Here is a 144179-nt window from a genome sequence, read left to right on the forward strand (position 1 = left end):
TATTTAGTTATTGGGACACCTTATTTTTATGATATTTTCAACTTTAGAGCATATATTAACTCATATATCGTTTTCGGTCGTATCAATTGTAATTTCAACTCATTTGATAACTCTATTAGTCAGAATTAAACAGAATTCATATTATTTCCATTGCGATATCCCGAAAAAGTAAATCAAATGATTCCCCTTTTATTTTTTTTTTACTTTTCTTTCAACTTAAATTGAAAGAAATTTTCCTCTGGAAAAGACTTTTTTTAATCAAAAAATAAAGTTCATTTTTAAAAAACATTAAAAAAAATTGAAATGAACTTTTTTGAAACATTGAAAAAAGTTATCTATTGAGTCATTTATAGAATAAGAAATCTTCTTCTTATTAAGAACTCAACGGGACCCCCTCGAATTCATCAACAAAAAGAGTGGATCCCTGAGTTTTTTAATACAAGAAAAAGGCAAGAATTTATAAAGAAAATATTGTCTATATAGTAAAATTAATTATCAAAATTAATAAAATTAATAATTATATATTTAAGTATAAATATATATATAATTTAATTTATTTTTAATATTTTAATGAATAATTTTAGTATAAAAAATTTAGGATAAAATGTTGATATTTCAAACCTAATAAATGAAGCAGCTTGCTTGATAAAGACAAACTAATACTTTTTTATCATAATTTGATCCAACTTGAATCAAATTAATTAAAGCTTTAATAACCATCGAGTTATAGTTCAAATGACATAATTTTTCATGTTATGGTTCGAGTCTCTCTATGGTTAAAAAAAAAAAAATTACAGCTCTAATAAGTTCATACTTTGAACCCTGTGAAAGAAAGAAAAGCAAGTTTCCATACTAATTACAACATGTCTTACCCATGGAAAAAGCAAAAGGAAAGTTTGATTCCCTTCTGAAACAAAAAAACCGGTGCACGTTAGCATTTATCAGCAACACTGCAATATCAACAGATAAGAACAACAACAGAAGCCATAGCTGGCCTAATCAGAAAGAAGCGCATTTTAGCAAAGACCGAGAGAGGTCCACCATCAATTATGGCTATAAACCACCGAAATTATTAGGATTTACGCGATCCATCTTAATTCCCACCAACTTACACAACCCACAATGAAGAACAAGGCGCACATTAGCACAGAATATAATAGCCCCACATAGCTTCCATGTGTCACCTCCAAAACTCAATACTGAAACCCAACACACAAAGCAAATCCAAAACTGTGAAGCAGAAAGAACGTAACTTGTTAACGCTTTTCGGGATTTTTATTTTATTTTTTATTTTCAAAGGAACAAGCGTTGAGCTTTGGATCTATTTGGGGGGTGCCCAGGAAAAAATCTTCAAAACCCAGGTTCAAAATTTCTCCCTTTTTGGCAAAGTTGGAAACTTTTTGTTGTGGGCAATGGTGGGATGAGGATTAAAAAGGAAGAAAAGAAGAAGAATAAGAAGGTGGAAGAGGGTGTGACATGGCAAGAGGGAAATGGGTTTGTTCTTACAAGAAGATCACCCTATTTATTTGCTTCGTCAACATTGCCGTTGCACTCTTCTGTCTTCGCTCTCTCTATGCTTCTATCTATATCTACTCCGGTAGCGTTGGAAGGAACAGTTAAGTCAATTTTCAATCTCTCACTATGTCTTATTTTTGTTTCCTCTACTAACAACAAAAAAGGAAACAATAGGAAAGTGTATGCATTGTGTTTTTTAGTAAGTTTTTGGACCAAAAACAGAAAGGGTATTGCTTTGAGTAGTTTTAGACTAAAAACATTGATTATTTTTTATAAATCTTTTTCTATTTGATTTGGTTTCTACTGTTTTAAGCTATGGAGCAGGGTACTGCTTTTTTAAACCAGAAGACATAAATAGTATTGCAATTATAGTTCTAGACTGGACCATATCAATTTTTTGAAGCCCCTTTTTTTATTTGTTTTGGTTTCTATTTTGCTTTCAGTTGTGGAGTATATAGGTCACTACTTAATGATTTGTGTTAAATTTGAGCCAAATGAATAACAAGGGTATTGCAATGAGTAGTTAGAAACCAGAACTTTATTTTTATCAGTAGTGTAAGCCCCCTTTTTTTCAGCTGTGTTGTATAAACCAGATCAGATTCAGAAAATGGAAGAATCAGAGCAAATCCGCAAGGCGCACAAACCAGTGGAGTTAGTAAAATGGGTAAGAACTGTTTTCTATTCTACCTAACTTCAGCAATATTTTTTTCAGAAGCTAAATTAAATTCAATTGTTTTGCAAGTAGGTGAAGAAATTTGAAGGGGAGTTTTCAAGTGAAACTGTGGCAGTTGAGTTGCCTCAGCATTTGAAACAGAAAATAGTTGATGAGGTCCTGCAGAGACTAAGGAGCTTGAATAGTAATAGAACAAACAGTTCCGACTCCCTCGGCATTGATAAGGAACGGCGTGAGTGCTTTTAAATTGTGCTAGCATATACAATTCCATCTATGATGGAGCATTGATAGGCACTTTGTGTAATAGTAAAATTCTACAAATTGTGGTTGAGCTAATAATATCATCTGTAGGAGTGGAAGCGCATGGTTCTGCTATGCTTATTGTCAAGTTCAGTTTATCAACTATTTTGGTGACATTGATACAGTTGTTTTATTACTTGATTGACTTATCTTCAGAACTTTCAAATTTTTGAAACATGTAACAATACTTATAAACATGTCGATAACTCTTCATTCACCTTTGAAGTTTGAGATCATCCTTATAATGTTTACAGAAAAAATGGTTTACCATTCTTGATGTAGTGATTGACATAATTGAGGAGTATTCTAAATTAAATTGAATAGTGATATAGGGAAGCCTACGTAAAAGTAGACAGTGGATTATTGAGCTACCACAAACTTCCACATATAGTTTGAGATAGTTTAGAGTTTTTAATGATAATAATATACTTTCGTGTTATAAGCAATGGATCATGGATGTGCATGTACCTGAGGTTGACTGTTTGAAATGCACACTGATTGATTTATTAGAGGGAAATTATTCAATAGTTTCATGTTTTAGTTGATACCGGAGTTTTAGATTGGTGATGGATTAATAAATGTTGAGAGGGTTTATGATAGGACACAACAACTTCATCTGAAAGATATATTCAGCTCTACATCTCAAGAAAAGGCTTCATTTATTTGTATGTGAATCTTTTTATCCAACTACTGTGTATAAAATATCAGTCACACTGCCAAAATTTTTTTGTTAGAAAGTTTCCTCCTTTGTTGCTTCTGAAAGTGTTGGGGATATTTATCTTGAGAATGGGAAATTGAGCTCCCTTCTTATATGAGCAATAAGTCATTCTTTTTTCTGACACAAATTTTTATTTGGTTATGTAAATGCTAAATTGGTAGTATTTGGATGATATTTTATTGCAAAATTATCTTTAACATAAACTCATCCAATACAGAAGCAGTAGAAAACTGGCGCAAGGAAAGATTGAATGAGATTAAGTTGGCCCTTGTTAGAGGGACTTCGAGCTCAAGCATCAATTTTGAAGAGGCAGGTATGGCCGTATGGGCAATTGATTTTCTGTGACATTTCCTACATTTATGAGACACGTTCTTGTCTTCTGCACATTGGTAATGAATGCTCACACAAATCTTTGACACTTTAGTATTTTACAAAATATCTATTTGAACTTCGTAGGCATACTAGCAAGAGCTTTGGATTCTGGTTGGGATACGCTTTCCGAAGAAATTGGCCTTTGGATACCTGTTCAAGTTGCAAATGAGGAACATGATGACAAACCAAATGGTGCCGAGGAGTTTGGTAATATCATGTTCTTTAGACTATTTTTCTGAGTCAACCTCCAGTATATTCTCTAACAAAACAATGAATAAAGTTGTTCCTTTGTTTTCTTAATAATGAACCTGTTTGGTAATGGAATGATGAGGGACAAATTTGCCATTTGTGGTTTACTCGATGTCATTTAAGTTGTCATTTGATTTCTCTGGGATCAATTAACAAATTAACAATGCAAGGTGTCACAGAATCTTGAAATATGCATGTATCTTTTCTTTCTGTGCTAAAACAAATTTTTGCATGTGACAATCCACAGACGAAGAAGTTCTTCCGGGTAGGCCCCTTCCACCCGTGTGCAATGCGGAACTTCACACAGATTATGGTGGCGATGCAGTTCGATGGGGTCTTACTCACCCCCAAGATAGTGCAGCCGATTGCTGTCAAGCTTGCTTGGACCAGGCTAAAAACGCCAAAGAAGGCGAAAAGAAATGCAACATTTGGGTTTATTGTCCATCAGAGTTTGGGTGTCATTCTCCGGATATTTATCAGCACAAACATCAGGAATGCTGGCTGAAATTTGTAAGTTAGCCTTTGATACTTACATATTCTGGATTTGACAAATTGCTCTTGAACATGGTAATCAAACTCAAAAGAGTTCGCGTAAATTTGTGGAACTTAGGGGAACTAAAACTTGTAAACTTGTTAATTTTATCTGAGGACCTAAACTTGTACCCAGAAAAGTTTACTAGTTAACTCAAGAATTTGATAATCATGCTGTTGAAATATGAAACAATGTCTGGTTTTAAAAGTTCCCATTTATTGCTGTAGTTGTTCTTCTCTGCTGACTAATTTATACCTGCATGATATTCTGAATCCAGGCTGAGAAACCGAAGCTGAACTTTAAAGATAGGTATCCGGAATGGTATCGAAATTCGCATCCGTCTGCACCCGTGATTGTTCCGTGGGCCTCTGGAGTTGTTAGCGCATGAGCCAAATAGCTGACGCCAAATGTGACAAAATCAACTGTGGTCCAGAGCTACTTTCTAGACTTACAGGCACATAAAAGCTAGCTTAGGAAAGCCTTTGCCATGCTTTGAGGATCATAGTATGGTGTTGGTCAACATATTTTTGCCCCCTATTTTTACAGTTAGAAAGAAAATTTCAGAGGAAGAGAGGGTTTTCCCCTAATAGTGATTTAGGAATTAGGACTAAGGTTTTGGTTAAAGTGAGTTCTAATCACCGAGGCAATGTGAGTTAAATAGATGAGAAGGAAGTTGTTTTTGTTGTGATCAATGTATCTGGTATTATCATTCATTTATCTGTGGGATTTATATTCATCCCACTCAAATATAATTCCTGCAATTGGTAATATTGATGGTCCAATTCATTTATCTGTGTCTGTGAGTTTTGATTTGAAGGGGCCAAGAAAGGCTTGAAGTGTAAAGTGAAAGCTTTTTAACTCTTCTCACTCTTTTCCATTCATTTCATCTATTCCCCTACCAAACTCCAATTCATAAATGCACTTTGAAGTATTTGTTTTTTAGTTGATAATATTAATAAGGAGTGTGTAGTTAATTGTGGTGCTGCTTGTATTTTTCTAGTTAACATTGTCAAATACTTGGACAATTGAGTCTAGCAATGTTAAGTATCTCCTTGCATCCAGCTTCGGGCATTAGAATTTTACTACTAAGGGTGTCTTAGTAACTTTGGTGAAATTTTTTTTTCTTTTTTTTCTCTCTCTCTCTCTCTCTGATCCACTTTTATATTTGTGAACTTAAAAATGCGCCTTAGAATGAAAAGATAACTATAAAACTTGAACCGAATTAGTAAGTTCATAATAATTGGTTTAGAATGTAAAGTGAAATTGATAGTGGAGAATGGAAATGGATTCTTTTCATTTTCTTTAACACTTGAGAGAATAAAATGTGATCTCTTACCTTTAATTTTATAAGTGAGACTAAAAATAAATAGGAGAGATTAAACATTGGATACCATCTAGTTTTTTTTACTGAAGAGGATCTATTCCTGCGATTTTTGTAAACAAATGAACAATGGGTTCTAGAATTGACTCAATAAAGTAAAAAAATACTCCATCATGAGTAAATCGAATCAAAAGAAATAATCATCCAATTAGAAATAATAAACATAATCATCTGCATATCTATTGAATTGAACATCCGCCATATTCATTGTTCACATTGTTTAGTATTCTCATTGTCTATGTATACTTTTCGTTTGATAAATTTAATTAAATTATGTAACAGTTATTAAATTAATTTATTTTTCATTTATTTTTTCACAAAATGTTCCATTCTTCCCAAAACTAGAAAGAAGAAGCTAAAGCATGGTAACCAGTAGGTAAACCTAACCAACCACGTTTCCCACTTTTTTTTGTTTAACAAAATTTCCAAAACTGTAATAATCTAGAAAATGTAACACAACCCATTCATCACTTTGGAATAGGAATTCCAATTCTGCGATTCACCGATTCCAATTACGCAAACGAATTAGAAAGAAAAGAAGGAACTTGTCATGGGTTCGGGTTTCGGAGAATCCAATAAGGTTCGCTGGAGCGTCTTCGATGGCGTCAGGATCATTGCCGCCACGCCGGAGGCTCTCATGGTGGAGATCGACTCCGCAATCTCCACTCTCGAATACACACGCGCCACCGCTACCCTCGACTCCGCCTCCTCCTCCGCTGCCGCAGACGGCGGCGGATACGACGAACGCGTGGCGGATGAGGCATATAAGGCCGGATGCGCAGCCTTGGCAGCAGGTAAGATTGAAGAGGCGCTCGGATCTCTGAAGGTGTCACTATCGAAGTGCCCACCGGAAAAGACAGCGGCGGTGACAAAACTTCAGTCTTTGATCTCTCTCACATCCCAGCAGATTCAGAATCAAAGATCTAAATCTAAATCTAATTCTAATTCTAATTCAAAGTGACATGAGACTCTAGCAATCATTGTTGTAAATTTGAAATCTTACATGAGATTGAAGCTAAGGTGTTTGTTATTATGCCTGTGTGTAAAACAAGCAGCACCATTGAAATCTAGCTTTTTCATTCCAGTTGCTTTGATTAATGAAAGATCTTGTTCTCATTCTTTCACATCATCAAGCTCATGCTCCAATATTTTTAGCTTTGCAATTTCAAAAGTAAATCAATAAAAACCTAATAGAAATGACATTGTAAAACAATTAGAACAAACTAAGTCATCATTCAATAGAACTAACATGCCTACTCAAACACACACAAATATAACTAACTTTTATAATCATTACAATTCTAAGCAAAAATTATTTTCACATCTGATTAGATACTAGTATAAGACTTATTTAAGCTATTATCCAACCCCATTACAATCATAATGTTTAGTAATGGGGGAGCAAACATTTATGCCATAGGAAATAAAGGTTAGCCAAATCTCCTTGGATTTCATCTTATTTTGATCATTTGAATAAATGAAATGTGATTCTTCTTATTATTTTTCTTGTTCATTTTTATTCTTTGTTATTAATCATCCTAACAAATTTTGGAGAATAACTAATGTTAGGTAGCAGACAACTATATGAGAAAAAGAAAAAAGGAAAACTATTTTTGAAAAGAAGATATATATAAATAATGAATGGTTTTTCTCTATTCAAAAGAAAAAAAAATATAGGTTTTTTTTAGTTTCGATAATTTTATTAAAATTCGACATAAATTTTAAAACTCAAAAACCACTTAAAAATTATTTAAGAAATTACTTATTAACTAAATATCTTTATATCAAAACTAATTTGAGTTGATCGAGTTGTTTACTCACTCGTTTGCTTAAACAAGTGTTGGCAGAGGAAAACCAAAAAAAAAAAAATTTATAAAGTATAAGATCTGTGATTTATGAAATGTGCCAACTCTTTGATAGCATAAACCATAAAGTGAGGAATAGGCATTGGCAAAACATGTTGAGCCATGGAAGGGTAACAGTCTTATCAATGAATCAAATTATTCATACATAGGGCCTAGGGGTATATAGAATCCACCTTTTATGTCATGCTAGTCAATTTTAAGTGGATGCAATAAGGCCACTTAGCTCAAATAATGTACCAAAGCTTTTGTCAATTTTTGGATTACTTTTTCAATTGGGGGACATAGACATTATTGACCAATCAAAGCAAATTTATCTGATAGCAGTATCAATTTGGTGGCATGTCCTATTAACCTTATCACTTTAGCTTTAAGTTCATCTCTGAATAAGCACTAACACAATTAAATTAACAAATCTATGAAGGCTATTCATGGTAATTAAAGGTAAATTAAATTACTGTGCTTATTATATAGCAGTCAAACAAGCATTTGAATTACAAAGAGAATTTTGTTTCCATTCATTTAAAAGTGTCTTCTAGGCCATTGATTACTTGCCTTTACCTTCAAGAACGGAAGGCTTAGTGGCTTCAGTAAGTTGCAAGGCCACTATCAATAATAAAGCAGCTCCATTTCAGGACCAATGAAACGTACATACACTGAATTATTGGTGTTCATTAATTAGTAATAGGTTTTTTTTTCTAAAAAAATTAAAAACAAATACATTACTTGATTCACCTGAAACGAAATTAATTACACAAATGTCGTTTCTTATATTATATAAATCATGCTAAGGTTGTGTGAGTTAGGATTTAAATGTAAATCGTCACATCTTACGACGATTTACGTTTTTAACTTTATGCATGCAAATCATGTTAGGGTGTCCTAAGGTTAGGAAAGTACATAAATTGCAAAAATTAATTAGAATTTAAGTCTTAAATCAATATTCAATTAGTTAGATTGACAAGTACTTCTTTCTAAAAGATCAATTTGAAAATTAAGCCTTAAATACAAAGAACTAAGTTTTAGAATAGTCATATTCTCTATAAAAATTTCAATAATACTTAATTAGAATTTCTTTCAGTAGTAGAAGAATATTTGTGGTTTTATCAATAATTGCATTTTATCCCCCTTGAATTTTCATCAACAACTTGAATGATCTAAAGTGTGCAAACTACCTCAAATAAATACATTATACTTCCCTGATGTTAGTGCGAATTTTCCACCTACGATTTTAAAATTATGCAACTTTATTGTGTTTGTCTGCATATTTCAAAAAGTGTAGGGGCTAATTTGTAATATTTTTAAGTTTTAGAGATCAAAATACATATGATGTAAAGATTAGAGGAGTAAAAAGAAATTATCTTAAAAAAGCATATATATAATGTATTCTTCTCTTGTATGACAAGTTGATTAATGAAATTCTAGAATGGGTGTATTCTATCATGAAGATCCACCAAACCACCACACAAAGAGATTCAAAATATTTGCAGCTACCATAAAGGAAGTGTTTTCTTTCAACTGCCAAAATTCTTGTAGAAAGCTTTCCATTGCAAGCCTTGATGATGAGGAGTTCCCAGCAATCACTGATCTTGAAGAGGAACAACAAGTATGTATATTTCACTTCACCACAATCCTTATAACATGATGTTTCATTTTCATTTTTTTTTTTGCATACCACAAACCATAGTTGAAAGGTGGTTGTGCAAACTAGAATTCATTTCAACATATTTGGTATAATCATTATTACATTTCAACCATAGTTTTTTTTGTTTAATAAATGTTATGTAAACAATGATTTGGACAAAAGTATTATATCTCCATTTAGTTTTAAGCTTTAACATGTTTTAATAATTATCAATCAATACATAAACTGTTTTTTTATTGTTAGATCAAACAAACTTTTTAATTTGAATGTGAAATTCATTGTTAAGCTTTTAAAGTTAGTTATACTGTGCTTTAGGTGGTTGTTATGGCGGTTAGAAGGCGCCAAGCCATGGAGAAACAGAAGCACAAGCCAGGCTTATATGTCACACAAACTATAACAACAAAAGAAAAAAAAGAGGGTGGTAATGAAGAACATGATGATCAAAGAGAAGAGTTTTGTTCTGTTAAGAGTTGCTTCTCATGTTGTTCTTCTTCCAATGCTGCTGCTGTGAGTGATGAAGCATTCTGTTCTGTGAAGACAAACCTCTCGAGATGTAATTCAAGCATCAATGAAGCTGTTGAGTTGTTTCCGCCGCCAGAGTATTGGAAGCGTTCGATTATTCGGGAGCTTTGTCATTGTGAGGGATGGCCTTTTGGTCTCTGCCGGAAAGCTGTGTTGCTTCCACCATTGCCTAAGTCACCTTCTGAATCATGGTTGTCAAGAAAAATACAAAGAAGTTCTACGGATGCTACTTGAAGAGCATATTTAGAAGCATGATAGTGATGACTGATGAGTGATAAGCAATAAAAATTGTTGGATTCTATGTTGTTAGAGTTGGTATTTTGAGACTTTAAGGTCACGGGTTTCTAAATCCGAGAACAGTTGAGGTATGTTATTTGTATTCACCTTTCTTGTATACTTAGTTGACAACACTTCTTTGTTATTAAATCCAATGATAAGAGTGCATAATAAGAACAAACTAGAACTCAGTCCATACACCCTCTCAACCCCATTTTTATGTTATCAATGACAACTATTTTCAGTTTCAGTCTTAAACTGACTCCTAAGTATATATAGATGCTGCTTATTTTGCACTTCATATTACTGTTATATCTCAGCAATTGTATCAATGAGAAGATTAATGATATAGTACCAATAAAGTAAATAAATTCTGTGTTCCTACCTACTGATTTTGTTAATTGAATTTTTTTAGATCACTGTTATAGAATTCGACCCAAGTTGGAGAAAGAATATTTAATTTGTGAATTATCCTCTCGGCAATGCCAACAAGAATAACTCGAATTAAACAAAATATACATCATACTAAAAACGTATAGAAACTAATAACCAAAATATAACAGATCCTCAAACAAACAAATAATGAGTAACATTATGTGACAAAACACGAATATATCTCTTCATGTCTTTTGTTGAGTACTCAAGTGTTATGTTTGCCTTGTTTTGACTTTCTCCCAAATGATTTCACCATGCTAACCACTCGTATCATTAACCACTCGTATCATTCTAATTTTGCCGACTCACTTCATGTATCCCACTTTCATTGCCATGCACTTATATTTATGTGATCTATTTCACTCAATAATTATTATTTGTCATAGCCACACTCTCTCATTCCTTTCTTGCCTTAAAATCTTCAGGGTTTCTATACTTGACCCCAATATTTTGTAGGAAATGCTTTATTCCATAAGCTTTATTTCTTAGTTCCATTGCTCCCAAGAAGTACTTTCCTCCGCATTTAGCCACTTTACTATCCTCTTGTTGTCAATAAAGATCACAGTACCCTCATTGCTATCACCGCCGTTGTCGCCAAGATGCCCTGCCACTGTGCCACCGCTAGAGAAGGAGAGCTCGCCGACTGTCCTGCCCAGCCCAGCTTGGTTTTGTGACTTTGTCCTCTGTTTTGGGGGAGGGATAGAGTTGGATATTAAAAAGTTACATGAAGGTGTTTTTGAAAATAAATGTTATTAAAATTTCAGTTGCGTCTCTAAAAATTTTAATTTCCATGTCTCTATTGTCTGGAGCTACGAGACACAAAACAGTCATCGAGTCTCAGTACCAATACTCTATAGGCCCATACCAAAGGCAGTTCATTTTCTTCTTGGATATAGAAATATAAACATCTGAAAACAATACTAATTAGTAGAGCTATGGTATATCTCAAATTCTCAATTAACAAATGGATGAGGACTTCTTAACCATGGTGATAAACGGGCATAATGACAAAAATGGGTACCAAAATTTAACAATATGTTTTGGCTTTGTTACAGATAAACTAACACTGGTTTTTCTGCTGAATACATCTCCCCATTCATGAAAACGGACTCAATTCAATTAAACATTGTTGATGCTTCCATATTCTGTTACATATCGCCAATAATGTATTATATTATTACCAAAAGACCAAGTGAACTCAGCAGGAATCAACCACCTAAAATTATAGCATTCCCCAGCTTCACAGAACATCTAGAACAGTGTTTTCACCATCCCTCATAGAGGCGAGCTTGTGAGGTTGTTACTTGCCACAAATCTGATCGCCTCTATTACATGTATTTGCAGGTATAACATGTATGCACGAATAACAAAACTAAGCATATAAACAATGAACAACTGAAAGAAAATAATGTAAAAGGATTTTATCAAGTTAACAAAAAGTAAGCCCTCTTATTTTCCATAGCATCAATCCGTTTAGAACAAAAATATTAGGAGAAAACACACATTAAAGGGTGTACGGGCATCTGAAGCATGATATTTGCAACACAAAAACAACTATGACATTGATTCTAAAATGTCTTTCTATGCTCTTTGCTCAACATAGGAACCTGCAAGTCCAGAGGTTCCAAGAACAGTTACCTGCAAGAGAGAACCATGATTAGAAAAGATAATAGAAAATGACTGCAGTTATTAACAACTACAACATAGCAGAATACCAAATTAGGAAACTTTGTGAAAATAATTCAAGGAAGGATCGGAGAACAGGGATGAACAAGCTGAAAGGATAATCAACAAAATCTGCATACATTCCAAAGACTAGAGTAAATGTTGCAATTTGCAAATGCGCACAAAATTTGAAATCATAGTTTGTTGATTGGGTGCTGATGGAAATTTCGCGTCTCCTTGTCGTAAACCACTAATGATGCTGTGCTGTCGAATGGTGGTATCATGGCAAATACCAGAGTGAAAGTGGCAGCTTTTTTGCATAGTTCACCTGAATTTTTCATTCAGCCATGGGGGTTTAGAAACTTGCCCCCATTGGCCACCATACTCCACCATGGACAATGACTTTTGAAAGCTTAAATATGCTTGAAATATGAATCGGAGTTTGAAGAAGGGGAAGGAGTCCTTGACCCGCAACAGATGGAGGAGGATTTATTCAATCACATAGTTTGGGTAAATAAGAGGGAACAAGTGAAATCTATGATACCTTTCCCCACTCTGAACCAAGGCCACTGCACCTCATTTTTAAGTGTATCATCTTTGTGCCCAACTCGGCCTCCACCTTTTTCCGCAGATAGGTCTCATCAGGCCCGAAGGAATCCAAATAGGTTGAGTAGCGATTGAAAATGGTAATGAGAGCATTTTTCATATGCTCTGGCAAAGGCTTTACATCCTATGGAAAGAAACCAGATTATGAAATTAATTTGAAGGGTGAACAGGAACGTAATGTCATCTTATAGGTGAATAAAGCTAAATCAAAATACCTCGCCACTCATTCCAACACTGTCATCCAGTTCCATTTTTAAGGTAGTTAGGATCCCACCAAACTCCTCAACAGCTTCAGCTGCCCGAAACACGTTAGTCACAGTATCCTTGCCAGCTTTGTCATCTGTATCTTTGGATAAAGCTGCCTTCGCATCTTCAATGACAGAATCCGGAAGATCACTCCAACTTACAGCCATCAAATCCTTCAAGAGATTGTGAAGCTGAGGGTCTTTAATGTTAGGCGTGTGGGACACATCTTCGCTATAGAATCGCAAGCTTCCCAAGCCCATTGAGAGAGGAGCACAAAATTCTGCAACAAAATCAACATAGTTTGTAGCCTCCACAAAAGTATGACTCACATCCAGAACGAAAATGAGCACAAGATAATAACTTCCTTTTCCAAATTAACACATCTAGAATTTGGAAGTTTTGATCTGACTCTATAGCAGCAGCATCAATTTTTGCAACGTAAACCATTGAAATTCAAATAGTAGCATCACGGTAATGCTTTATTCAGCTTCAACATGTCACAAAAACACACCAACCCCACAATGCATTGAAATTGACAGCCAGAAAAGTACCAAACAATCCTAATTTAAACTATTAGATGAGTGTCTTTGTCAGTGAATGATAATTAAAACTTTCATAAACTCAGCTAGAAATTTCAAAAGGAATCTAACCCAATATAAGTCCAATATGCAATAGCAAGGGATTATTAGTTCATTTCGGGCATTACACATCCAAGTCAATTAAAACATGAACTTTAAGCTCACTGAATACCTACATATATATCTTACAGGGTCCACATCAATAAATTGAATACTTAATCAAATACATAATCCAATCACGAAAAGGAACCCTAACTCCACATTAATTTAATCATTAAAAAATCTAACTTTTAGACAATGTTTTCGGATCAAAATCGACTTGTTTAGCCAAATTTCAGCTCCTAACCCAAAAATATAGAAGAAATCGTCGAGTGTGTACCTTGAGAGATGCGATTAGGGTTGCGAGAGGGAGAGAGGCTGAAAAGGGCTGGACGCAGAAAACGGTTGAGGTGGCGAGGAGGAAGGTTGTGGTGGTGTTGGTTGGTGGAAGCGGCGAGACAGCGAGATCTGGAGGAGAGTAATCGGAGAAGTGATCTGAGTGACGCCATTTTCTGCATGTTTTAGCACTTTGCAGCAACAAACTCAGAAGAAGGAAGAACGAAAAGAAGGAACAGCAGCTGCTCGATGCAACTTTTTTCTCAGTTTGCCCCGGTTTTGTTTCTCAGGAAATTTTTGGTTAAGGACACTAATGACGAATTAAACTATTGTAATAACTAATAATTAATAAACTATTAAAATTAAATTGTGTCACTTTAACTCTTTTTTTTTTTGGAACCACTGTCTAGGGAAGTTAGTGCCACTGTGTAAGAATGCTTATTATACGAATTTAAATATTTAATTTTTATGTATGTATTGTGATTTGTGAATATAAATAGAGATAATAGTATAGTATCAGATCATCTAGTTTTAAATTTATTATTTAAAAATTTATCTGAATTGCTTGATAATTATGTAAAATATTTTATATTATAAATATATTAAAATTAAAATTTACACGTAGTAATCTATTTTATATTTATATTATTGTTAACAGGTAAAATATATTAATTAACATAAAATTAATTATAATAATGAATATTCGATTAGATAAATTTATGTATCAACTCAAATATCCAAGGTTAGAAACACAATATTTAAAATTATTTTATTTAAATTTATCAACTCAGGTAGGTACCATTTGACTATTAACTATAAAGTCGTTAAAATTGTGGTTATAAATTTAGAATGAAATACTAACTTGGTGTTATTCTTATTGCTATTTTGACTCAACTATAAAAACACCAATATGTTGCTGCCATGGACCGAATGAAGGTCACTTGACATTAGAGATGGCAAGCGGGGAAGCCCGCCTTGCTCGTCTAGTGAGGCGGTCTTAGAATCTTAGCCCGTCCTGATTAATTGCAGGCTGGCGGGCCAAAGCTCTTCTTTTTTTTTTTTAACTATTGACTACTAAGTAATATATATAATTTCACAACCATATTAATAAGTTTATAATTTCTAATGGCATAAAAAATTATATTTTTTATATTCACAAATATTAAAATCTTTGTAATTATAAATATCTAATAAATATAATTATAAACCAAATTTTCATTCAAAATATAAGTATAAATATTCTCTCCAAAATAAAATAAACATAATTCAAAACATAATTATAAATATTGTCTCCAAAATAACATAAACATATTTCAAAACACTCCATTTTTATCTTCATACTCTTGTAAGTTAGGTTGGGGGAAGTTAGGTTTTGGCAAAAAAATTACAAAAATACCCCCTCACTAAAAAAATCTTAGCCCGGCACCCCGCCCCGCCCCGCCAAAGCCTGCCAAAGCCTGTAGTTTAAGCGGTGCGAGTTAGGCGGGCTTTTGCTATTTGGCAGTCCCAATTTTTCAGTCCAGCCCGCCTTTTTTGGCGGGTTACGCGGGCCGGCCCAGCGGATTTAGGCTCGTTTGCCACCCCTACTTGACATTGACATGAAGACCAAAATCCTCCACAAGAATTATTTATTTTGCTAGCAGCCAAGAACTATACATTCAAACCAACACCATCCATCTCAAAGCTTCTCTTATCCTCACTGAATTACTCTCCAAGCCTCAACTCCATGGAAAGCAGCACAAACTCAACAACCATAACCGATGAGCAACCACAAATAGCTCAAGAATTCCCTCATATTATTCGTGTCTTTACCGACGGTCGTGTTGAAAGGCTTAGGGGAACAGATATTGTCCCACCTTCCCTTTACCCTCACAGTGTTGTCTCATCCAAAGACATCACACTTGACTCGCAAAACAACATCGCCGCACGTCTCTTCCTCCCCCCACCACAAAGCACCCATAACCACAAGCTCCCTATCGTGATCTACTTCCATGGTGGTGCCTTTTGTGTCAACTCACCCTTTAATGCAGCATATCATAACTACCTTACTGCTTTGGTCTCCAAGGCCAACGTTGTGGCAGTTTCTGTTCAGTATAGGCTAGCACCGGAACATCCTCTTCCCGCCGCATATGATGACGCTTGGACTGCACTGCAATGGGTGGCTTCTCATGGGAAGAACAATGGACCTGAGCCTTGGTTAAATGAGCATGCTGATTTTGAAAGAGTATTTTTGGCGGGTGATAGTGCCGGTGCTAACATAGTTCATAACATAGTTATGATGGCTGGGCACCCTGATATGAATCTTGGCATAGATATTCTAGGGGCTTGTTTGAGTCACCCATATTTTTGGGGTTCAACTCCGATTGGATCAGAAGTGTTAGAACTAGGTAAAAGGGAGTTAGTTGATCGATTGTGGCCGTTTATATGCCCATCAATGCCAGAGAGTGACAACCTGTGGGTTAACCCAATGGCGGAGGATGCACCTAGCTTGGCTTGGTTGGGTTGTCGGAGAGTGTTTGTGTGCATAGCAGAGAAGGATGTACTGAAGGATAGAGGGAGGCTTTACTATGAGGCCTTGAGTCGAAGCGGTTGGACCGGGGTGGTGGAGATTGAGGAGACTGAAGGGAAAGGTCATGCATTTCACATACATGATCTTGAATGTGACAAGGCAAAGGAACTGATCACAAGCATGGCTGAATTCTTTAACAGGGACGCCCCTCCATTTTAGTTTTCAATATTACCATTTTGTTCTTTCTTCACTATGTTCAACTTTTATTAGAGTATGTGACTTTATAATCTTTCAAGCCAATTTGTGCATGTTTCAACTAAATCTACAAAACATTGTTATTGTAAAGAATGACTGAAACCTCAATGTCTGCATAATCAAGAATCATGAATGTCCCCTTGTCATTTATAGATATTAAAAAACAAAAAGGACACTATCATTGTGTAACAAGCAACTTGCTCTTCTTCCATTTGAAACAACCATATTATAAAAGCAGAAAACGCGTGCTAAATAAATAATTCCTGGTAGCAAGTCTAGAAAGCGCAAATAAAATATAGCTTGACATGATCGGGAAGAACACATTGGATGATGCTAGCTCTAGCCTCTAGAACACGACCGTGTCGAGCATCATTCCCAAGGTCTGAACAATGTTGGAAGACATCAAATTGGAGACATGCTCCTCAAGGTGCTTCTTAGCATCTTGCCTCCCCACGTTAGCAATTGCGAGTTTTTCTGGCGGTAACTCGTCTTCCTCCTGCACTGCCTTGTTGTACTTGGTGGCTAATGATAGCATCTCCTGTAAAAGAAAGATTTAGGAATATGACTGGGGGGTGTGCCTATAATATAAATACCTAAATGGCTAAATCAGCAATTGCTTTGAGATTCACACTTGCTTAAATATCTATGGTGACAGATCCAAAGTATATTGATGAGCAATCTATAACTACTAAATTTTACATGAAACATGTGTATTTCTAGTTTGCATTAAGAATTTTAACTTACTTGAACAGTCTGTTCATTAGTTTTTGAATGAGAATCAAATTGTCTGAGTGTCAAACCATCAGTCCATTTCTTCTTGTGAAGATTAAGCAACATCTTCTCTTCAAGCTCATTCTTCCTGTAGTTAATTGCTATTGAGTAATAATGCCGATTCAAGCCATGGATCAGAGCCTGACAAGGAGAATAAGCAGTTAAAACTTAAAAATGGTTAACACTTAACACACAGATATTAGCAGCAGAAGCTCTGCTTTGTAAGAAATTTCGAGAACACTCACTTGTATAGACGGCTTATTAAGATGGCCAAGGTTAGAGGTTGTCTGCCGTGGTTCCTGACCCAACATCATAGTTTGTGGATTAATCAGCCGGAAAGCATCAATGACCACCTTGCCTTTAACACTCTGAATAGGGTCCACCACCACAGCCACGGCCCTTTGATTTAAAGCCTCAAAACTCTGTTATGAGATTCAAAATAAATGTAAGGTAACGCCATGGCTCATAATACTAAATCCAACATCTTGTTCTCTCTTATTAAAGCTCCTCATCATAATGTTAATATTAATTATATATTGTCCCAGTGGTTCATAATTTATATCAAACATTGAGATTAAAACACGAGAATTAATACTACCTAATTCAATTGCAGTTTAGTTGAAATTGTTGCTTAAAGCCTTAAATTTCAGAAACTCGCATGTTTCTTTTAAAAGATGCACATAGTAACACACATTGGTGTGCATCTCACTTTTTGTTTGAAGTTTGAACAAGGAAAAACATTCTTGCACTCATCTACAAATTGTTCATTTAGTCTCAAGTTAAAAAATGACACGATATTACTAGACATTCTACCAAAATGAACTAAAGACCAAAGAGAAGTTGAAACCTGTTGTGTATTGATGTCCACTCCGGAAAGCCAGCAACCAAATCCAGGATGTGAATGATACCAACCAACAACCATCTCAGGTCTGAAACAAGTATTCAAAGTCGTAACTAACAGATGAAGAATAAAACAGACTTCACTCATGGCATACAAATTTAAAGACCAACTTAACGCCTAAATATAATTTGGAAGACCAAATTGATACACATTTTAAACACTAAGAGATCAAATTGAAGTCAGAAATCTTTCGAAGACTAGATATTTTCTATTTCTCTACAGGACTAACATTTTTTGAGGGGTTTGGACTTTAGCGCACTAATTTAACATCACTCTAATGGCAATCCCATACAAACAATCCCAGGCCTAAACATACAGCCACTCCCGAAATCCTAACTAAATGACTAATCATCTATCATTGTTCTTTAAAGGAAAGGGAAAGAAATGACAGACAAATTATCATGGACGAGACATATGTGTACCCTCTACTATTTCTAACCCCAATGCCAAACTCACCTTAAATCTAATAGTATCCACAAAAATTCATTGCTATAATGGTATATGAATACATAACCAACCACATATCACTAATTCAATAATGATGAAAATTGCAATATCAAATCAAATGAAAATAAAATGAAAAGCAAAATTTACCTTCCAGTTTGCTTGAGCATATCAAGCATATTGGTCTGAAACACATGATCAACAGCCTCAACACTGACGCCAGTCCCGCTCTGCGGCATAGCAAACACATCCACAACACGAACCGTGTACTCATCCACAAACTCCCCCAACATCAAGCCCATAACTTCCATTGGAACCCCAGCCCTTCCTACAAATCCACACACATGAGACCACACCACATTAAACCCAGTTTTCAAAAACCAAACTTTATGGCATGTTTGTTTCAACAACTAAAAAATAGTCAATCCACAATGAATTCTTCTATGTAATTGAAAAAGCTAAAAACTATCTTTCTCAGAAGCTACTATCCAATCTTTCTATATATCCGTGAAAACTGATTTTTTTTTCCATGCATAATAATCAATTCTGCATACATAACCAATTCTGATTATAAATTAACTTTAGCTCAAAATAGCTAATCCAAACATAAACTAGGGTTCACGTAAACACTCAAATTTTCTCACATAACCGAATTAAGGTAAAAATAAGCTAACCCAAAGACAAGCTAGGGTTTCCAAGCTCAATTGAACAACAAAAACAGCAAAATAGAGCAAATTAAAATGAAAGCGGCGAAATTAGCTCTGAGTAATGAAAGATAACGAAGCTTAATGGGTTCGTGGTTAGGGTTTACCGTGTTTGAGCATTTTGAGAAGTGCGAGTGAAGAGATGTAGACTTGCTCGGAGGAATCGAGGGTGGGGGAATCCGGTGGTGGGTGGCCCAGTGCTCCACCTGCACCCGCAAACATCCTCTGTAGCCTCTCCATACCTGACATCAACTACAGATTCAAAATCTAAAGAGAGAAAAAAATGGCAAAGAAGAAGCCTTGTGTTTTCTTCTTCCTTTCTTGTTAACGAAGACAGAAAGGTTTTTGAGGTTTCTTGTATCTGCAGGATGCTATAATTTGGTTAATGGCTTTTTGCAGAACAAGGCTTTTATGTTTGTTTTATATCAGAAACGACGACGTATTGTTGAGGGGGGAGAAAAGAAAGGAAAAATATGTAACAAAAAATAAAAAAGAAAAGAGGCAATTTAGCTCATTTTGTATTGGGTCTTATTTGGGCTATTTTTTATTGGGCCTTATCAGGCCTGTATAATAATAATAATAATAATAATGTTTTGGGCCTCTGCAAGTGCTCCTTGGAAGAAATGTCAACTGAAGAATCAATTCTAATCAATATATTATCGTTAGGGCTGACAATTGTTAGATAGGGTAAAGTTTTTCTTGAGTTGAAAATTATTTTAAAATTTTATCATATTCTATCAACTCTAATTCTATCTGCACTCTAAAGTTTTAAACATTACTCTACTCGTAGAAAAATAAACAAATTTCAAACAAATATAAAATTCAACTATTCCAAATTTCATACATATTAATAAAATAGAAAATTAAAAATAATAAAATTTTAAAAAAATCTAACATAAAATTACAAATAATATGATCATCAACTAGTTTAGTAATTATTTCAAATTTTTATAAGAGAAAATTTTTATAAGAGAAAGATTGTAGATGCAACACTCACTTTCTTCATTATATATATATATATATATATATATATATATATATATATATATATATATATATATATATATATATATATATATATATATATATTAGGGGTGTGGATAGGGTAGGGTAGGGTATACCTTGAATCCGTATCCTACCTTATCCGCATGCAAACTCACACCGCATCCTACCCTACCTGCAGACAAATTCACACCGCATTCTACCCTACCCATAGCGAGTAAGATAGACAATCTTATTCGAACGGATTGATCCAAATTAAATACCACGAATAAAATATAGATTGCCAATGCTAGTCAACCTGCAGTTGAACAAATTTAGTTACGTTAGAGAGCCACATTATTAGATGCTCATAAAATATTATGAGAATTGATTAAGCATCCTAATTGGAGTTTAATTGTTAATATGCCAATATTTGTATTAACGTAACGATATATAATTGATTTTTTTTTACACTAGAGATGCATATAAATTAAATCATTCATACCAATAACCTCTTCTAAAGAACAAATTAATTGAAGATAATAAGTTTAATTATATGCATGTTTATATTCGAAAGGAGAATGCTAAAGGCAATACTTTTATATAGTGAAAAAATAGAGAATTAGCTAGTGATTATTGGCACAACACACCACCATGAATGAGGTTGAATTCATGTGTATTTCCTTTTGGATCTTTGTTGGTGAATTGGTGAGCAGGGAGGTAGGTTGGTGCAGCTGATGTGCCAATGCATAGGGAGGGAGGTAGGAATTTAATATATTTTTTAAATATGTCTTTTTATATATGTGTTTAAAATATAATAATTAATTATTGTTGGCAATAAATTCGCAGATAATATATTGATACCTTATATTTTTTCTTATTTGTTTATAATTGCGTGAGAAAATAATTTTGTGAGAGAAAGAAAGAGATATTCTTACAAGAAAATAATAAATAATTGCGGTATATATAGAGATTTGCGACTACTTTAAACTGTCGTTACAAAGATTACCATGGTGTTTGATAAATTGTTAGCCTAAAGTACCGGCAAATAGATTTACCGAAAGTTTATAGTCATCGTTAAATGATAATTTTATTTGATACATTAATTTTAAAATATAAATTTGTAGTGATTTTAAATCGCTGCAATTTATAATTAATGCATTGATTTAAAAATTATATGTAGATTGAATAAAAAATTTTACATAAAACTGTATATTGTGAATTGGGCAAATTACAGATAAATTGAACCATTTGAACATTGAAAAATAACCCGATTTTCTAATATGGATTTCAACTTAACCAAACGCACCCAAATTTATGATTCATATTCATATTGGGCCAGGAAAACTAATCCCTTTGGTATCGCCGTTTTTCTTTTTTTTTTGTGATTAAACAAAAAGAAACAAAGAAAAAAAAAGAGATTATCCTAAATCAATAAGCATAAGATGCTGAAGCTCATCACAAGGTTCCAATCAAATAACATGAGTTGGATTGGTCTTGACCGCATATTTCGCCAGTCAATCTGCCACAGCGTTAACATCACGGGTAATCCATTCAAAATCCACAACCCAAGGTCTTGATATAAGCTCCTTATCTTCTGAAGAATATTCGTCGTTTTTCTTTAAGCAAATTAAAATTAAAAGAGAAAAAAAAAGTTCATTTTCTGATAAAACAAAATCCGTTTAATTTAGTCCAAGATGGTGATCTTTAATTTTTGATAAATAATCCAAGATGACAGAATGCATCATATATATAATTCTTTTTTACCCTTTGATTTCACTTTATAGTTTAATACTATTCGAGAATTATTCCAATTACTAAAAAAAATTAGTTTTATTAATATCACGTCCAATAAGATTTAGGATTTAAAATTTATAAATCATTAAATAAAAGAAACAAACTCATAATATATTAACAAGCATGGAATTTAACAATACATGAGTACATATGACTAATCATATCTAAAATTCTAAATATTAAATTCTATTTAAAAATTATATGGTTGAACAATAACTGAATTAATGAAATTAGTAGAATCAAATGTTTCATCACTAACATAATATGAAGAAATTAAATGTCACTATCTATTTAGTTGTATGATGCCTTCTTAGTATGAGGGGATCTCATGTCACGAAGTCTCCTCTCTTGTGATAATATTTTTGCAAACCTGTAAATAAATTTAACTCAAATGTGTTAGTAATACTACTAGAGATTAGTTAAATATATTATATTTGAAATTTATTTACTTTTACTAATATGATAATACATAATTAGTTTTCTTTGTAAAATTATTTTATACCAATAATACATAAAAATTTAATTTATATTACTGTAATTTGTTACTAACTTTTCAATATATAGGTATATGTGGTATTTTAATTTATACTATTCTTGAGAAGTTGAATAATGAGCTTTTAAGAAATTATATATATACTTTAATTTTTGAGAAAATGACAACTAAGTCCTTGACCTTTTGATACGCGAACATTTAAGTTTTCGAGAATTTAAAAATACTTTTAAGTCTCTGACATTTTTTAAATTTGGACATATCGATTCCTCATGTTCGCTTGGTCCTGTGAGACTCATCGAAAAAATCAAACGTGACTCCCATTGTACTGATTTGGTTAATATGGATGAACACATGAAAGAGTTTTTAAAATAGGACAAATTAAATCCAGGGATCAATGTCTCCAAATTTTGAAGAGATTAGAGACTTAAATGTATTTTTAAATCATCAGATACTTAAAAATGTCGAAAGACCAAAAAGTTAGGAATCTATTTGTACTTTTCTCTTAATTTTTTTCTTCCTAATTTTACCTTTTGAGAGCTTCTTCATTGGTTCCTCCATTTTCTAAGGGTTCAATTTGACCATTCTCTAAATTAACCCTAGAAACCGGTTTCTTCAACAAATTATCACCAATTTGGCAAAGTCTCTCCAAATTCTCCTTAGTAGAAATATCAACTGAAGAATCATTTCCAATCAATGTGTCATCCTGCAAAATATGATGAACAAATTCAAAATCACTTAAGCTTAATATTTAACTTTAATGCTTCAATTTCAATAATATATAGAAGAGATAAAGATATGGAAAATGCTTAGTGATTAGTGAACATTTAATTACCTGTATCCGGAGGTAATTTTCTTCTGAATGAAGTGCTCGAGTGAGAGTAGCTATATGGAAATCAACCATATCAGAACTTGATTGAGAGAAAACATCAATTAAGGGAGTGGAACCACCTTGAGTTAACCAATCCAATAGCCCCCATTTAGCTGCAACTTTTGCATTGAATTTTTCTTCATTTTTGGCTGTTCCAGTTCCTATTGAAATTATTAAGAACCGACTATAGTCCGAAGGTTTGATTGGAAAGAAATCAACATTTTCATCTATCATTTGCTTTGTTAATTGATTCATGGCAACTAAAGTCTGCAAAATCATATAAATTACACACAAAAACAAATTATATTAGTATATACTAATTCCAAAATTATTAATAATTTTTTCAATAGCAATTATTAATAATAAGAATTTAATGGCCAAATATTGACATTATAAAATTTTATCATCCCAATTATAAGATACTTATTTATTTGTTATTTGCCTCGTTAGATAATTAATATATAAGTGATAGACTCAAATATTAATTAGATGTATATTTCAGCGTAACAAACGGTTTAGTTTTTGGTTTTTATACTGAAAAAGTTTATTTAAACAATATTTATGTTTTGTAAGAATATATGTTTTGCGGCAGATTCCAGTAAATAGCGACAGTTTTTATAATCCTCTAAAAATGTGCCATTATTTGTTGGTATTATTGTAGTGAGTTTAACTGTAAAAAGACAAAAAAAAAAGTTTGGTTGTAGCGACCAGTTATTCTAGCTAAGTAGCTATTATTTAAAACCACCGCAAATAGTTTTGTCACACCTCATAAAATGGCGGTTATTAAAGCACCACTAAATCTTTTAGCAACAGTTTATAAATCCAAGAAAAAAACGCCACTAAATATCAGTTGTGTTGTAATAATGATATTAATTAACCTATAAACATACCGGATTATTAGCACAAACACCACCATCAACGAGGTTGAATTCATGTACATTATTTCCTTTTGAATCTTTGTTGGTGAAGTTATGGGCAGGCAGATAAGTAGGTGCAGCTGATGTGCTAATGCATATGTCCGAGAGTTTAGCATCCAAGCAAGGCCAACTCTTAATCTGCATAAAAATAATTCTCAAATTTTGTTAGGGTTTATTTGATCATTGGTTTAATTGCTTAGGTTTAGGTCACATAATTTTATTAGCAAACAAGAACAAAAAACAATTCAATCAATTGAGGATGAAATTTACATTGTCATTAACTAAAATGACTAATCTAGCAACCAAGTTTTTTTCTTTAATATATATAAAATAATCAATTGATTTGTCTTTTTATTTTTGGATGAGCATGCATGCTTATTGTCTTAATGTCTTTAACCTAGACAATTATATACGTTTAATTTGTACGTATAATGGAGGATGATTATAAGTATTCCAATTCCAATGAGAAACAAAAGGAAAGACAATAATCATTTTTGTCTTTTCCTATACAGAAAAGCATACGAAGACAATGAGAATACTAAATAACGTAAACAATAAATATATTAAATGTTCAATTTAATAGGTATATGCAGATGATTATGTTGATTATTCTTAATTGGATAGTTATTTTTTTTATTCGATTTACTCATGCACAGTTAATAATAGCTGTATGTTCAATTCACTAAGTGTACGGATGGTTATCTAATGTTAAAATTTAGGAAATAATTTAGGGGTGGAGTATTTTTTTACTTTATTAAGTCAATTCTAGAATCCACTGTTTACATTGTTTAAAAAAGTCATTGTTTATCTAACAAAACCGTATATATTATTCAATTGAGATGCTGATCATGCCATATGATCAAGACTCCTTGTATTGGTGGAATCAATTTTTAACACTGAACATCCAATAAATAAATAAAATAAAAGTAGCTAGATCCATCAAGATATAAAGAGAGTGAATTAAAACCTGGTATGATGAGAAAATAATTGGTTGTAAACATTTGATGTCAAAGGTGGGAATGACAACATTGGTGATTGTCTCATGCAAACGAATGTCTCCAAGTTTCTCTTTAACCACTCCATGCAAGTATTTTCCATCATATTTTGGTCCTCCCAATTGTCTTATCATCTTTGCCATCAATGTTGCACCTAAGCCTCTGCAAAGAAATTAAAATGAAAGTGATTAAATTTAATTTGGATGGTCTAAATTGAACTGGGAGTTGACTTAGCTTGGTCAGGACATTAGGTTATTAATTAAGTTATTGTTTCAATAATTAGTAGCTCATTATTAGTTGAATCGGAGTTAATTAAATTATATGATACAATTTAATTTAATTTAATTTAAAGGGTCTTGTTAAACATATTTATATTTTAAGAGTATTATAAAAAAATATTTGACTAAAAATTTCTTAAAATATTTTTTGTATTAAATATCTAACAATTTTAAATAACTTTTATTATTATATTCTTAAATTATGTTCTATTGTTCACAAAATCCTTTAAATAAATAATTGGCGTGAATTAATCCCTCAAACCTATTCAAATCGGACTTGAAAATTGACCTACCTCTTCACTAGCTTTTAGTTATAATTGATTGGTTGGGATAGAATTTTAATTACATACCAAGAATCTTATATATCTGGAACAAGATTATCTAATATTTGGTTGTAATATTTGATTACATCATACTAGAAGAGAATAAATGCAATAAATACTAAAATAAAATGGATACAAAAACTCATTTAATATGTAACTAGGGTTCAATAATTCAAGTGTTTATAATTATCTTTCTCTTAAATGTTAACATAGCATGTTCTTTATTTGAGAAGATATTATCTCTTTTTACTAGTGATATTTTGAATAATTTTTTTTTCTTTTGCAATAAGCATCAAATTTAGACTTTTAATAGTGAAATTCTAATAATATACCATAATATCATCTCATGATACTAAATTTTTTAATTTGACAGAATAAATATATAAATAATTATATTTCTAACAAATAATTTTTTTAAAAAAAATAACTATATATGTAAAAAAAAAAACATGATATATCTCAAAAGTGGATTATTACCTAGGTTGTGGAAAAATTTTTGGGCAGTGCTCCAAATAAAATGGTTTGATATCTTTAGCAGCAAAAAGGGGACGATTATTTTGATCTGGAGCAGTTAACATTGCAGTTACAAGTCCTCCAGTACTTGTTCCTGATATCACATCAAAATAATCTGCAAGTCTTGCATCTTCACCATCTAACTCCTGCATGCATGCAAAAGTTAAAATTACATACAGTACAGTTTAACTAACTTTATATCAAGATTCTCTTATTTAGGTTTTTATTTATCAGCTGGAATTCTAGAGAAAGCTTAGCTTATATATTTCACTGAACATAGACTATATATAATGGGAATTGATGCATGTATTATTGTTAATAAAATACTATTTATTATATTGATTTATAAAAACTGTTATTTAAATTAAATTAAATTAAATATGACTTCAAGTCTTGACTAATATAACCTAATAACAAGTATATCATCTTTTAATTTAATATAGTAAAATTTTAATTTGAACATAGTGTATTAATAGGTACCTAGCTACATCCAAATGGAGGAGAAATTTATGTTTTGATATAGAGAACATTTGGGAAAATAATGTTAAAATAAATAAATAAAGAAAAAAATCCAAAACAGCCATTGACAATTATTTTAAAAGACAACAAAATTTTTGACAAAAAAAAATACCAACCCGATTCTTGAGCTTTATTTTTATGGGACAGATTAGTCCTATGCCAAAAAAAGTCAATGTTATTTTTTTTGTACATGGACTAATCAGTCCTAAAAAAATATCAGGGGCCAGATTTGATTTTTTTTTTAGGACCTCGTTATCCTTTCGAAATAATTGTCAGGGGTCGAATGGGATATTCACTCATAAATAAAGCAAGAAAGAAAGCATATTTACAAATTCATATATAATCTCATACCTGAAGATGAGATTCAAGGAATTCAAGAATGGTAGCTGGGATAATGCCCCTAACACCACCTCCATCAATGCTAAGAATGGTAATTAAGTTCCCATAAGTTGGGGGCTGAAGTTCAACACATGATTTTGACCTCTGAACGGATGACATACTTGGCATGCTTATTAACAATATGAATTAGAGGATTTTGGTGCACAAATATAGTAATAATTAAATTAAAGATGAAAGAAAATATATATACTTAATTATGGTGGGTAGCAAAGAAAGTAGTATATAATATGATGCACTTATATTATGCTAAGAAAGATTTGAGGTTTTGGTATGATGATATTGGTTTGCTCATAGTGCATATTTATAGGAAGAAAGAGCCTATGAAGTTGAATTGGTTTCAGTTTTATAAGTCAAAGAGGACCAAACAATTTCCGAGTGAAGACAAAATCAAAGGCTGCGCTTATGTTGGAAAATAATTAATTTTGTGGAATTTTCTTGCATGCTGTCTGCATTTATTATTGGTTACATTGCCATAACTGTTTCAATTTGCTGTATCATGCCCTTTTACATCTTCTATTAATTAATAATTGGAAAAGTCAAATTTATTATTGTGCATAATAATTAATTATTATATTTTAAATATATGTATAAAAAAATATATTTAAAAAATATATATATAAAAATATTTTTATTAGACACAATTATAAGAAAGATATTTTTATTAAATGTATCTATAAAAATATTTTTATTAAATACCGTTATAACTAAGAATTGATAAAATTTGATAAAAATACTGTTGATAACGTAGTGAGATTGTTAATAATTAATTAGTCACATATAATTTTTTCTTTTAGCGAAAGATATGGAAGATTTTTGTCTAATAGTAGATAAATATGTTATGTGTGTATTCAAAATTAATTACTAATATTATGGTAGAAATATATATTTGATATTTTATTATATTTATGTAGACACGCTTAATTATTTTGTTTATGCATTTGATTAGTTTACTATAATATATTTAATTATTTTAACATTTTATTATTTAATTGAAAAAATATATAAATATTTATATATAATTACTAATTTAATGACTATTTTTAATTTTATAATATATATATATGGTACTAATTAATTTCATTGAGTGAGTCAAGAGTTAATTATTTCTTTTATATTTTTAGGAATAAAAAATTATGATAAAATGGATTAGATAGATAGTTAATTAATTAAGAAACCAATCCCATCTTAGGGAGAAAAATATAAATAGCTTGATTGAATTTTCGAAGTTTGAAATTTCCTATGGTCAAAATAAATTGTAAATCACTCTTACAACTCCGCGGATAAGACAATTATTGACTTGATAATTTTCCACTTGGTTTTGTATTCTTGAATTAGACAAATTTTCGCTAGAGATATTTGTGGCAGTTTGTGTGTCCTTTTGTTTTGTGACAAAGACTCTTTCTGAATTTTTAATACGTTGAACTTTCTTAGTAAGTTAGGTCACATACACAATTTGTTGCGATTTATATAAATAACTACATTCCACGTGTTTTTTAATTACTAGTAACTGGGAAAGGTTTCTTGCTTTATAAGTATCTTTGATTATTAAGCACTATAATTTGTTTTGATATGTAATTTTCTTTACCAAAGATTTTCACATTATGAATTATTCTTAGCAATTGTTGAGGGATACTGAGAGATAAGGGTGGCTTACAAAATTTATATATGAATTAGATTTTTATTTCATAGTTAAAATAAATGACTTTTAAAAACGAGAAATTTAATAAATTTCAATAATTTTGCAATTAATTAAAAGTTCTGTCAATTGTTTAGTATAATTAATTTTTTTAGTTTTTCACTATATTTTTTAGATAAATAAATAATAATTAATTTATCACAAATCTAAACTACATTTATTTAAGCAAACGAATACATTAACTATTTGACCAATACAAATTGGTTTATTATAATTAATTTTAGGAAAAATAACTTTAATTTCCTCTAATCTACTTCTAAGATAACATATTTTTATTACTAATTTTGAAATAAACAAACATGTAAGAAAAACTTATAACGCCAAAAGTTTTTTGTTATATTCAAGTGTGTTTTTCATACATTTTTTTATTATGTATTACTATATCTACTTTATAAGATAATTAGTTTGGTAATTAATCTTTTTATTATATATACGTGATATGAATATCGAAGACACTCAGAAGTCTTATATCTGATCAAAATAGGATTTTTAGATAGTTTTTAAATATGAGACCTCCTTCATTTTATGAATTGACTTTCGAAATTAAATTAAACTCATTTTATCTCAATTTTAATATGACATCTAATTTAATATTTATTAAATCACTTTTCCACCTTAGCTCATAACAACAATAAAAACGTTTCACGGCCTATAAATTCAGCCCAACAGAATATACAAATTCAATTATAATTTTAGTCTTTATCTTTATCTTATCTTTATTTATTTTTATCTTTTATAGGCCAATGCTCTATATATACTTAGTTTTATCTTCATAGTTTACAATTTTAATCAATCAACAATCAATAAAATTTCTTCATCTTTTCTTTTCTTTCTTTATTCTTTCAGAATCTTATTATCTTTCCAAACTCTTTATGTATTCTTTTCGTTTTATTAATATTATTAGATCACTTACATGTAAGTATCTATTATGATTATTTCTTAATACAAATCACATATTCACATGAACAAATTTGTGCTGAATGCTAATTAAGATCAAGTGTACATGTAATCACAAATTATAATTCTATTCAGTGAGAATTCATTATTATTGTTTCTCTGCGTACAATTATATGGAAGCTGAAAAAATAATGGAAAAATTAAACTACTGAAAATTACATTTCTTTTTATAAGAGTCTCATGCTTGACCTCTATGAAAAATCTTAAATCTCAAATGTATTCTAAATTTTATTAATAATTTTTGAAACAACTAATAACAAATCGATCTGAACAATAACTGAAATCATCAATGAACTTAATAGAATTAAATGTTTTTCTTTTATTTACCAAAACATAAGATGAAGAAATTAAAAGGCACTAGTGACGGGTCTTTTTAGTGTGTGGGGATCTCACGTCACGAAGACTTCTCTCTTGCGAAAGTATTTTGGCAAACCTGAAGACATTAATAATTAAACATTATATTTATCTTGTGACTGAATTTGTAATTTGCAATAGGATTATGTTAATTAATTGAATAAAATAAATAATATAATTAATAAGAATTTAATTTTAATGCACTGACAGTAATCGTACACTCATCACATCCGTTCTTTTATGTGATGATTCAGGTGGTCAATGTGAAGGTTAGTTAGTTATTTTTATTGATGTGACGTTATGTAATTAAATGCACGTATAAAACTATTTTATACTGTCGTAGATCGAAATTAAATTCTTATAATGATAATAATAATAATACACACGTATAAAAAGTTTGAATTTTTAGTAATTTTACCTTTTGAGTGCATCTTCATTTGTTCCTCCATTTTTGATTGGCTCAAACCTACCATTCTCTAAATTAATCCTAGAGACTGATTTCTTCAATAAATTTTCACCAATTTGGCTAAGCCTCTCCAAATTCTTTTTGGTGGAAATGTCAACGGAAGCATCAGTTCCAGTCAATGTGTCATCCTGCAATTTAACAAATTAAATTAGTCACTTAAATATGCTTATTAATGAATTCCTTATGTACTTATTTATTTTCAATTGCTAAAATAGATAGCAGCCACATTAATTAGATGCTTTTGATGAAATATCAAGTGATGAGTTTTGCTTTGTATACATTTAAAATAAAATGATATTTGAAGGCATCATGATGACTAAATATTTTACTTTTTCTTTGGTATTAAAACTACCGACTATATTATGGGCTTATTTGGGTGAGTTTTTTAAAAAAAAATTTTTTTGAATTTTTTTTTGAAGTTTTTATGTTTGGATATCTTATCCAAAAATATTTTTTTATCTATCAATTATGTTTGGGTATAGTAATATAAAAATATTTTTTTATTTATTTATTATATGAAAAACATCTTTTTTTTTAAGAAAAAAAGATGTAAATTATAGCTTCTCAAAAAAGATGTTTTTTTAGTGTTTTTACTTTTACTACTAGAAATTTGTCAAACACGCTAAAAAATAAAAAAAGATCTGTTTTCATTGAAAAAGGATATTTTTTATCAAAATAATGGCGCCTAAACAAACACTATATTATGTGTAAATCAAAATTAACCATTAAAATTAGTTATCAGTATAAAATATATATTGGAATATAAATACATATTAAAAAAATTTAAACCACAAATATATTTGTATTTATATACAAATATATTAATGACTGATTTTAGTGACCGAAGCATTCTTGTAAAACTACAAATTTTAATTCAAAAATAGAGACAAAATTAAGAATTTTTTTTTTTACGAAATTTTTAAACTCAATAAGTTAAACATTAACTTATTATATAATATCTAAATTCTATTTAAGAATATATAATTTGAATTTCTAACACATGTTTAAACAAATTAATGAATTAATGACTATTCGACTAATCAAAATCGATTAAAATTAAAAGATAATTATTTCAAAAAGAAGTTATACACATGTTATACAAAGTTGTAGAATTCAATTTACCTGAATTCGAAGGTAATTATGTTCTAAATGAAGTGCTTGAGTGAGAGTAGTTAAATGAAAATCAGCCATATCACCACTTGATTGAGAGAAAACATCAATTAAAGGAGTGGAGCCACTATGAATAAACCAATCCAAAAGCCCCCATTTTGCTGCCATTTTTGCATTGAATTTTTCTTCATTTTTGGCTGTCCCAGTTCCTATTGAAATTATTAAAAACCGACGATATTCCGCAGCCTTGATTGGAAAGAAATCAACATTTTCATCAAGAATTTGCTTTGTCACTTGATTCATTGCAACTAATGTCTGAAAATTAAATAATAAAAAAAATTTAATTATTTAAAAAAAATTATACAGATATTCAATTTTGTATTGTCACATCGTTAAACAAAAATAATTTTAAAATTAATTATTCAAAAAATAATTATTTTATACACGAATCTAATTTAATTTTAGTGTAACTTTTTTTATATTATCAAAAGCATCAAAATTAAACAATAACAACAATAATAACTACTAATAATAATAAGTTAAAAATGCATACCGGATTATTGGCACAAACACCACCATCGATGAGGTTGAATTCATGTGGATTTCCATTTGCATCTTTGGTAGTGAAGTGATGAGCAGGGAGATAGGTTGGTGCAGCTGATGTGCTAATGCATATATCGGATAATTTAGCATCCAAGCTAGGACTACTCTTAATCTGCGTATACATATCAATAAGTTTCATTTTTTGTTAGGTTTTTTTTTCTTCATATATAGTGATGCTTATTTTTATTTTTATCTCACAAAAAATTATGTCTACCATGAATGAATACTTAAAAAAATTCTAAATAAGAAATTAAGAGAAAGACTTGAAGAATAGAATGAAATTAAAATATTAATACATTAAATTAAAAATTACATTTTTTTAGAGTATATGAAATTATGATAAAATATTTTTTTTTCAAAAAATTAAATTAATAAAAAAAATACATAAATAGTTATATCTCTAATAAACGTATTCTCACACAACATTTTTTTGGCTTGTGTAAATTTTTTTTATTTGTCTTATATTAAAATAAATTTTAGTGTCTTCAAGGATTAAACTCTAAATTTTTAGGTTATACAAATTTTAATATCATATTATAAAATTCTTTTTTTCAAAAATTTAAACTAATAAAAGAATAAAAGAAGATATACGAATAATTGTATCTTTAATAGAAATAAGTTGAGATATAAATATTCTTTTAATAGATAACTGAAATATTTTATTTGAAGTAATTACGATTGAAAATCCAAATTTTGTTGAGCATTATTTTATTCTTTTGGCTCGAAGTTAATCAATAGTTATGCTTTGCATCATATATATATATATAAATAAGAGAATTATTTAAAAAAATAGATCATGAATAATTAATGTATTTTCATATTAACATTCATTCAGTTTTGTTTTTCAACAGTTTTGCTTCCTAATCTATTGTAGTGTTTAGATGATGCTGATGGCAGCAACTTTCATATGAATGTCAAAATTTCAAACCCTAAACAAATTTAAAAAAAAAAAAAACTAGGTCCCACATGCAATAATCCCCCTACCCATTTTTTTTATTAGCTAGGTCCCATGCATGCAAATTGGAAATTCATTGTCATTTCAATACCAATGAAGATCAAAGTTAGACTTTTCTCAAAGAGTGATGATATTTAACTTAAAAGTTTCAACTAACATCTCAAAGTAGGTAGGTGTTAGTTTGATATCAATATGATCTTATTAATGGTGACCAAAATTAAAAAGAGTTTGTGTTAAAATGTGACTTACATACATCAGAATATAATGAATTAAATTTCCATTTTTTTTGGAAAATTTTCTAAGGAAAATTAAAGATAGAAAAGGGAAAGGAACCTGATAAGATGAGAATATAGTTGGTTGCAATGACTTGATATCAAAAGTGGGAATGACAACATTGGTAATTGTCTCATTTAAACTAATGTCTCCAAGCTTCTCTCTAACCACTTTATGTAAGTATTTCCCATCATACTTTGGTCCTCTCAGCAATGATTTTATTACCTTTGCCAGTAATGTTCTACATAGCCCCCTACAAGAAATTACATCATAAAAAATGTTTAATAACAAAAAAAAAATAACCAAAATAAATTAGAATTTATCTTATTTAATATTTATTAATTATTTCAACAATTAATGAATAATAAATAAAACATGTTCTGACTGTTTTTTTTTTCTTTCTATCATTGTCGTTAAATTATATGACTTTAGAATACGTAGAATTCTTAAAATAAGTATATTCCATTTTGATTAATTAAAGCTCTATTTTAATGTATTTTTACTGTAAATTTTTATATTTATTGACATTCAATCCAAAATTGTTAGGTTGATAAAAGTAATTATTTATTTTCAAAATAGTAAATATATAAAAATTAACTATCTTTATTCATCAATAATATATAATATTTAATTATCTATTTATATAAAAAATAATGAAACAAACTTATAGTTTTATGTGTGTAAATGTGTAATAATATCTTTAAGATAAAAGATATCTATATGTGTTAAAAAGAAACATGAAAGGATATATATTTGAAAAGTGAATTATTACCTAGGTTGTGGGAAAATTTTTGGACAGTGTTCCAAGTAAAATGGTTTGATATCTTTAGCAGCAAAAAGTGGACGATTATTTTGATCTGGAGCAGTTAACATTGCAGTTACAAGTCCTCCAGTGCTTGTACCTGATATCACATCAAAATAGTCTGCAAGTCTTGCATCTTCACCATCTAACTCCTGCATGCATACAAATTGAAGGTTGTAGTTTAATTTTCTCTTATAAAAATTAAAGAAATAATATTTTTATCATATTTTAGTATACTGTCAGTGTGTATTTTTTATTTAATACCGAAAGATGTATTTTTTTTTTATATTATCTCTTTTGAATAAATTACCATTTGTACCCATAAAAGATATAGATGCTGACAAATGTACCCATATAAAAATAAAATGATAATTATAACTACGGAAGATGACTTCCGTGTGTCAAGAGTACCCGGACGTTGGTTACACAATTAGTCCGTTAAGATATTTTTGACACACGGAAACTATCTTCCGTGGATACAATTGTCGTTTTATTCTTATATGGATATATTTGTCAGCGTTTGTATTTTTTATGGATACAAATTATAATTTATTCATCTGTTTTATTATCTTTAGCGTAATGTTATACTAAAAATCAGTTGCAAATAAACGGTTGCTATTTGCTAATTTTTTTTATAGTAATAGTATTGTTCAAAACACTAATTATCATATATTAGCCAAAATAATATTTAGAACTATTATGATCAAAATTCCTCAAATTCTCTTATTAAATAGCTTATTTTTAGTATATAATTAGGTAATAATGCTTGACTTCCCAAATATTGAAGTTAAAGAGCTATATGATATATTAAGTAGATATATATGTGTATTTTATAAGTAGTGGTAAAAATAATAAAAATAGAATTAGTTAAGATAAAAAGCAATTTCTAATTTAAGAGATATTGGATACAAATTTTTGAAATAGAAAAAGATTGTGTACCATTTTTTGTTTTTTATATTTTTATTGTTAGAAATATAACTATTTATATTGCCTTCCTCCTATCAACTTAAGCTTTTAGAATGCATTGTATCATAATATGGTATTAGAGTTTTATGTTTGAAAAAATTAGAGTTCGATTTTTAATGAATTCCAAAAATAAAAAAAAAACATAAGACAAATAAAAAAAAGAAAGCCTATACAAAAATCAAGTAAACCTAATTAATTAAAAAAAACTATTACTTAAAAAAATATTAAAAATATAACTATTCATACTGTTTTTTTTATCAGTTTAAATTTTTTAAATTAGTGATTCTATAACATCTATTATACATAATAATAATATATATATATATAGATATAGAATTATAGATATAGTAGCGATGCTTAGATAGACATGGTTTGAGAAATTAATTATATGAGATATATAGTTTTGAACCTAATAATAATCACAATTCAATTAAGCAAGTCCAATCCAGAAGAAAATCTCGTACCTGAAATTGAGATTCAAGGAATTCAAGAATGGTAGCTGGAATAATGCCCCTAATACCACCTCCATCAATGCTGAGAATGGTAATTAAGTTCCCATAAGTTGGGGGCTGAATTTGTTCAACACTTGAGTGTGATCTCTCAACGGATATACCTTGCATGCTTAACAATATTAATTAGATATGATTTTGTGCTTAATTATATGTAGCTATGTATGTGTAAAGAACTAAAGATCAATATATAATACTAAAAGTAGAAAAAAGCTCAATAATTGTGTGTATATGCTTATTAAAGGACTTAATGCTATCTAAGGAAAGATAATCGAGGCTTTTACAATTTCTATGATCATATTAATTGGTGTGTTCAAAGTGGCTATTTATAGTGATAATAAGACCCCATCAAGTTGCATTGATTTATTTAATTTGTAGGCCAATTTAAATGAAAGTCACCACTGGCTGCATGTATATGTTGAATAAAAATTTCTTTCTACTTGTCCTTAAAAATTAAATGTTATTTGTCTCGGATTATTAAATTTGTTAAATATATAATTATTTATGTATTTTTTATCAATTTAAATTTTTAAGATAAATATTTTATTATATAATATTAGAATTTTTATGATGAAAAGGTTTAGAGTTCAACTTTTATTACTTCAAAAAGAAATTTAGTATAAGACAAAAATAAAAAAAAAGCTTTTAAAAAATAAAAAAAATCTAAAATGATAAAATTAGTAAAGCACGGAATGAAGAGTTAATCAACATTAAATTTATAATTTTTAATTATATATAAATCTTACTATCTTAATTTAGATGTGATTATTAGATATTTTTACTTTTTCATTTAACCAACTTTCATATTTTAGAGAAGTTTGATCTAAAATTTAATTGATGCAAATCCAAAAGAATTTTTTTTTGCTAACTAACGTGTTAAAAATATGATCATTTATATATATATATTTTTTATCGATTTAAATTTTTTAAACCAGTAATTTCATGATGAAAGTATTAAATATCTTGCTCCAATTTATGATTTTCTGAAGGGTTTCATAGCAGCCCTAGGGTTAAATGCTGTAGGGTCCAATAATTAGTGACAATGAAAAAGACAATGACCGTTAGTTGCGATGCTACACAAACTTTAATTTCATTCATTACCTAGAAAAATTGTATTCCTTTCTTTTTAATGGTATAAGAAAAATTATTGTATTCCCTATTACTGATGTTCTGTTACTAAGTCTTGTCTTGATATGAACTTTGTAAACATTAGAGATTCATAAATAGTGGAATTTGAATAGCTAGGTATTATATTAGGACTATAATTTGTCATGGTTTTATTATCTATCATGTTCAACACAGGAAACATATGCAATTATAGTGGTGGCTATTGCATAAATCATTGCATGATATTATTCGAGCAATGCTAGGGACAGTAATTTTTGTGATTGTTAGCCATTAATTAGCCATCAATGATGATTTGATGGTGTGAGTTTGGTGTGAGATTTCATCCAATGGCTCACCTTTCTCTGCTAGTTACATGCTTGCCAAAATTCAATAAAACTGCTGCCCCTAGACTTTTTCTTAATTCAATTCTTTAATTCAAATAAAATGGGTGTCTATGTGGAATATCTCCAAATGTAAAAAAAAAATTAATAAATAGATAAAAATTTAGAGTTAGGTGTTATATCTTAGAGTGTAATTAAATGACTTAAAGATAGTTAATTTATCGTCTTAATTAGATGATTTTTTCTTGCAATATCAAAAGTTCGAGTTTTAGAAAACACTTTTATGTGCTTAGGCGGATAAAAAGAGCTACGTTAATGATTATATATAAATTTTGTAAATGTTTTATTTTTGTCTTACACTGATTTTATTTTTAGAGAATAACATTATAATAAAAATCAAACTTTATTAGATATTTTAATTTATAAAAATTTAAAGTCAGAGAAAAAGTGACGTTATATTATTTTAACAATATAAATGTTCAAAAAATATTCATGATGACGTATTTTAATTGATTCATTTTATAGTGCAGAGTATTTTTTTTTAAGTTAGGAGTGAGATTCAAACCCATAATTTTTAGATGAGTATAGAAAGACTATATTATTTGAGTTATAACTTGTTGACGTAGAGTATATTTCAATAAAAAGGAAATATTATTTTTTTTATAATTAAAAAACAAAAGAAAAAGTATAAGGAGCTAATAAATTTGGTATACAATGTGCACAATAAAAATAAAATTGAAATTAACATCAAATAATAATTAAATTAATTAATTTTTAATAATTTTGAATTTGAATTTTAAATTAAATAAAGATTTGCAACAGTTATGTACACCGTAAAAGCGACTTCTCTCTCCCTGGCTGCAAGCAACAAATGCCACCGTCGCTCAGACCACAGCCTGACGCCTCCCAGACCACGACTTGATGCCACGCTGCCACCGCTACGCAGACCACGACTAGATGCCACCCTGTTCATTGCGGTCGTCTGAGCATCCCTGTCGCGCACAAAGGTGGTTCAGACCGACCAAACAACATAGTATCTCTTTGCAAGCCTTTCTCCCTTCACCATTGCGTTGCGCACAAAGAGAGGAAACAAGTCGGAAGAGAGGGGCGAGTTCCAACTTCCAAGTTCAAACTCGGAGTGTTGGCATCATTATTGCATCGGGAATGGATTTATGAGAGAGTGGATGGCGGTGGATTTATGAGAGAGTGGATGACGCCCAACAATTTTGTGGAAGATCGGATCCCTCCGCAACCTTCCTTTCTTTCTCGTCGCCGCGGTCATGTTTGGTTACTGCGCAACCTGCAATTATTTAATGCTGCACTCCTTGGATCTCGCTGCAGCCGCAATCGGGCACAGCTAAAGTCCCTGTTGGTACACCGTGGTAGGAAATCCGAGAATAGGAAGTCCCATCGCACAGCTCGGTGTTGAAGATATCAAGAAGGTGAGTGCTTTGTTTATGAATTTAGATGTCGGATGTTCAATCCATTAGGTATGTAGATGGTTATTTTAATTTTTAATTGGATGGTTATTTTGTTTGATTCAATTTAATTATATATAATTAACAAATGTTGGATGGTCATTTTATTAGGTAATCAAATGATTATTTTAATAACTACGTGGATGGTTGTTTGATGACCGGTAAGGAAACTTTTAATGCCAGAGAGGTGGGATGATTGATGAGGGTGATGTAGCAGACGGTTTGGGGGAAAGAGCATGTGTTTGGGTAAATTCTTTTGGTAAATTAGGATTTAGATGATTAATTTTTTGAAATAACTGATTGAGTTTTTTTTCTTTGTATTGGACCAAATTCAAAACCCATTGTACACATTGTCAAGATTCTTCATTGTCTCCCTAGCAGAATTCAAAACAAAAACATCATACAATCTTCACCATTCAAAAAAATTCTCATTCTAATTATGTGATGTGATGAGTCGAAAATGTAACTTGGCTCCTATGTATGTTAAGTAATGAGTTCTGCTAAGTATATAACAGGGATGCGAACAATATGAATAATAAACTGTATTCTCAAACCCAATCATTATAAAAAAAATCTCAACCTAATTATTCATCCCTATTTTTACTTTCACTTTTTACCTCCACTAAATCTTAATTCATCATTTCCAGCACCGTCTATTTTTGTACCGTTGTCCACCGTCGTTGTTCACAAAGCTTCTTTGCGCTGTCGTCACTGTGCCTCTATAGTATGCTGCTGCTCCACCTACATGGTTCACCATCTATCACTGTCCAATGCCGCACCGTTGCCTCACCTTCCATGCCGCGCCGCCGCATCTCTTCCTCTTCTCTCGTGCACCGCTACTCATCCGCTTTTGATGAAGCCCGCAAATTGCGCGCCTCTTCCTCTACCTCACCGTGCTGGAATCTTCGTTCCACCACTGTCCTGACACCACATTTGGCCAAGCCTCTATGTCGCACCGTCAAATCTTTTCTATCTTCTACTGTGCGTCGCTAGTCTTCGTTCACTCTATTGATATACAGTAGATTAGTATATAGTTAGGATTTTATGTTATAGAGTATGTTTCTTTTCTTGTTATTAAATTGGAGATTTTTTTCTATATACACCATATATTTTTTCCTATCCATATTGAATATATGCAAGGTTGTGAGAACCGGACCGGTCAATAAACCGGTGAGGTCACTAATTCATTGGTTCGACCGGAGTTCAACCGGAGTTGAACCGATTTAATAAAATATTAAATAAAATTATTAAAAAACCTAAAAATAATTTTAAATATACAAATTCAATAATTTCTAACTTAATAAAATTTAAAAATTCACATAATAAGTTATCCATAACTTAATATTAGAGGTTCACAAACAACTTCAAACATCAACGTTTATAACTAAAAAAAACGCACATAATGACAAACCCATAATGATCTACATTCAAAAGAAACAAATTACTAGCAAGTTTTCAACTAATCAAAGGTGCAACTCATAAAAAATCATAATTATCATTAAGTGTTCCAATATCTCCATCGTAAACAGGTAATTCAAAGCCACCATCATCAGAAGTACCACCAAAAGAAGCTGTATTTGAAGAATCAGCAACATTAGGCAAATCCATGTAATCCAAATAAACATGAAGCAGCAACCAAAATCATGAAGTAGCAACCAAAATCAGTAATCCAGCATGAACAAATAAATAATTCAACAACCAAAATCATGAAGTAGCAGCTCATTTCATCATGAACAAATAATGAACAGATACCAAATCATGAACAGCAACTCAAACAGAATTTTTCTGATGACCTCATCATGAATCCAGATAACAAATCATGAACAGATACCAAATCATGAATCCAGATAACAAAACATGAACACATATAACAAAACATGAACACAGACTTAACAAATCATGAACAGAAAAATTATAAAATCAAGCACAGATAATCAAATCATGAGCAGATACCAAAATCAAAGACCAGAAAATAACTTCATAAAATCATGTAATCCAGATAAACATGAAGCAGTAACCAAAATCATGTAATCTAACATGAACAAATAAATAATTCAGCAACCAAAATCATGAAGCAGCAGCTCATTTCATCATGAACAAATCATGAACAGCAACTCAAATAAAATTTTTCTGATGACCTCATCATGAATCCAGATAACAAATCATGAACAGATACCAAATCATGAATCCAAATAACAAAACATGAACACAGATAACAAAACATGAACACAGACTTAACAAATCATGAACAGAAAAATTATAAAATCAAGCACAGATAACAAATCATGAACAAATCGCAAGCTAATAAATCATAAAATCAGGCACAGAAAATCAGAAGGTAGCGAGGTGGAAGGAAGATGCGACGATTAAACAGGAGGCGATGTGGAAGGCAGAGTATTACCGGCAGCAAGTAAGGGCGACGAAGGAGGAGGCGAGCTCGGCGACGACGATGGAGGAGGCAAGCTCGGCGACGACCAACGAGGAGGGGATCTCGGCGACAACGAAGAGGGGCTGTGGGATGTGGGATGCGGTGGCGATGGTGGTGGCTATGCGACGGCGAAGAGGGGCTGCTCCATCGTGGGTGGCTATGCGACGGTGGGTGCTTTCTCTTCTGCCCGTGGTGGCTATGGTGTGCTTTCTCTTGTGAGAGTGTGAGACTGAGATTAGAATTAGGGTTCCTTGCATTTAGCTTCTGTTTTTTCTTTTTTTTTCTTCAAAACGACGCCGTTTAGTAGTTTAATATCCAAATGAAAAATCATTAAAAAATCGGATAATTCTCCCAGTTCATCGGTTAACTGCCGGTTCGACCAATTTTCTCACTATTTTTTTGCCAACGGTTTCTGACTTTATTCAGACCGACTAAATGACTGATTTCTGATTTTTTCAGTCGAACCGGCCAATCCAGTTTGATTTTCAAAACCATGAATATATGACGTTTTTTTTATACATTGTTTTTTTTTTCATTATTATACTGATATTTTTTTTACACGCACCTTGCGTCAGAGCAAACTGCGGAAGCAAGCAGAAATGAGACGCGGTGTGACGATGTGATGAGAGAGAACTAGACGTAGTTTGCAGGTGTGTTTAAACAACCAAGTTTGACGGGTGTGATGTAATAATGGCAAAGGATCAGATTCATGAATGAATTTAATTAGTCTTACTCTTACTTTTGAATTCGGGTATATGCATATTATATTCCACGTGATTAAGAATTAATTGATGTTACTACTACATAATCAGTCAGCCATTAATGACTTAATTCTTAAAATTAAATCAACTTGCTTTGGTCAAGTTCATCGAACTTATCTGGGAAATAGTTTAGTCTAAAAAAATAGTATGATCTATTTTTTTTAAAGAACTCTATGTAACATGATTTATAACCTTTGAATGAATGGATATTTTCGTTACCACTTTTTAATTAACTTATTCGGTCCTCATAAAATCCGTATGCAAAACATGAAACTAACGATTAGAAATCTAATTATTCATATTATTTTTTCTTAACCGATTTATGTTTTTAAAAGAAATAGTATCATAATATAATATCAAAATTTTATATTATATTTAAAAGGTTTAGATAGAATTTGATTATTAGTAAATTAAAAAAAATAACATAAAACAAATAAAAAAATTATACAAAAAAATTAAATAACTTTAAAAAAGATTTTTACTTAAAAAAAATTAAATATATAATCATTTATGTTATTTTCTCTTATCAAACTTAAATATTAAAAAAAATAGTATCATAACATCAACAAATATCAAATAGAAATTTTTAGTTCTGTGAGTTAATTAGTTAATTAGATATCGAGAAAGTTATTAGGCTTATCTCTTGTCTTGAGTCATATTTTTATATAGTTGGCTTACACATCTCATCCACTACTTAGACTAATTGATGAACGAATTTTTTGAAATTTTTGCAACAACTTTCTTTCCCTATTTTATTATCACTCTATTATTCATTTGAATGTTAATATGGTATTAAGAGCCTTCTGTTCACTAGTACTTTTACATTCATATATCTTCTTCCTCCAATCATGATAAGGTTGGTTAAATATATAATATAATTTTTTGACACTATATAAGTTTTCTTAAAATATAATAGCTTTTCCCAAGGAAAAAAAAGTTAATTCATCACTTTAATTATAACACTACTTTTCATTTTTTTTTACATATATTTTTCATTTTTAAATACTCAAAGAATATCTCACTCTCATATGAATAAAAAGATTCCATAAAGTTCGTAATTTATTTAGTATTTCTGTACTCCCCATTCTTATATAATAACAAAAAATAAATGAGATAAAATCTTGTCATCTATTTTGATCAATAGCTAATAACGGCGGCTACATTAAATTAAGGTAGAAACTCAGGTGCAGTCGACTTTACGTAAAGTTGATACCTGAAAGTCGTTAAATGATTTGACTATTTTGACTAAATTTTCATCTAACGACTCCCAATTATCAATTTCACGTGAAATCGACTGTAACTAAATTTTTACCTTAAATTAAACATTTGATGGACATTATGCATTAATTACTTTTTGGACGAAGTCGTACGCTTCCCTCCGATTTTTATTGAAAATCAATCGCCATCCGATTTAGCGACCAATTTTTGAACAAGGTCACCAAATCCTCATAAAAAAGTATCGGTCACTAATATAATCGGTCCCCTAATAGGGACCAAATTTTCCATCGCTAAATTGATCACTGAGTAAATCAGTCTAGTGACCAACTTTTCAGTCGCTAAATCGGTTGTCATAAAATCAGTCGCTACTGCTTAATTTGAAAATCTAAAATCAGTCGCTAATTTCTGAATTAAAAATCTAAATCAGTTGTTGTTTCTGATTTTATAATTATAGATTTTTACTAATTTTACATTTACCATTATTAAAACTTAATTTTCACAAATAATTATATTTTCACAAAATATAAAAAGAATCAAGATCAATTTTTTAAATAAATACAAAAAATATTCACAATTTCTACATAAAAATATAAAATTTAAAATATTAAAAAATTTTAAATACATAAAATTTATGATCCACAATCTAGACTAAAACATGATATAAATAATTTATAAACAACATATATTAATATCTACTTAAATCAAACAACTGCATCTATCTCAGTTTGTACATTCCATTATAACTTAAGCCTCTTTTAAGTACACTATGTTTTTCCATGATTGCAGGATCTTCATTCAGCAATGATAACAACCGCTTTTACTGTAAAACAATATATCAAGATTTAAATGAAAATCAAAACAAGAACATTAAAATAATATATCTTCCTCCAATGACCAACCCCTTTCTTGAAATCAGAATTCAAGTAAGTGAACCATCTGGTTAATTTGTAAACTTGTTCTTGAAAATTATAATCAACACAAGACAGGGGTCAATAAAATTGCATATTTAAAAACAGCAGTCACTGTATCATGTGCATTAAAGGAAGAGAGAGGGAAAGGGGGCACATTTACATCCTCTGAGCTTTAATATAAATGTTACCACCAGAACCTCCACCACCCTTGATCCCACCATCAAGTCCATTTGCCAAGAGATCCGCAGAGACTTCAATAATGGAATCTAAATTTTATATTAAAGTGAATTATCAAAACAAAACCATCCTGAATAAGCCATGATCATAATTCAAAATTCAAATAAACAAAACAAACCTCACCTCCTAAATTACTAAATTGAAACAGAATTGATGTCTGAGGAGAGAATAAAAAGAACAGAGAAAAAGCTTTAAAATTATGCTATGTGCAGAGAGAGATCTCAATCTTCTATTCTTGCAACTAACTAAACTAACTTCTAGATAAATATAGAGCTAACTTACAAAGAGATATATTACAAATTTGAGCTTCATAATAACTCAGTATATTCAAGATCTTTTTGCAGAAAAAAAAAAAGAATAAAAAAAACTATCGTAAGTCATTTTTCCAAGCTCATGTGTTCTTTTAATGAGAAAATCTAATTAGCAGATTTCTGTGGTTGGAGAAGATTCCAAAATAGATATGATGAAAAAGTCCTAACGGAATAAATCAGAATTCGGATTAGGGAATAGAGTACCTACCTGAACAAATTGAACAAATGGAGGTTATCGAAATAAATTGAACTCAGAAGATGACTATGATGGCGCTACGAGTTTGGAAGACAACAATGACGACTGCAAGTTCAAAAGACGACGGCGACGCTGCAAGTTCAACGATGACGCCAGCACTGCGAACTCAGAAGACGACGACGTCGCGAATAGAGAGGGTGTTGTATTGTGCGGTGCTTCCAGCGGTGGTCACATTCGTGGTGGAGGGGGAGAAGTGTAATTTAGTGAGGGTAGTGAGGCTGTGTTAGGGTTAGTGAGGGTAGAGTAATTTAGTAATATTTTTAAATTAGCGACCGATTTAGTCATCAATTAGTTATAACGTTATTATGAAGCGGTCGCTAAATTAGTCGCTAAGTTAAAAATAATGATCGATTTAGTGACCAATTCCTTTAAATTAGTATCTACACTTGGTTGCTAAATCGATCGCTATTTTAACTATTAGCAACCGATTTAGCGACCACCAATTTAGCGATCGAGTTAGCGACCAACCTTTTTCACCTTAATTCTCTATTGGTTGCAAAATCGGTCACTAAATTAAAAAATTGCGACCGATTTTGTGACCAACAATTCCAAATGTTACTTCCTCATTTTGATTGCTAATTCGATCGCTAAGTTAAAAAATAGCGACCAATTTTAGCGACCAACTTTATGTTACTTATAAAAAATTTATCGATTGCTAAATCAATTGCTATTAGTGACCGATTTAGCGACCAACATTTTTCCAGTCCTTGAAATACTATATCAGTCGCTAAATCAGTCGCTATTGACAACTAATTTTTTCGGTCACTAAAATCGATGCTATTCTAAAACTTCCTTATAATGCATCAAATGGTTCAAACCTTCTATTAAACTTAGCTTTCATATAATATGACCCAATATTTCCTTCTGAAATTTGGTTCAATAAATCAAACCCTGAAATTTTACATTTTTACATACTTAGTTGATAACTTTTGAATCAAACAAAACCTTATCATATTTTAAATCTTAAACATTTAAATTTTATTATTAATTATAATTTAAACTGAGATTCATTGTATATAATCTAATTGGCTTGTTATTTTTATTGTCTAACAATAGTTTAAACCGTCAGTTAATTTTTTTCAACAATTAAAAACTTTACTCATTTGAACAGTGAATTTAGCAACGGTTTTGGATCGCCGTTAATTATATTTGTCCAAGATGATTAATGCGAGCATATTTTTATTTCTATAATTAAAAAAGTAAATTTATATTTCTTATTACTATTGATTGATTTCACTTTATAATTTAAATAGTCAATAATTGTTGGAAATAGTAAAGAAATAAACTAGAGTTTGAGAATTCTATATAAAATAATAATTGAATATGGAGTAGTGGGAATTTATTAATAACAAAGAAATGATAAAAAAATTAATTAATTATGAAACAACAATTACATTTTTTTTATAAGGAATGTGAAACTACAATGAGCTAAATAAAATATTCCAAATCTTAAAATATCTTCTAAATTTTATTAACACCAGCAACAAATTTGAATAAATAATTGAATAAATGAAATCAATAGAATCAAATAATAACGATTTTATCAAAACATATGAAGAAATGACGCTATTTAGTAGTAGATGCTTTCTTAGTGTGAGGGGATCTCATGTCACGGAGTCTCCTCTCGTGTGAAAGTATTTTTGCGAACCTGAAAAAAAAAAAAAAACTCAAATTTGTTAGTAATTAATATTATCAAAATAAAAAAAAAAATCAGTAGTTGAATCTTGAATGAGCTTTTACAACCGTATATTTCCACGTTATAAAAAATAATTAATTTTTAAATTTATTATTTAAAAAGTTATTTAAATACATAAATTTAATTACATAACTATGTAAAACTTTTATGATTAGTCTATTAAAATTAAATTTTTCATAAGGATGTATTTTTTTTTTCCTTCCTAATAATTATACCTTTTGAGTGCTTCTTCATTGGTTCCTCCATTTCCAATTGGTTCAATTTTACCATTCTCTAAATTCATCCTAGAAACTGGTTTCTTCAACAAATTTTCACCAATTTGGCAAAGTCTATCCAAATTCTCCTTAGTAGCAATGTCAACTGAAGAATCATTTCCAATCAACGTGTCATCCTGCAATATACATGTTGTTGAAAATATTCAATCACATACTTTATATATTGGTTTAATTATTCCATTGCTAAAAAGTCTTATTTTAATTGAAATTTTAAATTATTTTTAATTTTATAATTATGTATTTTTATATAAAAAATATTAAAATTAATGAAATATTTTTTAAAAAAATATGTAATTAAAAATCTAATTAAGTTACCTTCAATTACGAAAAAAATATTTAATTAACTCTAATATTTTTATATTAGAAATGATATAATTATAAAATTAAAAATAAATTAAAAAATATAAGAACCTAATTGTAAATTTAGTAAAACCGTAAAAATTAACAGAATAATTAAATTTTATATATTTAATAATATTTGATGATTATCAACAGAAAAAATAAAGAATTATATATATATATATAGTTGAAAATTAGATTAATTACCTGAATTCGAAGATAATTGTGTTCTGAATGAAGTGCTCGAGTGAGAGTAGCTAAATGGAAATCAACCATATCAGAACTTGATTGAGAAAAAATATCAATTAAAGGAATGGAGCCACTATGAGTTAGCCAATCTAATAAACCCCATTTAGCTGTCATTTTTGCATCCATTTTTTCTTCATTTTTGGCTGTCCCAGTCCCTATTGAAATTATTAGGAACCGACTATAGTCTGAAGGCTTTATTGGAAAGAAATCAGCATTCTGGTTGATTATTTGCTTTGTTACTTGATTCATAGCAACTAGAGTCTACATTAAAAAAAAATTGAGAGAAAATTAATTTTCGTAATTAATATTTTTATATATTATCAGCATAAAAAAATTTACATAAATAACTAATTGTGTATTATATTATCACATTAACAAAAATAATCAATTTTTAATTTCACTATTTAAAAGATCATCTAATATATAAATCTAATTAGATAACTGTATAATTTTTTTTACAAAATCAGTATATTAAAATTAAACTCTAATAATAATAATATATATACCGGATTATTGGCACAAACACCACCATCAATGAGGTTGAATTCATGCACATTTCCTTTTGGAACTTTGTTGGTGAATTGGTGAGCAGGGAGATAGGTTGGTGCAGCTGATGTGCCAATGCATATGTCTGATAATTTTGCATCCAAACAAGGCGAATTCTTAATCTGCATCAATAATAATAATTTTTCAGATCTTGTTATGGTTTATTAATTTGAGATATAGTTTAATTTTGGGTCATGGAAAAATAATAATTAACTTTTTCTATGTATATAGTAAACCCTACCTAATTCCTTTATTATTAATTAATATTCAGCGGAATCATTAATGTAATTATACCCAAATTGAAATAGCAACCCTAGTTATTATTTTATTCATTTGTGTTTGATGTGTAATATTATATAGTTATTAATTGTATCTCTCGCATGTTCACAAAAAATAAAATTAAAATAAATATTAAATAGCCAACATAAAATTATTTATAACTAAGTCATAAAATCATTTTTTCTAAAAGTTTAAACAAATAAAAAGAATAACATAAATATTTATATCTTTAATATATTTTTTAAGTAATTAAAAATTTATTTTAGATTTTACTTTATTTTTTATAAAGACTTTTTTTCTTTTTATTTATCTGATGTTATTTTCTTTTTTTTTTTGGATTTATTAAGGATCAAATTTTATATATTTCGAACATAAAATTTTAACACCATATCATCGAAATTATTTTTTCCCAAAAGTTTAAACTAACAAAAGAAAGTAACATAAATAATTATATCTCTTACAAGTTAATTATTTTTATTAATATAAACTTTTTTTCTTAATTAATTACTAATACCGCTGCTGCCAAAAAAATTATTGTTAATTATTTTTGGACGAAGAACAAGATTGTCTTTAAGCTACAGATAATAATGATACTTAGTATCATTAGTGGAAACAAAGTCATTCTTATCTTTATCACATTATACTATATATTATATGTCAATAATTATTCAGTTGAGATGTTGATGTCATTTCATCACGAGATTCGTATTATTATTAGTCAACAACAAAAAATCTACTTTATTCAAGGAATAATAGTAAAAGAACAAAAATTATATATATATAATATATAGCAGCCATGCATGAAAGTTGGATGAAGATTCATTTTCAACACTGAAGACCAAATAGAGAGACTTATAGATCCAAAAAGTAAGAGAGAGAAGAGAATGAAACCTGGTAAGATGAGAAAATAGTTGGTTGCAAAGTTTTGATGTCAAAGGTGGGAATAACAACATTGGTGATGGTCTCATGCAAACGAATGTTTCCAAGTTTCTCTTTAACCACTCCATGCAAATATTTTCCATCATATTTTGGTCCTCCTAATTGTCTTATTACCTTTGCCATTAATGTTCCACGGAGTCCTCTATAAATAACATTCAACCCCAAAAGCTTAGTTATTAAACTTGGCATAGTAATTGACTAAGTCAAAATATTAGGTTATTAGGTCAATCATATATATAAACTATTAATTAAACTTTTCTAATTTAATTTCAACAAGCATGTATCTTGATAGGTGAAAACTCAGTGAAGTTGATAGTTGAGAGTCGTTAGATGAAATCAGTCAAATCATCTAACAGCTCTTAGTTATCAACTTAACGTCAAGTCGACTGCACCTGAGTTTTCACCATCTAGATAATATTGGATTGATTTTTATAGTTCTTTATCATATAAAATAAAAGATTCGATGACAAAAAAGATTCCGACTAATAATTGATTTTTTTCGGAAAATTATTGAAGAAAATATATTTTTAGAGTTTAATTTTGATGCATTGAATAAAACGTTTTTACACAATCATGCAATCACATCCGTTCTTTTGAATGAAGAAAAATATGAAAAATAGTTATTTTTGCTGATGTGTCATTACGTAATTAGATGCACGTATAAAAGAGTACATTAAATTAAATTCTTTTTAGAATATAGAAATACAATATAATTTAAACTATTGGATAGAAACATTAATGTTAATTACTTACCTAGGTTGTGGAAAAATATTTGGGCAGTGTTCCATGTAAAAGGGTTTGATATCCTTAGCGGCAAAAAGTGGACGGTTATGTTTATCTGGAGCAGTTAACATAGCAGTTACAAGACCTCCAGTGCTTGTTCCTGATATCACATCAAAATAATCTGCAAGCCTCACATCTTCACCATCCAACTCCTACATATATGCAAGAACTATCCAACATCAATTATGTTCTTATGAAAGATTAAGAGATTAATTTTTATAGTTACTTTTAGAAATATGGTTGAAATTCATCAAGATTCTTATTGGTAGTAATTAGGTTTAAAATATTTTTTTTAAATAAAAATAAAGTTATAGTTATTACATAAAAGATATTTTCATGTAAAGATGATAATCAAAATATTAATACATATTATGTTAAATAATTTAGTCAAACATATCAAATTATCTAATAATTTTTAACCATTATCTTCGTACGAAAGCATATTCATGTGAGTAAATAAGTATTGGTACACTTAAAATTAGGGTTTTTAATTTCCTTTGATATCTTACCGAACTCTGGTTAAAAAAGTAATTAAGAAAGTATAGCTACAAGTTTATTAATTAAATTTGATACCTGAAGTTGTGATTCAAGGAAATTAAGAATGGTTGCTGGGATAAGTCCCCTAATACCACCTCCATCAATGCTGAGGATGGTAATTAAGTTTCCATAAGTTGGGGGCTGAATTTGATCAATGGATGATTTTGATCTCTCCATGGATGATATAATACTTGTCATGGTTAATTAATTGGAATATAATATATACTATCTTGAAAGTTATATGTAAATATCAATAAAGAGAAAAGCTAAAAGAAAAGAAAACAAGCTAAGCTAGCTAAGGTAGTTGTATAGTAGTGTTTGTAGAAAGAATGAATGAATGAAAGAAAAAGAAAGATTATTCAAGTTTTGGTATGATGATTGTTATGAGGAGATAGATTGGTGTGCTTAAGTGCCTATTTATAGTTGCAGGGTTCCATGAACTTGATTTGGAGTCAGTCCAAAATTCAAAGAGCAATCAATTTCCGAGTGAAGACAAAGTCAAGGGCCAGAAAGTTGAAGATTTTGTTGAATTTTCTTGCATGGTGTGCATGGATATAAATGCTTATATGTTACACAATATGCATTCACTATTGGCAAACAAATCCATACCCAATATTTGTAACATTCATCCATATCCAATATAAATTTCGAAAAGTATACGTAACCAACAACATTTTTGAACAATATGGGAATAATGTGAATTAATAGGGTTAAAAAAGTAAATTTAAATTAGTAGCATTAAATTAGGGTGTAATGTATTTTTATTTGATTGGTGATTATTTATGTTATTTAAAATAGTCATTGTTTACCTAACACTCTTCTATAAATTTTGGTAGAAACTCAGGTGTAGTCAATTTTACGCGAAGTTGATACCTGAGAACTGTTAGATAATTTGACTGACTTGACTAATTTTTTATCTAACAACTCTCATATATTAACTTCACGTGAAGTCAACTTCACCTGAATTTTTACTATAAATTTTTTGTTGCATACATATCTTTAATCCAACAAGTAGTCAATCATTAATCTATTGTAAATTTGAGTTTTATTTAACTAGTTTATGTAATAAATAAACCCTTTATTTCTAGTAATACATGATTTAGTCATATTATAACAAGAAAATTAAGAAATGAAGTTGTCCATTAATATTTCTATTAACATATTCAACTTGAACTACAAATACAATAATCCGACAGAGAAAATAGAAATGTACGTCTTGATTCAATTAAGAGTTTGAAGTTTCTTACACGGTTCAAAATATAATTTATTGCAAACTAAATTGCCAGTTGCTACACAGTCAGATATACGGCAATAATCGAATGCATAATTTTTTTAATTAAAGACTAAATATTAGAATTAGACAAACTTTCATCGGAGAAAGTTGTGGCAATTGTGTGTTTTATTTTTTTTTACGTATTTTTTAATCCGACAAGTTAATAATTAATTCGTCGTAAATTTAAATTTTATTTAAGAATGCTATTTTTTAAGTTAAGAGTAAGACTCAAACTAAAAACATCTAAATAAAAAAATTATATTATTTAAAAATATATTATTAATCATAGAACTGAATAAATATTCTATTTTAGAATAGAAAGAAGAAATAGAAATATTCTAGAAACTAGAAATACAAAAATAATTTGAAATTTTTTTTGGATTATTTTACTCAACTTACGAGTTGCTCAAAAAATCTGTTGATTTTGAACCACAGGATGAATAGTTATCATAGGTGATGAATTGATTTCTTACCGATGTCACTCTATTTTTGTTCGTCTATAATGATTGAGAAATCTACAAATCTCAATTGTATTTCTCAAATGGTATTTTTTTCTTCTTCTCCTATTCGATTGCATTTTCTTGGAAACTTAGGAAAATACTTTGTAAACATACGTATAAAAAGAACTTATTTCATTTAGCTTCTTTTTGTCCACTATAACTAGTTATTTCGATTTTCTACTTGATTCAAATTTCTAATATTCATAGACGAATTAATATAATTGGACAGATTATCAAACGCTAATTAATTATTTATTCATAATGGTGCATGTTGAATCTTCTTACTTGTTAGTGTATGAATATTAGGTCTGAAAATTTGTTGCGGTTTACATGACCACGTGTGGTCAATGCATATCATTACCTGGTCAATTTGGTGATATGATGACGTGACCTATATGAATTCTGTTCATGTATATTTTCCTCGTTTTAAATAAGTCTTTCTTTTAACCAATTTAAGTTGATGTAATGATTTAGTTTATTAATTTATTTAAATAAATATTAAAATTTTAAATTTTATTTTATTTTATGTATATAATAATTTATTGATCAATGATAAATTTTTAAATAAAATTTGAATCTGTAATAAATTAATTCTTAATATACTGATTGAAACTTAAATCTACAATAAATTAATTCTTAATATGCTGAATTGAAAATACTATAAAAAAGTATTTCTTTTATATAAATAAAATATAATTAGATTGTTTTTTATTTGTCTTTATACTGAATTTTTAGTCATCATAAATCAAATTCTAATTTTTTAAATCGAAAAATTTAAACTAATTAAAAAATATATAATTAATTATATCTTTAATATAATATCGATTTTTTTTTTACTATGAGTTTTGTTTTGTTTTGTTTTTCATATTAGAAGTGCTCGAAAAAGTATAGGTCTAATAAATAATCCCAGGATGGTTAGAAAATAGTTGAAATTTGAAGACATTAATTGCTCATGCTAGAAACTATAGTCATGCCATAATATTTATTATTAATTTTCTAATAACCAATTCTTCGTTCTTATGGCTGCAGATGAGCAGATCATACCCACGTGCGAATTACATGTAAATGTAATTAATATATGATAATGAACCTGCGTGCCATTAAAGACTACCTTGAACATCGACTTATCTATTTTTATTAAGGGCTACTTGTAATTCGGATCTTTTGTTTTTGGATTTTTTTAAAATTATTTTTGGATAGATAATGAATGTATGTACATGAACTCAGAAAAATAATAGCCACTAAAATCCCCTTTGATGCGCATGACGATACAATAAGAGTTACTACACACTATAAGAGAGACGATAGATATCACCCGCTATTTAGTGGCGGTTTGTGAAGCCACCGTTATTTATTAGTTTTGCGACGGTTGTACTGACGACGAATAGACGAAAGAACTTAGAATTTAACTACATTTTTAATTAAGTCTTTATATTTTTTTTAATTACGCCTTTACATTATTTTTAATTTTATAGTTAAATTATTTTCATATTAAAAATGTTAAAATTAACAGAATATTTTTTCTAAAATACATACAGTTAAAAATCTAGGTTTTTAATTATAAATATCTTTAATTTGCAAAAAAATATTCAGGTAATTTTAATATTTTTTACATTAAAAATGACGTAATTATAAAATTAAAAGTAGTATAGGGATCAATTAAAAAAAATAATAAAAATTTAATTAAAAATTTAGTAAAATTATAAAAACCGATAGAATAACTAAACCGATAAGATAATAGGAAGAAATTAAATGGCACTATTTAGTAGTTTGATTGCTTCTTAGTGTGACGGGATCTCATGTCACGGAGTCTCTTCTCTTCTGATAGTAATTTTGCAAACCTGATTAACAAAAAAATAAATAAAAAAAACCTCAAATCTGTTAGTAATAATACTTCTATAATTTGTCACTTAATTTTTAATAGGCGTATGTAATTTAATATAATATTATTTCTTAAATTTAATTTTATTTTGTGTTTTGCCTAGTTTAACCTTTTGAGAGCTTCTTCATTGGTTTCTCCTTTGTCTAGTGGCTCAAATCGACCATTCTTCAAATTAACCCTAGAGACTGGTTTCTTCAACAAATTTTCACCAATTTGGCAAAGCCTCTCCAAGTTCTCCTTAGAAGATATGTCAACTGAAGAATCAGTTCCTGTCAATGTATCATCCTGCATAATAATATGTTCAACAAATTAAATTTAATATAATCACTTATGCTTAATGAATTAATATTTAACTTTTTTACTAAAAAAATATATATGCATATATGCTTTTATAATTTTTTTGTTTTCAACGGTATTTTCAGTTTGACAGACTAAGGACTAATTCGTTGCGAATCTGAACTCAATTTAAGAGTTTTTTGCTAGCTAATAAGTTGCTGCAAAGCGAAATTCAAACTTCTAACACTTATTTAAACGGATTAATCAACTAATTACTATATCAAACTAAGTTATTTTTATAATATTTAATTTTAATGCACTCTCGTTACAAAGTAATTTTATACGTGTATTTAACTACGTAACACCGTATCAATAAAAATAATTATTGTTTACATAATTATGTAAATAGTGGTCCAATATAATAAATATAATTAAATGATTATGAAAAATATTTTACGGTTTCAATGATTTTACCTGAATTCGAAGGTAATTTTCTTTGAAATGAAGTGCTTGAGTGAGAGCAGCTAAGTGAAAATCAACCATATCGCCACTTGATTGAGAAAAAATATTAATTAAAGGACTGGTACCACTATAGGTTAGCCAATCCAATAGTCCCCATTTGGCTGCCTTTTTTGCATTGAATTTTCCATCATTTTTGGCTGCTCCTGTCCCTATTGAAATAATTAGGAAGCGACCATAGTCTGTAGGTTTAATGGCCAAGAAATCTGTATTTTCATCAATGATTTGCTTTGTTATTTGATTCATGGCAAGTAAAGTCTGCATGCATCATCATAAATTACAAAAATTAAAAAAATAAAAAAGAATTAGTACACTAGTTAAATTCTAAAGTTAAAAATAAAAAACTATAAAAATACTGGATTATAATATCATCTGTATTAGTAATTTTTATGTATCATTTGTGTATAAACGTTTTTACATAAATTTTTTATTGTACATTTTGAATTCTATCACATGTTTACATACGAATGAACTGACTAATCAAAATTGATCGAGATTATATGGAAACTAAACTAATATAATAACTTAAAAAATATAAATATAAATAAGAATTTATACCGGATTATTGGCACAAACACCACCATCAATGAGGTTAAATTCATGTAGATTTCCATTTGAATCCTTGTTGGTGAAGTGATGGGCAGGGAGATAAGTAGGTGCAGCTGATGTGCTAATGCATATATCTGATAGTTTAGCATCAAAGCCAGGAGAATTCTTAATCTGCATATCAATGATTGTTCTCAGATCTTGTTAGGGTTTATTTATTTGGTGCATTGATTTCATCATTAATTTATTTTAGAAAAGTATAGATAAACAAATTTTTAATCAATCCATTTTAAACAACCGTAATTAATAAAATGAGACCTGATAAGATGAGAAAATAGTTGGTTGTAAACATTTGATGTCAAAAGTGGGAATGACAACATTGGTGATTGTCTGGTGCAAACGAATGTCTCCAAGTTTATTTCTAATCACTCTCTGCAAGTATTTTCCATCATATTTTGGTCCTCCCAATTGTCTAATTACCTTTGCCATCAGTGTTCCACGCAGGCCCCTGTAATAAGAATTTTAGTCACTTATTAAACTGGTTATATAAATTGAATTTATATTTTGATTAGTATCCAATTTAATTAAATTAGTTTTGAATTTTGTTCCGAACTAGCTAGTTACTCAAACTCAAATTTTTAAATAGAAAATCAGGTGTAAGTACTTTATTTACCCATTTTCAATTTTAGTTAAGTTTAAAATTTTTTTAGTTAAAATTTTTAGTAGGATCACCCAATATTTGGTTCTCATACTATATATAAAATAATAAATACAATTTTTTTAAGAATTTAATTTTAATACACTGCTAATGTAAAGTAATTTTACACGTGCATACATCCAATTACGTAACGTCATATCATAAAAAATAATAATTATTTTTATTATTGATCATATGAATAACTAATCATCCAACAAAACCAACGTGATTACACCACAACTATAAGACATCAAAATTAACTCATACTTTAAATAAGTAAAATTCTCTCAAAACAAGTAAGTTTTGAATGTAAGAGTTTATATTTGTCTTTTTGTGAAAAATTAACACATGATCTTTCTTTTTGCTTAAAAAGAATTGGGAGAATATTAAAAAATTAAGACTTGTGATTATTCGATGATTAAATTGGTGCACATGTAACCTTTCAAAGATTATGTATTCCTCCAAAAATGAATGACAAGAAATGACCTATATTGTGGAAAAATTTTTGGGCAGTGCTCCAAGTAAAATGGTTTGATATCTTTAGCAGCAAAAAGTGGACGGTTATGTTTATCTGGAGCAGTTAACATAGCAGTTACAAGACCTCCAGTGCTTGTTCCCGATATCATATCAAAATAATCTGCAAGTCTTGCATCTTCACCATCTAACTCCTACATATGCATAGTGGTGGGAACATTATTTAATGTCAAATTTATGGTGAAAATTCAAGTGAAGTCGACTTCACGTGAAGTTGATACCTGAGAGTCGTTAGATGATTTGACTGGTTTGACTGAATTTTCATCTAACGGCTCTTAGATATCAACTTCACGTGAAGTCGACTGCACTTGAATTTCTACCATGAATTTACTCTTAGAAAAGAGAACTAATGATACATAAGACGTGACAATTTTTTAAAAAATTATAATCCAAATTTATCAAAGGTGAAAATTCAGGAATACAGTTGACTTCATGTAAAGTTGATAGCTAAGCGTTATTACATGACAATTTAATCAAATCTATCAAATCATTTAACGACTCTCAACTATCAATTTCGTATGAAGTTAACTACACCTGAGTTTCCACCTTATAATACTCTTACGAAATAGGTGGTATATATGAATGCAACATTATGATTTTAGGGGTTTAATTCAATCTGTTCATAACACTAAATATAGTCCAAATTACTTTCATTTTGATTAACAAACATATAGCTGCTACTATTTTAGAAAAATTATTTAATTTTAATAAAAAAATAGAAGATATATATACAAATGATTTCATATATATACCTGAAGCTGTGATTCAATCAAATTAAGAATAGTAGCAGAAATAATTCCCCTAATACCACCTCCATCAATGCTGAGAATGGTAATTAAGTTCCCATAAGTTGGGGGCTGATGATCATGAATTTGTTCAGTAGATGATTTTGATCGCTCCATGGAATATATAGAGAAACTAACTTAGGATTTTTAAAACTATATATCTTAAGCTAATAATGATTCAGGTTTTGCTATGATTCAGGACTTATAGTAGTGGCTATATTTATAGTGGCAAGAACCTTTGATTTCTGGTCAATTTTTAAATTCCGTATCAAATTTCACACGGTCCAAACAAATTGCAAATTAAATCGTACCACCATAGATGAGTTAAGAGAGTTATTATCAACTGCCTAATTTTCCACACCAATTAGACAAACTTAGCTTTTACTATGTAGCAGTGAAAGTCCTTAATTAAGGGGTTAAGGAACTTCATATATAACTAATTAAAATTAGGTCTATACCGTCGCTATTTGTTGTGACGGTTTACATACCCAAGTACGTGTGACTTAGGAACTTCATAATTTAATTATTAGTGGTCAATGCATATCACTTGGTTAATAATAATTAATGACCACACACATTTCGTAATAATCGGTTTCTGAATAAGATAAGAGTTAATAACATGTGTTAAACATGTGAGACGAGCTTACTTTAATTTATTTGGAATGTATACGCAAGAGGCACACAAGATATCACATATTAGCTAATATATATATATATATATATATATATATATATATATATATATATATATATATATAGTTAGTTAGTTAGGCACTTAGCCAGACAATATATCTTGTAGAAGTTGATTTTGATACAATGTAAAAATTTTATATAATTGTTTAATTAAATTTAAATATTTAAATAATTTTTTAAATATTAAATTTAAAATTTAGTATAAATATAAAAATATAACATTGATTATTTTTATAAAATTATTTTATACTAATAATACATGTATGAAAATTAACTTCATGTATTTGGATGCACAATAAGAGTTCTGTATGGCAACATAAAAATTAATGAAAGAGATCACATATAATTTTAATTACTTAGATGCAATAATAATTCATCATCGGAAGGTTATCAGGTGTACCGGGAACACCGGTGTTCCAGTTGTTTTAACCGTTGATCTGAATTATAAAAATATATTAATTAAAATCAACGGTTAAAACAATAGGAACACCGGTGTTCCTAGGTACACCTGATAACTTTCCTTCATCATCGGATATATATTATTATGCATGTGAGGTTATTATAAGCCAGCTTCTAGAGTATGATCATATATTCTGTTTTGAACGAGAATTGTATAATTCACCATACATTGTCTGAATTACTGGTTAGATATTAAATTTTGTATTATATTATGGATTTTTTTAGTGATAAGTACTTTTTTCATCTTTAAATTTTGAGGTCAAAATTAAAATCGTTTCTGACTTTTTTTCTTATTAAAATCATTTCCAACGTTACAAAATGTTATAAAATCGTCTTTTTTTACTTCAATTTTATTTTTTTTACCAAATTACCCTTAATAAATAATAAAAATAATTAAAAAATTAAAACAAAACTTAACCCCCCAACCCCCGCACTTCCTCACCGTAACCCCCACCCCTCACCCCACTCCCTTACCCCCTCACCGTCCTCACCCGCCCACCCCCTTACCCCACTCCCTCATCCACTCACCCCCCACTGTAACCCCCACCCCCACCCCACCCCCTTATGCTGTCGTTTGGACTGTCTCGGAGATGCACCCGCCGTCGCCCCTGCGTCCAACCTGCAGCCACCGGCCGTCACAAGCTTGCATGGAGGCACTGCCGTTGCCGTCCAGCTCCCGACCCTTCGCTGTTCGCTGTTCGAATTCTCCCTGCCTCTTTCTGAAGCCTCCACTTGCCCCTACAGTTCTGCTTTTCTATTTTTATTTTCTGTCTTCTGCTTCTATTTTTGTTTTTGTTATTGTTTCACCATTGTTGATTCACCATTCATAATTGTTGTTATTAATTTATTATTGGTGATACTAATTCTGATTATAGTAAATTAGTAATTACTTTTGATTATAGTAATTATATGATGATGATTTGGCTATGGTGGCAGTGGTGATGGTGGTGAGGAAAGGAAAAGTGAGGAGGTGCGAAGGGAAAGAAGTGATGGTGAAGAGTAGAAGAAGATTAGCCAAGGCTTCCTTCTCTTTCTCTGTTATTCGTTCTTCCTATTTTTCTTTTTTCGTGTTTTAATTTTTGAAGAACATATACATGATTGATGATGGATTGTTGCTAATTTTGTAATTATTGATGTTGGATTGTTGATTTATTTTGTGATTGATGTTGTTGCTGAATTTTTTATTTATTTTATGATTAAGAGTAAATGATGAGGGAGAGTAAGAGTCTTGGGGAGGGAGAGAGAGAAAGAGGCCTAATGATGAAGAAGGGAGTAAAAGGTTTGGTGATGAAGAAAGAAATTGGGGGGTTTATGGGCTAGTGGTGACGAAGAATGGGGGTGAAAGTGAGGGGTGGGGGTTATAATGAGGGGGTGAGAGGGGGGGTGGAGGGGTTACGGTGAGGGAGTTGGGGGTGTTAGGTTTTGTTTTATTTTTTTAATTATTTTTATTATTTAATAAAGATAATTTGGTAAAAAAATAAAATTGAAGTAGAAAATGACGATTTTATAATGTCTTGTAACGTTGAAGATGATTTTAATAAGAAAAAAGGTCAAGAATAATTTTGATTTTGACCTCAAATTTTAAGAATGAAAAAAGTACTTATCCTAATTTTTTTATAGTATCTATTATTATATTATATTTTTTTTGCAAATAAAATTTAAATTTAAGATTTTTAGGTTTTAAAAATTAGATATTCTATATTATATCATAAAATTATTTTAAAAAAATTAAATTAATAAAATAATATAAATAAATAATTATATCTCTAATAAAATTAAAGCATTTGAAATTAAAGAAAACTCACATATTCAAATCATAGAAAAATTACACGAAAAGAAAAACAACGAGTGTCAAATTTATTGTCCGATTAAATTAATTTTTGGAATGATTTTCTAATTTTCTTTGGATGGGTTGAAAATTGAAATAGCTTTAAAGTTTAAACTCGTTAAATAAAAAAAGGGAAAAACGATATAGATGTCTTTTTGTTTTTGTTTTTAGTTTAGTTTAGGTTTTTTTTTTTTGGTTTTTCATGGTATTATATTTTTGGTCTGAATAGATATGTAATTATATTAAAGGAAAGGTCCAATTTCCAAAGGCCCAAAAAGCAACAAACCATGTCTTCAGCAAGAAAATTAAAAGCCACTGAAAGGTATACCAAAAAAAAAAAAAAACCCACTGAAAGGTTCTTTGAAGCAATTGGCATATTCCAGAGACCAAATGTAGAAAATTAAACAAGTGTTGATCTACAATGCTCCATTTCTAACTCAACAAAATAGAATAAGAGAGATATGGTCTCTCCCGCCATATTCGCCTCTAACCTCTCCATCTTCATTTCCTACACAAAGAGACTCAAAGTCAATCAAATCAAATACCATACCAACTTCCTTCCTCTCTCAACCCCCAAAACCCCTTCTTTCACTTCCTTTTTTAATTCTTCCAATCACAATTTATTACTCTAAAACCATTTTTGTTTTTCTTCTTTTTTTCATACACAAAGAGAGAGGGAATATAAAAAAAAAAGAAAAAAATATGCACCGAATTTGTTCTAGAACGCGACCCCTTCTTCGCCTCCCTCGTCAAAGAAGTATTTCTTCAGAATCACAATCACCTTCTTCTTCCTCTTCTGCTTCTTCTTTTGCTAATAATAATAATAATCAAAACGGTGAAAATGATATTAACATTAATCTTCGAAATTCCCAAAATGTCCCTCCACCTGTTCCTCGCATTAACAACCGTCTCTTCATTCAGCACTCTCCTTCACGCGCCTCCGCAATCGCCCTCTCCGCCGCCGTAGTCTCCGCGGTCGTCGCCTCCATCACGCTTTTCAACTCGCAGCAGAAATCCGATCATCACCACCATGGCAACGGAGGTGGTGCTCTCGAGAATGCAGCGCAGAAGTCTGCGGACTCGCTCGGGAAGATCTTCCACCACGCGCAGCGGACGGGAGCAGCTGCCGCCGTGCTGTGGCAATCGCTGCGGTCGGTATTGTCGTCGGCGAACCACGAGGTACGGTCAGGGTTTGAGATAAGAGTCGCGGCGCTGCTCGCTGATATAGCCGCTGCGAATTCTGGACGCAGGGCGGCGATCGTTGGAGCTGGCGGAGGCGCCGTCGTGGATTGGCTGTTGGAGTCTGTGACGTCTCCCAAGGATGGCGGCGGTGCACAGGCGGAGTCGGCGAGGGCGCTGGCATACCTTATTGCGGACCCTAACGTCTCTGCTGCCGTGCTTGGAAGGCCTCACGCCATTCCCAAACTTCTGAGGTTCATCTTCTCGTGCCAGCCTCGGCGGAATTCCAAGAACAAGAAGGTAAATTTTGATTATGTGTTGTAAGGTTTTTTTATTTGTGCATTGTGTTATGTAAGCATCCTGTTAACGGCGTTTTGTACTAGCTTATTTTAGCTTGAACGCAGATTTTAGAGAAATAATCAGTTAATTCCAAGATATACATATCACTAAGCTTGATTGGTACTGTTAGGATTAGGATTTGCATATGCATGTGTATTTCAATTATGTTTTTAGTGTAGGAGTGTTTGAGTCATGTTATAAATGCAGATATATAACAAAATCTCTCTGTAGCTGTGGGATTTTGTTAGTAGTGCACTAAGGACACAAGTTTAGGAATAATACTAGTTAACAAGCTTATTTTGTTTTATGCTTCAAAGTGTGAAATGCAGCTTCCCAAGGTGATACTGATACCTCTCCGAAAGGAACCTGCGCTTTCCTTAATTATATCTTGCTTTGTTTTATTTGCTCGAGATGTAATGTATAATTAAGTAAAGTATACTTTTTGTCCCTAATGTTTGCGATTTTCTTCAAAAATAGCTCTAATGTTTAATTTCATTCAATTTTGTTCTTAACTTTTTTGGTTCATTAAATTTTAACTTTAACGTTTTTTATTTGTGTCAAAACTATGCCTGGATATTTTTAATTTTGTCTCTAACGTTTTAGATGGATTTAACATTTAGGCATAATTTTGACATGAAAAAATGTTAGAGACAAAATTGAATGGATTAAACGTTTGGGGTGTGTTTGAAGAAAATCACAATGTTATGGACAAAAAGTATACTTTACCCCATATAATCTGATCATTGTTTTTATATATCATATAATATATTTATTGGTTTCTCTGCCATGGATATGTTATATGAATGATAGCTTCAATCTAACTATTGTTGATTGTGCCCTTTTCTGATTTTGACATTGTATGTTGCGCTATTTGCTATGGCAGCAGCATTCAAGACACAGTGCGCTTGATATATCGGATTCTTTGAAGGGTAGGAGTATGCTGGTAGCTGCAATTATGGACATTGTTACATCCAGCTGCAACAATGCAGAACAGGTATCTTTTAAGCCGTCATTGCCTGGAAATGCTGAGACCAGGGACATTGCTGCTGCTCTACAAGTTATTGAGGAAGGGGGTTTGCACTTGGATGAGCCACCCGAAGATGATGATGGTGGTAGTGGTGACAGTGGAAAGAAAGGGATTGGAATCAAGATACTTGAAGGTGGTACCACTGTCTTAGGGCTTTCAAGGACCAGCTGTTTAATGCAGGTCAATATTTCTAATTCCAGCCACAAGGAACTGTTAAAGCATTATTATACTCCTAAATCACTCGTATATGAAAGTAAGTATGACAATTCATTAGCACAAGATGATATGTCCGCTGCTGTAGTTCCTGGTCTCTGGGATGATTTGCTTTATGAACATGTTGCTGTTCCTTTTGCATCCTGGGCATTGGCAAATTGGGCAACGGCTTCACAGTTGAATAGATCTCGGATTCAAGAACTAGACCAAGATGGAAACGCCATCATGTCTGCTTTATTGGCACCAGAGAGATCTGTCAAGTGGCATGCAAGTTTGGTGGCATGGTTGCTGTTAGAAGACTGCAATATGCCTTTGAATGATTCTATTTCTGATTGGAGTTCCAGTCTTCTTTCTACTATATCCCAGGCCTGCAAGCATGAAGACTTTTCACTGGCCAAGGTAGCTTTTTCTGCTTTTCTGTTATCTGTCGAGAGAAGTCCTGAGGCACAGAAGATAGTGATGGATAAAGGTTTAAATTCAATGAGAGACATTGCCAAGCAGACATCAAAGAATAAGCAAGTGCAAGAAGCAATGGCAAAGGCATTAGAACTACTCTGTACTGGGGACTTCCATTTGTCTCTTGAGGAGGGTCAAAAATGGTCAGGCATTCTTCTTCCTTGGGTTTTTGGAACATTTTCCTCTAATGCTATACAATCTTCAGCCATAAAGATTCTTTCTCAGATATTAGAAGACCATGGACCAAAAGCTGTGCCAGTTTCTCAAGGATGGTTAGTCATGCTGCTAAATGAAGTGCAAAGTTCCATCAAGAAATCAAATGATAAACAAACCAGTCAACCTAAAAGTGATAATGTGAAGGTATGGGAATGATTTTGTTCTTTCTGTTACATGATGATTTATATGCATTGAACTCAAAAATGACATTTCATGTTGTAATCGCGCTGTTGCAATTCCAAGTCAACAGTTTAATATACCTGTGTCAACCTTTGCAGACCTTAATCAATCACTCCAATATTGCTTCTGCTGCACAAGTTGCAAATCAGCTAGCTAGTGCAGTTGTTATTCTGTCTGCAAAACAATTGAAAACTACTTCCAATACTGCGGATGCATCCCCGCTGGCTGATTTTCTTGCTCTGGATCCTTTAGCAGCAGCATTTAAAAATTTGAAAGTAGATAGTTTGCCTAAATTAGATGCTGCAGATTCTGCTGTAGCTACCTTGAAAGGGATTAAGGCTTTGACTGAAGTTTGTTATGAAGACTCTCTTTGTCAGGAGATGATTGTTGATTTTGGAATCTTATGTTTGCTAAGGCGGTTTTTGTTGAATGATGATTATGAAAAGCTGGCTGCAATTGAGGCATATGATGCATCATCTAGAGCACATGACGGGCAGGGGAGGAAATCCAATGGCAATGGAGAACCACCTATCTCTGATGCGAAAGATTCATCTAGTCTCCGAGTTCCACCTACAGCTCATATCCGCAGGCATGCTGCTCGGCTGTTGACCGTTCTTTCTCTTCTTCCCAAAGTGAAGAAGTTTATTATAGCTGATAAAACTTGGTGCAAATGGCTTGATGATTGTGCTAATGGGAGAATCCCAGGTTGCAGTGACCCTAAACTACAAAGCTATGCGAGGGCCACAATCCTAAATATTTTTTGTAATGACCAGCTTAATGGAACACCTGATAATGGAAGCCATAAGGATGGTGGTGTAACAAGTAATAATGACTTCTGCCCTCGGTATGACGACATGATATTCTTGATAAATCCTCATCTTCCTCACTGGAGGTGTCCCAAAAAAACAAATGGACAAGATGATTCCTCAGAAGACATATCTAAGGCTACTTCCGCTAAAAATTCATCTAAAAGAAAGCTAGATGCAAATACTCCTGCCATAGATGTAGTTTTTGTCCATGGCCTCCGTGGTGGGCCTTACAAAACATGGCGCATATCCGAGGACAAATCCTCAACTATGCATACCCTGGTGGAGAAGATTGATGAGGAGGCAGGAAAGCTTGGAACCTTTTGGCCTAGTGAATGGCTTTCCAGTGATTTTGCTGAGGCTCGCATGTTTTCTCTCAAATACAAGGTTTTCCATAGTAAAGCTTAAGATGTTTCTATAAAAACTTAAAAAGAGATCATGAAATATTTGCCTTAGTTAGACCCTGACATGTTTGGTTTCTGAATCTTGAATTATTCATTGTTGTTAGCTCTAAAAGCTTTATTAGAGCTTGTTTTGTGTGGGATCCCCTTCTTCTACATCTAACTCTCAAGTAAATGCTTTATGCAGACTAACCTCACACAGTGGTCTGGAGCTAGCTTGCCGCTTCAGGTTATATATTTTTTTTCCTCCACACTTTATTTATAATTATATTAGTGGATTAAGAAATGGAGTCATTTTATTTTCTTCATCACTATCGTGACTTTTTAGACTTCTTTGAAGTTGTGAAAACTTTGCTGTGTGCAATACCAGGATTTCATCCTCGATGAGCCTTTTTAGGGTTTGTAGAAAATTATCAATTTTAAACCTATACTTAATAAACTGGCTTGCCAACCTTGCTTCAGTTGCTCTTTAAGGCCCTACTATCACATATATGATAGTTTTATATTATAGAATGGATGCTGTCAAAACTAGCACTATTCTGAAATACATTGGTTTATATAATAAGATTTTTGTTTTAAAAAAATTTGGTCCTCGTTTTAAAGTTATACTTATTGTTCAATTGGAGGGATTATAACTTGTGAGATTCTTTCTACATTATTCAGTTTGACATAATTTTGATAGTTATCATCTGGCTTGCAAATTAAGGGCACATGACAGTGACAACTTCCACTGCAACTACTCTGAACCGGAATATAGTAAAAAGGAACCAACATGGTTTTTATTTTATTTTTTAATTTTGCAGGAAGTTAGTTCGATGCTCTTGGAGAAGCTTGTTGCTGCAGGAATTGGGGATCGGCCTGTTGTTTTTGTTACTCACAGGTTGGTATGGCTACCGGATTTTTCACATTGCATGTTTAAACACACTGCACTTAGCCTTCTATACATTCATGAGTTGAATGATGCACGCAGAGGAAGTTTTTGCCATTTTTGGTAGTGCAAGTAGCTCAAGCTTAAGAGATTGCTTTATTGACTGTGGAATTGCAGTTTTCATATCTTTGCATCTCATCATTTGTTGAATTTTATAATGTGCCTCATACTGTGTTTTCCCTTGTTCCCTTTGTGGTTTTTTTTTCTCTACTTTGCAGTATGGGGGGCTTGGTTGTGAAGCAGATCCTTTATAAAGCAAAGGAGGAAAGACATGATAATCTTGTGAAAAATACAAAAGGAATTGTAAGTTTGAACTCCTTAATTATATGCTTAAGAAATGACCGTTTCTGTTGATTTATTCTTTAGTTCGGTTTTAGGTGTTTTATAGCTGCCCACATTTTGGTAGCAAACTTGCAGATATGCCTTGGCGAATGGGCCTTGTGCTACGTCCTGCTCCAACGGTTAGTATCAGAAGTCACTTGTTAACATTCGACTATGTATGATTGTTTAATCTTTCTCATTGCTACGTTTGAAAGATCTTTAAGAGTTTTTAATGTTTAATAGATTGGGGAGCTAAGAAGTGGGTCTACAAGATTGATACAGCTTAATGACTATATTCGTCACCTTCACAAGAAAGGGATGCTTGATGTTCTCAGTTTTTGCGAGGTGGTCAGCAGTTCATAGCGTTTTCTGTTTGTGTATGCGTTGTCTTTTTTTGAGTTTAATGCTGGCTGTTTTTGCAGACGAAGGTAACTCCAATTGTTGAAGGTTATGGTGGATGGGCCTTCCGACTGGAAATTGTACCAATCGAGTCTGCATATCCAGGATTTGGGGAACTAGTTGTAAGTATATTATGAAATCGCAGATGAAAATGAATTCAATAATTTATTTGCAGTATTGCAATTTAATTTATTTTCTACGTATCTTCAAATTTTTGAAACAGGTATTGGAGTCAACAGATCATATAAATTCTTGCAAGCCGTTGAGCCGCGCAGACCCTTCATATATAGAGACATTGAAGTTCTTACAGAAATTGAGAGCATTCTATACTTGAGCTTGTGATGATGCTTCTTTGCGAGATTTGTAAATACTTCTGAAAAGAGTTCAGCTAGGTGTACGGTTTACACGGCTTCTGGTGTGCGACATTCGCATGTCAACTGCATGAGAAGTTCATAGATCTTATGGTTAGATCTGATCGTAGCATGATAGCATTAACAAGTTTAGGACTGACAAATTTCTTGCAAGCCTTCTCATTTGTTTTTTGGCTTGGCCTTAGTTGTACATTTCCATTCCCCAATCATTCATTTGTTGCTTCAAATTTTCATGAACCTTGTGTCTTGTAGGTCTGCTATTTTGGGGTTTGTAATCAGCGTCTCTTGTACATAATAAATAGGAAATATGATCATTACTTATGTATATATATCATTGATTATTGATTATTTTCACATAACAATCATATGTTGTTCTCTGCATAATTGCATTTGTCCTTCCCTATTTGCTCGCACAAGCTAGATGGTCTAGTACGAGGTTAACCTATTTCATTACACAGATTGAATTACCAACTTTTTTCCCCTTTGCGTGCATTCCAAAGTTAAATAATAATTATTATAAGACTGAACTGAAAACATTGTTGGGTTTCTTAAAAAAAAAATTTATTGCTTGTTGCCAACTTTAAATTCACTCTTTTATTTATTAAATATTATAAAAATAATAAAAAATGAGTTAAGATGATAAATGGTTTATAATTCAATAATTAAAAAAATTTGAATTCGAATCTTTAAAATAATATTTTTTATGAATTATATATAAAATTTAATTTCGATACATTATAACTAAATTTTGTAAATAATCATTCAAAAAATAGATATGATTGTATGTATTTTATACCGGCAGTAAATTAAAATTAAATTTTTATATATAATGAATTAAAAGATATTTTAAAAATATCATAAGCCTAGCACATATTCTGGAGAATCTATGAATAGCTTCAGTTAAGTGAGATTAATTTAGATTTGATATAATTTAGGTAGTGTTAAGTGTTATGCGAAAAAACGAACATAAAAGAGAAGAAAAGAAATTTGGGAAGCGAATTAAGATAGCAGAAGCAAAGCATGAGAGATGTTGCTAACGGCAAAAGCTCTTCAACCTCAACTATGCTTATCCACACCACCAACCACCATAACCACCTCCACCTCCTCAACTTCACCTTCCAAGAACCTCAACTTCATCACTAACACTCGTACCTTCTCCTTATGCTTATGCGCTCCCAATCCCAACGCTTCCACCACTACTCCTCCGTTGAAGAAGAGGAACAGGTACCGGAGGCTCTATCCTGGAGAGACAACCGGCATCACCGAAGAGATGAGGTTCGTTGCTATGAGGCTTCGCAACAACAATGCTACTCCCAAGTCCCCCGAAAACAAAGAAGAAGAATCATCATCATCCAACGGTCCTGCTTCTGACGCGTGGCATCCATCCGTTCAAGGCTTCCTCCGTTACTTGGTTGATTCCAAACTTGTCTTCAACACCGTCGAACGCATCGTCGACGACTCTGATCACGTCTCTTGTAAGCTTAATTCTTCATGTAGTTAACATAGATTGCGTTTCTTACCTTAATTTTTTTTAGTATTTTCACTATTTTGTCAATTTATCATAATTCGAATCTAAGTAATCGATTGCATAGATAGTAGCCAAATTAATTGAACTGGTAATTGAATTAATCCTCGAGAATGGCATGGATCAATAGGAGCATAATAGGATTGTTGAAACTTTTGAGTGTAAAAGCACTGCTATAGTGCTATTGCAGCTGTAGAAACTTCTGAAATTATAATGCTGTGATGCTGACAATAATTTCTATTAACGGTTGGTTGTTTTGGAGGGGAAAATTCGGTTGTGTTGACGACTTTCGTATTACAGATGCTTACTTTAGGAAAACTGGGTTGGAAAGGTCAGAAGGGATTGCAAAGGATTTGGAAGGGTTTGAGCAGCAAGGACTTGCGATTCCGAATCCTCGCTCGCCGGGACTGACTTATGCCAAATATTTGGAGGAACTTGCCGAGAGAAGCCCTCCCTTGTTTCTCTCCCATTTCTACAACATATATTTTTCTCACATAGCCGGTGGTCAGGTCATAGCAAAGCAGGTACAACGATTATACTCTTTGTCATCGTATCATTTTGTCATGAAACCACTCATCCCAAAAACTTAAGCTGATCGGAGGAGGCATCATGAATGATTATATCATCTCTAATACATTTTATCATATTTTGTTGATTTCAATTAACCATGTAAAAGTGATAGATAGCTTTGGTATCTATGAGCCTATGGATGATTTTTTTGTGTAGATGAATATAGATATGATAGAATATTTTTAGCTCCCTTGCAATCACCAATTCTACCAATTGGTGCCCTGAATTTCTTTGTGTATTTATGAGCTTCTGAAAGATTTTGTGGGTAAGATATATGAGTGCAAGAAGGCAACTTTCACCATTTTGCTCATAAAATAATTGAATAAATTCGTCACGTAATAAAACTTGCAACAATTAATCCTTTTTGTTCTCTTTTACCTGTCACTGTCACATTATTGGTACATCCCTAGATTAATATATCTGGATACATCCGTAGAACAAAAAGAAAGTGATAGATAAAAGGGAATTGAGAGAGTACTGTTTTATCAGTACTCTTTCTGAACAGACATAGTTAATGCGTGTAGGAGGTCTGCATCATTGCTGAACATGACCGAAAAGCTGATCATTTTGTTGTTTCTTTCAGGTTTCTCAAAAGATCTTCGAAGGGAAGGAGCTAGAACTCTATAGGTGGGAAGGTGATCCAGCGGAGTTGCTAAAGGGTGTTCGCGAGAATCTCAACATGCTTGCAGAGGTTAACTTCTAATAATCATTTTTACTTATAGCTTTTGCAAGTCAGCATCAAATTCAGATTCTGACACATTCATATTGCTTACTGGTGATTCTGGTTGATGCAGCATTGGCCTCGAGATGATAAAAACAAATGCTTAAGAGAAACAACCAAGTCATTCCGGTATTTGAGCCAGATTGTCCGTCTCATCATCTTATGAAGAGAGTTTTGTATCCTTTCCTTGTAACAACATTGACATTTTCCATGGTATGTCCTCTAGAAATACCTATTCTTCCCTTAACTAACTTTGATATTTTGGACTTTTAGTTAATGAAGGAGAGTTTATCCCAACTTAGTAATGCTTGATGCATTATTGGAAAATATATATATTCTTGGTACTTTCCTAGAAAATGATGATCATTGTCAATCAGAAAATGAAAAAAACATTTATTTTGCTTTTAGTGCTTAAACTGAAGAGAAAAAGAGAAAAAAATGGGGTAAATTACATTGACATTCAAAGAGTCAAGACAACATTACACTGACCTCTCCGAAGGTCAATATAGGCATGACAAATCAAGGGGTGCTATGTGTGAAATTTCAAGTGGGAAGGTCAATATAATTTACTAAAAGAAATTGATGCTTTCATATTTTAATGCACTAAAATATCCTTTTTTCTTGCATTTCAATGCAGGTATAGTTATGGTAATCTATTGTTTAGGCCTAAGTAATCATGGCAATCGGCATATGATGTGTTTTGGCAACCATTTTTCTCATAGCAAATATTGATAATGTTTTCATTTTTCTTAGCAGGTGCGTTATATTGGCTATGGATTTGGCCAACAAGATGAAGACCTCAAAAAGTTTTATATTATAGTTGTAGAGATATTCATCATCACTATAGTATTATTACTGAAGATATAAAGATTCTACTATGGCCGTTATTTCCAACTTGTGTCTTCTCTATGTGGCTTCATTTTTGGGATCAGCACATGAAATTTTTTTAGTAATTTGAATGTTATTAGTAGCTAATGAAATTCATGATTGCCATATGACTAGATAGGATTCCAAGCAAAGTTCGCAATTTTGTATAAATTGATTGGTAAATGATATGTAAGTGCCTCTGCAAACATTTAGAAAGTTTAGAAGCATGTTTTGTGTTTTGAATTGTGTATCGATTTAATGTTTATTTATGCGCCGTTAGCATAATGATATTTCACGTATACATTTAATTATATATTATTACATCAGCAAAAAATTTATTATGTTTTTATGTTTTGTGTTAATACTTAATACTTAATAGCCATATAAAAGGACGAATATGATTATAAAATATTTTACATCTTTGGTGCATTAAAAATATTTTCCCCCCTAAAAATATAATGTATAAGCTACCGAAGTTAAACAATAGTTGTACAAATTTATAATTCCGCCCGAGAATTATATGCTTACCTATGCAATTTGTGTAGTTTAGCGTTTAGTTATAAGTATATTAATATTTAATGAAACATAAGTATTTTTAATAATGATTTTGTGTTAAGAAAATTTCTTAACAATGATTTAGAACAATTTTAAACTTTATGTTTCTTACAGCTAATAATATTTATATGACTCTTCAAAATAATTTATTTCATCATGGATGTTAATCCTGTTATAAAGATTAAATTATGATCTTGAATCTTGATAGGCATAAAATGGCATAAACTATTATTTGACGAATACCTTAAGTCATAGTAACATACAGCTGTTCATATGCCATTAAATTATGAATCTACATAATAATTTATTTAGATAAGTAGTAGTGATGCTTTTATCATGGCGCCAACTATCAGTATGTAATGACGTGCATTACATATTAGCAATGAAATTTTCCAAACATAATAATCATAATAAGTTGAAGTTTTCTTATTTATCAACTGATCTTTTAGGTGGGGAAAAAAAGTAGTGTCACACAGTTCATTAATTCATTATTAATAATCTTTTTTTATGAAAAATATATAGTCTCCTCATTAATTCATTATTATATTAGAACATTGTAGAATTTATTCTGTGTGATTGTGTTATTCTCGTCACCTTTGGTTTTATATTTTCATGATGTTAATACAATGCTACTAGATCCAATGCTTGACAATATAATATATATAAATTTATTTAACTATAAAAACAAATGAATAACAAATATTGTTACATTTATTTCTTTATTTTATTTTATTCTTTTAAATTAAGCTCTCATGTGACACAGTCTCAGCTAGATACACGGCTGTAAAAGTGCTTACCCATTTTCTTGTGCTACTCAACCAGCAGTGTGACCAAAGTCCAAATAAATAAAATAAAAGACTAAATTATTGAAAGCTTAGAATAAATTTATTAAATTTTAAATTTTTATTATTAAAAATGATAGTTTATTTACTCTGAATAAAAACAAAATAGCAATCTTAAATTTTTATGTGACCCTGTTCTCGAAATACGTTACTATTTCTTTTTTTTTTTCTTTATTATTTTCTTGGACTTTGATACTATTCCTTATACCAAAGAACTTAATTGATGTTAGACTTTTCATTCTCTTTTGTTGTTGTCTCCTCATCGAATAATTCTTCACAGCAAACATCTTTTTAAGAAAAAATATAGGTAGACAATGAAAATATTAAATAATGTGAATAATGGATATATTAGATGTTCAATTCATTAAGTGTGTGAATGATTATTCTAATATTAAATTTTAGGTAAATAATTTGAAATATAATGTATTTTACCTGAATTGAACCAATTTTAGAAGTCGTTCTTCATGTTATTCAAAAAGTCATTAGTTATCTAACATAATTTTTTTTTAATTCAACTGACGCTTACAAATATATAATATAAATATAATTATCTGGATTCAATTTATATTATACACACCAGTTAACGTAAAATTTGTGCATAATAAACAGGTGTTCATATATATTGCCATATATTAAAAATTTTGGTAATGATTATTATGTCTTCCGTGTAGATTAAGTTGAAAAGTTTAATAAAGAAACTAAATATTATAATATCAAAGCAAACTATTGTAGAATTTGACAACGTAGAACTTCATGTGGAAACCTCGAAACTATGAACATATATATGTAATTATATATAACACTTCAAAAACATGGCATAGATTTGAGGAGTTCAACAAAATCAAAGAGGAAGAAGAGGGTCTCTGTCTTTGTCCTTTAATTTCTCTTTCCTTCTTAGCTTTCTTTTGAAGAAGATTAGAAGATGATTGAAGATACACTTCTTATTCACAAGGTGAGAGACTTAGACTTAATTATATATATTAATCCAAATAAATCATTAGATGGTAATTTTAATTTCTTTTATATTTCAAATTATTCTAGATGTTCTATTGTTTTCAAATCATTGAAGAACTATATATTTCTTAATTATTTGAAATTTTTCTCTTTTTTTTTTCTCATTCAAATCATTGGACTTACATTCAGCTGCCAAATTAGTTTTCATGTATTGACGGATTCCTTAAATTCTTAAAAGGAGAAGATTATTCATTTTTTTTATTGAATAAATATGAGTTTGGTATGTATAGTTTATACATTATGGTTTGATTAGGTTTATTTAAACATGTTATTACTATTACAAGTTTCTAGCCTCCTACTTTTAAATTTTAATGAATAAGCTTTTAGATTTTATGTATGCTTCATTTCAAGTATAATAGCTAAGATAGAGAACCTTATTATTTATATCTATTTTGATATTATTTTTTTTCCTTCAAAGTTATTATAATATTATGACATATGAATGGCATATATATATAATATAGTATCAATTTCATGATTACAGGACTATGTGGACATAAAATCTATTAAGAAATCTCCATTAACATATGGGTTGGTAGTTTTGGTCATCACTGCAGTTTGTGGAATGTATCTTTGCTCAATTAATTTAGAGCATCCAAGGGTTATTATTAGAGCAAATACAAAGTTGTTGGAACTTAGAAGTAAAGTCTTTAATAGTAATAATAACCATTCATCATCTTGTTATCCTTATGGTGTGGAACAATGGGAACTTCCCTACTTGCATTATCCACAACCCAAAACTTATAACAGGTAAATTAATAATCTTCATTTCTCTTTAATAATTTGTTTGCCATAATTCATACAAGCCTATCCTTCAAAGTATTGCTGTTAAATCTATATTTGATGTATGTATCGTTATGAATACTTTCAGATATATTTTAGAAAAAATTTCAAGTGTACCAAAAATATCGGTGTTTCAGTTGTTTTAACGTTGATTTTAATTAATATATTATATATATTTTTTTATAATTTAGATCAAACAGTTAAAATAACTGAAATACGGGTGTTTCAGTATACTTGAAACTCTTCCTATATTTTATACAAGATTTTGTTTTAAGTATTTCATTTTTTGATACAAGCCTATCTCTTTTATTGTATTTTGGTATGTTAATAAGAATTTATTTAAAAAAAATTAGTTGATCATACATATTAATTATACATGACTAGCTACTAGCTAGCTAGATCACTATTAAGTTTTAAAATATTGAAATTATTAATATGGTAAAGATTTATATACATATAAAAAATAATATTAGGGATGATCATCACTTGTTGCTTTCTTTTTTAAAAAAATTGTTTTGTGGGTTTATTATATTATTTAATAATGAGATTATTTTTCATGAGTTTAATTTAATTAATAATTAATCAATGATTTGTGGATGTGAATACAGAGAGGAATGTGCATGTAATCCTGTTAGGTTTTTTGTGATCCTATCAATGCAAAGATCAGGAAGTGGATGGTTTGAGACATTTTTGAACAGCCATGGCAATGTAAGCTCCAATGGTGAGATATTCTCTTTGAAAAAAAGAAGAGAAAATGTTTCTTCAATTTTGAAGACAATGGACACACTTTACAATCTTGATTGGTTCACTAGTGCTTCCAAGAATCAATGCACTTCAGCTTTGGGATTCAAATGGATGCTCAATCAGGTTTCTACAAATCAATATATATTATTCAATTTTTTTTATTTGAGTTTAATTTTCTATACGCTAAAAGCGAATATAAAAGAGTTTTACACACACATTTAGTCGTGTATTATTATTATATCAGTAAAATTTAATTTAAATTTACTACTTATTCCAAAAATATTTTAAATATATAAATCCGATGGAACTGTGTATAATTTTATGTTAACAGTGTATTAGTATCAAACTCTTTTTACCTATCAATCTTACTTTTCCTTAAGTTTTTTAATTTTTAATTTTTTGTATTTGAATAAAAATTATATTTAATTAAATACGATAAAAGATAAAAAAAAATGAAGAAGGACATTTTTTTAACATGACCTCTTAAATGAGTATGAGGAGACTATGCCATTTGAGTTATAAGTTATAACTCATTGCCGTATGTAATATTGTTTACATCATTAGAAAACTTTTTTTATTATAAAAAAGTGTAAGTGTAATATCATGCTAGCTAGCACAATTATTTGATGATGATAAAAATTAATACCACTAGAATTTACTAAGAGGTAATAAAATGACACAAGTTAATAAAATTATATATGTATTCATTCAATGGTTAAAAATAGTACATATAATTTATAAATGAAAAATTATATTGACAAAAAGTGTGGATATTTAGTAATTTTCCAAAGATGTGATTATTATGTTATACACTACATAATATATTTCAGGGTTTGATGGAGAATCATGAGGAGATAGTGAAATACTTTGAAAGGAGAAAGGTTTCAGTAATATTTCTTTTCAGAAGAAATTTGCTTCGCAGAATGGTATCTGTTTTAGCAAATTCATATGACAAAGATGCCAAGCCATTGAATGGAACCCACAAGTCTCATGTTCACTCTCCATTAGAGGTCTTTCCATATTTTACTTTCAGAAGTGTTTAGTAAAAAAAAATATTAGCTAAAAGTAATTATAATTTATTTTATTTAATATTTATTAAGTGTTTGTTTGGATGTTATTATTTTGATAAAAAATATTGTTTTAATATTTTTTTATTTTTTAGTGTGTTTGGCAAACTTTTAGTAATAAAAATAAAAGTACTAGAAAAATAAAATAAATATTTTTTTTGAGAAGTTACAATTTATATCTTTTTTTAAAAGATTTTTTTCTTTAAAAAAAGATGTTTTTCATGTAATAAATAAACAAAAAAATACTTTTATATTATTATACCCAAACATAATTGATAAATAAAAAAATCTTTTTACATGAGATATTCAAATATAAAAATTACTTTTATTTTTTTATAAAATCTTTTTAAAAAAACTCAAAAAAAAATTTTTTTAGAATTCATCCAAACAAACCTTAAATATTATAATAATTAATTAATATTAAATAAAGTAAATTCTTACTGTTTTTTCTCCCTAGAATGACTTTTCACTTTCTTCATTTCTTGCATGAATTTCTTTTATTTATTTGTTAAGGGGAATAAAAAATAATTCCGTAACACCTACACTCTCTGTAGAAGATACTATTTTGATATTAATATTTTTTAATAATTAATATATGTTCTCTTAATTTTGTTAATTAAAAAATAATTTAAATATATAATTAATTAATAATATTTGCATTTTCATATTAGTGTAGGAGTGTTCAGTATATAATAATATTTTATTTATAAATTTTAAAATCTACAATTTTTCTACTAACATTTGCAGAAAGTTGTAAATTAGTGTTTTTTTATGTTATTTCTTTTTCTAAAAATAAGGGAGAAAATAATTTCTACTTTTTCCTTTTCAAAAAATAGATTCTTATCTATCCTTTTTTTTTTTTTGCTTTCTACATGTTTACTAATATTGAGTACTCTTTTTTTAAAGGTACTTTATTGGTTTTCTAATATATTGAAAAGTAAAACTAAATAAATAACATGTAGTTGCAAATTGTGAGAAGTTTATAATCAAATTGCTGCTGCAAAGAGATAGCATTTAGTTGAAAAGCCACTTTTTAATTAGAATAAAGTAAAACCAAACATGTGCTATATAATAATTAATCTACCGAGTTGATATGAAGAGTAAATAAAATTACTAAATTTTAACAACTAGGGTTTGCTAATTTTGCAGGCTAAAATTCTTGCCAAATACAAGCCATGGATCAACACCACGTTACTGGAATCAGAACTGAAGGAAACAGAAGAGACAGCTTCAAAAGCCATTGAATATTTTAACAACACTCACCACATTGTTCTCTATTATGAGGATCTTCTGAAAAATCTCACTGTAAGGCACATGTCCACCACCAAAATATTCACTCTTTTCTTTTCTTTTTTACAATGTTTAATTCTCACTTTTAAGTTTGGTTAAAAAAATAAATATATTTTTTCTATAAAGGTTAGTAAAAATCTAATATTTGATATTTAAGCAAATTTCACAATTATTGAATTAAGTGGGGGAATCAATTTTAGTATGAATGTACTTAAAACATGAGTATTAGATTAGATTGAGGTAATGACTTAAATTTGATAAATATAATTAGTACATTGTGAACAAGAATTATTTAATTAAGTTAGTTGACTTAAAAAAAATTTAGTAATATAAAATTTTAAAAAGATATTATATTCTTGCACATATATATATATATATATAAGTCTAAGATGACTGTTGAAATATTCAAGTAAAATAATGAAAGCACAGAAAATTTTATACTTATCATGCTTAAAATCTGAAATATATTTTATTTAGATGAGTCCAATGTTGACATTTCTTCATATATACATCCAGAAACTGAATGATGTTCAAGAATTTCTAAGAATACCGCACAGAGATTTGCACAGTCGTCAAGTGAAGATACACACAGCTCCATTATCAGAACAAATTGGGAACTGGGAACAATTACAAGAAGCTCTCAAAGGGACTCAATACCAAGCTTTTCTATCATCAGACTGATGAAAATTGAAACATAACACACAATCTCTTTCTATTTGCTACCATCACTTTTTGATCCATTTTGTGGACCAGTATATTTCAATACAAGTTGAAATATATTCAATTAAAGTGTGATAGTGATGAATAAAATAGAAAGGTAGGAGCTGATTTTGCATGGTGTAACAATTAGTGCCTCTTCTATGTAACTTGTACATAAAAATTATTCTTCTGACATTCTTTTCCAAAGTATTAGTATGATTAAGATGATAAAATTTTGTAGCTTCATATAATTTTTACCCACCATTTTTAACCCTATATGACACACCATGATTAGCACATTTACACTACTACCTTTTTTTTACAGAATAGATGAATAGGAAGAGAGACAAAGAACAGATACAAAATCTACTACAACAACAACAACAACTACTACTACTACTACTACATTTTTTTTATGTTACAAATTGAGAACAAGATCAACAGATCATTGAACTGTCCTATCACTATCATCTGTTTGTAATACAGTGTCATTCTTCTGAGTATTACTATTACTATTGTTTTGTGTTGTTTCAATAATGAAATGGTCAACAATTTTGACTGTGTGCACTGGATCCTGGTTGGAAGTTGCTGCTCTCCATTTGCTTGGATGCTTTCTCAAATGGCTCAACTGTTGTGGATTTTTTGTCTCTCCATCCCAATCAGGATCAAGCTTCCAATCCTTAGGAACCTGCTCATTCAAAGACGTAATCGATTTTCGTTAACACAGTTCATAAAATACAATTCTGTGAACTCATAACGAATTACGTGTTATCTATAGACAGTTTGAGAACCTTGCTAGTTGCTACTTTGCATGTGTTAAAGAAATTTGAGAGATTCAAATTATTGCAATAACTGACTATTTATTGCAACATAATTCTTTAATCCAAGTCTATTTATTGATTATCATTATAAGTTTTACTTGGTGCATTTTGGTTTTAAAGTTTGTTACCTTATCAACTGCCAGGGTATAAACTTCAAGATCGCCATTAGCCCTGATGTGAAATCGCGTGAATGATTTGTAATTCGCTATTCGTAGAGACGAGAAAGCTTCGTCAAAGTGCAAGCCAAGCCAGTTGATGCAAATGTACAAGTAGCTTCCAAACACCAAAGAAACAACAGGTGTTGAGAAGACCCAGAAATAAAGGAAAACAGAAGCGTAATAGATTACAGCACCCCCTCGCGAAAGAGACTCTAACCCGTTCTTACAAATATTGCTACGGCTAACAGCCATGACCTGGAAAGGGAGGAAAGAAAAACAATCATCTCCATAATCATATCATGATAAGTAAAATTGAAACTTAAAAAGAATCCATTTCTAACCTCTGGCACATCAAAGGCGGACATTAAGTACTTGATACATGCTGGATAAAGTCCAAACGTCCATTGTTCAATACGAGCTCTGAGGCCGGTGGGATCAGGAAAGTGTTCACTTTCCACCGATCGGTACCACTGATATAAAGTATGATACCCTGGATCATATACCCAAAAAAGTGAAACTAAATAATTTTTCTCATCATCCTAACACAAAATCATCAGAGACAAAGGTCAAGCATGAACACAAATAATTGAAAAGGTTGAAACAACACCTGAAGTTGCCAGCAAGTTATGCCGGATGCATGTTTCCACGCCTATTTCAAGAAGTAACATAAGAATCAATGCCGAAGCAAGGTGAGCGGAAACATGAAGAATTCCAACCATTGCTCTTTTCTTCCGCGACAACTTGGATGGAACAAAAGAATATGCTGCAACCAGTAAAGCTATAGCTCCTGCCAGCGACACATAAGAGTGCTCCAGGATGTATATAAATTCATTCCACACAGTAGCCAAGAAGTTCTTAACATGACCCGGGAATGTATCCTCTTGCAGGATATGATTCAGCTTACACTGGAAATCAAAATAAAGAAAACACTATTTAGTGACAAATGGTAAGACCGTAGCACAAAAGCCGTAATTAACATTTGGGAGGGGAAAAAAAATAGAAAATAAAAAGGAACAGAAACTCACTTGCGGAAACACTGAAAAGACCAGTATAAAATATATAATGCCTCCAATGAAATCAAATTGCCAGTTCTTCTTACGAAATTTTAGTATGTTTCCTAATGCAATCTGCACCATGTTAAAAATTATATTATACCATGTGTTAGAAAAGGCAAAAGGGAAGCCGGTGTTAAGTATCCCATGTTACATAGGGTCCAAGAAATCACACCCCAAGAATATAATGTAGACATTCTACGTACCCTGCTTGAATCTTCAAAGGAAGGATATGCAGACTTGCATTCATAGTTAACTCCATAAAGCTTTTGAAATTTACTGAAAACATGGGTGGGATGAAGAAATGCTCCGCCACAACCATTTACAAGTAGATGATGTACATGGATAGGCCCCTCTGAATTTACTTGAGTGTGAGTATGACGCATGTAATGATGCAAGTCCCCGGCCATTCGAAGCTTACATCTTCCTTTTAGATAATCACAAATCAGGTGAGAAATATTCTTTCCAGTTACATCGTTCCAATACCAGTCAGTAAGCCAGTTAGGTTCATGGGTTATGATGATCACAGAATCATCCTCTTGAACCTTGACAAAGAGAAAAGAAGCACCATGAGACGAGAGTGGGTATACTCAATATGTAGATAGGTCATATAAATAAATGATTCAAACATTGCTAGGTCATATAATAATTTAAAATGCAAGTTTATTCAAATGCTCATAACATAGTAGTCCTATGTAAAAAGTTTGCGGAGAAAACAAGAAAGAGATCGCTAAAATAATTATTCTACCTAAGTTTAGAGTATACTTATTTAGAAAATAATTATTTCACCATCACATAAAGTTGTAAGAAGACAACAAAGAAGAGGAAGCAAAAATTATTATACCTTCTCGTTGATCAATTGACTAAAGAATTTGAATTGGTACACATCAATATCACCATGGAGTGCTAGATCAAGCCCAAAAACCCACCACCGTTTAGGGAGTTCCAAAGCAAAGTAACTCTTTTTCTGTGGCATTAACCATCCCCCTAACCAACTTCTATGACATATATACCGCATGAAGGTCTGGAGTCCATCAAACCAGTCTGACAAGCAAAAAATTAAAAATAATAACAATAATAATCACTGCATCGTATTGGCTTTAGGCAGAAACGGAATTTAGAAATCCTCTCAAAAATAGGATGAGATTAAATGACAAAATCAAAAAATAATAATTATTTTAGAACAATCTCCTTGAGAACGAATAAAATATGGTGGAGCACAAATCATGAGCTGAAACTAACCATGGTTTCCAGGAATAACGAAACACTGAGGTCCTTTATAGTTCTTGAGTTCAGCTCCATCGGGTACCTCCGGCTTGTTAACAGCTATTTGCTCTGCTTTATACCAAGGAGGAGGTTGAAGAGCATACTCGAAAGGAACAAAAAGGCGCCTTTCGTATGTGAATGCTGATGGGTTAGGATACCTACAACAGAGCAGACACAAAATCATCAAACAGCACTAAAAGATGGACACAGAACATTTCAAAATGTTCAAATGACACATTGACTGCAGCATCAACATTCAACATGAGTCAACTTATCATTCATATGAAACTTATAGGAAATAAATAGTACTTAATCAAATCATGTGATGATACAATAGACACAATAAATAGAAATAACAAACTTACGCGAGATCACCTCCAATAATTAGCAAGTCTCCACGCTTTAATTTGACCACAGAATCATCTTTCACTGTACGAAGCTGAGGCTGAGCAAGAAGCCGTGCAACAGCATAAGATGAGTTCCCTCCATCGCCAGTATCAGCCATGAAATCAAACCAAAAATCATCCTTCTCATTAAAATGATCGTACATAATATCACCATTATGATTGTCATCGTCAACCTTACTCATTGCTGCCTGTTGATAAACATAAGGGTTTCAGTTAAAGTAATTGTATATTGAATACTTCATCGGATACACTATAACAATCTAAGTACTTCAAGGTTCAAACTACATATTAAACTGACACAGTGATACAATATTATAAGCAATGTTAAAGGAAAAATAAAATGTTACCTGCATCATACGCATGTCAAAACGCCCAACAAAGACAGTTACCGATACAATGAGGTCAAAAACTGTTTTGAATAAATCAGCTGATGTTCTGCATCATTTAGTATTTTAAGGGCAAGTGTAAGAATGCAATCAAAGGGCACCTTCAAAATCCCCAAGAATTTTTTTTTTACAAAGAAAAAAGTGTAATTGGTAAACATAATAATATTTTAAATTCATACCCAGAGTACCAAGGAACCATGTCCAAAAAATCAGGTTTCATCTGCTTCTTCTTCATCTTCTCATATTCTTTAACAGATAGTGGGTGGGTGAGAGCCCATCTGTTAATTTTTCAAACATAAGAACACAGCAATCAAGTTAATTGATGAGGAAAATATTAATGTAAAGTAATATGAAGATGTAATATGCATCCTGCTCTATTGAGCCTAGGCTTCATGGCAGTGTGCAAATTGCATTGCAAAGGGAAGTAGTAAACAACTAAACATAAACAGTTTTGGGAAAATAAAATACATTGTCAGAAACACAACATATACAAAATTAACCCTTAACTCGTTCAATTATGAAAAGTTGGGTGGCACTAAAAAAAGCTTACGTACAAAAGTTATGCAACAAACAATTTTCATCATGCACTAATCTTAATATCTATTATTAGGAAAGGGGGGGGGGGGGGACTACTTAATAGTGTACATTTTCTATTAATTTGAGCCAGGAAAAAGGATTCTCATACTTCATGCTAGAAAATAACAAAATTTAGCACATGATGAAATCAATTACTTACCCTGTTGACCTTTCAACCACATAATTTGCAATGTAAAGCCCAATAAATGTGGCCCACAGAGAGTAGATGGGAGAAATTTCATTTGATGAACCAGGACAGGAACCATTGCAAGAAGCTATCTAAAACACAAAAACAACTATGACTATAATGAGTAAAGTAGTACAATCAAAATATACATATGATTTAACATAGAAGATAGCACAAATCATATATATTCATATTGGGTACCTCGCCATAAATAACCCACTTTGACAAAAGTGGATAATCACTTGCAGATCCAACTGGAGCAAACCAAGATGAGCAAACCTGATCCTTTAACTCATTCATCCGAAGAAACTTTGCAAGCCATGTGTTTCTTTCTTCTTTCTTCCAGAAATTAAACCAGTTAGAATTCTTACGGTCAAGTGGTCTCTGTTTTAAAAAGGCACGATTGCCGCAATGACTGTAAAATACACAGCACGCGACACTAAGTACCTGTTAGAAAAAGGAGGCATCAGAACAATACTGACACTTTATACCTAAATACAAAAGATAAAATAAAATAAATCACCTTTCAAACTTACAGCGCAGTTTTGAAGAATGGTCAAGATCTGTGGTCTCTTTCCAGCCACCCGTGAAACAAGGCCAATATACCAGAGGCCGTAAAATATAATGTGGAAGACAAGAAGAAACAATATAGAAGAGAGATATATTGTCAGAAACAAAGATAAATTCATCCTCATATCCACCCCCATTGACTGGAAACTAGGAAGATGATACACTGCTGCCACTAAAATCCAGACTATGTACCTGTAAAGTAGATAAGGAATTATTTTTGAGCCGTTAATTAACTTTTCATAAAGAACACATAAACATTCGGTGGTAAAGAAACTCACCATCGACTGAAATTTGAATAGCTAGGCTTGATTGTCTTCCCTATAAATGGCGACGAAAAGAAATAAAAGAACCCAAACAAGCAGCCATACATAGACCACCACTTAATGTTGTTGTCTAATTTTTCTATAAGAGTATGCATGTTGTCGGACGAGATGAAAAATAGGCAACCAACAACAACAGCAATTATAGCATGTCGGGAATGCTCGTGAGGGTAAGGGTAAGTGTGGGTTAGAATTGTTCTAACCCTCTCCATTTTGATCGTATCGAGAAAACCGGAAGACTGCTTTTCAGAGCCCATACCAATCTCTCATTCAAGAATAAAAAAAATCTCTATATATATTACTATATAGTTGTGCCGTAATGTTTATCAGAATTCCTGCAATGATGAAGTCCACTTTAGACGTTCAAGAAAATCACGAAAGCAACACCACAAGCAATATCCTGAACAAAATTATAATAATAGCAACTTTAGTATAAATTAAGTGTAATGGGATCACATTATTCACATATAGACACATAGAAGAACAATAACATCAAATGATAAGCTAATTATGAAGTTAACTTTCAGTTAAGTATTTGTCAAAGCAAAGGACACATAAGAACAACAACTTCAACCACCACAACAACCAAATGAACAAAGATCAAATGTAATAACTTTAACTAGCCAAATATATGAACCAATGTCAAATCAACTTAAATGCTTCCATGGACCATCCTCTTTCTTTTTTAGGTATCTTCTAGAATCACATCCTCCAGAAACACTATCCCTTATAACTTCATAACCCATTTCATTTCCCAACACTTCTCCCTTTTCAATTCAACATCCTTACATTTTCCACAAGTATATGAAGTTCATTCAGGATTCACATCAAACAGGTAGAAGACAATAACCTCAGATGGAGGTTACAAGCACAAAGTGCAACAAAAATAACCACTACAAGTCTACAACAAACTACTAATACCAAACAAAACTGAGTAAATCATACTTAAACCAAACAAAATATATAACCAAAAAAAAATCCAAAATTGAATTCCTACAAAAAGCAGTTACCACAAGTTACCAGTGTTGTATACTTCAAATAAAACATGACCAATCAAATTTGGTAAGAAACCGAAACCCTAATCTCCTACCTCCTCCTCCTTTATTAAACTTTAAAGCAATACAAGAAGCATAGAAAGCAAAGAAAAACATTTAAATAAGGAAACAAACCAAACCAAAACCTTCAAAGCCACAAAAAAAAAACACAACGCAACGTAACATCATAACCAGAAAAAAGAGAAAAAAAAAACATTTTTCAAACTTAACTGCAACATGATAAACACCGACCATAACAATCTCCACGTTCCCAACGTTTAAACAATACAAAAAGAAAAGCACGAAAATTGAATATAAAGAGAAAATAACAATAACAACAACAATAAAAATAATAATAAAAAAATGAGAATTAAGAAGAGGGAAAATTGCGATTACCTTCTAATCTATGTAGAGAGAGGAGAAGGAGGGTGAGAAAGGAAGAAAAAGCGCGCATGTGAAGGAATTAAAGAAATGAGAAGAAAATAGAAGTAAGAGTGCATAAGAACACAACACAAAGTTGGCATCTGAGAATGTTTGTGAGGAAGAGGAACATAACAACGGCATATTCTTTTGAACCTGCGACCATAACACACCCACCACCATTTCCATCATTTTTTATTTTAATTAATTAATTAATTAATTTTGTTCTTCAAATTATTTATTTATAATTTTACTTTTATAAAAAATATATATTTGTATTTTGTCCAGGAGTTATTACTCAAATAGTATAATTTCTCTGTACTTACTTAAGAGGTCGTGAATTCGAATTTTTTGTCACATGGTGAACATCTTGCGTGGGTATAAGTTCAGTTTCAATTTAGTGTGGATATATACGTCAGCGTTTTCATCTTTTATTAATACAAATGATCATTTATTCTCCAAAATATTTTAAAAGTGATTAATATTAGTCGGTATGAAATTTATTTATACTAGCATTTTATTAGGATATTTTTATTATTCTATAAATAATATAATAAAAAATTATAATTTAATAGTTAAAAAATCATAAAAAATATCATTTAAAGTTTTATAATATTCAATTTTTATTTTTTTTATTATTTTAGTCAAATGAAAAAATTATAACACCAAAATTATTAATTTATAATTCTAGTAAATAGAAAAAAAAACTTATTCTATTTGTGCCTTAGTTATTCTTATTTATTCACGACAATGTAAGTAATTGTACATTAGTACATTGATTAATTTATTCATTGTTATTACTATACGCAATTGACGCCACACAAGAAATTAATTACACAAACCACAGACATAACACAAACCACAGGCATGTATTATAATTAATTTTTTAAGAAAGAAAAAAAAAAGGATAAAGTGCTTAATTTAATGTTTTATTACAATAAAGTGTGAAATGTTTTGTTTTGTTGACAAGATACGATAAGATTAAGGAGGTTGCTTGGCAAATGAGGTTTTTCAAACTTGGTTCATTCACATTCATTAAATGTTTTTCTTTTCGTTTCTAAACATTTCTGTTGCGTGCGTGCGTTCTCTTTTATTTCTTTGTCCCAATGCCGCCGTTTTCCTTTTTCTTTTTTTTTTTCTTCTTCTCTCATCTTATATTTTTTGGTCAGGATTTCTTCTTCTCTCTTGGCGTGTGGCAATTCTTATTAGAAATGGGCTTTGTCTAAGCCCAAACTACAGAATGTTTTTGTGAACTTTCACTTTAATAAAAACAAAATAAAAACGATTTTGACAGTACCAAAAAAACACAAGAGCTGATCCTGACCCAAAAAAAAAATCAATAGTTGGTTGGCTCATCATATGATTATTTTAAAGTAGTTTTATACTCATGTCCTCTTGACCAAAAAAAAAATACTCATGTCCTAAAAAAAAAGTAGTTTTATACTTTTTATACCTAAAAAGAATATTTTATATTTTTAGTCATAAAGATTAATTTGAATGCATTAACAATGTAAAACATTCTATACATTTTTGCAATTATGTCCATTTTCTTTTCGATGATTATTTACGTAATTAATGTAAAAAATAATTATTTTTATTGATGTGATATTATGTTATTAAATACACATATAAAAATACTTTATACTGACAGTAAATCAAAATTTATCCAGAGTAAATAAAATTAAGCATGATTTTACATTTTAATGGTTTAATTATATATATGAATAGCCATAAAGTTACTATAGTCTATGGTATAATGTTTGATATATGTAACCTCACTTAGGTTACGTGATATAATATGAAGGTGAAGTCACATATGTAGTTTACCTGCCACTTTCGTTGAACCCCAATTTTTTTTCAAAGGAGGTTATTAATACTAATAATATAATTAAGAGTTTAATCAATATGTGTTTTAAAAATACATATAATAATATTATTAATTAGAAAAAATTATAAAAAAAATACAAATTGTTTATATTTCTAATGTATTTATTATATGTTTATTAAAAATTTTAAATGTTATACTAATAATAATCTTAATCTTAACATGCATTTTATATATTCTTAAAATATATATTAGCTAAATCCTTTAATAAATCACTAAGACAAAGAATTAAAGTACTACTTAGCTAGCCAATATTTTATGTTATCATCATTTATGGTGCATTAATATATTGCTATCTTTGTAGGCATAATGTAGGTAAGGGCTTTTTTGTTATTGTACAAAATTACAATAATGTCATGTCTTAAACCTCATTCATTATCAAGAAAAAGATAGCATTTCATGTGACATAAATAATTAAATATAAATACACTTGGCTACCAACTTGGCAACGTGGAATTTTAAACAAAATAAACTTTTTTTTACAATTTTACGAATTGAATTAGTAATAATAATAATAATAATAAAATTTAATTATTCTATTGATCTCTATAATTTTATTAAATTTATAGTTAAGTTTATATTTTTAATTAAATTTTTATATAATTTTTTATTTTTTAATTAGATCATTTTAAATATAAAAAAATATTAATTTTAGTAAAATATTTTTTCGTAAATTAAAGATACTTATAATTAAAATTTTAATTAAATTTTAATATTATATTTTTTGAATAAAATATTTTATTAATTTTAAAATTTTTAATATAAAAAATTAATTATAAAATTATAAATAATATAAAATTTAATTAAAAATATATATAAAAATTTGATTATAAATTTGATAAAATTATTTAGATATTAATTAAACCTAATAATAACTGACGACAAAAAATAATGCACATTACTACTGCTGGGACCCACATCCATTCTCATTGATGGCCACTAGCTAGCATCTTCCCCAAGTTGAGGAGCCAACCCAAGTGTTCATGATCAACAACATGCCTACCTCTCATGTTTCCTTTAATGGATGGACAAGTGAGCTTTGAACCAAATCCATGATAGAACATCTTTGTTAATATATACAGTTTTTGTTCTAGGCAAATTAATTAAAAGGGTCCACTAGGATCTTAACTAGTGGGATTCAAAATATAGTTACCCTTTATATATTATTCTTTGGTCACTATTATTGAATTCACTTTGGTTTCAATTTTCAGTGCGCTTTTTTTCTCAATATATTGCATCGATTACACTTTTTGGTGACATATCTTGACACTAACTAGGGGGAAATATCCCCTCTAGATTGTTGTATTGTATGAATATGTATGTAATTTTTTTTATAAAAAAAAAAGTAGAAAACTTTAAAGAATATAGTTTCCTTAAATACCACATTTTCAGCTGAGTATCAAGTACTTTAGGTTAGATGACTTTTTAATATAAAAAAATTTAAAAAATAATAAAAATCAGCTTAAATCAATTTAAAATTATCTTATGTTATACTTATTAATTACCTCTAAAATAAATATATAATATTAGATGCAATAACTATATAATTTTATATATATATATATATATATATATATATATATATATATATATATATACACACAAATACTATTTATTGGTGCTCAAAATAAGAGATATCATGCATTAGAATTGGCGTGTTGACTTTCGTTTGATTATGAGAGATGCAAACACGGTGGCAGATACTATGACAAAGATGACGATGAAGTTACAACTTTCGCATGTGGAGCTTCTTTCACCTTGAGAGGAGTTTAAGAGTAGTCTTAAACGGGACTGTCCCTCTATTTAAGCAGTTCATTGTTTTGTTTATTTTGTTTTTCTTTGTTTAATTTATTTCAGTCACCAAAAAACACTATAGTGTGAATTTATGAAATTTTTGCAACACTTAAAAAAGTATAACTAAAATTATAAATATATATTTCCATTATTTAATAATATTTTTTAAAAAATGTGACCTTAATTTATATTAGCCACCACCATATATAACTACTATAATCATAAGCACTATAGAATTTACCTTGATTTATTGTGGATTCTTTAATATATGTGAGCTTTTTCTCAAAACTGCTTGATTGCCATTGTTTTGTTACTGTTCTTAGCAACATATTTGCTTGAGCATGGGAAGTGTGGCTGGGTGAGTGGAAAAGGGAAGATTCCACTAAATAAGAACCCCTACAAATTTTCAGACAAATTGATGAGCAACGTTGAATTTTTACTATGTATATAAAAGCTTAAATATATACATTTAATTTCTTCACCATAATATGGTGGCATGCATGCATGATGTAACACTTGACTACCAGGAAAATACTATATGTTATGACAAGAGTAATTAATAATTATTATTTATTTTGTTCTGTTCAATTATTATTTGCCAAATTCATAAGGAAGTATCAACGTATATAGAACGAAATAGAATTGATCAAACCTAACTGACAGGTGTTTTGATCTCTTAAAAAAATGATCAATAAATAAAATATCAATATTAAAAGTTAAAATTTAGGATAAAGTAATATTTTAGTCTCTAACGTTTGGACCAAATTTTAATTTAGTCTTTAATGTTTTAAACGTTTTATTTCAATTTCAAAAAATATTAAACAGGTTTAATATAGTCCTACTATTCAAATTGACACTAATATTTAACGAAATAAGTGATATGAACGTTAATAACATTACTAATTAAGTCATATATGTGTTAGACAACATAATCAAAATCTTTTTGTAACATTTTTTCTCCTCAATTTTTTTGTTGTATAAAATTCCGAGTCGTAACAATCAATCATCAACGTTTCAAAATTAAAGAAAATTTTTTTATATTAGTAATCGTTGGTTCATCAATTTTAATTACATAATAAAATCGAATGCTATTGACTTTTTAATATGTAAATTGTTTATTACGTCAAATTTAATGGTTGGACAATATTAAATCGTTTAAAATTTTTTTAGAATTCAAATAGGATATTTATTTAAAAGTTTTTTAGAGTAAAATATGATGTTTAAAACATTAAGAATCAAAATAATACTTTACCCTATAATTTGTTTCTTTTACTTTTTACTATTATATTTATTTAATTATTTTTATTATTAGAGTCTAAGGATGACAAAGTTAAACTTATAACTTTATAGTGTCACATAATAACTTCACCTTTATTATCTTTTAATATCACAATAGTGATTTATTGTATGTTCCTTAGTTTTTTTTCTTAATTACTTATGAATAAATTGAGCTTCAAAAAATGGAAATAGAGTTTTTTTTTTTTTTTTACTCTAATAAGAACAATAGAACATATATATACAAAGGATTATTCTTTAGTTATATGGTGTGTGTGCTCATCATAACTAAGAATAAATTTGATTGATACAAAAGAATCTACTCCGTATATACTCTCAAACCCTTTTGACTTTTGGGGTATGTTGATGAATCTACTATGAAGTCTACAAGGGATCGGAATCTGGATTCAAGAGTGTAATGAAGCCAATAATCAATTTGGAAATGAAAAAGTCAAAAGTTGGGTTCGTACCTTGAAACATCTTATCATGCAAGACATGGTGGGTGTACCTGTCATCGCACTATTCTTCTTCATATATAATTAACTGTTTTGCATATCTATCTGATTCTTTAATGTTATTTTCGTAGGAAAATTATTAGATTATAATTTAACAAAATATATAAAATTATTTAATAATGATTAGTTATCATCTTCGAATAAAAATAATTTTATATGAGTAATATACAAACTAATATGTGTCAAAAATTATCCCAAATGAATTACGTTTGCAAAGTTTGAAAATTAAATAGAAACAGTTAAAATTTTAAAAATAAAATTGAGATTCGCATATAAATTAAGGGACTAGATTAAGTATTATTTCTCTTAAATTTTATTTTTTATTTTTAAATTAAAGTAAAGTGATGGGAGTATTTGAATGGGAGATTGGAATAAGATATGATTCGTTATACTATAATTCAATTTTGAGTTAATACTTGGTTTCTAAATTTAGAAACGAGTCTCAATTTAGTCTCTATAATTTTAATTAACTATTTTTAATCTCTAACTTTTATAAACGTGTCTCACATTAATTTCTAAGGAGTAAAGCTAGGGAACCAAAAGCATATCAACCAAAACCTAACCAAATATCTTTGGATGAATTCAAAATCTCTACGAGTTAATATATATAGATGTTTCTTCTACTAAGTATCAGAATGTTTCTTTTTCATACTAAATGGATGTTCTTTTATATATTTTTCGAATTTTTTTGTATTGCAAATGTGAATATCTATTTCTTTAAAAATTTCATATTTTTTTTAATTTTATAGATATTTAATTATTTTTGCTAAAATATAATTAGATGTTTCTTTTGTTAAGTATTAGGATATTTTTTTCATATTAAATGAATGTTTTTTTGGTGCTGGACCTGTGTAGAAGCCCCACCCCTGAGAAGGTTGCGCTGGTGGCTACTGCACCCAACACACAGCAAGAGGGTCTTGACCAGCTGGAGGACCATGTGCTGTACAATCTTGATTGGGACTCCATCATGAAGGACCTTGGATTCCACGAAGACTCCAACCCACCTTTGTTCAAGACCACCCTCCCTAATGTCCCTGACTTCTCTCCTTCCTTCGACCCACACTTCGAATTCCCAGACATCCAAACCATATCCTACAACTACGCCAATGCCACTGCCACCCTCGACCGCCTCCTCCACGACACCTCCAATAATTCTCCCGCCACCGGTTTTGATTTCATAGAGGAGCTCATCTGTGCTACCGATTGCTTCGACATCCACCACCTCCACGTCGCTCACGTCACATTGGACCGGCTCAATCAACGCCTCTGATCCCCTGTCGGTGCAAAGCCTCTCCAACGTGTTGCCTTCTACTTCAAGAAGAGGAGTGGGTCGCGGTGGGGAGGCGGAGAGGGTCTGACAGTGAGAGAGAGGTTTGTATGTGATTGTTAGAAGTGGGTAGGTTAATGTGAAAGAGAAGAGGAATGTATTTATAGGTTTTAATTAGGTTTACTTAAATTTTTTAAATTTTAAATTTAAAAAATTTAAAATTAATTATTAATATAAATTAATATTATTTTGTTTAGTTTTTTGCTGAAAACTTTTTGGTTGTATATACTTTTCCATTTCTAAGACGGTTTTTAGTTAAAAAACGTTGAAATGGACAATCAAATGCCACACTGAAACATGTAAAATGATGTAGTTTTGGTTTTGGCATTCAAATAGTTTAAAAATGATGTCGCATTACTTATTTTATTAGGTAAATATTCAATAAATACCACTTATGATATTGTTTTTTGGTTATTTGAGTGTCAAAATCAAAACGACATCATTTTACAGAGTCTAGTGTGGTATTCGTCTGTTCATGACAGTGTTCTATTAATGTATATACATTGAAAAAATTTAGAGATTAAATAAAGGCAATTAAAACTTTAAAGACTAAATTGAGGCTTGTATATAAATTTAAAAATCAAATTAAATATTATCTCTTCAATTCTTATTGTACATTATAAATCATAATTCGTTTTATCTCTCTTAATGCTAATATTTTAACCGATAAACTTAATGACCATGCATCATTATCAATTTATTAATTAACGATTATAATATAATTCTATTTATTAATCATCTTTCTATAAAAAATACTGTTTATATCTCAACAAAAAATATATTCACATGATTAATTTTATGATTTTTATGTCTATATGATTATTTTTAAAATATCTTTTGTATGTACTCACTTTCTATATTTTTCCTTGTTGAAATATATCTCACTTAGAAAAAAAGGACAAATTTAATTTTCTGTAAAATAAAATATCTACAAACAATTATCTATATAGAAAAAAGATATTTTGTAATTAAGTCAATATAATATTCAAAATATTCGAAATATATACCTAAGTTTAGAGTTAAAAGAAGGGATAGTTCCAACAAGATCCATGGTACAAATTGCAAAAGAGAATTTTTGGGGGAGACATAATCATGTCAAGGTTTACATTTTCACCATCCGCTATGTATATATTCCAGCAACTTCCTCATCACTTTGTTTTTTTGTTCTTGTCCTTGTGTTTTTTTTTTTTTTTGTCATTTTGGATTCAGTATTTAACTTTTGAACCCTTATATTAGCAATTTGGTCGAATATAGAAAAATTAATTTTGTTTTCAATAGTTTTGAACGAATTTGAGTTTTAGAAATAGAAAGAAAATTAAAATTCATACAAAAACAACTATAAATATATACTTAAAATAACTACATATGTATTTATACAAAAATATATTATGACTTATTTTAGCAGTTAATTTTAATATATAAATAATATTTTCATATAAAAATTAAAATTGTGATTATAATCTTTCAAGAATAATCAGTAGTCGAATTACAATAATAATAATAATAATAATAATAGACTTTGAATATCTATAATATTTTTTTCAGATTTTAAAAATAAAATATAATAAAATAAAATATTTATATATAAAATAAATATTTAATTTTTAAAAATATATATTTTGTTTTTAAATTGATTAAATGTTAAAAAAATTAAATCAAATCGGTTTAACTGGATTATTAATTTTTTGTCTGTTTTTATTATTTTTATTCTAAACTGAATAGATTTTGTGATAACCTCTATTATTAGATAGACAATGATTTTTGTGAACAATAGACTTTAAAATTGGCCCAATAAAATAAAGCATACTACACTGTTAAATTATCCACCTAAATTTTAATATTAGGATAATCATCCGCACACCTAATAAATTGAACATGTGATATATCTATTGTTCACATTAATTAGTATTTTCATTATCTACCTATAATTTTTCATTCCAAAATGAACACGTGTCGTTGCTCTGTGGATCTCACGAGGTCTATATATACAATTACCACATACCATATACATTGTTCAAATCTCAACAAATTAAATTATCTCTTAAAACTTTTCCACTTTCTCTAAACATACACAATGGCCAATTCAAAGTTTGTGTTCATGATCACTTCTACTCTTCTTGCTTTAACCATTTTCTCAGCTCTTGCAAGGCCAATTATGCAAAGTGATGACAACAAGAAGGAAATAGCCACACTTGATGAAAATGTGGCCCTTTGGCGCCGCCATATGATAGGTTCCAATAATATTGGAGACCAGTTTGGGACTAACGATTTCCGCCCAACGGATCCAGGTCACAGTCCTGGTGCCGGCCATGCCTTCCCCGGTTTCGCTGCCGCCGCCGCCGGGGCTCCAATGCCGTAATTCTATGTGTGCAATTGAATTTTTCATTCAAAAATCTAAATTTATAATTTGGACAAAAATTATATAAGAGAATGGCTTCTATCCAAGTTATAGTTTAGATTTTTTTTAAATAGAAATTCAAACATGTTATTAGATCAAGTTGAAAATTCAGGTGCAGTTAATTTTATAAAAAGTTGATAATTGAGAATTGTTAGGTAATTTGATAAATTTAATTAAATTATTATCTAACGAATCTTAATTATCAACTTTACATAGAGTTAACTGCACCTAAATTTCTAGTTCTGATAAAATCATTCAATTCCATCACATGCATTATAATAATTATTGTTATTAGGTATCTCGTGCATTAAAGTTTCGTGGTTGCTTATAGCTATCTAATGGAAGTACGGAATATATTGTAGTGTGTACCTTTCTAGCGGGGTTATTATTATTATGATTATTATTATGTTACTTTTTTTTTTCATTTCTCATATTATAAAAGTGCATTTATATATTGTTGTTCTTCATTTTGTTTATTTATTTCATATATATTATTCTACCGAATTGATGGTTGATGTGGAAATTCGTGAATCATGATTATTGTTTCAATTTGGGGGGGGGGGGTGTGTATATAATCTAACCGTACGTACCATTGATTTTTTCTCCTTAATAAGCGAAGGATAAATAAGAAAAAAAATATAGAAAACTAATAACATTTTTGAACAATTTTTGAACGATGTATGAATAATGTGAATTAATAAAATTAAAAGAGTAAATTTAATGAATAGTATTAAATTAGAGTGTAGTATACTTGTATTTGATTGGTGGTTGTTTATGTTATTAAAGATAATTATTGTTTTGCTGGTACTCTCCATAAAAAAAAATATTATAGAGTGAAGTTTCGCTAAATAATATAGTAAGATATCACGAGATTTACAGATCTTTTCAAATAACTAATAATTATTAGCATCTAATCTTTCTGTTTTTGATAGCATAGCTTGTTTTTGTTTAGAATGAAGAATGAGATTATAAAAAGAGTCATAAGACAAGTCAACAAAATTATGTAAATTTAATTTAATTTCAAACAAATAAAATAAGCCAAAACTTATAAAGAGGATATGTTTGAAAATTTAAAATTAAATTTGAAAACTTAAATTAAAATTAAAAATTTGGTATATCTTCTAAAAGATATGTTTTGATCTTATTCTCCCACTTCTTTGGTGTCACTGTAGCGTCCTAACCACAGGAGCCAAAACATGTGTATATATATTATATATCACTGTTTAATAAATAAATTAATTCTATTTAAATTGATTTATATACATGTACAAAAATTTATTAAAATTATAAATAAATATTTCACGATGTCATAATAAAGAAGTTACAATATTTAACTCTAATTTTAAAATTATATATATCATATTTAATTTAAATATAAATATAAATAATATCAATTAAATTCATCATTTGAATTACATCAATTAAAAAAAAAAGACTTTGCTACTTGTACATAAACAAACGTAATACCAAAACTAGAACTTGAATTAATTTCAAGCCATATTGCTTCCACAAGGTCGAAGAGTTGGAGAATAAGGGATCAAATCAATTCTAATATTATCCCATTTATGTTCACATATTTCTTTCAATCCCCAACAACTTTGATCGTTGAAACAATAATATCCATACACTTTTCTCCCGGTTATAAAAGCTAAACAATTCCCATTAACAATTCTAAACCCTTGAACATTAGGATTTTCTTCCTTCAACCCTATCTCTTCAACCTTAACTTCCAAAATCCTTTTCCATCTACTTGACTTTGAATTTATCAAAACCCATATAGTAAAACAACCTTTCATGTATCTAACTAAACAAAGAGAATGATCCAAACTCTTCTCCTTCCCCCATTCAAAAATTCTTAGATCACAATTCCAATCAAGAGAAGCCTCTAAAGTATCTTCTGGTAGGTTTATCGTGGTTGATTCGCCGTCGGCCGCAAAATCATAAGCCATTATATATAGTAGAAGATAATGAGAACCCTTCTTAAAAACAGAAGGACTATTTGAAATCAGAAACAATTTTTCTTGAAAATAAACAGAATTATTGAGTCTCATGTTCATTGGACCAACAAAAAAATCATTCTCCATTTTTCTCCATACACCTTCTTTTGACGAATATAATTTAATAATAACATGTTGCCCCATTCTGGTGCCCCCTCAATCAAAATTATCAAGTAATCATCCAAATAATCCAAACCCTTATTATTCATGCACTTGAAGAAAATATTGGCTTCATGAAAAGGACTTTCAGGTAGAGTGGATGGAGTAGTAATTGGGAGCCATGTTTGTGTTATAGGGTTACATAAACATAACTCTTTATTACTATTACTTTGACACAAAATTAAACCATTGCTTGAAGCGAGAATTTTTACCTTTTTCAAGAATTGCAAAGAATTTTTAGGCAGTTGCTCATGTAAATTCGATTCTTTTCCGGTCGGCGGCGACGGCAGCGGTGGCGGCAACAAATGGAATAATTCATTCTTGTCGAAGTTATTAAAAAATATTCTTGGTTGAATAAAGATGTAAGTATCATCTTTTAGAGACATATTTTGTGCATGGTTCATCCTAAATCTGGCTCCATGAATTTCATCGTGAAGAGATTTGTAAAGAAATTGAAGCCTACATATTGATTTTGTTGGAGGAAAGGAGAATATGTGAAGCAATTCATCCTCACACAATGATGCCATATTTTTTTTCTCTTTGTTAAAACTATATAGAACTCTAGCTAATAATTTGATCCTATAGATATTTATATATATAGAAAAAAATTTAATTTAAGTGTTGAATATTAAAAAATTTGATTTGTTTTTTTTTAAGATCACAATAGATTTCTTTCTGATTTGCTTCTTTGTGTTTTTAGGTATTATTTTACGTGGTAAATAGAATTATCTTTTTATAAAATTAGAATATCTCAATTCAAAATTAGAATATCTTCTTCCAAAGTAATAAGATATTAATTGTTTTGATGGTTAGAAACTTAAAATTTACTTTGTCAATTTATTATAAGTTTAAAACTAATTGGTTGGGTTCAAAATAATGTATTACTTATCAAATCAACGAATAATTATTGGATCCTGATTCCTTTCACTTATTTTTCGATTGATGTATAATTGTTTTACATGTTAAGTAGGTACGGTACAAAAAAACAGACATTTATAATAAAATATTTGTATCAAAATTTTAATATGTTATAAATTATAATATTTTCACTAAAAATTAGACACAAAATAATCATGTTTTGTAATTTTTTAACAACTTTTTATAAAAAAATATTTAAAGTTCAAAATTTTAAAAATATTTTGAATCAAAGTTCTAATCAGTTTGTTTCAAACTCTTAATTTTTGAGCATTGTAGCGCTATACTAGCTCAAATACCGTATAATATACTAATATATTATTTTCATGTATAACAATCATATATAGTTTTTCAAAAAATTAGTCACTATATATATAGATAGAAATATTAAATATATATTTAAAATAAGTTAAATAAAATATATTTATATACAAATATATAGTAGTAATTAATTTTTATGTACATATTATTTTTTATTTTAGAAATAATATTTTTTTGTTTATGATTTCTCTTAGTATGACAGATTAAGGATTAATTCGTCACAAATCTAAACGTCATTTGAGAATGACTGCTGGTCAATGAGCTACTACTGCATACACAAAATAAAATTTAAATTTTCGACACTTGTTTAAACAGACGAATAAGTTAACCAACTCAAGTTGGTTTATAAATAATATATATTTTTTTTTTGGTTTCCCACGGTATCCCCCAACCCGACAGGTCAAGGACTAATCCGTCGCGGTACTGAGCTCCATTTAAGGGTTTGCCGCTGGCCAATGGGTTGCTGCATGCACAAGGCGGGATTCGAACCCCTGACACTTGCTTAAGCGGACTAGTGAGCTAACCACTAGACCAACCCAACTTGAGTTTTGGTATGAGTTTTGGTCTTTACATTTTGCAACTTGAGACATTTCAGAGGTAAGGTCCGAGGTATCATTGGATGGGCTAACTCACAACTCACAAGCCTGTAAGTTCTGATCCAACTCAAAGATTTTGGATTGACCAAGGCTAATGGATCGGAAACTTTTTTACCTCATAATAAGTCACAATGTACAATACTACAATGTTCAAGTTGGGTTTTGGATTGAAAATTTTGCAATTCATGCAAGAGCATGTTTGGGAACTCAGAAAAAAGAACTTGTTTTTCAAAAACCGTTTTTTCTTTCAAAAATAAATTATGTCTGGGTATAAATATGAAAATAGCTTAAATCGAAAATACTAATTTTAAGCTAAAAATGATTTATAAGTGAAAACAATATTTTGAAGTTTATGATTATAATCAAAAGTGCATTGTTTGGAATTCTAATTATTTTTTTCAGTTTAACCTCAAGTATCATTTTTTTTTGGAATAAATTAAAAAATATATTATTTTCTAAAAAAATTAAAAAAACTTTAATTACCATTATTTGTTTGTTTTTTCTTACAGTTCACCTAATGTTTAAATGAACGAACTACACGTTTCACCTCTCAAATTTATTGAATAACTAGGCAAATTGTGAACTTCTAATTCGTTTAATTAGACGTGTGATGAATCTAAAAAAAATACTGATAATTAAAATTTAGGATTTTTTTAAGAAAATAATTGATTTTTTAAATGTATTCCAAAAAAATCCTTATATTATATAAGATGAATATGGAATAAGTTTGATGTATAATTTTTTTCCTGAAATGTAATTTATTATATATAACCTAAACAATATATTTTTGCTATTTTGAATATTCAAATCCAAAACCTAGTTAGAAGGGTAGATATTTACTATTTTAATTAACTTCATGTTTGTTATTATTATAAATATTTAATTTATAAGTAAAGTAGATTAGTACCTATTAATATATGCACTATTATTAAATAATATAAATAATAATTTTATATTTATTTTTGTAATCATACCACTTAAAACTAAATTTTTATACATTCCAAACATAATAGATTAACTTAAAATAATCTTCAACCAAATAATTCAACATGAATTAATTAACACATGATTAATTATTCTAAAATATTATTATATAAATAAAACTATTAAAATATTTTATTCTTTTAAGTTTTAATCATTCTCAGACTAATAATTTAGAATGATATATATTCTAATAATTTTCACTGAGCAAAAACCTAAACTTATTTTTTTATTTATAAAAATATAAAAAATGAAAATTCTAAAACTTTCGATATTTAAAAGTAGTAGAAAGATAACGGAGAATGACTTAAATCATATTAAATAACCAAACTTTTTTAACTGATTCAAGAAACTCTTTTGATTTAAGTTTAAAAATTATTATCAATTACCTATACCTTTTCAGAAGTTTTTAAAATTTAAACAATGATACACATTTAAATATTTTTATTAATCAAGTCCAACTAAATTAATTTAACATAACAAAAATTAGTTATAACTATTATTATTTTAAATATTATTATTTAATTTGGTTGGTCTAAATTTATAAAAAAATTTGAATATATAACACTATTCTTAAAATTTATTATGAATATTTTTGTTAAATTTTATTCCTCTTTTCAGATCTATGAATTTAATGCTTATACCCATTTATGGAAACATATTTTACACTTAAATATTCTAGGTCAATAAAATTAATTATCTTTTATACCTATTACTCATTGTGTAAACAATTATTCATATTAATATGCTGTATATACATAAAATAAAATTCAGCCACCAAATTAATTATTTATATAAAATATATATTAAAATATATAATTATATTATATATATATATATATATATAAATTATTTATAGTTATTATTATTCTAAATTTTATTATTTAATTTGATTAATCTTGATTCATAAAAACTTTAAATGTATAATATTACTTTTAAAATTAATTATGAATATTTTTATTAAATTTTATTCCTCTTTTTAGATCTATGAATTTAATACTTATACGGTTATACCTATATATGAAAACATATTTTACACTTAAATATCCTAGGTCAATAAAATTAATTGTCTTTTATATTTATTACTCATTGTGTAAATAATTATTCATATTAATATACTATACATAAAAAATTAGTCATTAAATTAGTTATTTACATAAAATATATGTTAAAATATACTATTATATTATGTATATATTAAAATCAAATATTAAAATTAATAATTAGTATAAAATATATGTTAAAATATAAATATATATTAAAAAATTAAATTATATATAATATTTATATATAAATATATTAATAATTAATTTTAGTGATTAATTTTAATATATAAATAATATTTTTGTAAAACATAAAATATATATTTTTTTAAAGATAAAATATTATTTATAGAATAATATATATATTTATATAAAAATATATAATAATTAATTTAATAATTATTTTTTTAAATAATCATATAAAATATTATTAGTGTATCAAAATTTATTTTTAAATTCATATATGTCATTGTATACACGAAACGTTGATAATCATAAAACTACTCTAGAACATTAATTTTTATAATTAAATAAAAAAATTAAATTTTATTACATTGGCGGTATAAATAATTTTATATTTTATATAATTATTTAATCAAATTAATACGTTTTAATAATTTTTGAAATAATTAATTTAAAAATTAATTATTTTTATTTATGTGATAATATAATTAAATATAAATTTAATTTTTATATATTATCAATATAAAAATATTTTTAATTTTCAGTATACCAAAATTAAAATGATTAAATATTTATATAAATTATTCTTTTTATCTTATAAAACTATAATTCAGTTTGGTAAATTTTTTTTGAAATATTTGTATTTTTAAAATTTCACAAGTACAAGCTCTTTATTTTTTATTTATTAAATTAAAAAATATTTTATAATAGTATATTTGTGATTGTAACTTTTAAAAGTATTTAAAATATTTTTTTTAAAATAATTTATACTTATTAAAATTAAAAAATCTAATATAATCTTATATATTAATTAATATCTAAATTTAATTCTTATATTAATATTAATTATAATATTTTTAAATTTAAAAAAGATTTTATGAAACACAAATTTATTATTATTTATACTTGTTAAAAGTTATTTTTAATTTAATTTTTATAAACTTTTTTCAAAAATAAAATTTTTATCAAACGCTATGTGAATTGTGATGTGAGTTTATAAAAATTGATTCCAAATAAACATTTAAAAAAAAGAAAGAAAAGAAATTGCAGGAGAGAAGAGGCAGGGAAAGAAACGAAAATCTGGCGGCGAATGCAGAAACCACACTGTCCACACTGAGACACCGAAACTCTCATCGTATATAAAGTGGACTGCTTGGCATTCGTGCAAATCCCTCACAATCAGATCCAACGGCTGACACCAAACCCCATTCGTGAAATCCAACGGCCACAAGAACGTCCGCGTTTACGAAACAAACCCAACCCATGTATCCTTCATCCTCTTAAGTTTAGTTATACCCTTCCACCGCGCCCCCGCTCTCTTTCTCTCTTTCTCTCTCTTCCCAATTTTCCCAGATTCACCTCTTTCTCTCTCTAAAACTAAAAAACCTCACTCCTCACCCGTTTCTGTTACAGAGAGAGAAAGTTTCTCTGTTATTGTTGTAACCGTTTCTTTCTTTTTTCAGTTAACAAGATGGAACAATCCAACGGTTCTGATTCGCCGCAGCAAAACCAACACAAACAACAGCAACCGTCGTCAGACAACCATCAACCGCAACAACCGAAGCAGCAACAACGGCAACATCCACCGGCCGTTGCGGTGCCGACGCAGCAGTGGATGCCGTATCCTGCGGCGGCCATGGTAATGCAGCACCACATGTTGCCGCCGCAGCACTACGCGCCGCCTCACTACGTGCCTTATCACCATCCCTACCACGCGCCGGCTCCACCTCCTCCGCCTCACGTGGCTCACCACAACCACCAGCAGCACCAGCATGGATCCGGCGGCGGTGAGAACAAGACGGTTTGGGTTGGAGATTTACATCACTGGATGGATGAGAACTATCTCCATCGATGCTTCGCTTCCGCCGGAGAGGTCGTATCCATATTTTCCGTTAATTCTGTTATATTTTCAGAGAAAGCTATATATCTTTTTGGTTTTTTCTTTCTAACATATATCTTTTTGAGTTGATTTAGTAACATGAAAGCTTTTACTTCAGTTGGTTATTTGGTGTGTATAATTTGTAATTTTTAAAATAGCTAAGCTTGGATTATAGCATGTAAATGCATTTAGTTGTGGTATTCTAATAGTTATGGTATTGAGATAATGAAGTATAATGATTTTTCAAATAATGATATTTTAGAGAATATATATATGTTAAAATGCAAATTTTCAATTAGTTGCTTGTGATGGTGTCTCTTAAGTTTTAATGGGTTATAGACTTATAGTATCTTTTATAAGCTGTCATTGTGCTTTGAAGCTTATCTCAGCCTTGAATCGAAGCAAACATTGAAGCTTGTGTTGTCTTTGAAGTGGAGGGAGCTTTACTTTGTTTAATTTTTACTTTTATATGGCCTGTAAAACTGAAATTCAATAAAAGAAAACCAAATTAATCTAAGGTTGGATGTAAGTGAAAAGAGTTTTACATTCACATTGCACAGAAGTTATGATGTAAGGTTGTATGCTTTATTTTACTCATTTTCATCAAGTACCGATTTCGTAATGTAATATTTTAAATTTAATATAGAAACGTAAATATTTTCGTGGAAATGAAGGTGTTGTGCATTTATTTGAACTAGTTTGCATATAAGAGTTTTCCCTTTGTAGAATACAGAAGGACCACACTCATTGATGATAAGTTCGGAATTTTTCTTATATTTAAAGATTAAAGTTTGAAGAATCTAGTGGGAAATGTAGATGTTGTTGCTGGTTTTCTTCCCTTTGTAGTGCATATTCATTCATATCTTAGTGCTTTAACATGATATTTATCTTGGTTGAAATTTTTTTATTATGATTATAGTGAATTACATTGAGATATTATTATTGAAGAGAGAGTCACAGAAATGTTATACACAAGAACAAAATGTTATATTAGAAGGAAGTATGCTTCACTCATACAAGTTCCTATACTAATTTTTTAAACTAGATCTTGTGCATTATTTAGTCTATTACTTAGATTACATAAAAAATATACCGGAACTAAGATTATGTGTTTGTATGATTATATAACTTTGAAAAGGTGACACAGTGTCTACTTTGTTGCCGCTCTAGTTTGATGAAAATTAACTGGAATTTTGAAATCTTAACTTGTTTCAACATCAAATGCTTCTTGTTCTTCTCTTATGGCTTCATTTACAAACCTATAGTATTGCTTCTTTACTGTTACCATATGGTTTTGCAGATTTCATCCATCAAGGTTATTCGCAATAAGCAGACTGGTCTATCAGAGGGTTATGGATTTGTTGAATTTCATTCACATGCCACAGCTGAGAAGGTTTTACAGAGCTATGCTGGAATTTTGATGCCGAACACAGAGCAACCTTTCCGCCTGAACTGGGCAACATTTAGTACAGGAGAGAAGTCCTCAGACAATGTTCCTGATCTTTCTATTTTTGTAGGAGATTTAGCTGCAGATGTTACAGATAGTTTGTTGCATGAAACGTTTGCTAGTGTGTTTCCTTCTGTTAAAGCTGCAAAAGTTGTCTTTGATGCCAATACTGGCCGTTCAAAGGGCTATGGTTTCGTTAGGTTTGGAGATGATAGCGAGAGAACGAAAGCTATGACTCAAATGAATGGCGTTTACTGTTCTAGCAGGCCTATGCGTATTGGCGCTGCAACTCCAAGGAAATCATCTGGCCATCAAGGTATCCCAAATCACATTACTTGTTTCTGAGTTCTGGCATGGAATTTACTCTTTGGGGACTTTGAGAATTACATTTTTATTCTCATATAAGCAACAGTATTATGGTTGAATTGATGATTATCTCAATTTCTATTTCTGGAATCTAGATGGTGAATAAATGCCGTGACATGACACCTGTTTTGTATTTTAAGGAATGAACATTGAATTTATTTGCTGATTTATTAATAAACCACTTCTAATAATGTGAGGCAAGCTCAAGTGTCATTGGTCTGCAGCATCGTATCTTTGTACATACTACTTAGTAGGCAAATAGAACTACTTGAATTCATTTTTTCATCAATTTGTTCTTGTCTTGGTTTCCCATCCCGTCAATTTGATTTTGATAATAGAGATGTGCTCTTTTCTAAATTTGTTTATCCATTGCATGTTGCAACAAGAGTTTGAAATACCTGTACTGAATGTATTCAAAATTTTCTGTTTCGTTTTATAGGAGGCCAGGCAAATGGTGCATCCAGCCAATCTGAAGCGGATTCTACAAACACAACTGTGAGTTTCCCACTCAGTTGTTAGCTTTTGTATTTTTATGCTTTCTCCTAACCGATATTTTATGATAGATATTTGTTGGAGGACTCGACCCTAATGTTACAGATGAAGATCTTAGGCAGCAATTCTCTCAGTATGGTGAGATAGTATCTGTTAAGATACCTGTTGGAAAGGGGTGTGGTTTTGTCCAATTTGCAATCAGGTAAACTTTCTGGCACTCTCAAATCATTGCTTTTTCATGGAGCCAGAGAGGACATGTTGCCTATTCTCTTTATTTATGTAATAATTTCATATCATTCTGAACAACCACCTCTCCAGAAATAATGCTGAAGAGGCATTGCAGAAGCTAAATGGGACAGTGATTGGCAAGCAAACAGTTCGTCTTTCTTGGGGTCGTAATCCAGCAAATAAGCAGGCAATTTCCTCTTTCATGTACTCTCATGCATGTTCAAATAGATTTTCATGGCCAATAACTGTCTCAAGTCATCTAGATTCAGTTAAGTTTTTATGCTAGCTGTCGAGGGCCTAACACAACCCTCCTCCTTTATCCTGGCTTGGGACTGGCTATGTAACATAGGTGGAAGATGCAAAGTATAAAGACACTAAAAGAATAGGAGCAGAGAAAAAAGTTGTTCTAAGACAGATTTTGTCTGCCTCTACCTATATCTTTCTCGAGACAGATTTTGTCTCCCGTATTTCTATCCCGGGGACAATCTCCAAATGTGGCCTTAGTCTGCAAGAACAAGTATCTTTTTATGATTATCCATCTAGGGATACCATTTATTGCACCTAACTTAAGGGATGTGAACCTTTTTGGTCCTTGGCTGCTTATATCAACAAATTTGAAGTTTTCTGAATTGATTTTTAAAAATGTTATTAGAACATCAGTGATAGAATAGTACTGACTGGATTTTCTTCATGTTGTATGTCTTTAAATTGCATTTGTGATGATTCTCAACGGGTATTTCTTTGGAGAACAGTTTAGAATGGACTTTGGTGGCAACCACTGGAATGGCACCTATTACGGAGCCCCTGTTTATGATGGTTATGGATATGCATTGCCTCCTCCTCATGATCCAAGCATATATGCTGCTGCCTACGCTGCTTACCCTATCTATGGAGGCCACCAACAACAAGTAAACTGAAGAAACAAAGTGCAACTGCAGGAGTAGCTCCTCTCACAAGTCACAACAACAGCATCATGCTTGAATGAGGAAAATTAATTCTTGATTTGTAACTTGCTTGATCTGTTGAAAATTCTGATAAGAACCCCCTCCTAATTGTGGAGTGGAGTTGAATTTTGGCATCCTGAAGTAGCACTTTAGGGATTAATTTAATGATATGATTACATTCATAGGAAAGTAACTATAATGAGGAACTTGTTTATTGGAATAATTTAAGTATGAAAGATTTGAGTGTGCTTGCTTGACATATTGTCTCTTCTTTGCTTTTGATAGCTTTTCTTCCTTTGCCAAATCAGTTGAATATTTGATTTCACAATTATTCAGATCCGACATATCATTCAATCATTCATTTTCGTCTTTTCTAAGAAACTTCAGGTTCTTTCATTGGAATTCGTGTGCATATTGGGTATGTTAAATATCCTTTGAAATAAGCAGTGAAATGAATTATTTATACTCTTTTTAAACACACAGTAGGAGCCATTCTATTTTTTGTTTATCTTTTCCCCCTGAATTAGGCATGAGACTTATCTACCAAGACTTCACATCAATTTTTTCCTAACCAATATACTTTAGAGAATTTTAATTCTTTGGTGGAAGTTCTCCATTGAGAAAATATGAGATCATGGTTAGTGCCCTCTGAGGTTGGTAGCTTGGAACAGTGTGCCCTGCTCCTCTTACAGTTACAAGAGTGAGCCCTTTATACCCAACAACATATCCTCCAACCTGCATATTTTGCATGTAATTATGTCACCTAATTGCAACCTCTAAGGTTCTATATAGACAAGGATAGATACATAATGGCCTATCAATATTAAAATATGTTGATATATTATTAATTAATATAATTCTAAATTAATCACCTGATTGGCAGAATACCATGAACGCCAAGGTGTCTGCACTGGAAGTTTGAGGGCATTTATTGAATACCTAGATGAAGTTATGGGAACTCGACCATCTGTGTCGCCACTGCATTACATTATTAAATACAACAACAACAATAAATAATGTCATACATGTAGCCAAGCCTTCATTAAATCATTGTATATCTTGAATTCAAGTGGTAAATGAAAACTAGTGTCTTACCTATAAATCCAGATGCTTAAGTTACTTGATATTAATCTATTTATAGTTGGTAGAATACTTGCTGGACTATCCGTCCATCCCACCAGGCTGTGATTATGACAGATAAAAGGAATTCATGGAGTATAATTGATGTTGTGATTATGGCATTATTATGGGAGGTTTCTATTGAATCGAGAAATAGGTTTAATTGTCTATTTTTTTTTTTATACAGTATATACAAGATTTTTTATAGATAACTCAAATGAACCAATTGGATACCTGCAAGAAGACCAATTTGTGGCTTTAGCATGAAGGGCCTTTTGAACTTCTGGGAGATTCAAGTAGGACTTTGTGTAATGATCAGAACAAGGGTCGAAATCATTGCCCTACAATGTTTGATATGGTTTCATTGACACATATAAAGCATGAAAGTTGAGATGTAATTAGAAGATGAAAGTTTTTTTTTGGTTTCCCACGGTATCCCCCAACCCAACAGGTCAAGAACTAATCCGTCGCAGATCTGAGCTCCATTTAAGGGACTGCCGCTGACCAATGAGTTGCTGCATGCACAAGGCGGTATTCGAACCCCGACATTTGCTTAAACGGACGAGTGAACTGACCACTCGACCAACTCAAGTTGGTTATTAGAAGATGAAAGGTGTTTGGTTACAAATGATGAAAATAACTTGCCTAAATATATTAGTAATTACCGTACATTATAAAAAAATCTCCTTTTTTTTAATTAACCAATTAACATGAGATACTACAACTTACAGGAGATTTTGATGCAGATGAAGAATCACAAGGTGGAGCATATATGTTGTATATGTCAATATCACCAACTTCAACATCAGCCATGTTCATATATTTGATGCATTCATTAGAGAAATTACCGCTAACATAGTCACAATTTTTTTCAATTCCAGAATGTGATTCGTCAGAGCTTAGAGCATGTGACCAGTAATAATCATACATACCCTTTGTACACAAATTATCATCTATCCATCCATTTCCAACCTGAAATACTATCAGTGTATTAAAATTAAATTCCTCGAATATAAATGTGTATGTGTATGTGTGTGTTGACTAACCGCAATTCCTTTTAAGTTGATAACTGTTTGATGATTTGACGCTGCAATGTTATTATATGAGAGAATAGTGTGAGCAAGCTGAGGGACATAATGGCCAGCATAGCTTTCTCCAGTTATGAAGAAGTCACGTGTTTTGTAGTGTGGGAATCTCTCAAGCCACTTCACAAGGAATGTGTAAGAATCCAAGGCGGTGATGCTGTCGCCAATTTTAGCATAGTCCGAGGAAGTGTTTGAATATGAAAATCCAACACCTGCTGGTGATTCTAGGAAAATCACGTTTGCAACTGCCATGTTTTACATACAACAAAACCATCCTTAGTTTTGATCTGTTATGAGTATGACTCTGGTCATTTAATAAACCCTGAAAACTCAGGTGAAATCGACTCACATGAATTTGATAATTGAGAGCCATTTGATGATTTAATTAAATTTTTATTTATCGGCTTTCAACTATCAACTTTTACTTAGTGAAGTCGACTGCACATGAATTTTCACTTTAAATTATTTTTAGTAAATATATTTTATTAATTTATGTATGTAAATTTTAAAGAATATGAATATAAATTATATTAATTTACGTGTATAAATTTTTAATAATTATAAGTATAAATTATATTTATTTTTTTGCAAAATCTTTATAAATATGAGTTTAAATTATTACTGGCCAAAACCGATAATATTTGCGCCATCTAGCATTATTCTATTATATTTATTTATCTAAAAATTTTAACGTTTAAAAGTGATTTTATAATATAGATCATCATTATTAAAATCGAATCATCAATTGAATCAACTAATTTATTGGGTCACTAAATCAATTGTCCAATCAACCTACGAATCCTTGGTCGAACCATATGATAGGTTAATAATTATATAAATATATAAAATTAAAATCCAAATAATGAAAAAATACAACATTATTCTCTCTGTTTGGTAATCGGCTAATCGCTGTACATCAACTCAACATTCTGAGTCACACATATAGGAACAAATTTGATATGTAAATATTTGTTTTAATTTATTTTATTTATCCTAACAAACCGTGTGATATTAAAACAAGAGGAGAAAAAACAAAAACAAAAAAAGAAGAAGGAAAATTCAACCTTGCTAATAATAATGAATGCTTAGTTGCTTACCATTGTTCCATGCATATGGATTTCTGTAAAGTGTTCTTCCATCACTATTGATTCTAAAAGGTCCCAATTCTTCCATTGCTCCAAACCCCAGAGAAGAGCACCCTGGCCCTGCATATGCATTTTTCATGAACATATTATACATTGCCAGTTTTAGAGTGATATAGCTGTTATTTTCATTGATCTATCCCTCTTATAATTTTTTAAAAAAACGCTTAATATATGTATTAGTTAACAAATTTTATTATAAAATAATTTTTTTTAAGAAGAGATCAATTTGTGTCAGAAAATTTTAGAATAAAAAATTAAAATACTCGATCTAAAATTTTTTGAAAATTAATTTAAATATGTAATCAGTAAAATAATGCATGTAATAATATGGAATTTTTTTTTTCTCTTTGAAATAAGTAATTTAAAGTTAAGAGTATTCACTCAGACTTTTCCTCCATTTAAATTCTCCGAGTTATGTAGTATTCAAGTTGTTGTTGTTGAAAAAATCAATAAGGAATAGTTGATGTGATAATATTTAATATTTAATATTCAATTAAATTATATTTTACATCATTTTATTATAACTTTATCTAGCTATTATACATGTTGAAATTATATCTACCAAAGAATTTCTCTATGTGCACTTTTGTGGGCCTAAAGTCGGCTGATAATAACTATAGCCTTTTATTTTATTTTTATTCTTTTCTTTGTTTGCTGTGACAATAGACAATTAATATTGCCAAATATGACATTGAAAAGAGAGATTCTATAGTCCTATTCTTTATAGATACACATATATGAGTAGGGCATCAAATGGACCTAAATTCGTCAGGTGGATTTGTATAACTCGTTAAAAAAATTTTGGACGGACTAAAAATTTAAAATTATTATAATAAAAAAATTCGCTTAATTTGTACCGTTTAATACATAAGTTTTGACGAATTTCAATTGGGTGGAATAGATTTGTTCGATAAACTTTTGATTTTACGATGATAATTTGATTTAGAATATTATTTTTGTGTTTGTATTTAAAATATTTGTTTTACTTTAAATTATAATTTGAACAATATTTGATTGATATATTTAAATAATAGAGATTTGGATAATATTTAATTATATATTTTGAATAATATTTTACTTTTAACAATATTAGTTTTATTATTTTATTTTAAAAAATTTGGTTAATAACTATATTTATTAGATATTTGAAATTATAAAAATTTTAATATTTATGAATTTAGAAATTATAAAGAAATATTTATTATTTAAATAATTATCTAAAGAATTTAGTTAGACAATAATGTAACAAATTTTATATTGTTAATACATTAAAACTGAATCTTAAATAAAGTCCACATATAAAAAAAATCATATTCCATTTAACATTAAACATGTGAATATTGATGCGATATTGAATAGCAAATATGTTTTACCAAAACTTTTCCAAAAAATAAAAACATTAAATTTTTTACCATGCATAATTTCTCAATTTCTAATTAATGATGCAAAAGCAGTGATGAGAGGCATATATAGAACCTCAAGAACCAATGAGAGATCCAATTGTGTGTGTGATCAATGGAGTCACACATATGCATTATCATGTTCTGTGGTAGACATTGATAATTGCTTTCGTGTTGGAATTCCATTAGCAATATTAATGGGTTCAAGTTAGGCCATAGATTAGGAATAATGAATCATGTAATCAAATAGTAACAATTAGCTTAGTGGTGGAATAACATTTTTTTATATATATTTATCTTATGTTTGAGTTAACATTAATTAATTTTTTATTTTTTCCATTACTAATATTTGCTTCCTAATATTCCCCAAAATTATATTGTTATTTTTTTTTGTTTTCCACGGTATCCCCCAACCCGACAGGTTAAGGACTAATCCGTCGCGGTACTGAGCTCTATTTAAGGGTTTGTCGCTGGCCAATGGGTTGCTGCATGCACCCCCGATACTTGTTTAAGCGAACTAGTGAACTAATCACTAGACCAACCCAACTTGGTTATATTGTTATTTTTTATTATGATATAACAACTCATCAATCATCATGGTTGTGTTTCCGTGTTTGGTTAAGGAATATTTGGTGGGGTCACTAACTATCCTATTCAAGAATCAAAACTATTCAATCCTCATCATATATGTTTTTTTTAGTGGAAATTCATTTGCAGTAAATTTTACGTAAAGTTAATACTTAAGAGTCGTTAGATCATTTGAGTGATTTAACTAAATTTTTATCTAACGGCTCTCGGCTATTAATTTCACGTGAAGTCACCTGAGTTTTCACCTTTTTTTTAAATATATATTATTAACTTAAAGAATTTAATTTTGATAGACTATTAGTGTAAAATAATTTTACACGTACTTCTAATTACATAATGTTATATTAGTAAAAATAACTATTTTTCACGTTAATTACGTAAATTATCATCAAAAAAACGGATGTAAGATTTACGACTATATAAAATGTTTTACATTGTCAATACATTAAAATTAAACTCTTGCCTTAATTCAAAGTAGTAAATATATATTATTAAACTAAGTTATTGACAGTTAAAATTGGATGAAACATATACCTCCATTGAGCCATAGAAGAAGAGGGTTGGTGGAAGAATTTTGAGGTGACTCAACAAAGTAGTAGAAGAGTGCTTTCCCTTTGTTTGCATCAAGAGTTATATAGCCAGCATATTGATCAAAATCCACTCCTTCAGGTTGTCCTGGTAGACCTTCAACTTTATCATCTTCTTTAAGCTTAGATTGTTCATCATCATCATCATCAACATGTAGTTGTGGAAGATGAGAATGGAAAGCTTCCAATGATGATGATGATGATGGATTTTTGTTATTATTATTTTGAGACCTCTTTGAATGAATGAACTTAGAGAGGTGTTCACCTTGTTGGTTAGGATTGGCCTTGCATGTGATGATGATGATGGACAAATTCATGAACAAAAGTAGTTTCAAAGATATCATCATAAGATTCATCTCTTCTCTTTATGTTATGTTGGAGTAAGTGTACTGTGTATTGTTTCTTGTGTTATATGTTAACTTCAATCATATACATATATGGTGGCTATATAAGTTTGATAATATTTAAAAAATATTCTAAAAGTTTAGAATAATATTGTATTATATTAATATTAAAAATACTTTTAATTTAAAAAATAAAATTAAAAAATATGATCTCAATTTAAAATGTTAACAAAGTTATATAATAATCACTATAGCATAATAATATATTCTATTATATATTATTTTATATTATTATTCAATCATATATATATTAATTATTATAGTTAATTCTCTAATTTAGTATTTAAAAAGTCTTTTATTTAAATTGTTGAACGGGAATCATTGAGTAAAATAATATTTTTATACTGTTAATTAATACATAATAATTAAATAATTAATCAAATCTCAACTTTATTTTTTATTATTTTAAAGAGTTACATATAAAGTTAATTAGTTATATCAATTTAGTTTAAACTATTTTATCGATTATAAAAATAATATTTAAAGATTGAACTCTAAATATTTTGTACATACAGTTTTGATATTATGTCATAAAATTACTTCTCCTAAAAATTTAAGGTAATAAGAAGAGATAATATAAATAGTTATATCCTATATTCCTTCTTAAATAAGAATTTCTTTTGAATTTATTTAATTTTTACATAAAATTCTTTTTTTTCTTGTTATTTTTAACTAAATTATATATCGCATATCACTTTTATTAATTTTATAAAGAACGAATAAAAGTCTGACTTAGTAGTGTTTATAATGGCAAAAAATCCTTAATTAATTAGGTATTGCACATTATTTTAACCAATTCAGATGTTCAGCATTGGGGTGCACAGATCCGGCCCGGCCCGAAGACCCGCCCGGTCCCGAACACTTTAGGAACTAATTTAGAGTAATTTTATCGGGTTTAGGGTCGGGTACGGGTCTCAAAAATAGACCCGGTCATTATTTCGGGTCGGGTACGGGCCATAGCTCGGGTCACCCGAAGTCGGCCCGGTGGTCCGGTCATCATACACAATTAATATTTTGTGTTATTAGTGATGGATCATGACTATTCTTACGTGGAATTTAAGTATTGTAAACCTTAATATTTTGTGTTATTAGTCATTATAAGACTATAAGTTAATGTTTTATGTTTAGAATGCATAAGATTTTAGACTAATACATAAGATTGTGTTATTTGTATTGATTTAAATATTTGGTATTATTAGACAATATTAGTATTGATTGCGGTTATGCTTTAATATTGATTGTGGTTATGCTTTAATTTTGAAGAATGGTTGGTTCTTGTTATATTTTTCTAAGTGAATTTTACCATGTTAACTAATGGTTGGAGCCTTGGAAATTTAGATATTTTTACATGCTAGTTTACAAGAAGTTATCAACGTAATGTAATGTTAACGGCCTGGTTTTCACCCGGTTTTCACCCGGTATAATTGTGGCCCGAAAATATATTGGTTTCATCGGGTTTAGGGTCGGGTTCGGATCTAATAAATAGACCCGGTGTATATTTCGGGTCGGATCTGGACCACATCAAACCCGGCTTCACCCGACCCATGTGCACCCCTAATTCAGCAGTAGTTCAGCCTTATGAATTGATGTGACTTAAGTTCTAATTCTTGGACTTTTTTTCAAGGGTCATGAATATAATCCTTAAATATCAACATTATAAATACTTATTAAACTTCAAAATATGAAATGAACTTAAATTCGGGATGGTGAGCCTTCATTCCTTTCAATTTAAATTGTATTAATTTTTCAATAAATAAAAAAACTAATGCCTAGCTATATCTTATAATTAAACACTTACTTGGTCAATATTAAGCATATTGCATGTAATCTAACGACAGCTAAAAAGATGAGCTTATGTAAGTCTACATTGACTAATGTAATATGTTATTATTGGAAGTTTGAATTTTTTTTATATGGTATTATTTTTAAAAAAAATTGATATTAATCAAATTAGATTTGTTTAAAAAGAAAAACAAACTACAAATCAGAGGATAAAATTCGATTTGTACTTCTAATTTTTTTTATTTTTAAAAACAAAAATTAGAAGATTCGATTTTAATATATTTTTTATTTTTAAAAAATACAAATCAAACTATTTAATTTACGGTTTTTTTTTAAGTTAAATAATGTAAATTAGACAATACCATTTATAAATACCACTGTACAAAAGAAAAAAAAAACAGTTCCTCCAATTCTTTTACACTATGTTTGTTTGAAGAGAAAATAGAAGGAAAGAAAATGGAGGAAAAAAAAGAGGAAGAAAAATGATCATTTTTGATTGTTTGATTATGAAGAGAAATTGGAGAGAAAAGAAAAGAGGTAGAAAATAACTAGTGCGACCCATCAATTTTTTTTCTCTCTAATGTTAGAAAGAAAAGAGAGGAAAAACTTATCTTCTCTCACAACTTCCAATATTACCCCTTTATTTTTTCCAATATATTTTATAATATAAAGATAAAGTTGTCTTTTTATAACATTTTTTTTTATTTTCCTTTCATCTAAACACATCTAAAAAAAATCCATTCAATTTTTTTCTTTAACTTTTTTTTCTTTTCTTTTTATTTCTTTCTTTTCAACCAAACATAACCTTAGTCTCATAACGTTACAAATCTCGTCTTTTATCTCATCCATCTATTATACACAATTACATGCAACATTAAAATTAAAAAACACGTATATATACCTACAAATTAACGAAAGATTAGTCATTATTATATTCTAATTTCTAAAGATGAATATTTCTATACGTAGAGAAAAGGTGCGATAGAATCTAAATATAAAGAAACTTATCTCAAGAAATTAAAACAACTACTATATATACACACTACTTAATAGATAACTTAATTTAGAGAATTAATAGAAAGAAAAGAACAAGTGCATGTATATGAACTTAAGCAGGAAGTGGATATACATTATTATATTTGTATTTTAATTTATTAAGATGATAAATACTATCCACTAGTTATGGTTGAAGAATAAGCTTATGCCTAAGAAAGTACCAAAAAATATACCTAACAAGGAGAAATTGCCAATTACCTTTTGCATGTGCCGCTAAATAATAAATTAAAAGTGATTATGAAAAAGACATATTCTCGCGTGATGTGGTTTGTGGTACTCAATTAATAACTATTGATGTTACATGCACATATAATAACAACACCATAATTCATTTATAGTTTATTAAAATTTAGTCTTCCTTACTATTTTTTTTTCACCAAGAAAAAATGGAAAATTTCTTATATTTAACTAGAGATCCTACTAATTCGGTTTGCAAAAGAATATATTCTCTTAAAATACTTTATTTAGTGTCAGTGTGACATAGATGTATATATGTACGTATAAAAACATAAAAATTTATTATCATATTTAATAATTTTTCTTTTTAATTAAGTGCTACGTTTTCCATTTTTTCTACATTCCATACTATGATTTGTTTTATATGACATTTGATCAATTAAATTTCTTCGACGTGACCACATAGAAATTTAATTTTGAATATGAAAATATGATAAAGTATATTAAATTATCAATGCTATTTTTATATATTATATTAGATTTTTGCAAGAGATTGGATTTAGCTGTAAGAAGAATAGAATGTTTAACTGATAAATAACTTATTTCTTGGTTTTCGACCCCTTCACTCACTACAAACGCTCATAATCAGTGCAATGGAATATGTCTATTTATCTATCTCTTAACTCGAAATAAAAGTAGGTTTGAAAAGAAATCTTAGAGTGTCTAGAGTGGGACTAGGAGGATCTTTTAACGCTTTCTTTTTTTTTTTTCATCAGAATTTTTTCACAAAGATTTGCCATATTAAAGAAGAAGGAGGAACAAGCACACTTGAAGAGTGCAGTACAGCAAATAGTTGTATGCTTCGTTCGAAAAGAATGATAAATCGCTCCCAAAAAAAAATTATTGATTCTCTCCTAATTGATTTGATTGAATCGTAGGGGCGATGATTTATTTTATGGACGAGAACTCTGGTTCAAGTTCAAGATGGCCCAATTACGCATTAAACTTACAAAACTAAATTGATTTAAAATCATATCAAATTCAAATTAAATAATTAATTTGAGTTTTGAGTTCTTTCACACAAGAAGAAGGCTTTTTATTTTATAGCAGCTTTTTTTTTTACGATATTTTTTCATTCAGAAATTTAATGACTAATTTTTTATAAATTTGAGTTACATTTAAAATTTTTTTATTAATTAATAAATTATTGTATATATAAAATAAAATTCGGACTTTCGACAAACCAATTAATCATTAAACTGCTCAAATTGGTTTTTATAGGAGCTTAATTAAACACTGACATGAAACCTGCCTTATAAATTTTGATTATTACTTTAGACTTCAATTAACGATCCATTATTGTTGCGTGAACGCTAATTAATTTGGACAAAATAAAACCAAGAAAATGAAACTTGCGTCATTAATACGAACTAAATAAATTGTGTCGCTCGTAATGACGAGTTGCCATATAGAAAGTTAGAAACCATTTGTCATTTTGAAATTTTCTTCTTCATTTTGTGTGTTCTTAATAAAAAAAATGCTTTATTAAAGAATGAAGGGTCGGTGATTAAGCAATGTTATGAACAAGGACAAAACAAGTCCTATCAAATTAAAGAGGGAGCACTGTGTCAATTATAAAAGCAAAATAGCATTATGATGATGAGTTGTTTTTTCTTGGCAATTATTTGGTACCCAATAATGATAGTGAACTTAATAAAACCAGATCTTAAAATGGCATTTGATGCTTATGTTTCGATGATGTAGGCACCTATTTGCATTGCATTCTTAGATTTTTTATGCTTTTTTTTGTGTGTACATTAATCAATTATTATTAACTGCACATACATGTCCACATGTTTTGGAATTCTTAGAAAAAAAAATCATGATTGCATAAAAATGTTCAAAAATTAAGTTTAAAATTTAATATAATATAATTCGATTCAATTGCCGATCGGAGATTTACAACATATATAGCTCAGTCAGGTTAATTAGCTTGAATATAATAACTAATTATAAAATATAATCAAAATTAAATTTTCCAAAAAAACAGAACTATTTTAAACAAAATATGCAACTTTAAAAATCTAATATATCTTGAAAAGCAAATTATGAATATATTTGTTTCCATAAAAAAAAAAAAATAAAACTAATACATGTCTTTATAATGAATATCAATCATAAGATTTACCTGCTAAGAAATGAGCAATCAAGGCTAATGGAATTGTGGACCTCATTATATTAGATGATCTTCTAAAAGCAATTCTGTGTGGCCAATTATTTATTTTTTTTTCCTCAAAGTGTTGTCTTTTTCTTTTACCATTTTATCTAAAAAAAATATCAATCATAAATATTCAAATACATTTCCATTTTTTCTTAAACTATTTTCATCCCTCTCTTTTTTCTAAATCTTTTCTTATGTTCTACGATATGAAATATGCAAACACAAAAATTTAAAATTTTTATAAGACATGAGAACATGACATATATAAAATATAAAGTATTTTTTAGATAAATTATAATAATATTTTGATATTGTATTGATATTAAAATATAAATTAATTTTTGTAATTATTTTTATTTTTTAATTATATAAATTATTTAAAATAATTTTTATTTTAATAATTAATAAAATATACTATATCTAAACTCATTTCAATAATACATGTTAAGAATAAAACTGGATATACTAACACGTGATGATATTTATGTGTCCAAACATGTCTAACGAAAAATTTGTTATTTTTCATTATGACACAACTGAACACAAAAAATACGAATGTCAATGAATATCGTGTGTCTAAAATGTGTCACTTAGTCACAATGAGTTTTACCAAAGCTAAGTAGAAATGGCTTTTTTTCTTTTTTTTCAAAAAGGATTTTTTATTTTGTTTTTTATGCTAGTAAATTGAGAATTAATTCGTTACGAATCAAAATTTTTGTTTAAGAATTTGTCACACGCCAATGAGTTACTGCATATATATAAGGTGAAATTCGAACTTTCGTACTTGTTTAAATGAATTAGTGGGCTAATTACTATAGAATATTTTTTTATTTATCTTTTTTTTAATTGGTTTTTTGGGTCTTGGCTCTCTTTATCTTTGTGTTTTTGTCCGGTGGTCTAGGCTTAATTTACTCTTTAATTGTTTTAAGATCCAAACATCACTTCTCACTTTAGAGTGGGCTGGTGAGGTTTAGCACTTATACATGTTGGGCCTAATGTTAGCTATAAGAGATGTTAACCCAATATTTCTATCACCAAAAACAAAATATCCTAATATTTCCTATAAACTATTAGATATATATATATATATGTTCCTCACCAAATTCATAAAAATTGATAAATCCATGATGGGCCCACGCCATTTTAAAGTAAACCGAAATTTTATCAGCCCAAAGAAAGAAAAACAACGAAATTTTACGGTAGATTAATCGTTAACTTGTCGAGTTGAAAAATATCGTGTGCAACAAAAAAAATTCAATTGCATCACACACAAAAAATACTTGATGGCTCAAGTATAAGATGGTTTCGTTTTATTCCATATAAAATTTTCATTTTACTTTTGGTTTTTTTTTTCTATATTAAGTATTATTAGATTTTATTGTGTCTCTATCATTTAGATTTAGTGTTGATCAGTAATATTTATAAGTATTAAAAAAAGACATTAAAATACTTTTAAGGAGAAAATTGTAAAATTTCTATCATTAATATTAATTGCACATCCTAAAGAACTTTCAATGACCAGAATTTAAAATAAAATGAACTAAAAACAAAAGGATTATAGTTAAAATAAAAATTTTGGAGAGATCAAAATTTATTTTTTAGAAAAGAAACAATAAATAAAAAGTCACATATAATCTCTTATTAAGGGCGAGAAGTGTTAGGCCAGTATTTTTGTTAAATTTTAGTTAGTATTTAATTATAAAAAAAAATTGAATAATTTTATACAATTAAAAATATTATTAATAGTTAAAAACCACAAAATCTGCTAGCCCTAGATCTTCTCGTTAAGGGCAATTATATTCCGAAAAGCTTGGATGCGTGAAGCAGTGGTAGTTGCACCAATAAGAATAAAATTGCATGCATACCCTACCAATTATTATAAATTAAAATTGCCTCAAATTGTTTGACCAATACCTTAGTACTTATTGCTAAACAATACTTTTATGTCTCCGGAGAGCAATGTATGTTTCTGGAAAATAATGGGGGCCCCTTTAATTTATTTTATTTTATTTTTCCTTTTCCTGAAGATGAAGCCATACAAGTCCTGACAAGCATTGTTCACAGCATAAAATTATCAAGTTTTGTTGCTGTTTTCATCTCTGGCCTTTTCTCTCATATAACAACAGGCTGTAACCCGTGACAATTTTGGATTGTTATTATTTTGTTACTATTTGATATGTCAATATCCATCTATGGTAGATGCATCTTCCAACCTTTAATATATAAAAATATAAGTTAATATCATCAGTTATCTAATATATTTCAAAAAAAAACTATAATGTATAATAAAAAATAGTTTGGTCTACCGGACGTCTAGCGACTATATCAAAAGGAGTTCATTTTTATATATTTAATTTTAATCTAAACAATTCGATCAGTGATCTATTAACATAGGGATAATAAATATCTCAGTTGATTTTGGAGTTCATTAAGGGTCGAACTCTTAATCTTTCAGATCTAAAATTCTAATACATGTCATAATTCTACTCATTCCAAAAACGTAACCTGACAAGACAATGTAACACTAATGGTCATATTTCTAATACTTCTTAAACTTCCATTGTACACTTAGACTATTAGTTCCCTATACTTTCTTATTATCTAAATATCAAACTAAACTGATTAAAGTGGTTGAACGGGGATATCAATCATGAATCACTATTCTTAAACACGACCAACATTAGAACAAGCTTATTTGAGTTCATAAATTCAATGAAAAACCAATCTCAAAATAAAACACAGTTCTGCTTCTTAAGATAAACAAGTCACTTAAAATATATAAAAAAAATATTCACCGTCGGCCGTTATAATCCATAATATTTAATCACCGTTTTATCTAAATATCAATTTAAATATAAAAATAACAAGAGCATTACCCATAAAATACATTATACAATTTCAAGATCAGAATCACTGGCACTATTAGTATCAGTAGAACCAATCCTTCCATCACTTCATCGGAGTCCTTATTCGGAGTGATGGGAATCCATTTGCGAAATTCATCAATAAGATCGGGATGGCCCCGCAAAAGTGTATTAACCTGCATGCATAACAACAACAACATGTACAGTTAACTTTACGTAAAGTTAATGTTTATCAATTTTTAAAAAGGTGATTGCACATGAGTTTTTACTCTATATTAAGACCAAATGATCACAATACAATAGGAGTAATAGACATGTCACTAACGTCGGAACTTAATTCGGTGATAAATTTTCTTCCATCTTCGTACTCGTCCACTCTATCTTGGAGCAAATCGTAATTCTTCAAAAACCGATCCTATATGCATCACCGTCAACACACAAATGTTAATTATACAATTAGTTACAATCAAATGTGTGGCACACATTAAACAAGGATTTTATTTAGGAGTTACCTCGATCTTTTTCCAAAGGTTATCAGGGATTGTACATTCACCAAGCTTAGTGTGACGAACAATATATATTGGATATATGACTATAACTATGACGGATTAATTAAACCAAGTTACAAATAAACATATAAATGAAATAAACATAGTTTAATAAAACCAGGAAAGTTAAATAAACTTATTAAATAATTTTTTTGAAGATAAAAATACCTAATATAAAATTTTTTAAAAACCTATTTAATTATTTATGTGTTTTGAAATTTAAGAGACATTTGCATATACTCCAATTCCAAAAACTATATCATGTATCACACAATTTTATTTTTATATCTAGAGTAATCCTGTTACTAAAAAAATAAATAGAGAATAACTTTGTAGATTCCGAGTTCCAATCAGTTTCACTATCAGATTCAGATTCATCATATTCAGATTCAAATTCAGTATCCGTATCAGAAAAAGAATCAATAAATACTTTAACATAGCCCTCATCATGCAAATCTGGTTTCTTCAAATATGTTGCTGCCAAGTGTTGGGAGAGTAACGTGCATGAATCTTGAAGAGTCTCAGGAATCAATTGGTCAAATTCGTGAATAAGATCTGGATGACCCTGCATAAGTATAGCAACCTGCATACAACAATATGAAACATTTTTCAAACGAATAAAAATAGAATATAAGTTATAATTTTTTTTTTCAAAGAATATATGTAACTTAATTTTTTTTAAAAAATAATTAACTTAATTAATATCTTACTACTTTAAATTTCAATTATTTATGTAAAACACAATAAATAGAAGAATTATGATTTATATAATTAACAAAAAGTGCACCATTTTAAAAAAATTAAAAAAATTTGGAGTACACAAATCAAAGTACTCCAAATTTTTAAAATTTTTTAAACATAAGTCGAGGTCCAATTTATATACCTTTTACAATTTAAAAAAAAATCTTAAAATTATAATACTAAATATATCACATATTTCATTTTCATATCTAAATTTTTTAGCCAAACGATAACAAGACATAAAAAAAATAATAAAAGTAATAGATACATCACTAACATCTGAACCTAGTTCGGTGATAGACATTTTTCCCTCTTCGTACTTGATTACTTTATTTTGAAGTTGGAGGTAAATATCATCCTTCTCATGAATGGATGGCAACCGGGCCTACATGAATGATCAATAGATCCCAATCGAAATTAATTAGAAAAAAGTCTATAATCTATTGACTTTACATTGATAAAATCTTAAAATTTAGACGGATATAATTTAATATTTCAAAAATTAATAATAAAAAACTTTTAAATTATAAATTTAGATAGAATATAAATTAATTCTACCAAAATTACAATAGTTTGAATTTGGTTGGATTAAAAAATAAATTTAAAATATTATCCTATTTTATATATTCCCAATGTAAACAAGATAGTTATGAATAATATAAACAATCATAACTTTATATATGGAACATATCCAAATATCTAATTTCTAAATAAAATAAAATAATGTATATGTTAGAAATCATATAATAAATTAAATGAATTCAAATAAAACATTTACTGTACAGTACTTCTCAAAGGGTTTGATATTTAATTACATACCTTGATTTTTCTCCAAAGTTTACGGCGTTCTTCAAACCTATCAAGCATGTTGTTTGGAACATGATCCTTTTTCATTATTTTTTTCTTTTGATAAGGTTCCTTCTTTAAATTATTATTAACCCTGTTGAAAAATGTTAAAAACATGATTAAAAGAAGATAGAAACAAACCTGTAACAACTCACTAAGCCAAATTAAAAGCAACTGTATCCTATTCTTAATATGAATCGGAAAGCATGCATGAAACAAGGGGTATTGAAGGTACAAGAAAATAAAAACTATACGAAACAAAGAAGGAAAGAAAAAACTAATATTTTAAGTAGAAATTTTGGCTTAGCTTTTTCCGATTGTGCAAAGATGCTATTTACATACCTATATAAGGAAAAGAACTAGGGTTTGTTTCAGTAAATTTAAAAAAAAAAAAAATTTTGAGTGATTTTTTTAACAAACTTTTAAAAAAAATAAAAATAATTTTATATTTAAATATTTTATAAATTTTTTTATCTATCTTATATTTGGATATAAAAGTATAAAAGTATTTTTTATTTATTTATAATATAACAAATATTTTTTAAAATATTTAAAAAATATATAAATTATAACTTTTAATAAAAGATTTTTTTAGTACTTTTATTTTTATTATTAAAAATTTTTCAAACACGTTAAAAAATAAAAAAAAATATTACAAAAAATATTTTTTAATAATTTAATGGCACCAAAACAAATTTGTAGTCTCATTTTTTTATGTCAATTTAATTTTTAAATCTTATCTTATTTTATTTTAAATAAAATAATTTAAAATTCTATCCTAACTTGTTTAAATTTAAACTCAATTGTAATTTTAAAAGAAATAATCTCCAACTAGCTTTAACGTTATTTTAAATTTAAAAATGTTCACAGATGATAACAGTTAGGTTGATAAATTTAAAAAAATTCTCTTGTAGTACTTGAACATATTCTCCTTTTTCTCTTTGCACCAAGATTCTAAAATTCTAACTCGAACTTCTCTAGTTACTGATTTATATTTATTAGTTTATTAGTTTACTAGTTTAATCGATTCAATCGTAATTCAATTAAAATAATTATTTTATAATAAAATAATAAATAAAATATAAATAAACACATTCAAATATAATTATAATATAATATAAATTTTAAAATATTATTTAAATAAAAAAATATTACATTAACTATGATATTATAATCTCATCTAAATACACCTCAACAATTAAAAATCACAACAGTTATATAAAGTTATATGCATTTTAATTTTTAATATTTATAATAACATATAATTAGCTTAGTCTCTTTATGCATAGTAATATTATGATCTATGGGGTTTATTAAACTTCTCAAAATATTAAATTATAGCTATTTATTTGTTATATATATTAAGTTATGGCCTTAAGTTATATGTTTTATTTATGATAGTGTTTATATATATGCTACTTGGAGTTAATGCAACATTATTTTATAATAGTTTATTATTATTTTAATTCATATTAAGAAAAAAAAGTATATTTTTATACTTTTCTATTATTAATAAAAAGTGATGCATCAAGATAGTATAGGTGAATGACGTGAGAAACATCAAAAGATAAAAGTAAACATGAAATGAGAAATTTTTAAAACTAATTAGACTTGACAACATAAAAGTATAAAACAATAACTAAACTAAAAATAATAAATATCGCATTGACTCGTACTAAGGCATATATTACTTCAGACTGTTAGTGTTGTAAGTGTGAGAAATGTTAAAATTAGTCCCATATTAAAAAAAAATAAGAAAGAGTGAGGAATTTATAAGATGAGAGATCCATTGTCGAGAGCTCTGCACGTTCGGCCCAACACAGACATATTTTTTAAGATTTTTTAATAATTGCTAAATAGTCATTTTTTAAATTTAATTACAAATTAACCCCATATATTTTATTTAATTATAAAAACGATTTTTTATTTTATAAATAATTATTTTAACCAAAATCTATCATCTTTATTAACAATTAAGAACAAAAACAATAACAAAGATGATAGATTTTGGTTAAAATAATTATTTATAAAATAAAAAATTATTTTTATAATTAAATAAAATATATGGGATTAATTTGTAATTAAATTTAAAAAATAACTATTTAGCAATTATTAAAAAACCTTAAAAAATATGTTTTATTATAGAATTATTTAATGGTCCAAACGTTCTGAGACCACCGAATCCTGAGCCGAATAATATTACTTTACATAATTTAGATCATTACTAAAAATAATAGATAAAAAAATATTTGGAAAATTTACTTCTAATAATCTAATATTTAAAAAAAATCTAAATAGATAATCCCTATCATGTGGTTAATAAGTTGGAGACTATGGCTCAATTCAATGGGTTGGTACTTGTTATATGGGCTACAGCTATTGGCCACACAAACGCAACAACTGAACCGGTGCGTGCCAGAATGAAATCTAGTATATTTATAACAAAAAATTTAGAAATCCAGCACTTTTATTAAAATTTGATCAACAATTAATTAATAAAAAAATAATAAATACACATTAAAAATAAATTAAAATATACATGTATTTATGTATAAATATATTAATAATTAATTTTAGTGATTAATTTTAATATATAAATAATATTTTTGTTAATTAATATTATACAACGAAGGTTGACACAAACTTTCTTTTATAATGGATTAAAAAAATTGAAACGAGAGTAAATGGGTTTGCGTGAAGGGTTTAGTTTGGTAAAATTTTTGCTTTTTAAATTTTTTTTATAAAAGTTAATTTTTAAAAATTGTAATATTTATGTTTGGTAAATTAAATTAAAAATTTTCAATAAACACAAGCAATAATAATTATATTTGGTAAAATAAATTTAAAAATTTAAAAATACTCTAATAAACATAAATGTAAGCATTAAATTTAAAAATTAGTTAACATATGAGGTTATATTAGATTTTTAAATTTTAAAAAGCACAAACCAACTTTAAAAAGTTTTATCTTAGGTGCTTTTAAAAGCACCTCAATTTTTTAAAAACGGTAAGTACAAGCACATTGTCTTTTTGATTTAACAAACACAAAATGAGGAGTTTGAGCTTTTAAAAGGTACAAGCATCTCTTCAAAAAGTTTTACCCAACTAAACCTGAGACTGGTGGTCTATTGAGTTGAGAGTTGAGGCTGACACAACAGACAACACAAAGTTTTAAAATGTCTTTTGTTAAAATGTTTAGGTTCAACACAAATCTAAAATAATATTCGACTAAAAAAATTAATATATTACACTAAATGAAATAACCATGGAATAATTATATTTTTTTAATTTTATAATTTTTCCCAACAATGACAGATATACTAGTTTAAAATAATTTAGGTTTTTCTCTATTTTAAGATATAATAAAACTTTTATTAAGAGAAGATAGAATACAATATAATATTACACTTATTGTATATAATTATTCATGATCTCTATAAAAAAAAAGGAGATAAGCCAAAAAGATGAAGTAGAAAATGCACAATACTACAATAGTCTAAATCTATGTTATTTCATCACACAATAATTATTAGGTGCTATTGGTACAAATTATAACCCTTATATTGATATATTAATTGAACGATAGATTTTTAATTTGCTTATAACAAGGTTATGAAATCCGGTTCATATATACTGGTCGAACAGGAATTCGGGAGCAAGATGGTCCGGTTAGAAGTCATACTGCTAAATTAAAAAATTATTATTGAACCGTCGAATTGAACCAGAATCCGGTTGATTTTCAAAAATCTTCACCAAACGGCATCGTTTCGTTCCCTTTGGAAAACTCTAAGTCTGCGAACGTGAACCTCTTCCCCAAAGTCCAAACGAAGCACTCTGCTTGTTCTGAAAACCGATTCGAACCGATTAAACTACAAACCAAAAGGAAAAGCAAATCGATCAGATGTCAAAACCCGAAATTAAAAAACCACTCCTGAACCGTCAAACTGGATGAGAATCGGTCGGTCGAACCGAACCGTGATCCGACCGGTTTTTTTTATTTAAGCTTAGACGGCGCCGTTTTGTATCACATTAGGACACGGAAGGTAAGCCCTAATCTCCTGCCCCTTAACTAAAACATGCTCCTGCCTCTCTCACACTCGGCCAGTTCGAGGTTCTCTCGTCGAGCTCCTGCTCCTCCGTCATTTCCGTTGAGCCACCGTCGCGGCATCGCATCTTCCTTCCCTCCGTTGCGCAGCAACCGTCGCAACTTCCTTCCCCTCCATCGCGTAGCCACCGTCGAAATGACGAAGCCTCCGTCGCGCAGTCATCCCGCCAGCGCCAGCTTTGTTCCACCTTGAGCCTTCAATCGTGCTCCACTGCTCCCTGTCCCCCTCTTGCGCCAGCTCTGCCCTGTTCTGCACTCCCTCAGTCCTTGGTATTCAAAAAATTTCTTTTGTAACTATAATTGAATAATTTTTCATTAATTTTGTGAACTGTGAACTATTAATTTTTTGTTGTTGTTAATTTTGTGAACTGTAAACTATTAATTTTTTTGTTGTTAGTTAATTTGTGAACTGTGATTTTTTTTTAGGATTGTGGATAATTTTGAATAATTGTTGTTATTTAATCTGTGAACCTTGCTGTTGTTACTGTGTTGAATAATTGTTGAATAATCTGTGAACCTTGCTCCCTCTCCCTCATACTCTGCTCATTGCTCACTGCTCAGAGTCTCATACCAAAAGTAATGGTTGTTTCCTTGCTTTTTCTATTGTTCATTTGTTGTTCAGATTCAAATACGTCCCTTCACTCCTTTGCTTGGTTAGATCAGTATGATTTATTTTATTCATCGAAGATCTTGCTTAATTTTTTTCTGATACAAAATTACTTAGTTTAGGGGTGTACATGGGTCGGGCCACGCCGGGTCTGGTTTATCCCATTTTCGACCCGAAATATAGACTGAGTCTAATTTTTAGACCATAACCCGATCCTAGACCCGATGAAACCTACGCACCTTCAGGCCGGGTGAAAATCGGATAAAAAACAGGTCTTTAGCATAAAAAAATTACATAATCTCCAACCATTATTTCACAATTCATATAGTAAAATTCACTTAAAAAAATATAACAAGAACCAACCATTCTCTAAAATCTAAGCATAACCATAATCAATACTAATATTGTCTAATAACACCAAATATTTAAATCAATACAAATAACACAATATTATCCATTAATCTAAAGTCTTATACATTTTAAACATAAAACATTAAATTATAATCTTATAATGACTAATAACACAAAATATTAAGGTTTACAATATTTAAATTCTACATAAAAATAGCCATCAGCCATCACTAATAACACAAAATATTAATTGTGTATTATGACCGGACCACCGGATCGAGTTCGGGTGACTCGATTTATGGCCCAGGCCCGACCCGAAAATAATGGTCGGGTCTATTTTTGAGACCCTTACCCGACCCCATACCCAATGAAATCACACTAAATTAGTCTCTAATGTGTTCGGGACCGAGTCGGGTCTTCGGGCCGAGTCGGACCATGTGCACCCCTAACTTAGTTGGGCATTTGATTAAATTGAGAATAATTGTGCAGAACCATATATTGAAAGGATGACTGGATGGAGATTGCGGTTGTTATTTTAGCTGGTTGTTGTTTTAATTAGTAGGATGTAGTTTCAATTCTTGTTTCGATTAAATTAACTTGTTTTTGTTAACTTATTTTGTTATGTTGTTGATCTTATTAACTTGTTAATTTGATCAATTGTGATTGTTAGAATGTTGTGCTATTCTTGACATTTTAATAATTTGTTAATTTAGTAAATTGTTTTTGTTGTGGATTGTTGTTCTTAATCTTGATTTTATTATTGTTGTTTGTCATTGGTTGTTGTTAACTAAATTTTGTTATTGACTAGATGATAGTATCAATCAATTTAATTCATTATTCTTGATTAATTTATTGTTCTTGACTTCTTGTCATTGGGTTGATGTTTGATCTTAGATTGTGTATTTGAAAATTTTGATGATTGATGACAAATTTTGATGTTAGTATTTTATATTTGGTTGTTTTTTTGTTATTTGTCTTTTGAGTTTATATTTGAATGATATTATAACATTGTAGTTGATCTAATACTTTTAATTTGAATGATATTTTAAAATCTGTATTCGATTATAATTATATTTTAATGTGTTTATTTATATTTTATTTATTATTTTATTATAAAACAGTTATTTAAACTATATTTTAAACCTCCTCAATGATCCATTATCACTCTCCAATTATATCAAATTATTTATAACACAAATCACTCATTTCCATCCAATTTCAAACCTAATCATTTATTCCAAACCACTTCAATCAACAACTCAAAAACCCAATGATTTTTCACATATTCCATACCACCAAAATTAATATTTACTAATCCAAACATAAATTACACCACATTCACACTTACCTAGACTTACCCAAATTTATGGCTTTCGACCCAACATTCATTAATTTATCAATTCATAAATCAACAATAATTAATTTACCATTCAATTTCACATATTCCATAACATTTCAATTTCAAACACCAAACCAAATCAAATTCATCAACCCATCAAATAAATATATCAATTTCATCAAATTACACAATTCACGCTTATTCATAGGGGCATCTAGCCTAAGACTTCATGTCAATTACATAGTATTTAAATAAAATTTAAACCGTACCTTAACTAATTTTTCTCCAAGCTCAAAACCACCAAAAAACCTCTTCCTCGCAAGCTTTCAAGTTCAGCCACCAAAACTTAATATCTAGCACTCCAAATCACTAACTCAACTCCAATCAACATACGTTCAATCTAAATTTATACATTGTACCAAAATGAAACATTAGGGTTTATCGAATTAAACTAATTACAGGGATTTAGTGATTCCTTACCTTACCCACTGAGATTTGTGATGAAACTCAGCAATAGTTGCTACTAGAGCATCCCTAAACAACCAAAATCTCAATATCTCAATATACGCCCAATAAAAAAACAAATTGAAAGGAAAAAATGAAACTGGACAGAGAGCTTTGAAGTAATCACCACAACACTTAGATATAATCAAAGAAGATGAGGAGAGCGACGCGTGGGCGCAAACGGTACAGTGATCGATGCTTCAAAAAAATAGTTATAGAATTTTGAAAATCGAAGAGTTAGGATTTCTCTCTTCTTCCCTCTCTTGTCTTCAATTCAGCGTGACATTCACAAATGAGGGAGTTTGGTTGTTGAATTGCATAAGTGTGTGGTTTAAATAGTGTGGGTTTAAACCCACTTGAACTTGATTTACTTGGTTTAATTCGTTTGTCCAAATTTTGGGTCAAAATTTTTTAAGATTAGTGTTTAATTTGCATTCTAATTATTCTCACTCCTTCAAATTATAAATTTTAACTTCTTAATCCTCTTTATTCATAATTAATTATCTCACTCACAATAACAGACAGACTTAAACCGATTAATTTATGCATACACATTTTTACACATTTTTTTATATAAAATTATATTTTTTCACTAAAAAAAATTCATTAAATGCAATTATTTTAAATTTTCAGATCCATCCGAATACGTTTTAGCTATTTTATAATGATTAATTATCTAACTAACCCTTTTATGTTTTTTTTCGGATCTTACAACATGGAAGTTGGAGCATTTCCTAATATATAATATTAATTTCGTTGCTGAATTTAGCATGATATAATTTAATTTTGTTGATGCAGTCTTAATAGATGTGATAAGTGATAAGAGCTCAAGGTTTCTATGGATCAATTATTTGACACCTGATATTAAGAGGGGCAGGATTTTTTGAAGGAGAGGAGCAAATAATTCTCCATCTGCATTTTATTTTTTGAAGTTGGAATACAGTTTAATTATTTATATACATTTAATTTTAAATTGTGATTTTGTTTCCGATGTGTTAATAATTTATTTTGTGTGTAATTATATAATTTCAAATTGTTGTGAATATTTGATATAATATTTTAACTATATTCAAATCATATTTAAAATTACAAATATAATATTTTTAAAACACATTTAAAAATAAGTAAGTTTATGACACATCAAAAATAACATAATAACACATAATTTTTTTTAACATATCCAAAATTTAGCTAAAATTATTTAAAATAAGTGTCATTAAACATCTAAATCACACCTACAATAAAAAATAGTCTTTAAAAAAAATATTTTTTCCTTTTGCTTTTTGTTTTCGTTTTTCTTGCTTCCCAAATTAAAAGACGTCATATGCTTTTGTAAAACTCTTCCTTATTTTTTCTTTTCGTTTTTCTTGTTTTCCAATTAAATGATTTAGTATTTTTTTAAGTTATAATTTAAAAAATTTTAAATTTAACTTAAAATAACTAATTTTTTAAATTTTGAAATTGATATTTTTAAATGCTGGATAAAGAGAGAAAACATCAAATTTTTTTGGTGACTAGAGAAAACATCAAATTTATATACGGTTATTGTAATTATATATTTAAAATTTTTATAAAAAAACTTAAAAAATAGAAGACATTAATAGATAATTAATTGTATTTATTAATTTAATTCAATTCAACAGGAATATCAATCTTAAATCACTATTCTTGTACACGACAAGTATTAGAACAAGCTTATTTGAGTTCATGGATTCAATAAAAAACCAATCTCAAAATAAAACACAATTCTGATTTTTGAGATAAACAAGTCACTTAAAATATATAAAAAAAATGTTCATCATGGGCTGTTAAATCCGTAATATTTAATCACCGTTTTTTCTAGAAATCAACTTAAATATAAAAATAACAAGAGCATTATTCATAAAATAGATTAATCCATGTCAGAATCACTATCACTACTGTAGATATCACTATCACTATCACTATAAATATCACTATCACTATCACTATCACTGGTATCGCTAGATACTTCATCGGAGCCCTTATTTGGCATGATGGGAATCCATTTGCGAAATTCATTAATAAGATCAGGATGGCCCCGCAAAAGTGTAACAACCTGCATGCATAACAACGACAATGTGTATATCTATATATGCTGAGGTAAAAATTTAAGTGTACTTAATTTTACGTATAGTTAATAAAAAAACCGTTAAATAATTTAAATAATTTAACTAAATTTTTATTTAACGGTTTATCAACTTCACGAAAATGAACACGTCACTAACGTCAGAGCTTAGTTGGGTGATAGATTTTCTTCCATCTTTGTACTTGTCCACTTTATCTTGGAGCGAATCGTAATTCACCAGAAACCGATCCTATATGCATCATCATCAACACACAAGTTATTTTACAACAATTAATTACAATCAAATGTGTGGCTCACATTAAACATGGATTTGATTTAAGAGTTACCTTGATCTTTTTCCAAAGGTTTTTGGGGATTGTACATCTAGTCGACCTTCATTAAAACAAAAAATTTAATTATCAAGTGTTACGGAACAATATATATTGGATATATGACTATGACTATGACGGATTAATTAAACCAAGTTTCAAATAAACATATAAATGAAATAAACATAGTTTAACAAAACCAGAAAAAGTTAAATAAACTTATTATTAAATATATCTATATGTCATAATTTTGTAAAGTTTAAAAATTTTAATATACTAAATTTTTTTTGAAAACTATATCATGTATCACACAATTTTGTTTTTTACTACTTGAATGATTTTATGATGAATTTTTGGAAGAAGAGTGGAATAAAAGAAAATAATATTATATGAAATTGTATTAAAATTGTGTTTTACATATATAAAAGTCATGCTATTTATAAAGATACTTTTAACTAATTTCATAAATATTCATCTATTAATTATTAATTATTACTGACTTAACTCTTAACTCCTAACAACTCTAATAATATTTTAATAATTTAAAGAAAAAAATAAAAGAGAATAACCTTTTCTTAGGTTCAGAATGGATAGATACTTTATGATAGCCCTCATTATGCAAATTTGGTTTCTCCAAATACGTTGCTACTGCCAAGTGTTGGGAGAGTAACGTGCACGAATCTTGAAGAGTCTCAGGAATCAATTGGTCAAACTCGTGGAGAAGATCTGGATGACCCCGCATAAGTATAGCAGCCTGCATATAACAATATGAAACATTTCTCAAACTAATAAAAATAGAATATAAGTTATAAGTTTTTTTCCCCTTTCTTTTAAAAGAATACATGTAACTTACTTAATTTTTTTTAAAAAATAATTAACTTAATTAATGTCTTGCTGCTTTGAATTTCAATTATTTACGTAAAAGATGAACCGGTTAGTAATAATTTTTTAAAAAATAGTAGAAAATATTTTAATGAAAACAGTTTAGTTTAACTCAATTAACTTTAAATATAATAAATTTAGACTAAAATTCGGTGGATTCAACTAACTAAGATATATGATTTTTTTTTGGAAATAATAGTTTTTTCTTATTTATTTGAAAAAATTTCCTTCCCATAACAATAATATGTGTGTATGTACTGTTGAAACCAAACCATCACAAAGACTTAAAAAAATAGAAATAATAGATACATTACTAACATCGAAACCTAGTTGGGTGATAGATTTTTTTCCCTTTTGGTACTTGATTACTTTATTTTGAAGCTTGAGGTAAATATCATCCTTCTCACAAATGGATGGCAACCGGGTCTGCATGAAAATTTTAAAATTCAGATGGATATAATTTAATATTTGAAAAAATTAATAATAAAAACTTTTAAATTATAAAATTAGGTAGAATATAAATCAATTTTACATGTTTTGAATATGATTAGATTAAAAAATAAATTTAAAATATTATCCTATCTTATATATTCACGGTATAAACAAATAGTTATGAATAATATTATACATAAAATAATTATATAATAAAGTAATATGTATGTTATGGAAATCATATAATAAATGAATTCAAATAAAACATTTACTGTATAGTACTTTTCCAAGACTTTGATATTTAGTTACATACCTTGATCTTTCTCCAAAGTTTATTGCATTGTTCCAACCTATCAACCTTGTTGTTTGGACGTGTAATGGGTTTAAATTTTGGCCGTACTACACCCGGGGGAGGAACATGATCCTTCTTCATTATATTTTTCGTTTGACAAGGTTCCTTCTTCATTATTAACCCTGTTGAAAAATGTTAAAAATTACAACATGATTAAAAGAAAATAGAAACAAACAACTCACGAAGCCAAATTAAAAGCAACTATATCCTATTCTTATATGAATCGAAAAGCATGCATGAAACAAGGAGGATTGAAGGTACAAGAAAATAAAAACTATACGAAACAAAGAAGGAAAGAAAAAACTAATACTTGAGTAGAATTCTGGCTTAACTTTTTTCGATTGTGCAAAGATGCTATTTACATACCTATATATAGGGAAGAGAACTAGGGTTTGTTTCGGTAAATTTAAAAAAAAAATCTCTTTGAGTGATTTTTTTAACAGATTTAAAAAAATATATATATATTTGAATATTTTATAAAAAAATCTTTTTATTTAGGAAAAATTATTCTAAAGGACCGTTAGGAAGATTTAATTATTAAAAAGGACCTTTAATGCCAAAATTATTAAGAAGGACCAAATCTTTTTATATAATATTTAAGAAGAAGAACAAAATCTTTTTATAAAGAGATAAATATATCCTTAACTATTTTTCCTCAACCATATTTATTTCAGTAGTCTTGACTACAGAAATTGAAAATATATTTTCCAACCTTCCACAATCATGCACCCATATCTTTTACAATTTGATATCACTCCATTTTACTTCTTTCTTCTGTTTGAATACATTCTCCAGTTTCGGGAGTGTTTCTAAATGAATATCTTGCAACTTGATGTTATGCATAACATCTTTTCTATTATTATCGTCAGCTTTTTCAAATATAACTTTGATTGACTCGCAGTTCGTAACCCTCAAACAACTTAAATTCGACAATCTTTCAATCAAATTATGAGGAATCACATGGACCAATTCATCACATTTCTCAATGATCAGAGTGTGTAGTTTGCCCAAAAAAATTTCATGAGCTTCAGAATTCCATATTTTGCACAAACTCTTTATGTTACTCAGTTTGACAGTCTTCAAATTTAGAAAAATTGCATCCTGCTTTTGGTTCACAATAGCAAGCTAATTGAATTAGCAATTATGCTAATATGCTAAATACATTTACTGCATTCAAAGTGCAAACAACTTATTTGAAATTCTTTTTTCCTTTCAAAAATCCTATCAAAGCTATAACTAAATAGGTCATTCACCGAAGGATGTAGAAATTAATGTGTTGTATGGATATATAAATGTAAATAAATAATCAGTAATTTAAGAAGATAAAAAGAGTTGGTCTTTTTTAATAATTTTGGTATTAAAAGTCCTTTTTAATAATTAAATCTTCCTAACGGTCCTTTAGAATAATTTTCTCTTTTATTTATCTTATATTTGGATATAAAAGTATTTTTTATTTATTTATTATATAATAAATATTTTTTTAAATATATTTAAAAATATATAAATTACAACTTTTAATAAAAGATTTTTTTATTTTTTTAATACTTTTATTTTTACTATTAAAAATTTGTCAAACACGTTAAAAAAAATCATTAAAAATTATTTTTTTAATAATTTAATGACACGAAACAAATTTTTAATCTAATTTTCTTTATGTCAATTTAATTTTTAAATTTTATTTTATTCTATTTTAAATAAAATCATTTAAAATTCTATCCTAACTTATTCAAATTTAAAACTCAATTGTAATTTTGAAAGAAATCTCCAACTAGCTTTAACGCTATTTTAAATTTAAAAATTTTCGCAGATGATAACAGTTAGGTTGATATATAAGGTTGCAACAAATTTTATAAAAATCATTCACAGAGTTGGAAGAAATTGTGGAGAATCAAACTAGCCAATCTACAGACACTAATAAAACTATATTAAAAATTAGTCATTTACCTACCATCGCAGTTAATTTAATTTAATTAAATTCAACGCAAACATCAATCATCAATCAACACGCTGTATGTTTTGAAAGAAGGCCAGCATTAGCATAAACTATAATATTATAATCTCATCTAAATATACCTCAACAATTAAAAATCACAACAGTTATATGCATTTTAATTTTTAATATTTATAATTAACATATAATTAGCTTAGTCTCTTTATGTATTGTTAAATAATTTTATATTATTAAAAATATTAATAATAATTAATTAATAATTATAAATTACAAAATTTATTACTCGTAATATCCATCATTCTTCTAAAACTGAAAAACTCCCATTCAATATATATATTGTTTATATATTTTTATCTGATAATTTAAATCGATAAAATATCAGAATATGTGATTAATGACAATTTTATAAGGATATTCATACTTTTATATATATATATATATATATATATATATATATATAGAGTATATTTTAATAGATTAAGTAGTTTTTGTCCGTCTATCAAAAATAAAATCGTAAGGCTCAAAATATTAATACAGATAATATTTATAATTTTATTTTCTATTTTAATATTTTGACTTTATTTAGAAACCTAAAATTTTACATTCAATACTAAATGGAAAAAGTATTAAGAATATTAGAGATTTTTTCTAAAATTATATATATCCGTTAAATAGGCCAGTATATACTTATAGTCTTATACGAATTAGATACACCTCAAATCTCATATAACAGTTTAGTGTATGTTCACTCTAATTATATATGATAAAATATAAATTAATGAACTATGTGTTACATATATACTAAAATTAGTCACCAAAATTAGTTATTATTATAAAATATATGTCGGAATATAAATATACGTTAAAAATAAATTAAATTACACATGTATTTATATACATACATTGATGGCTGAATTTAGTGGATGATTTTAGTATACTAATAGAATTTTTGTAAATTAATTGATTATGTTATGTGTATACTAAAATTAACTATCAAAGTCAGTTATCGGTATAAAATACATGTTAAAATATAAATACACATTAAAAATAAATTAAACTATACATGTATTTATATATAAATATATTAGTAAATGATTTTAGTGATTAATTTTAATGTATAAATAACATTTTTGTTAATTAATATTATGTAGACGATGCTTGACACAATTTTTTTTTAATATAAATTTATAATAGATTACAAAAATTGAAACGAGAGTAAATGGTTTTGTGTGAAGAGACTGAAGCCAGAAATGGAGTGAGATTTAATTTGGCAAAGTTTTTATTTTTTAAAAGTAGTTTATAAAAGTTAATTTTAAAAAAAAAAATTTAAAAGTTGTATAATTTATGTTTGGTAAATTAAATTAAAACTAGCTTTTAATAAACACAAGCAACAACAATTGTATTTGAAAAAATAACTTTTAAAATTTAAAAATACTATAATAGACATGAGTGTAAACATTAAATTTAAAAATTAGTTAACATATGAGATTATATTAGATTTTTAAATTTTGAAAAGTACAAACCAACTTTAAAAAGTTCTATTTTAGATGTTTTCAAAAGTACTCCAATCTTTTAAAAACGGTAAACACACATGGCCTTTTTTATTTACCAAATACAAAATGAAGAGTTTAAACTACAAACCACACGCAAAAGGAAAAGCAAATCGGTCAGATGCCAAAACCCGGAAATTCAAAAACCACTTTTAAACCGTCAAACCGGATGGGAACCGGTTGTCGAACCGAACCGTAATCTGACCGATTTTTTTTATTTAAGCTTAGACGACGCCGTTTTGCACATTAGGGCACGGAAGGTAACCCTTGCCAGCCCCAGCCCAAAGCCCCTGCCCCGTAACTAAAACGCGCTCCTGCCTCTCTCACACTCGACCTGTCCGATGTTCTCTCATCGAGCTCCTGCTCCTCCGTCACTTCCGTTCAATCACCGTCGCGGCGTCGCATCTTCCTTCCCCTCCGTTGCGCAGCAACCGTCGCAACTTCCTTCCCCTCCATCGCGCAGCCACCATCGGAACGACGAAGCCTCCGTCGCGCAGTCGTCCCGCCGGCGCCAGCTCTGTTCCACCTTCAGCCTTCGATCGTGCTCCACTGCTCCCTGTCCGCCTCTTGCGCCAGCTCTGCCCTGTTCTGCGCTCCCTCAGTCCCTGGTATTCAAAAAATTTCTTTTGTAACTATAATTGAATAAATTTTCATTAACTTTGTGAACTGTGAACTATTAATTTTTTGTTGCTCATCCAAAAAAAAAACTATTAATTTTTTGTTGTTGTTAATTTTGTGAACTGTGAACTATTAATTTTTCTCGTTATTAGTTAATCTGTGAACTGTGATTTTTCTTTTAGGATTGTGGATAATTTTGAATAATTGTTGTTAGTTAATCTGTGAACCTTGCTGTTGTCACTGGTTGAATAATTGTTGAATAATCCGTGAACCTTGCTCCCTCTCCCTCGTACTCTGCTCATTGCTCACTGCTCAGAGTCTCATACCAAAAGTAATGGTTGTTTCCTTGCTTTTTCTACTGTTCATTTATTGTTCAGATTCAGAGACGTCCCTTCCCTCCTTTGCTTGGTTAGATGAGTATGATTTAGTTTATTCTTGAAGATCTTGCTTAGTTTTTTTCTTTTTGGGTGCAGAATCATTTAGTTGGGCATTTGGTTAAATTGGGGATAATTGTGCAGAACCATATATTGAAAGGATGACTGGATGGAGGTTGCAGTTGTTATTTTAGCTGGTTGTTGTTTTAATTAGTAGGTTGTAGTTTCAATTCTTGTTTCGATTGGATTAACTTGTTTTTGTTAACTTGTTTTGTTATGTTGTTGATCTTATTAACTTGTTAATTTGATCAATTGTGATTGTTAGGATGTTGTGCTGTTTTTGACATTTTGATAATTTGTTAATTTGGTAAATTGTTTTTGTTGTGGATTGTTGTTCTTAATCTTGATATTATTATTGTTGTTTGTCATTGGTTGTTGTTAACTAAATTTTGTTATTGACTAGACGATAGTATCAATCAGTTTAATTGATTATTCTTGACTAATTCGTTGTTCTTGACTTATTGTCATTGGGTTGCTGTTTGATCTTAGATTGTGTATTTGGAAATTTTGATGATTGATGGCAAATTTTGATGTTGGTATTTTATATTTGGTTGTTTTTTTTGTTATTTGACTTTTGAGTTTATATTTGAATGATATTATAACATTGTGGTTGATCTAATACTTTTAATTTGAATGATATTTTAAAATTTATATTAGATTATAATTATGTTTTAATATGTTTAGTTATATTTTATTTATTATTTTATTATAAAATGGTTATTTCTGTTGAACCATCAGTTGAATCGGTTGAACCAATTAACCAATGAACCAGTAACTAGAATGGTTCGATGACCGGTTCGGTGTTCAGAACCTTTTCTGCCACTCTCTCACTCACGCGACACTCCTCATACTTCCTCGCCTACTTGAGCTCCTCCCTAACTCCCACACCTGCTCTGTCCAGCCACCCCCCTGTCACCGCCGCCGTCGTAGCCACCGCCTTGCTTGAAGCCGGTCGTCTCCGCCGCTGTTCGAACTTCGAAGCCACCGTTGCCGTTGCAACTGGTCTCGCCTTGTTCCTCCATCGCACAGCCACTGTTCCACCGCATCAGCCCCTCTGTTCCACCGCATCAGCCCCTCTGTCATGCTCCTTGTCCCACTCTGTGCTCTGTCTCGAAGGATCTATTCTGTTCCTTAATTGATTGAGCAGGTAAGTACATTCATCTTCCCCCTTGACTAATCCCGGTCGAGTTGGATTTTTCACAACGATACTACAACCTCTGCTCTCTTTAGAAGGTTTTTTTATTTTTATTTTTTAACTGTAATTGTTGTTTTAAACTTTTAATTGGTTAGTTAATCTATGATTTTTCATGTTGCTTCTTCAATTGTTGTTATCATTAGTCATTACTGTGATTTAGGATTGTGGATGATCTTGAATATTGATTCTGATATGCTGCGGCATCCTCTCTCTGCTTCTGCTTCTTCTCCGTCGCGACCTCTTTTCTCTTCTGCTGCGTCACCTCTCTTTTCTGCTCCACTGCCGCCTTCTCTTCGCCTCTCTGCTTCGCTTCCTCCTCCTTTCCGCCCCACTGCTCCGTCGCAGCCTCCTCCTCTCCACTGGTGTGCTCCGCTTTCCTGCCGTTGCTTTTTTTTTCTTCGGCTACCTTTTTTTTTAATTTTTTGTTGATCGATGTGTTGTTGTTAATCAAGTGCCAATGTTGCTGCTGTGCTGTTATAGTTGAAATTCTGCTATCTATTTGTTGTTGTTCTTCCTGATTGTTAATCAAATTTCTGATGAAATTGTTGATAAAATTGATCCCGTTGTTGATCAATTTAAGTTAGAGTTTTAATTTTTATGTCAGGTTGTTATGTTCAATCTCATCGATGATGATTGATATTAAAGTATAATATTAGTTTTGTGTTATGACACAACTAATATTGGGCTGCACATTAGAGTTTATTAGGAATATAAATAAGAGTATTGAGTCATTGTATTGAGTATGAAAAAATTAATGAATTGGTGAATTTCTTAGAATTCTTTGGAGATTGATAACTCATCTCAAATAGAGTTGCAACATTTTGTTATTTGCGTTTTGGATTTGGTGATTGGTACCTGAGATTTGTTTTTGGATTTATTTTGTGAATGATAAGAATTCAATAGATATCATATAATATATAATATTTATTAAATTCGGTTAAGTTGGATTCCAGTTCAAATGGTTAGAACTCTAAATCTTAACCCGAAACCTATCCAGTAGCCTGAACGGTTGATTGTCCGGTTTTGTTTCTAGAACCTTGGTGAAGAGGAATCTATCTAACCTTGAAGAAACCGTGTAACCCTTATTGACAGACCAAATCCAACCTTGAAGAAACCGTGTAACCCCTATTGACAGACCAAATCCAACCTTGAAGAACCCGTGTAACCCCTATTGACAGACCAATTGAATTTTGCATTGGATAGTGGAGGTTCCTTAAGGCCATAAATCACAATTTAAATGAAAACATTAAAGTCTCGCGTGGTAGATGTAATTCTCCCATGGAAACCTTATAGCATTAAGTCCAATTAATTATTATTATTAGAAAAAGAGAAATCAAGTATGTGTTGCAGTCTTAGAAAACACGAGGAAAGAAGTTCAGAATTGCAATGTCTTGGTAGATATGTGGTGTTGCTGAATTTGCAATTAGAGATATATAGTGGTGCTTCATCTGCATATCATTCTACCTTTAATTTTGTCATGGGTTTTTACATTTTTTGCTTATAAAGTGTCACTTGTTTGTTTTTCATTTGTCAGAGGAAATACACACTTGCTTGTATGCTACTAAATATACTTTCTTGTAATCTGATTGTGAAAATGTACTTCTTTCTTTGTATCCAAACAAGTCTATAAGTGGTTTTTAATAATTAGGTCACTTCTTAAGGTAGCCTATTTCTATCTGGCTGCTTCGAAGCTAAGGGAAGAAAGTTATATTTTATTTTCTGTTCTTTCTTCCGAGTGAGTGTGTGTGAGTATGAGTATGACTGTATGAGTATGAGTAATGGTATGAGGTAGTGGATGCCAATTTAGAACTGTAAATTTTGTTTGTTTTGACTCTTTGGATGATTGATGGGACTGTGAATCTTATGTGTGATTGCCAGCAGAAATTTGTTTCTTGAAAATAAAATTTATTTATGGGAATTATCAAAGGATAGAATGGTTTAATGTTTTGATCTGTCATGCTCATGAGACTGTACTGGCTGCATTGTTTGCATCCCTAGCTATATTTTATTTTCGTTATGGTTTTGGTATACAATAAATCAGTCTTATACGATCCCTTCTAACTTGTTAACAATATATAGTACTTTTACAACTCTATCATTTAGCTCATTTGTTATTTTGAAATATAAAAAGAACTGTTCTGGTAGAGTCATCACTCATCACCTGGTAGAGTCGTCTCCCTTTTTGTAGCACATTAAATATGGCAGACTGATAAAAACTTTTGGGACTGTATTGTAACTTCCAACCTTTGGATATTTTGACTGTACACATTGCATAAGTTACGTTACTTAATTGACGGATTTCAATGTATTGTTACCAATCATATCTGTTGCCAATTGCGTGTCAGATCCAGATAGTTAAAGGTTCTGCCACATTTATTTGAGAGAGAGAGAGAATCATTCAGCAAATATGAAAGAGGAAGAGGTCAATCGATGCCAAATTCAAGAATGGTACCCGAAGTTCAAATCTGTATCTATCAAGACCATAATTCATAAACTCCCTGAATCTTTTATTCAGTACCTTCTTGATGACTCTGGGACATTTTTGTTGCCTGCTTCTGTGTTGGATGAAGATGCCTTGCCGAATAGAATTCATAATTCGGATGATGAAGATTTTCAGGTGTCAGAAGGAACTGCTGATGAAGCAGAAGAACCTTCTCCACCGCCTTCATTTCCAGAACTTGAGTTGAAAATTAAGGAATCCATCGAGTCCCTTGGGGGTGCAGTCTTCCCCAAGTTGAATTGGAGTGCCCCAAAAGATTCGGCTTGGATAAGTACTTGTGGCAGCCTTCGTTGCACCTCTTTCAGTGAGATTGCGCTCTTGTTCCGCGCATCTGACTCATTGGTGCATGATTTGTGCCACGCTTATGACTCTTGCCAAGATAAATCTTTGTCCAGACCTCAAGAGTTTTTTCTTGCCCTTCGAAAATGGTATCCATCCCTTCAACCTGACATGGAGTTCCGTTGCTTTGTGCGAGATCAGAAATTACTTGGAATTTCTCAGCGAGAAGTTACTACCTTTTATCCTCCTTTGCTTGAAAAGAAGAGCAGCCTCCAATTGCTGATACAGGAATTTTTCAACAGTTATGTTAAAGAGAGATTTGAGTCTGAAAACTACTCATTTGATGTTTATATTACAAGGGACGAGAGAGTTAAGATCATGGACTTCAACCCTTGGGGTGCCTTTACATTGCCATTGTTGTTTACGTGGGATGAATTAGAGCATATCCACAATGAAGGAGGTGATGCAGAGTTCAGAATCATTGAAGATCATTGTGGTGTTAGGCCAGGCTTGAAAACTGCTGTTCCATATGATTACTTGGATACTGCCCCAGGAAGTGGTTGGGATCAATTTCTGAGGAATGCACATGAGGAGTTACATCGACAAACCATGTCTACTGACGCAGGTGCATAACAATTAGATTCTGTTTCTCATCTGCCAACTTTGAGGTAGAAAACAGAAAAGTAGATATTTTGTTCCCTAGTCTGAGCTGTTTGACATTCATATTGGATGTCGAAAAACATTAAAAATTTCTACCTGTTCCAGAGGTGTTTCTTTCCTTTTTAACAAATATGTAAACTGGTTTTGCTACGCATATGCTTAATGTTTTGAATGTTCCCTTCCATGTAGATTTACATATGCGATTTTATGAGGTTATCAAAGCTTGACTTAATGCGTGGTAGTGTATTTTGTTGGCCATGTGTGCATCAATTGTCCCGTGGCGGAGGCTATGTGGGCCAAGTCACAATCGAATGTCGTGGGCGCTTGTGTTGCTGAATGTACTATAAGGCTAGGGTATGCGCTTCTTCTAACACCAATTGGTTTTAGTCGAGCTGGTAGCGCCTGAGGTCCTACATATTTTAGGTCCTCAATTGAGTCGAGTTTACATGTTTAGCTTTATGATTCAAGATTCACCTAAAATCATGTTAAACTAGTTTACTCTACAAGTTTAAGTTATATAATATTATTAGTTTATTTATAAGTATGATATTACTATATTGTCATATTTTGCTAATAAATTCAATTGCACCCTACAAAAAAAAAAACTTGATGGCTCAAGTATAAGATGGTTTCGTAGTATTCCATGTAAAATTTTTATTTTGCTTTTGGTTTTTTTTTTCTCTCTATTAAGTATAATTAGATTTTATTGTGTCTCTCCCATTTAGATTTAGTGTTGATCAACAATATTTATAAGTATTAAAAGAAGACATTAAAATACTTTTAAGGAGAAAAATGTAAAATTTCTATCATTAATATTAATTGGACATCCTAAAGAACTTTCAATGACCAGATTTTAGAATAAAATGAACTAAAAACAAAAGGATTATAGTTAAAATAACAATTTTGGAGAGATCAAAATTTATCTTTTAAAAAAAAAAGAAACAATAAATAAAAACCACATATATTCTCTTATTAAGGGCAATTACATTCCGGAAGG

The 144179-nt window shown here is 29.5% G+C and overlaps 16 protein-coding genes across 28 annotated transcripts; 8 read left to right on the forward strand and 8 right to left on the reverse strand.

Annotated features, from left to right (window-relative positions):
* The first annotated feature begins 670 nt into the window (after positions 1-670).
* On the forward strand, positions 671-5127 carry LOC112756158 (uncharacterized). The gene is made up of 7 exons (XM_025804615.3): positions 671-1615; positions 2091-2179; positions 2261-2420; positions 3424-3519; positions 3663-3785; positions 4075-4337; positions 4637-5127. The coding sequence occupies exons 1-7, from the start codon at positions 1477-1479 to the stop codon at positions 4745-4747; spliced, it is 981 nt and encodes a 326-aa protein (XP_025660400.1). The 5' UTR covers positions 671-1476; the 3' UTR covers positions 4748-5127.
* A 3212-nt stretch (positions 5128-8339) lies between these two features.
* On the forward strand, positions 8340-10416 carry LOC112756160 (uncharacterized). Its single transcript, XM_025804617.3, has 2 exons — positions 8340-9208; positions 9563-10416. The coding sequence occupies exons 1-2, from the start codon at positions 9029-9031 to the stop codon at positions 10001-10003; spliced, it is 621 nt and encodes a 206-aa protein (XP_025660402.1). The 5' UTR covers positions 8340-9028; the 3' UTR covers positions 10004-10416.
* Positions 10417-11909: 1493 nt separating this feature from the next.
* On the reverse strand, positions 11910-15375 carry LOC112756159 (succinate dehydrogenase subunit 5, mitochondrial-like). The gene is made up of 4 exons (XM_025804616.2): positions 13955-15375; positions 12967-13277; positions 12690-12875; positions 11910-12118 (listed from the first exon to the last, which is right to left on the reverse strand). Exons 1-4 carry the CDS (start codon positions 14130-14132, stop codon positions 12062-12064), a joined length of 732 nt encoding a protein of 243 aa, XP_025660401.1. The 5' UTR covers positions 14133-15375; the 3' UTR covers positions 11910-12061.
* A 301-nt stretch (positions 15376-15676) lies between these two features.
* LOC112756161 (probable carboxylesterase 2) lies at positions 15677-16804 on the forward strand. The gene has a single exon (XM_025804618.3). It carries the CDS (start codon positions 15677-15679, stop codon positions 16676-16678), a length of 1002 nt encoding a protein of 333 aa, XP_025660403.1. The 3' UTR covers positions 16679-16804.
* A 20-nt stretch (positions 16805-16824) lies between these two features.
* LOC112756162 (26S proteasome non-ATPase regulatory subunit 14 homolog) lies at positions 16825-20021 on the reverse strand. The gene is made up of 6 exons (XM_025804620.2): positions 19642-20021; positions 18981-19158; positions 18333-18414; positions 17731-17907; positions 17459-17626; positions 16825-17252 (listed from the first exon to the last, which is right to left on the reverse strand). Exons 1-6 carry the CDS (start codon positions 19781-19783, stop codon positions 17061-17063), a joined length of 939 nt encoding a protein of 312 aa, XP_025660405.1. The 5' UTR covers positions 19784-20021; the 3' UTR covers positions 16825-17060.
* A 2381-nt stretch (positions 20022-22402) lies between these two features.
* LOC112756163 (patatin-like protein 2) lies at positions 22403-28141 on the reverse strand. The gene is made up of 7 exons (XM_025804621.2): positions 27570-28141; positions 26664-26845; positions 25558-25747; positions 24564-24728; positions 23638-23940; positions 23333-23508; positions 22403-22682 (listed from the first exon to the last, which is right to left on the reverse strand). The coding sequence occupies exons 1-7, from the start codon at positions 27723-27725 to the stop codon at positions 22604-22606; spliced, it is 1251 nt and encodes a 416-aa protein (XP_025660406.1). The 5' UTR covers positions 27726-28141; the 3' UTR covers positions 22403-22603.
* Positions 28142-30313: 2172 nt separating this feature from the next.
* Positions 30314-36665, reverse strand: LOC112756164 (patatin-like protein 2). Its single transcript, XM_025804622.2, has 7 exons — positions 36264-36665; positions 34804-34985; positions 34092-34284; positions 32754-32915; positions 32213-32515; positions 31043-31218; positions 30314-30703 (listed from the first exon to the last, which is right to left on the reverse strand). Exons 1-7 carry the CDS (start codon positions 36417-36419, stop codon positions 30628-30630), a joined length of 1248 nt encoding a protein of 415 aa, XP_025660407.1. The 5' UTR covers positions 36420-36665; the 3' UTR covers positions 30314-30627.
* Positions 36666-46922: 10257 nt separating this feature from the next.
* On the reverse strand, positions 46923-51176 carry LOC112756165 (patatin-like protein 2). Its single transcript, XM_025804623.3, has 7 exons — positions 51036-51176; positions 50433-50614; positions 49632-49821; positions 48422-48583; positions 47874-48176; positions 47268-47443; positions 46923-47004 (listed from the first exon to the last, which is right to left on the reverse strand). Exons 1-7 carry the CDS (start codon positions 51174-51176, stop codon positions 46923-46925), a joined length of 1236 nt encoding a protein of 411 aa, XP_025660408.2.
* A 3118-nt stretch (positions 51177-54294) lies between these two features.
* LOC112757920 (patatin-like protein 2) lies at positions 54295-58181 on the reverse strand. The gene is made up of 7 exons (XM_025806466.2): positions 57979-58181; positions 57179-57360; positions 56314-56503; positions 56008-56169; positions 55405-55707; positions 54764-54939; positions 54295-54613 (listed from the first exon to the last, which is right to left on the reverse strand). Exons 1-7 carry the CDS (start codon positions 58126-58128, stop codon positions 54535-54537), a joined length of 1242 nt encoding a protein of 413 aa, XP_025662251.1. The 5' UTR covers positions 58129-58181; the 3' UTR covers positions 54295-54534.
* A 3198-nt stretch (positions 58182-61379) lies between these two features.
* On the forward strand, positions 61380-68189 carry LOC112756166 (uncharacterized). 6 transcript variants are annotated; one of them, XR_011862958.1, is made up of 10 exons: positions 61380-62470; positions 63396-64565; positions 64700-65794; positions 65996-66037; positions 66612-66688; positions 66955-67039; positions 67143-67197; positions 67301-67402; positions 67480-67578; positions 67680-68189. XR_011862958.1 is itself a non-coding variant. In XM_025804624.2 (10 exons), the coding sequence occupies exons 1-10, from the start codon at positions 61694-61696 to the stop codon at positions 67788-67790; spliced, it is 3645 nt and encodes a 1214-aa protein (XP_025660409.1). In that variant the 5' UTR covers positions 61380-61693; the 3' UTR covers positions 67791-68189. The 6 variants fall into 6 exon arrangements, 2 of the variants coding, with proteins under 2 accessions (XP_025660409.1, XP_025660410.1); XR_011862959.1 differs by having other exon boundaries at positions 67154-67197; XM_025804624.2 differs by having other exon boundaries at positions 63393-64565; positions 67114-67197.
* Positions 68190-68713: 524 nt separating this feature from the next.
* LOC112756167 (probable inactive heme oxygenase 2, chloroplastic) lies at positions 68714-71749 on the forward strand. 2 transcript variants are annotated; one of them, XM_025804627.3, is made up of 5 exons: positions 68714-69302; positions 69653-69876; positions 70506-70613; positions 70717-70856; positions 71397-71749. In XM_025804627.3, exons 1-4 carry the CDS (start codon positions 68855-68857, stop codon positions 70807-70809), a joined length of 873 nt encoding a protein of 290 aa, XP_025660412.1. In that variant the 5' UTR covers positions 68714-68854; the 3' UTR covers positions 70810-70856; positions 71397-71749. The 2 variants fall into 2 exon arrangements, with proteins under 2 accessions (XP_025660412.1, XP_025660411.1); XM_025804626.3 differs by having other exon boundaries at positions 71400-71749.
* A 1878-nt stretch (positions 71750-73627) lies between these two features.
* LOC112756170 (uncharacterized) lies at positions 73628-78737 on the forward strand. The gene is made up of 6 exons (XM_025804630.3): positions 73628-73859; positions 74406-74671; positions 75313-75571; positions 76279-76458; positions 77665-77820; positions 78322-78737. Exons 1-6 carry the CDS (start codon positions 73830-73832, stop codon positions 78484-78486), a joined length of 1056 nt encoding a protein of 351 aa, XP_025660415.1. The 5' UTR covers positions 73628-73829; the 3' UTR covers positions 78487-78737.
* LOC112756169 (uncharacterized) lies at positions 78703-85915 on the reverse strand. 2 transcript variants are annotated; one of them, XM_025804628.2, is made up of 16 exons: positions 85678-85915; positions 84206-84647; positions 83894-84119; positions 83559-83804; positions 83331-83449; positions 82774-82872; positions 82556-82643; positions 82167-82396; positions 81778-81959; positions 81380-81579; positions 80742-81080; positions 80509-80610; positions 80091-80388; positions 79825-79973; positions 79454-79738; positions 78703-79192 (listed from the first exon to the last, which is right to left on the reverse strand). In XM_025804628.2, exons 2-16 carry the CDS (start codon positions 84502-84504, stop codon positions 78950-78952), a joined length of 3105 nt encoding a protein of 1034 aa, XP_025660413.1. In that variant the 5' UTR covers positions 84505-84647; positions 85678-85915; the 3' UTR covers positions 78703-78949. The 2 variants fall into 2 exon arrangements, with proteins under 2 accessions (XP_025660413.1, XP_025660414.1); XM_025804629.2 differs by having other exon boundaries at positions 84206-84582; positions 85678-85911.
* A 16180-nt stretch (positions 85916-102095) lies between these two features.
* LOC112756172 (polyadenylate-binding protein RBP47-like) lies at positions 102096-106705 on the forward strand. The gene is made up of 6 exons (XM_025804635.3): positions 102096-102963; positions 104270-104732; positions 105222-105277; positions 105346-105476; positions 105593-105689; positions 106255-106705. The coding sequence occupies exons 1-6, from the start codon at positions 102562-102564 to the stop codon at positions 106417-106419; spliced, it is 1314 nt and encodes a 437-aa protein (XP_025660420.1). The 5' UTR covers positions 102096-102561; the 3' UTR covers positions 106420-106705.
* Positions 106706-106879: 174 nt separating this feature from the next.
* LOC112756171 (serine carboxypeptidase 1-like) lies at positions 106880-112809 on the reverse strand. Of its 4 annotated transcripts, XM_025804634.3 has the most exons (9): positions 112636-112790; positions 112318-112458; positions 109748-109855; positions 108612-108895; positions 108295-108537; positions 107800-107906; positions 107542-107628; positions 107319-107424; positions 106880-107181 (listed from the first exon to the last, which is right to left on the reverse strand). In XM_025804634.3, the coding sequence occupies exons 1-9, from the start codon at positions 112724-112726 to the stop codon at positions 107038-107040; spliced, it is 1311 nt and encodes a 436-aa protein (XP_025660419.1). In that variant the 5' UTR covers positions 112727-112790; the 3' UTR covers positions 106880-107037. The 4 variants fall into 4 exon arrangements, with proteins under 4 accessions (XP_025660419.1, XP_025660417.1, XP_072054538.1 ...); XM_025804632.3 differs by having other exon boundaries at positions 112318-112809; XM_072198437.1 differs by lacking the exon at positions 107542-107628.
* Positions 112810-137735: 24926 nt separating this feature from the next.
* Positions 137736-143364, forward strand: LOC112756173 (uncharacterized). 3 transcript variants are annotated; one of them, XM_025804637.2, is made up of 4 exons: positions 137742-138104; positions 139287-139695; positions 139904-140105; positions 142089-143364. In XM_025804637.2, exon 4 carries the CDS (start codon positions 142151-142153, stop codon positions 143153-143155), a length of 1005 nt encoding a protein of 334 aa, XP_025660422.1. In that variant the 5' UTR covers positions 137742-138104; positions 139287-139695; positions 139904-140105; positions 142089-142150; the 3' UTR covers positions 143156-143364. The 3 variants fall into 3 exon arrangements, with proteins under 3 accessions (XP_025660421.1, XP_025660422.1, XP_025660423.1); XM_025804638.2 differs by lacking the exon at positions 139904-140105 and having other exon boundaries at positions 137745-138104; XM_025804636.2 differs by lacking the exons at positions 139287-139695; positions 139904-140105 and having other exon boundaries at positions 137736-138104.
* The last annotated feature ends 815 nt before the right edge of the window (positions 143365-144179 follow it).

Source organism: Arachis hypogaea, chromosome 6 (assembly GCF_003086295.3).
Source record: "Arachis hypogaea cultivar Tifrunner chromosome 6, arahy.Tifrunner.gnm2.J5K5, whole genome shotgun sequence".
NCBI classification, from domain to species: Eukaryota; Viridiplantae; Streptophyta; class Magnoliopsida; order Fabales; family Fabaceae; genus Arachis; species Arachis hypogaea.

Coding starts and splice junctions, on each gene's coding strand:
- LOC112756164 (XM_025804622.2), bottom strand. CDS start 36,419: ATGCAAGGTATATCCGTTGAGAGATCACACTCAAGTGTTGAACAAATT. Junction 34,285..34,803: donor AAAATTTTCCCACAACCTAG/GTAATAATTCAC, acceptor AATTTCTTGTAG/GGGGCTATGTAGAACATTAC. Junction 32,916..34,091: donor CTATATTCTCATCTTATCAG/GTTCCTTTCCCT, acceptor ATGTATACGCAG/ATTAAGAGTAGTCCTAGCTT.
- LOC112756158 (XM_025804615.3), top strand. CDS start 1,477: ATGGCAAGAGGGAAATGGGTTTGTTCTTACAAGAAGATCACCCTATTT. Junction 2,421..3,423: donor CGGCATTGATAAGGAACGGC/GTGAGTGCTTTT, acceptor CATCCAATACAG/AAGCAGTAGAAAACTGGCGC. Junction 3,786..4,074: donor AAATGGTGCCGAGGAGTTTG/GTAATATCATGT, acceptor GACAATCCACAG/ACGAAGAAGTTCTTCCGGGT.
- LOC112756170 (XM_025804630.3), top strand. CDS start 73,830: ATGATTGAAGATACACTTCTTATTCACAAG. Junction 76,459..77,664: donor ATGTTCACTCTCCATTAGAG/GTCTTTCCATAT, acceptor CTAATTTTGCAG/GCTAAAATTCTTGCCAAATA. Junction 77,821..78,321: donor ATCTTCTGAAAAATCTCACT/GTAAGGCACATG, acceptor ATATACATCCAG/AAACTGAATGATGTTCAAGA.
- LOC112756160 (XM_025804617.3), top strand. CDS start 9,029: ATGGGTGTATTCTATCATGAAGATCCACCAAACCACCACACAAAGAGA. Junction 9,209..9,562: donor ATCTTGAAGAGGAACAACAA/GTATGTATATTT, acceptor ACTGTGCTTTAG/GTGGTTGTTATGGCGGTTAG.
- LOC112756162 (XM_025804620.2), bottom strand. CDS start 19,783: ATGTCAGGTATGGAGAGGCTACAGAGGATGTTTGCGGGTGCAGGTGGA. Junction 19,159..19,641: donor TCTCAAAATGCTCAAACACG/GTAAACCCTAAC, acceptor GTGGATTTGTAG/GAAGGGCTGGGGTTCCAATG. Junction 18,415..18,980: donor ATGCTCAAGCAAACTGGAAG/GTAAATTTTGCT, acceptor TACTTGTTTCAG/ACCTGAGATGGTTGTTGGTT.
- LOC112756163 (XM_025804621.2), bottom strand. CDS start 27,725: ATGCCAAGTATGTCATCCGTTCAGAGGTCAAAATCATGTGTTGAACTT. Junction 25,748..26,663: donor AAAATTTTTCCACAACCTAG/GTAATAATCCAC, acceptor ATTTCTTTGCAG/AGGCTTAGGTGCAACATTGA. Junction 22,683..23,332: donor AATGAAGAAGCTCTCAAAAG/GTAAAATTAGGA, acceptor ATTTATTTACAG/GTTTGCAAAAATATTATCAC.
- LOC112756172 (XM_025804635.3), top strand. CDS start 102,562: ATGGAACAATCCAACGGTTCTGATTCGCCGCAGCAAAACCAACACAAA. Junction 102,964..104,269: donor GCTTCGCTTCCGCCGGAGAG/GTCGTATCCATA, acceptor ATGGTTTTGCAG/ATTTCATCCATCAAGGTTAT. Junction 105,278..105,345: donor CGGATTCTACAAACACAACT/GTGAGTTTCCCA, acceptor ATTTTATGATAG/ATATTTGTTGGAGGACTCGA.
- LOC112756159 (XM_025804616.2), bottom strand. CDS start 14,132: ATGCAGAAAATGGCGTCACTCAGATCACTTCTCCGATTACTCTCCTCC. Junction 13,278..13,954: donor CCCTAATCGCATCTCTCAAG/GTACACACTCGA, acceptor ATTTTGTTGCAG/AATTTTGTGCTCCTCTCTCA. Junction 12,119..12,689: donor TTGGTTCAGAGTGGGGAAAG/GTATCATAGATT, acceptor TCTCTCTTGCAG/GTAACTGTTCTTGGAACCTC.
- LOC112756161 (XM_025804618.3), top strand. CDS start 15,677: ATGGAAAGCAGCACAAACTCAACAACCATAACCGATGAGCAACCACAA.
- LOC112756165 (XM_025804623.3), bottom strand. CDS start 51,176: ATGGAGAGATCAAAATCATCCATTGATCAAATTCAGCCCCCAACTTAT. Junction 48,584..49,631: donor CTATTTTCTCATCTTACCAG/GTTTCATTCTCT, acceptor TTATTGATGCAG/ATTAAGAATTCGCCTTGTTT. Junction 47,005..47,267: donor AATGAAGAAGCACTCAAAAG/GTATAATTATTA, acceptor TTTTTTTTTCAG/GTTCGCAAAAATACTTTCAC.
- LOC112757920 (XM_025806466.2), bottom strand. CDS start 58,128: ATGGAGCGATCAAAATCATCTACTGAACAAATTCATGATCATCAGCCC. Junction 57,361..57,978: donor TGATTGAATCACAGCTTCAG/GTATATATATGA, acceptor ATGCATATGTAG/GAGTTAGATGGTGAAGATGC. Junction 56,504..57,178: donor AAAATTTTTCCACAATATAG/GTCATTTCTTGT, acceptor TTCTTATTACAG/GGGCCTGCGTGGAACACTGA.
- LOC112756173 (XM_025804636.2), top strand. CDS start 142,151: ATGAAAGAGGAAGAGGTCAATCGATGCCAAATTCAAGAATGGTACCCG.
- LOC112756167 (XM_025804627.3), top strand. CDS start 68,855: ATGTTGCTAACGGCAAAAGCTCTTCAACCTCAACTATGCTTATCCACA. Junction 69,303..69,652: donor CGACTCTGATCACGTCTCTT/GTAAGCTTAATT, acceptor TTCGTATTACAG/ATGCTTACTTTAGGAAAACT. Junction 70,614..70,716: donor ATCTCAACATGCTTGCAGAG/GTTAACTTCTAA, acceptor TGGTTGATGCAG/CATTGGCCTCGAGATGATAA.
- LOC112756169 (XM_025804628.2), bottom strand. CDS start 84,504: ATGGGCTCTGAAAAGCAGTCTTCCGGTTTTCTCGATACGATCAAAATG. Junction 82,873..83,330: donor GTGGTTGAAAGGTCAACAGG/GTAAGTAATTGA, acceptor AAAAATTAACAG/ATGGGCTCTCACCCACCCAC. Junction 80,611..80,741: donor CCTTTGAAGATTCAAGCAGG/GTACGTAGAATG, acceptor AACATGGTGCAG/ATTGCATTAGGAAACATACT.
- LOC112756171 (XM_025804632.3), bottom strand. CDS start 112,726: ATGAATCTTATGATGATATCTTTGAAACTACTTTTGTTCATGAATTTG. Junction 107,907..108,294: donor CATCTGCATCAAAATCTCCT/GTAAGTTGTAGT, acceptor CAAACATTGTAG/GGCAATGATTTCGACCCTTG. Junction 107,182..107,318: donor CATGGTATTCTGCCAATCAG/GTGATTAATTTA, acceptor CAAAATATGCAG/GTTGGAGGATATGTTGTTGG.
- LOC112756166 (XM_025804624.2), top strand. CDS start 61,694: ATGCACCGAATTTGTTCTAGAACGCGACCCCTTCTTCGCCTCCCTCGT. Junction 67,403..67,479: donor ATGTTCTCAGTTTTTGCGAG/GTGGTCAGCAGT, acceptor CTGTTTTTGCAG/ACGAAGGTAACTCCAATTGT. Junction 67,579..67,679: donor CAGGATTTGGGGAACTAGTT/GTAAGTATATTA, acceptor TTTTTGAAACAG/GTATTGGAGTCAACAGATCA.